Source organism: Heptranchias perlo, chromosome 26, assembly GCF_035084215.1.
Source record: "Heptranchias perlo isolate sHepPer1 chromosome 26, sHepPer1.hap1, whole genome shotgun sequence".
Lineage (NCBI taxonomy): Eukaryota > Metazoa > Chordata > Chondrichthyes > Hexanchiformes > Hexanchidae > Heptranchias > Heptranchias perlo.
In genome coordinates, this window is record NC_090350.1 from 22,512,873 (window position 1) to 22,657,051 (window position 144,179).

Sequence of the window (144,179 nt, forward strand, 5' to 3'; positions counted from 1 at the left end):
AAATGCATCACCTCACATTTATCTAAATTAAACTCCATCTGCCATTCATCGGCCCACTGGCCCAATTAATCAAGATCCCGTTGCAATCCTAGATAACCTTCTTCACTGTCCACAATGCCACCAATCTTGGTGTCATCTGCAAACTTACTAACCATGCCTCCTAAATTCTCATCCAAATCATTAATATAAATAACAAATAACAGCGGACCCAGCACCGATCCCTGAGGCACACTGCCGGTCACAGGTCTCCAGTTTGAAAAACAACCCTCTACAACCACCCTCTGTCTTCTGTCGTCAATCCAATTTTGTATCCAATTGGCTACCTCACCTTGGATCCCGTGAGATTTAACCTTATGTAACAACCTACCATGCGGTACCTTGTCAAAGGCTTTGCTGAAGTCCATGTAGACCACGTCTACTGCACAGCCCTCATCTATCTTCTTGGTTACCCCTTCAAAAAACTCAATCAAATTCGTGAGACATGATTTTCCTCTCACAAAACCATGCTGACTGTTCCTAATCAGTCCCTGCCTCTCCAAATACCTGTAGATCCTGTCTCTCAGAATACCCTCTAACAACTTACCCACTACAGATGTCAGGCTCACCGGTCTGTAGTTCCCAGGCTTTTCCCTGCCGCCCTTCTTAAACGAAGGCACAACATTTGCTACCCTCCAATCTTCAGGTACCTCACCTGTAGCTGTTGATGATTCAAATATCTCTGCTAGGGGACCCGCAATTTCCTCCCTAACCTCCCATAACGTCCTGGGATACATTTCATCAGGTCCCGGAGATTTATCTACCTTGATGCGCGTTAAGACTTCCAGCACCTCCCTCTCTGTAATATGTACACTCCTCAAGACATCACTATTTATTTCCCCAAGTTCCCCAACATCCATGCCTTTCTCAACCGTAAATACCGATGTGAAATTACCCCATGAAATTATTAACAGCTTCCAACTCCTAGCCTTTTGAAGTTCTGTTCATGTTCTTTAAACACTATTTGACTGCACTACAGTTAGACCCTAGTACCATCTGTGACATAGCCTTCAATTCAACAGAAAACACTGGATCTTGACTTTCAAGGGAATTTTCAATAACTTATGTATTTATGTTAAACATCACCAATTTTTCCATTTCATTGTGATCAGTAATAGTTATTTGTTCTGCAATTAAGTGACATACACACAACAAACTTACAATTCCACTAATAGTTTGCTTTAAGAATATTTGCATGTGCAAATCCTAAATGTGGTAGAGCATTATTGTCAGTTGTAGATTCTAGCTTTCATCACACCCTAACTGCTGTTCATTTTTTAAAAATTTTTTACAGTGGTTTGGTTATTTTTTGTTCTTTAAAAGTATTGGTGTGTTTGGCTTAATTCAATCATCTGATAAAACTGAACTAAAAATAAGGCTGAATGGGTACATTGCTATCGATGTAGAGACTCAATCCTATCTTTCATATAACGTTTGAAAGATCTCTTTCTGATATTCCTGTTCACTCTCTTGAAGAAAGCTTGACTCCTCTCAGAAGTGAGATGGAACCATACTAGATCTGTTAATCCATTTGAAAAGACTGCAGAATGATAACTCAGGGACTAACTTCTTCCTCGAGTCCTTTAATAAAATTACACTAATATTCAGGTTCCCAACTTGTCTCACTGGAGAATTATTTTTAATAGTATATACATTCCTCATTTATCTCTCTCATATTCTCGCCTCCAGTTGAGAAGGTCGTTCAATATAAGCTGTAAACATCTCTGCAATTACCATGATATTGCTTTGTGATCAGCTGAGGAAAGTGCATGTAGCATGGCAAGAATGATTGTTAGGTTGGCCTTCCACCTATCCATTTCCTCCCAAATTAGGACACCGTTGTTACAAAACACCCATCTCGAATCTCATCCAATAACTGAAGAAATTGGTATATCTGTATCAGTTGAGTTTGAATGAAAGGGAATCCATGCTATTTGAACCCATGACTGCCTTGGCAGGAACCCAGGGAAGTAGCAACAAAACTACCTAAATGCATTTGATTGTGTCTTAAATTTAAGAATATGAATGACATTATATGTCTTCGATCATAAAATTATGTTGCTAAAATCCATTGCTTTGTAAAGTAAACTTAATGAAGGCTCTGCATGGATCAGCAGTTTCATTACAGTTTATATGCACTGATTTTGTAACTACTATTCTAGCACTTTTTGGTATGGTGCGTCATGTAAGTTGCAGATTTCATAGTTATCTGTTTTGAATGGATTTGTTTGGTTCCCTTTCCTTCATGTACTGTGTTCAATTCAGTATCATTGTTCCATCCTGGTTGTTTCCTTCAGCAAGGGGACGAACCAACTTGGAACTGCGGGAGAAGTTTATCTTACCAGAGGGAGCCTCTCAGGGCATGGCTGCCTTCAGGCAGAGGGGTCGCAAATCAAAGCCTTCTTCCAGGGCTGCATCTCCAACTCGATCCAGCTCCAGTGCCAGCCACAGTAACCACAGTTGCACATCCATGCCCTCATCACCTGCAACTCCAGCTAGTGGGAACAGGGTAAGCATTTTTAACTTGTTTCTGTTGTGTTTTACATCAACTCTTCAATTTTAGTTAAAGAGGTCGTAAAGCTGACTGCTGTCCAAAACCTCAATTGGATGAAGTTTGAATACCTAATATCATCTATTATATACATACTGACTGCATTTTAAGTAAGAATGTGATATCAGTAATATACTGTCACTACTGCTACTGACAGAGTGTTGTGGGAGCATTAATGACAGTTAGATATTGTGCCGCGACGATACCACACGATGGTACCGTCACAGCACAATTAATAACTTTTAATGACATGCACAAAGCAGAGTAAAAAGTCTTATTTACGGGAACATAAAAATGAAAGCTCTTTTGCAGTATTTTGTGGAGTACTTTTATAGGTTTAATTGGTATAGTATGATGCTGTTACAAATCGTATAGTAACCAGGGCATCCCCTAATGCTTTATAACAGAGTCAAAAATAGCAGGATGTCAGGTTTGTCAGTCTGTCTTTAAGTTAAAACTTCATGGAGAATATGAAGAAGAGCAAATGTGTGAAAGACATTCAAGTCAACAATGAACATGTCACTTAACATTTGTGTTAATATAATTACTTCTCTTTTTCCACTGTCAGTGCAAGATAAATTGATTTGTGATTTTTTTTTTAAACTATGAACAGTTGGTTGATCATGGAAACAGCAGAGAAGCTACATTACTGGAATATGTAAAGACCATCTCCCATTAGCCTAAAATTGCTTCAAAACAAGGCAGTAGAACTCAAAGCAAATCTTGATGGTGTCATAACTGAGCCATCTACTTTTGCATGCACCTAAGATATCATAATTGATAGACCACTTTGAGAAATTAGGAAAATGAGAATACTATCTGCTCAGGCCAATAAAATCCTTCTTTTGTCTTTCTGTAAAACAATTGATAGTGTTGTTCAGTACTAATAATCTTCGTACAGAAGAGCAGCTCATGTGTCTATCATGTCAGCATTCAATCCCATGGCATTTTATTCTGTTGCATTCATTTTTAAATGGTGATGTCACCCTTACATTGGACAGGAATGAATGGCAAGGGCTCAGCATAGCCAGGGCAAATCCAAGACTGAACTACAGCTGTCTGAATCCACATTCTGGATTCCTCCCCCTCTCCATTTTTTTTTTCTGGTATAACTTACTATTTCTTTTTGAGCCACAACACCTGTGAAGGGTTTTTTTTGGTAAATTAAATTAGAAGCTACATTTCTCTTATCTAACAAACAGCTAAATTTACCCAATTAGGACTCGTACAAAACCTTGTAACTAATACAAAGACACAAAAATGTGTCAGTTGCTTTGATTTAATTTTTTTTTGAAGGGGAAGAGGAGGGACAGGAGCTTTTGGTAAATGAGTATCTTTTTAACACTTAGGAACAACCTTGTGTTTGATCTCATTTTAATATTTAGAAAAAGGAAAGCTTCTTGTTCAGTGTTCTCCAAGGGTGCACATTGTCCTTGCAGTTTGTGAATTTGTTCACACAGTTTCTTGTGTTTCAGTTGTTTAGTTTTCATTTTACCTTTGTTTATTATTTACAGTTTTTACCATTTCATTGTTTGAAGTTAATTTTCTGTTAACATTTACCCTATCCCTTCCTGTTCTCTCTTACCCATCCTTTTAATCCCTTTTCTTTCACTTCATCCATTATCCATCTTGTTTCTAATCCTCTCCTCCTCATTCCTTACCCTCCTCTCCGCCTCACAGACGCCCCAGACCTTCACACGTTGTTATGACAAACCTTGGTTGACAAACAGTAAAGCCTCCACTCCCACTAAGTGCCTAGACTCCCATGTGTTCCAGATCCCAAGCATTGAGGTACAGTATAAAACACAAAGGCTAATAGCAAGAGACAATTGACATTTTACAGAGCAGTGGTCAGTGAGTGGCACATGCTCCCCAGATAAACCTATATACAGTTTGGTGGTTTACTTTTATAAGGTGGGTGGTCCACTTTTTAAGTTATAATTTACCATTTGAAAATGATTGAAAATTAATATTTGGTAATATAACATTTTCTTCAAACTGGTTTTCTGTAAATTCTAGTGCTGAGTATTGTAAATTAGAATTAGAGAAAATACCATGTAATGTTTTTAATTAATAGCACTATGAATAATAGCAGTGTGTGCATAAGCTATCTATTAAGCTCTAAAACTTTGGTGTAAAAATACAATTGCACACTTTTGAGTAGTTTTTAACTCAAACTAAATATCAAATTTGTTTAAGAAAATGTTACAAATAAGTAACTATTCTTTGTTTTAATGTTTAACTAATTCATATTTTATAGTATTCAGCATTGTTAATCCAATCTCATTTCCAGATATAGTCTAAGAGAAAAAGATGCACATGAAAGGATATTGAACTGTCTACTCCATCCAGAACAGTCACTCCTCTCCCTCTCTGTGCCATAGATATTTTTCTTTAAAGAATTTAATAGCTAGAATTTGTAATAAATAGTGGATGTTAGATACTTGTCAACATCACAGTTGCACTGTTAATATTTGAATATCTCAGTACATGATTCTTAATTCCTTTTATCATTTGTGGGCAATAATTATTCTCGAGTACCCGAGTAGATTTTCTATTCCAGAATTACTCCAGCTACATTACCATTTAAATTATGAATCTTTAATTATAAGTAGGACTGTTTGCATTGGAAAATAGATACTCAACACTTTCTTGATAATAGGCAGCTGGTACCGTAATATTTACTTGGTTGACTTCCTGACTAGACAGCGGTGAGTTTGAGGCTTGCTATCAGTAATATCCCTAGTACAGTAATAACAATAGAAATTGGGTTTAGTCTAATTTTGATTGAGCTCTGTGGTGAAGAAGGAAGTGTCCCATCTCGCCCTTCTAAAACACACTTCCTGTTGGCTGATCATTTCTTGATCAGGAAGTGTGTTTTAGTAGGGCGAGATGGGACACTTCCTTCTTCACCACAGAGCTCAATCAAAATTAAACTAAACCCAATTTCCATTATTATTGGCATTGGCAATGCTCATGAAGAGCTCCCTGCCTGGACAGCTCTATCCTCACAGTTGAAGGAAATTGCAAGGGAGAGGATAGAAATCATGGGTGAGAGAGGGCTCATCTGGAGAAAATTGGAGAGGAATAAGAATAGAACTACAGAAGCAGAGTCGGAGATGACTGCCTGCCCTGGTGGAGTTACTGGAAGATAAGTGATAGTGTGTTCTTTGAAGTCTGATCATTTTTTAAACCTACCACCAATTTCTAATGGGGAGCAGGTGCACTGACATTACACCATTGTTCTGTCACAGACTCTGCTTTTAACATGCTTATTTGTCATGCTCCACAAACTGTGTGCTTCACATCCATTATCAAATGATATTATCATGTGTCAATTGAAATACTTTATCTCCAGATTAGTTCAGTACATCAGGGTCTTTTCCTGACTTGATATTTTCCAAAATATTTTCACTAATACACCCTGCAGAGCAATCAGACTGAAGAATATTTCTCAGACTGAGGTACAGGAGTAATTGTGGTATTTTTCCACTCCTACTTAGGATATGCAAAAGATTCCATTGGGATTCATCATCAATATCACATTGATTTGTATGGTCTCATAATTTATATCAACATGTCTATCTTTTGATCAAATTAGAAATCTAACAGTCTAATTAATGGAATGTATCTGTCTGCAATCTTGTTTCCATGTAACTCTATCTTCATTAATCTGTGAGATTGGCCTTCAGTCTGATTGCTTTTCAGCATAAATTTGTGTGCCAGAACTTGCATCACACTAGAACTTCCTGTTGTGTATGTTTCTGCTTGATACGCATGTAGTACTTCAGATATCTTTAATTACCAAATTTCTACACTGCCTTGCACTCATTGGCCAGCGTGATCTGTGTAACTATATATTTATATAGCGGCTTTATCACATCCTCAGGACATCCCAAAGTGCTTCACAGCCAGTAAATTATTTTGAAATGTAGTCACTGTCATTATGTGCACAGCAAGGTCCAACAATAGACAAATGGCCAGTTAATCTCTTTTGGTGATGACAGTAGAGGGATAAATGCTGGAAGGACACCGGAGAACTCTGCTCCTCTTCAAATGGTGCCGTGGGATCTTTTGGGTGGACGGGGCCTCGGGTTAACGCCTCATCTGAAAGGCAACATTTCTGACAATGCAGCATTCCCTCTGTACTGTACTGAAGTGTAAGCCTAGATTATGTGCTCAAGACCTGGAGTAGAGCTTGAACCCATAACCTCCTGGCTCAGAAGCCAGGCTGACACTTAATGGACTGTAATGTTAAAAAAAAAACTCAGTGCACCACCCAATATGATGGGACAGTCTGTGTAAAATATGGCCAACTAATGCATGTGTTTTGTAGAAAAAGAGCAGAACAAAAATTGCTATTAGGAACTGACTTCACATTATGTTAGCTGCTGAAAATGCATTTCTGGGTACAAATTGGACATCTTTCGCGTGTGTTCACGTATGTGTTTAATGTTTTCTGTGGTTGATGATTTTGCTTGGTGAGTGGGCAAGATCTTAAACTCAAACATTGTATAAATTTTCATAATTTATTTTGTTATTTTGGACATGGCCTCTTAAACAAACAAACCAGTGAGGTCCCAGTTGCTCAGTGGTAAAAGTGCATGTGATATGGTACCAGGCTGGGTATACCAGCAACATCCCAAGTTCTGTCTATGATCTCAACCAAGGCAACAGTGAAATCAGCATGTCATAGAGTTCAGACAATGAGAATCTTCAATTTCTGTAAGAGATGTGTATGTTTTATATGTACAATTTTTAAAGAAATTTGAAAACAATAAAGATGGTTACACTTGGAGCCCAAGATAAAAAGGAGGAAAAATTTCCTCAGCCCCTGAATGGTTTCCCCCTCTCCAACCGCCCCCCCCCCCACCGAATTAACCTGTTATAATAGATCAGACGCCATTTGTAACTGACTGGAAAATGAATATAGTGTTCAGTTACTTATGATGTGGTAAGCGATTTGCATTTATATTTACTGTTCTTCAGTCAGCTTTTAGTTGGCATTTCTTAATTTTTGTACTTTGAACCAGGTGACGCCTGTGCAGGGTAGTAAACTCAGACGACCAAGCTACCACTCCAGTAAGGGTTCACTCACTGGAGACAATGGCAACACACCTGCTGCCACCAAATCCAGCAAAACTGGTGAGTTCTAAAGTCGGTAATGAAATGGATGAAAACTAATGGGGTTGGTTACAGATGAAGGGGTGTTCCTCTCTGGTCTTTGAATGGGAATGTGCTATAAATCTTAAGGCATTTGCAGTAATGGGTTTGGAAAATTCAGAAGGGCTTAAGGCACAAGATTTATTTTCCTTGGGACTTTGGAGGTTTCCTCCTCCTTCCAGAAAATGTTGACATTTTATTTTCTTTCAAAGCATTTTAGAGTGGACCTTTTATATACATGTGAATATTTTATGATGTGTATATACTATTTCATATAACTTAGCTCAGTGCCAGTTAAGAGAATATACCCCACAGAACTGGGCAGCAGATAATAAGACCATAAGAGATAGGAGCAGGAGTAGGCCATTTGGCCCTTTGAGCCTGCTCCTCCATTTAATGAGATCATGGCTGATCTGATTTTTACCTCAACTCCACTGTCCAGCCTTTTCCCCATATCCTTTGACTCCTTTGCTGATCAAAAATTTGTCTAACTCAGCCTTGAATGTATTCAATGACTCAGCCTCCACAGCTATTTGGGGTAAAGAATTCCAAAGATTCACAACCCTCTGGGAAAAGAAATTCCTCCTAATTTCCATCTTAAACGGGCGACCCCTTATTCTGAGACTATGCCCCCGAGTTTTAGATTTCCCCATGAGGGGTAACATCCTCTCAGCATCTACCCTATCGAGTCCCCTCAGAATCTTTTATGTTTCAATAAGATCTCCTCTCATTCTTCTAAACTCCAATGAGTATAGACCCAACTTGTTCAATCTTTCCTCATAAGACAATCCTTCCAAACCCAGAATCAACCTAGTGAACCTTCTCTGAACTTCCTCCAATGCAAATATATCCTTCCTTACCACCTCTACCACCTAGAAGGACAAGGGCAGCAGGCACATGGGAACATCACCACCTGCACGTTTCCCTCCAAGTCACACACCATCCCGACTTGGAAATTTATCGCTGTTCCTTCATCGTCGTTGGGTCAAAATCCTGGAACTCCCTACCTAACAGCACTGTGGGAGAACCTTCACCACACGGACTGCAGAGGTTCAAGAAGGCGGCTCATCACCACCTTCTTAAGGGCAATTAAGGATGGGCAATAAATGCTGCCCTTGCCAGCAACGCCCACATCCCATGAACGAATTTTTTAAAAAGGGCAACATAACTGTACGCAGTACTCCAGGTGTGATCTCACCAGCACCCTATACCATTGTAGCATGACTTCCCTGCTTTTATACTCCATCCCCCTAGAAATAAAGGCCAATATTCCATTTGCCTTCCAGATTACCTGCTGCACCTATATGTTGACTTTTTGTGTTTCATGTACGAGGACACCCAGATCCCTCTGTACCGCAGCATTTTGTAGTATTTCTCCATTCAAATAATATTTTGCTTTTTCAATTTTCCTCCCAAAGTGGATGAGTTCACATTTTCCCACATTATATTCCATCTGCCAAATTTTTGCCCATTCGCTTAACCTGTCAATATCCCTTTGCAGACACTTTGTGTCCTCCTCACGACTTGCTTTTCCACCTATCTTTGTATCAGCAGCAAATTTGGCCACAAGACACTCTGTTCCTTCATCCAAGTCATTGATATGTATTGTAAATAGTTGAGGCCCCAGCACTGATCCCTGCAGCACCCCACTAGTTACAGATTGCCATTTTGAAAATGACCCTTTTATCCCGACTCTGTTGTCTGTTAGTTAGCCAATCCTCTATCCATGCCAGTATATTACCCCCAACACCATGAGCTCTTATCTTGTGCAGTAACCTTTTATGTGGCACCTTATCGAATGCCTTTTGGAAATCCAAATATTCTGCATCCATTGGTTCCCCTTTATCCACCCTGCCCGTTACTTCCTCAAAGAATTCTAATAAATTTGTCAGACACGATTTCCCCTTCATAAAACCATGTTGACTCTCCTTGATTGTATTGAGTCTCCAAATGTCCTGCTCCTACTTCCTTAATAATGGATTCTTGCATTTTCCCAATGCCAGATGTTAGGCTAACTGGTCTATAGTGACCTGCTTTCTGTCTCACTCCCTTCTTGAATAAGGGTGTTACGTTTGCAGTTTTCCAATCCGCTGGGACCTTTCCAGAATCTAGTGAATTCTGGAAGATTACAACCAATGAATCCAGTATCTCTGTAGCCACCTCCTTTAAGACCCTCGGATGCAAGCCATCAGGTCCGGGGGACTTGTCAGCCTTTAGACCCATTAGTTTACCTAGTACTTTTTCTCTAGTGATTGTGATTGTTTTTAGTTCTTCCCTCCCCATTGCCCCTTGATTTTCCACTATTATTGCTATGTTATTAGTGTCTTCTACTGTGACGACAGATGCAAAATATCTGTTTAATTCCTCTGCCATTTCCTTGTTTTCCATTATTATTTCCCCAATCTCATCCTCTAAGGAACCAGTGTAATCTGAATAATGACTCATGTAAGGTGTGATCTATTACATGAATAACGGCCACTTGACAACTACAACTTATGGAACTTCCCAAGGAAGGAGTCCACCCCTTCAGGAAGGGATTGGAGGGGGAAAATTTGCAGAGAAAACTCCCTTTAAAAAGAAAACTGCAATTAGCTGACATGCAGCTAAATCTTTTTGACCTGATTTTCATTTTCTGCAATCAATCAAGCTGTTCTTTTCCTGTTTAGTTGCTTATCCCTAATAGCAGTGAGAAGATAATTACCTAAAATGTGTGTACCTGTTCTTGAAGGATTTCATAAAGAGCCACCAGATATATACTGCAGGGATCCAATCAGTCTGCAGATCTAAACCCAAGAGTGGTTATCTCACTATGAAAGTGGCATAGGAATGCCATAAAATCTCCAATATTTGTGACAAATGATGTGATTTAAAAAGTTGTTAGTAGATGGGAATTATTAAAATAACAAAGTGACATTGACACAAAACATAAATTGATTGAATGTATTGAAAATAATTAGCCCTTCCCCCTTCGAGGATGCAGTCATTAGCCCACACACAGAAATTGGATGGACGCAGAATTTTTAAAAACCTGTTGCAAACGTAAATGGCTGACGCAATTGTTTTATTGTGTTGCTGCATGTACACAATTTGGCCTTAACACTCCAGGGTTAGAGAGAAAATAAGCCAAGAGCCATGGTCTGAATCACAATCTAGTTATCCCTGCTGGAAATGTGCTTGTTTGGATTGGGTTCAGCTGTGATGCCCCCTCCCCAAGCCGTGAGCTTACATTTGAAGTATGGCCCACTTGGGCAGTGTACCAGAGAATGGACCCTGTGGAGTTGTACCCCAGCACCTTCAGGAGAGGAAATTTGGGAGGGGGGAAACACAAACAACTTTTAATCTCTCACTTCCTGGGACGACAAAAAAGTCCTGCAAAAAACAGGGCGCAGGGAAAGGGTGACCGGCATTTGGCTGAGAAAGATGTTGGTAGCTAACTAAATGCAAACAGATACCTATAATAACTTATGTTTGTTTTTTGACTGTCTTTCTTTTCTACAGATCCTAAAAGGACACCAAGCAGGCCCACGAGTCGTGCTGGGAGTCGTGCTGGCAGCAGGGCAAACAGTCGCCGAGGCAGTGACGCTTCTGATTTTGACCTTTTGGAGACGCAGTCGATGTGTTCGGATATTTCTGAATCCAGCACAGCAGGATCCCAAGCAAGTTCAAGAAGGGGTTCCACAAAACCTTCAAAAATCCCAACACCCTCAAAGAAAACCACAGTGACGACCCCAAAAAACACAAGCACCAGAAGATAATATAAAAGATACCGTGGAATAGATAATCACTTCACACACACGCACTCACACACTCTGTTTTAGAAGCCACCAGATGTATGATATTCTACAAAAAAAGTACTGTTGTCAACCATTGTAAAAGATTAATTGTGGTCTAATGCTGCCTTATCATTGTACCTTATCTGTATTTGTTTTTGTAAGTTAAAAATGTTTTCATGTGAATATTTATGTAGATAAAACATCCATGTTTTGTTCCCATGACCTCTGTGTCTGAGGGAAGTGAGAATGCTTTTAAAGAGAAAGGAAATTTAAATGTGTTCGTGTTCTATTGAAGATTTGAACTACTACTGCTTTTTAAAAAAAAAACTTGCATTTAGGATACGACCCTTTAAAAGAAAACTTGACTTGCTGCGTAAGCAAGACAAATGCTGCAGTGTTTGTTAGAAATCACGGATACCTCACGGAGAATTTAAGGTGGGAAAAAAAAATGGAGCGATGTACAGTTTTACTTATTTTTAAGATTATTCATTTTTTGCCTGCTGAAAGTTACGCAAATAATTATGACAAAAAGTGCACATGCAAGTTGTAAAAGACTATTGCTATCTTGTAAGCAGTATAAAGGACACTTTAATAGCAGCTGATGATCATTATGTAGGCCGCACCAGCAGTTGCTAGTGAGGCCTTTCACTTTTTTATGCTGCTTTTTGTTCATTTGAACTGACCACTGGGGCTACATGAGCAGCCATATTTATATTCTATTGATATCTAGTCTGACCATGTCGCTGTGTGATTCTTCAACTGAAATTGTACCAATGAGTCAAACATTCATTTTTTTTGTATTCAGAAACAAATGTGCTTGCAGTAACTTAAAAAAAATATTAAGTACTGCTTTTCTTGTCTCGATGTTCATTATTCAAGGGAGTGAAGATTTTCCCTGTTCCATAGACACATTTTCTATTCAGTTTGGTGCTTACATTACACCTTTGACAGATTTGACTCCCAGCAAGCACAGACAATTTGACCTGCTTACTGCTTTTGAATTTAGATGACCATATAACTGATCCTAGCATGGAATCAGATTTTCTGCATATTGGGAAATCTAACATATTTCTCATATGTTTATCAGGATTCTACTGCGGTTAGTGTGTAAAATGCTATTAACATAAATACCAAAAGAGTAAAACTGTTCTACCATTGTTGGCATCTCTGAATTGCCAATTTAGCCACATGCGGAGGTGGGTGGGAAGGGAGAAGCATTGTCCGCAATCCAATGTTGCTGTTACATTTCTGGGTTTTTACCTCAGATAGTTTATAGGGTCTCTGATGACTCCTGTAGGTGAGCCCTTGTTCCTTATGATCCTGACTGTACTTTTACTTGCAAAGTATCTATGTAATCTGTAGCAAGCCCCGGGGTCAAACACAAAATTTGGCTTGCTCAATATATCACGTGCCTTCAGCAGGTGGCAAAATAAATGCTGTATTATATTGTGCCTTAAACTGCTGACCAGATTAATTAAACAGTAAGTGGGCAAGTTAACTGTAGCAATAACACATTGAAGGAACTGTTAAGCCTGTAAATATACAAAGAAAATAATAAGCAGTCACGCTGCAACACTAAACTTCAATGCAAACTAGACCATGACTATTAACCTTACGTGATGATTTGCTGCTGATTGTTCTCACAGTTTCTTTAGCCTATTGATCTTGTTCATGGCTTCAGATTACTCAATTGGAACAAGGCAGGTTGGGATGTACTTTAGAGTGCAGGCTTTAAAAATACAATTCAGCCTGCACACTTCAGCATTAGATTGGGGAACAACAAGGTAAGGAAGGAACAGTGCTTGGTTCACTCACTTGACTCTTGGATAACTTTGATGTATGTCCCATCAATCTTTTCATCATACTTTTCTAGAATTATGTCTACAGCAGGAGCACCTGCACTAAGCAGCCCAGTAGGGCAGGGCCCCAAGCAGGAGGAGAACACAAGAACAACAACTTACATGCAGAAAGCACCTTTAACAAAAAAAAATCTCAAGGTGCTCCACAAAAGCATAATCAGAAAAAAATGAATGCTGAGATAAGGAGATATTAGGAGGGGTGACCAGAGCTTTAAGGGAGGTGGAGGCGTCTAGGGAGGGAATGCCAGATAGTGGGGCTGAGAAGGTTGAAGGTATCAGAACAACAGAGCAAATGCATTGGAGGTGGATGGTGAGGCTGACCATGTCAAAGGTGGCAGAAAAGGAGGAGGGATAATGCACCACAGTTATAGAGGCTGCCATTTGTAACTTTGATTAGGGCAGGGACAGAAATCTGATTGGAAAGATTCAAGATAGTAATTGCAGGAAAGATGATCGTGGATGTGGGAGGCAACACACATTCAAGAACTTTGGAGAGGAAAAGGGGTTTTCAATGGGGTGATAATTTGCAAGGACAGGGGGACCAAGGGTGGGTTTTTTAAGGAGGGGTTGACTATGGTGGTTTTCAAAGCCAGAGGAAGAGACGAGGGAACAGTTTACAACATCAGCTAGCATGGGGGCCTGGAAGGGAAGTTAGGTGGTCAGCAGTTTATTGGGAATGTGGTCAAGAGAGCAGGAGGTGGATCTCATGGTCAAAGCTGTTTCCCCTGGCTGGAAAGTCTAGAACTAGGGGTTCTAGTCTCGATAAGGGGGAGGCCATTTCGGACCTAGATGAGGAAAGATTTCTTCACTCAGAGGGTGGTGAATCTTTAGAATTCTCTACCCCAGAGGGCTGTGGATGCTCAATCGTTGTGTATATACAAGGCTGAGAGCGATGGATATTTGGACACTAAGGGAATCAAGGAATAGGACAGAAAAATGGAGTTGAGGTAGATGATCAGCCATGATCTTATTAAATGGCAGAGCAGGCTCGAGGGGCCGTATGGCCTACTCCTGCTCCTAGTTCTTATGTTCTTAGAGAAGGCAATTGGGGAGATAGAAGAGAAACTAGGGAAAAACATAGGTTCAAGGCTAGGGCAAGGAGAAGTGGCAGAGGTAGTTGAACGAATAGCCTCAATTTCAGTGACAAAGTAGTCTGTGAGCTCCTTGCACGTTGGTGAGGGTGGAGTGGGCAGCTAAGAGTGGTTTAAGGAGGTGGTTGATAGTGAAGGAAAGAAGTCGGAGTTATATTTGCTCTGTAGGATGATCCGAGAGTAGTGAGCAGTTTTGGCAAAGGAGAACGTGGTCCAATAGTGCTTGATGTGGTCCAGCCAGACTTGGTGATGAATGATTAAACCAGTTGTGCATCAGGTATGTTTAAGTCTGAACCCCTTGGACTTGAGGGTGCAAAGAATTGAGCCATATCAGGAGATTGAAAGGGGCGGTAGAGACCAAAAGTTTTACTGGGAACAAAGACATGTACAATGAATATTAGGGAATGCTAAAACAGATCAATGGCTGCAGAAGTATTTGGGATTCAGAAAATGCAAATGTAATTGGAGGAGAGGTTTTGTTTTCCAGGAACTGACAGAGAAGAAAGTGAGATTGGAAGATCATCATGTGCTGCTTCTCCTCCATGATAATGGCATACAAGGGTATGCCCATAGGAGATGCCATACCTGCTCCTCAGAAGCCCTCACTGCTAGTAGAGGGCTGAAATTCTAATAGTGGTCTCATCCTGTCAGAAACTGAAAAGCAAGTCCAGGTGTGGGTAGGCAGAATGGCAAAAAAAAAATCGCTGCAGAAATTGCTATTCAAACTCTCCAGAGTCTTCTGTATCAAAAACTCTTCACTGATCTGGCAGCTGCTGCACCTCGTAAATCACAGTATAAGTTACCCAGAATGCTTTAGAAGTGTAAGAGCAGGAAACTCAGCGACAGCACCACTGGCCCTTGTTACATATGTTAATGAGGCCAATCTGGACCCAAAGGGTCGAAAAATGGAAGGAAATTCAGGGTAAGTGTTTTAGTGGCAGAAATGGCTGCCACCCGATTTTTCTGCCAGTATTCGTTTCCTGCCCTGTTTATACATCATTAACGTGCCAAAAACGATGAAGCAATTCATCCCTATCAAATGGTGCTTTCAGCCAGACGATCACAAGATGACTGGTGTGGGAAATGGAAACTATCATGCTGGTGCAGTATGAGTAAGGAACTTTGATCTGCATCCAACTGTGTTGTACCTGAGTTGGGAGTGCTTTATGCTGATAATGAATCATGTCCACATTGTATATATGAGTATGGGCAAATTGTTTTATTTAGGAATAAGGTTCAGGGAGGAAACGCAATACTAGAGTCGATTCTAGGGAAAGTATTCCAGTCCCCAGTACTAACAGGAGTAGGCAATTCAGCTCCTCGAGCCTGTTCCACCATTCATGGCTGATCTGTATCCTAACTCCATCCACCTGCATTGGCTCCATATCCCTTAATACCCTGGGCTAGCAAAAATCTATTGATCTCAGATTTAAAATTAATAATTGAACTAGCATCTACTGCTTTTTCTGAGAGAGTTCCACACTTCTATCACCCTTTGCTTGAAGAAGTGTTTCCTAACTTCTCTCCTGAATTACCTGGCTCTGATTTTAAGGTTATGACCCCTTGTCTTGGACTCCCCCACCAGCAGAAAAAAGTTTCTCTCTACCCTTTCAAAATCCTAAAAACCTCAATCAAATCACCCTTAATCTTTAATATTCCAGGGAATACAAGCCTAATTTATGTCATCTCTCCTCATAATCGAAACCTTGGAGCCCTGGTGACATTCTGGTGAATCTGTGCTCCTTCCAAGGCCAGTATACTCTCTCTAAGGTGTGGTGCCCAAAACTGTACACAGTACTCCAGATGTGGTCTAACCACGGTTTTGTATAGCTGTAGCAAAACTTCCTCACCTTTATATTCTAGCCCTCTATTTATAAAGGCTAACATTCCATTAGCCTTTTTGATAATTTTTTGTACCTGACTACTACATTTTGGTGATCTGTGTGCATGAAACCCCTAAATCTCTTTGAACCGCCACTGTTCCTAGCTTTTCATCATTTTAAAAAATACTCTGATCTACCCTTTTTTGGTCCAAAATGGATGACCTCACACTTAACTGCTTTGAAATCCATCTGCCAGAGTTTTGCCCACTCACTTAGTCGATCATCCATCACCTGAGCACAAGAAAACATGCAAAAAAAAATCATTGAAAGAATTAATACTGGACCAGTTTTAGAACGTTGCAATGGTGTAAGCACACATGGGTGACATAGGGTGCATAGAGCCTTCACCAAGAATTTCTACATTCGTTTACCATTTTCCAATAAAATTTATCCAAAAACTGGAACAATCTGGACTAGTATTTTTGTTCTTTATTCATGGAATGTAGGCATCGCTGGCAAGTCTGGCATTTATTTCCCATCCCTAGTTGCCCTGAGACAATGGTGGTGGGCTGCCTTGAACCTCTGGTTGCAGTTTGATACAACTGAGTGGCTTGCTAGGCCACTTCAGAGGGCAGTTAAGAGTCAACCACCTTGGTGTGGAACTGGAGTCATATATAGGCCAGAGTGGGCAAGGACAGCTGGTTTCCTTCCCTAAAGGACATTAGTGAACGAGTTGAGTTTTTACAATAATCCAACAGCTTCATGGTCACTTTGACTGTAAGAGTGTAATGAGAGACAAGAGTCTTAGCTGTTGTAGCTCTTAATTTGCTGTGCCTGTTACACTTGTGATTTCATGACCAATATATCGGTGCAAATGTATTGCAAACTATCTTTTAAATTATTTAACCTTTTCAAACATTCAAATTCTCTGATATTCAGACAACTTTTGACTCAGTATTTCCCAGTATTTCATCCATTTAAGAGTTTTGTGCGAATTACAGGCACATGAAAGTACCGTAGCACTGAGGTATGGAAAATGTTACCAATTTGTGCAATGAATTTTTGGTCAGTCCTTGATGATAAGAAGCTCTTTATTTCAAAGAAAAAATCAGGACCTTAGCTCACTCAATTCTGTCCACACCATGAGTCTAGGTAAGACAGTAGAGGTACTTACCCATCTGCAATATGTCAGCATTGCAAATCTGAGTTTGGGCAAATTGTGTTTGTTAGGGACAATGTTCAGTGATGAGGTTTGGTTTAAGTTCACCAAATGCAATACCAGAATTGAGATCTTATTTTTTTCTCTCCTATCATGGTGCTTACTCCTATATCCAAATTCATAACTCTTGTACATCTCATCAATGTTTCTAGTGCCCCAAAACAAATAATCCATGTAATTTTTTAATCCATTGCTTAAGTTTCAATGCCTTGCCATAATGGAAAACTTTGACCATCAACAACAACTTGTATTTATATAGCGCCTTTAACGTAGTAAAACATCCCAAGGAAATTCACAGGAGCCATTATCAAACAAAATTTGACACCACGCCACATAGAGATATTAGGACAGGTGACCAAAAGTTTGGCCAAAAAAGATGGGTTTTAAGGAGAGTCTTAGAGGAGGAGAGAGAGGCAGAGGGGTTTAGGGAGGGAATTTCAGAGTTTAGGGCCCAATCAGTGTCCTGACTGTTACTGGAGGTTCTGACACACAATAATCTAATGGACATTTGAGGCCTGATGCAGGTTTGACTTCCGAACAGTGATGCAATGAACACTCAAAGATCTGAAATATTTAATTCCCTAACAAACTCTCCACACCCTTCACTCAGTGCCCACACAGCTATTTCCGACTCCAATTCCTTCCAAAATAAAATGAGTGAATATCCCCATTGTTGACTCTATTTTGATAAATGGTAGAAGCTCTGACCATAAATGCTTTTATGGATACTCAAACTTATTCTATTTCCAGAAGCATCAAATCTGACTCACAGTCCCCCTCCCTCCCAATTAGTCATTCCAGCCCTGAAAATCATGAATAGGCAAGGTTATAGTTCATTGCCTGTTCAATGCTGACATTTAAAATAGAAATTTGTGTCTCACACTCATATCAGGATTTCTGACAAAACCAGTGAAGCCATCTTCAAAGGACCAAGTGGTTTGTAGTGTGCAATGCTGCCAGTAGTATTTCCAGATATGTTTTCTTTTAAAATGTCACTCTGACCATTTTGAAAAAAATGGTTTCCTGTTCATTCTTGCAAACTAAATTACCTTTGTGGTCTAATTCCGGATAGTTTTTCTTTAGAAAAATCTGGAACTTAATTGCAAGGAATATGTTGTTCTAGGATTTTTGTACTGTGAGGGACCCATTTTATTTTTTCAGTAACTCGAACTTAGTTTGTAATTGGTGATTATTTCTGATCATCTGCTTAATTCTGGTAATTATTTTAGCAGCATTTTGGATTCATCTAATTTCTGAGCAGTCACATCTGTTTGGCTCACATGATATACAGTAAGTTCCTAAGATTCAAACTACAGTAAGAAATTGCATAAGCTTTGTTCTCGTTCATTGTGTCGTCTAAATCCTGACACATTGCTGCTTTGTAATTATTTCTGCAAATGCACTTTCTTTTCATTTTTGTTGTGTGCTTATCCAGATGAGCAATATCTGCTGGTACTTTGAATACTTCTCTACTTGGTCAGTCAGTGTTGTCACAAAGCACTCTTCTGTAAAGCATGATATGAGTAAAGCTCTCTCTACACTGCCTGAATAATGTGTCTTAAGCCCAACTTCAGAACTGCTTTTTACTTATGATCAAGATGAACGTAGCAGCTGTGTCTTTGTTCTGAGTGATAAACTGAGTAAAGTAAACATACTCCCATAATAGAGCATCTTAATATTTGACAGCAAGACACTATTGGTGATGGAGCAGCCAGGGTTCATTTGTCCAGCATCTTGCATGGTTCAGTGGCTGTACAAATCCGGTTTCACCTGTATGAGTGCTGTGTTTCAAATTGCTTTGATTAACATCCCAGTCTTACATTCATCATGTACCTTACATTCATATGTTATGTTCACTTGAGTTTTTTTGCAGTTAATTTTAGACTTTTTATCTGCATTTTATTCTTGTGGTAATTGATACACTGAAGTTAGGTTGACACAGGAATTGTGAGAAATTAAAATTCAATTCAATTTCCATTTTAATCTAAATAGTGAATTTAAGTAGTTTTTGAATTTTTTGCTAGTTACCGTTTAAATCTAAAAATGCTTTTCCAATATATCCCCCCCACTCCCCCAAATTGCTCATGTTAAACTTGAGTGCCTTGGTTTCAGTAGCAAAAAAAAATACACATTTATATTTAGATTTGATTTTCCTTTTTTATGTCCTTCATATGTGTATATAAGTCCTTTTTGGAGAATTTTGCTTGCATTAAGAACTCCCAGATCAAGTTTAACACAAGCCACGTGCGCAGTAAAGTTTCCTTTACTCTGCCTTAGCATGTCAACAGTAACCTCGAGAACTACCAACTGCACCATGTGAATTTTTCGATTTCCCATATCTGCTCTCCTTGAGTGAGAGAGCCAATTTTGTATAATTTCATGACAATTTTGTGCTGTAGGCTCATAAGCACTGGGAGTTGAGAATTTCCAAGCTAAGGACCCTTCTAGCCAGTCTGGGCTAGTTTCAAACCCTGCACCAGAAATGAAAGAAGTGTGCTAACCCACTTAGTCACTCAGTCTCCTCTATTATTACTTCAATGTTATTTTATCCATCTAGCCGATTAAACTATCCACCCATCAACTCCTTTGTTTTCTTCAGTTAAACTTTGCTTTTTAATCAAGTGTGTCATAGTTATGCAAATTCAGATAATTTTTAAAGATATGTTGAATTTTAAGACCTGAATTCAAACTCTTTCTCATTACCTGCAATCAATTCAGTAGAATAAAAATGGCAATGGGTGTGTTAGTGTCCATGATTTTTACATCAAAGATGATTGGGAAGTATTTTGAAGATGACAGATTTACTATGAAGATCACACCTTTAGTGCTGCGCAATATGTTTTGTTTTAAAATTTTGGACTAACCACTTATGTCTACTCCCATCTTCCATTGTCCAAAGAGGCCGCAATGCACACTGAACTTGCAAGCAAACATGAACCTAATGCTTTTTTTTCGTTTAAGTTGAGATCACATATTATCTCGTACAATTTTCCAGATAAAAAGACTAGGAGGTGCCAACTCTGCAGTCTCTATTCTGTGCTGCACTTAACACTGAGTTAATATGGAGAACCACTCCTGCTACAGTGCTGTCAAATGATAAGTGTTTGTTATACAAGAAGTCTGGAGGTTTTCACAGATGGCCTGGCTATAATTAGCCTATGTTACTGTTATCTTTCCCCTCACATGATATTGTGGTGTTGGTAGATTTGCGTGCGGAATCTAGTGTTTCTGCTCACCTTCTTAAAACATGGGCTAACCAGTGGGATATGGTAGTGGGCAGTTCCCTACTTGTAGGGACGGCAATTTTCTTGGTCAGCTGGGTGTCTGACACACAGAAACTCATCACTTTAAGTCTTCAAACCAAGCTACTCAGAAATGCATACAGGTAGAATTTCTATTTACCCATTATGGAATGCACACAATAGGGGGGAATGCTAACTCCCGGGAGGGAAGCTGGCAGGACACCTATCCGGGAATCTCTATGGGAGACCCAGCCAATAGCAGCTAACGGGCTTCGTTTACATCCCACCAGCAAGCTGCCCGCCCAAAATGGGTGTAAAGAGGCAAACGGCCAGCTGCCGGTAGGTGAAGATTGGGCAGTCTTCCGCCCACCCGCTCAGTACGCCGATAAAATGCCATCGGGTTCCTATGGACGTCGATGGAGCCCGATTAGCATAAATTAATGAGGCTCCTGCCTGAGTCAGGCAGCGGTGTTAAACCTGCTCTGGGGTGGGAATGGAGCAACAAATAGACCCACTCAATTTTAACTCGCGTTACGCCTGGTTTCCGTCAGGTGGAGGGAGTTAAAATTTTCCCTAATCTTGTATTGACATACCCCACTTACTTAGTCCAGAGGGCAAAGACCAAGGGAAGTCTAGATTAAACTGCATTTATTTCAATGCAAGAAGTCTGATGGGCAAGGCAGATGAACTCAGGGCATGGATGGGTACATGGGACTGGGATAGAATCATAGAATCATAGAAGTTACAACATGGAAACAGGCCCTTCGGCCCAACATGTCCATGTCGCCCAGTTTATACCACTAAGCTAGTCCCAATTGCCTGCACTTGGTCCATATCCCTCTATACCCATCTTACCCATGTAACTGTCCAAATGCTTTTTAAAAGACAAAATTGTACCCGCCTCTACTACTGCCTCTGGCAGCTCGTTCCAGACACTCACCACCCTTTGAGTGAAAAAATTGCCCCTCTGGACCCTTTTGTATCTCTCCCCTCTCACCTTAAATCTGTGCCCCCCTCGTTATAGACTCCCCTACCTTTGGGAAAAGATTTTGACTATCGACCTTATCTATGCCCCTCATTATTTTATAGACTTCTATAAGATCACCCCTTAACCTCCTACTCTCCAGGGAAAAAAGTCCCAGTCTGTCTAACCTCTCCCTGTAAGTCAAACCATCAAGTCCCGGTAGCATCCTAGTAAATCTTTTCTGCACTCTTTCTAGTTTAATAATATCCTTTCTATAATAGGGTGACCAGAACTGTACACAGTACTCCAAGTGTGGCCTCACCAATGCCCTGTACAACTTCAACAAGACATCCCAACTCCTGCATTCAATGTTCTGACCAATGAAACCAAGCATGCTGAATGCCTTCTTCACCACCCTATCCACCTGTGACTCCACTTTCAAGGAGCTATGAATCTGTACTCCCAGATCTCTTTGTTCTATAACTCTCCCCAACGCCCTACCATTAACGGAGTAGGTCCTGGCAAGATTCGATCTACCAAAATGCATCACCTCACATTTATCTAAATTAAACTCCATCTGCCATTCATCGGCCCACTGGCCCAATTTATCAAGATCCCGTTGCAATCCCAGATAACCTTCTTCACTGTCCACAATGCCACCAATCTTGGTGTCATCTGCAAACTTACTAACCATGCCTCCTAAATTCTCATCCAAATCATTAATATAAATAACAAATAACAGCGGACCCAGCACCGATCCCTGAGGCACACCGCTGGACACAGGCATCCAGTTTGAAAAACAACCCTCTACAACCACCCTCTGTCTTCTGTCGTCAAGCCAATTTTGTATCCAATTGGCTACCTCACCTTGGATCCCATGAGATTTAACCTTATGTAACAACCTACCATGCGGTACCTTGTCAAATGCTTTGCTGAAGTCCATGTAGACCACGTCTACTGCACAGCCCTCATCTATCTTCTTGGTTACTCATCTATCTTCTTGGTTATAGCTATTACTGAAACATGGCTAAGGGAGGGGCAGGACTGGCAGCTCAATGTTCCAGGGTACAGATGCTATAGGAAAGATAGAGCAGGAGGTAAGAGAGGAGGGGGAGTTGCGTTCTTGATTAGGGAGAACATCACGGCAGTAGTGAGAGGGGATATATCCGAGGGTTCGCCCACTGAGTCTATATGGGTAGAACTGAAAAATAAGAAGGGAGAGATCACTTTGATAGGATTGTACTACAGACCCCCAAATAGTCAACGGGAAATTGAGAAGCAAATATGTAAGGAGATTACAGACAGCTGCAAGAAAAATAGGGTGGTAATAGTAGGGGACTTTAACTTTCCCAACATTGACTGGGACAGCCATAGCATTAGGGGCTTGGATGGAGAGAAATTTGTTGAGTGTATTCAGGAGGAATTTCTCATTCAGTATGTGGATGGCCCGACTAAAGAGGGGTCAAAACTTGACCTCCTCTTGGGAAATAAGGAAGGGCAGGTGACAGAAGTGTTAGTGAGGGATCACTTTGGGACCAGTGATCATAATTCCATTAGTTTTAAGATAGCTATGGAGAAGGATAGGTCTGGCCCAAAAGTTAAAATTCTAAATTGGGGAAAGGCCAATTTTGATGGTATTAGACAGGAACTTTCAGAAGTTGATTGGGAGAGTCTGTTGGCAGGCAAAGGGACGTCTGGTAAGTGGGAGGCTTTCAAAAGTGTGTTAACCAGGGTTCAGGGTAAGCACATTCCTTATAAAGTGAAGGGCAAGGCTGGTAGAAGTAGGGAACCTTGGATGACTCGGGAGATTGAGGCCCTAGTCAAAAAGAAGAAGGAGTCATATGACATGCATAGGCAGCTGGGATCAAGTGGATCCCTTGAAGAGTATAGAGATTGCCGGAGTAGAGTTAAGAGAGAAATCAGGAGGGCAAAAAGGGGACATGAGATTGCTTTGGCAGATAAGGCAAAGGAGAATCCAAAGAGCTTCTACAAATACATAAAGGGCAAAAGAGTAACTAGGGAGAGAGTAGGGCCTCTTAAGGATCAACAAGGTCATCTATGTGTGGAACCACAAGAGATGGGTGAGATCCTGAATGAATATTTCACATCGGTATTTACGGTTGAGAAAGGCATGGATGTTAGGGAACTTGGGGAAATAAATAGTGATGTCTTGAGGAGTGTACATATTACAGAGAGGGAGGTGCTGGAAGTCTTAACGCGCATCAAGGTAGATAAATCTCCGGGACCTGATGAAATGTATCCCAGGACGTTATGGGAGGTTAGGGAGGAAATTGCGGGTCCCCTAGCAGAGATATTTGAATCATCAACAGCTACAGGTGAGGTGCCTGAAGATTGGAGGGTAGCAAATGTTGTGCCTTTGTTTAAGAAGGGCGGCAGGGAAAAGCCTGGGAACTACAGACCGGTGAGCCTGACATCTGTAGTGGGTAAGTTGTTAGAGGGTATTCTGAGGGACAGGATCTACAGGCATTTGGAGAGGCAGGGACTGATTAGGAACAGTCAGCATGGTTTTGTGAGAGGAAAATCATGTCTCACGAATTTGATTGAGTTTTTTGAAGGGGTAACCAAGAAGATAGATGAGGGCTGTGCAGTAGACGTGGTCTACATGGACTTCAGCAAAGCCTTTGACAAGGTACCGCATGGCAGGTTGTTACATAAGGTTAAATCTCATGGGATCCAAGGTGAGGTAGCCAATTGGATACAAAATTGGATTGACGACAGAAGACAGAGGGTGGTTGTAGAGGGTTGTTTTTCAAACTGGATGCCTGTGACCAGCGGTGTGCCTCAGGGATCGGTGCTGGGTCTGCTGTTATTTGTTATTTATATTAATGATTTGGATGAGAATTTAAGAGGCATGGTTACTAAGTTTGCAGATGACACCAAGATTGGTGGCATTGTGGACAGTGAAGAAGGTTATCTAGGATTGCAACGGGATCTTGATAAATTGGGCCAGTGGGCCGATGAATGGCAGATGGCGTTTAATTTAGATAAATGTGAGGTGATGCATTTTGGTAGATCGAATCGGGCCAGGACCTACTCCGTTAATGGTAGGGCATTGGGGAGAGTTATAGAACAAAGAGATCTAGGAGTACAGGTTCATAGCTCCTTGAAAGTGGAGTCACAGGTGGATAGGGTGGTGAAGAAGGCATTCGCCATGCTTGGTTTCATTGGTCAGAACATTGAATGCAGGAGTTGGGATGTCTTGTTTAAGTTGTGCAGGGCATTGGTGAGGCCACACTTGGAGTACTGTGTACAGTTCTGGTCACCCTATTATAGAAAGGATATTATTAAACTAGAAAGAGTGCAGAAAAGATTTACTAGGATGCTACCAGGACTTGATGGTTTGACTTATCGGGAGAGGTTAGACAGACTGGGACTTTTTTCCCTGGAGAGTAGGAGGTTAAGGGGTGATCTTATAGAAGTCTATAAAATAATGAGGGGCATAGATAAGGTCGATAGTCAAAATCTTTTCCCAAAGGTAGGGGAGTCTATAACGAGGTGGCATAGATTTAAGGTGAGAGGGGAGAGATACAAAAGGGTCCAGAGGGGCAATTTTTTCACTCAAAGGGTGGTGAGTGTCTGGAACGAGCTGCCAGAGGCAGTAGTAGAGGCGGGTACAATTTTGTCTTTTAAAAAGCATTTGGACAGTTACATGGGTAAGATGGGTATAGAGGGATATGGGCCAAGTGCAGGAAATTGGGACTAGCTTAGTGGTATAAACAGGGCGACATGGACATGTTGGGCCGAAGGGCCTGTTTCCATGTTGTAACTTCTATGATTCTAACCTCCCACGGTTTGACCAGGTAGGACTGCTTTATCCATTAAGGTATTGTATTGCAGGGTTATCTGGAGCCTACTGGGACAGTTCTCAGCTCCCTCCGTCGGGTCTATCACTCCATATTTCATCAGCAAGCCTAGCAGGCTGGTCAAACACCAACAGTGTCATGAAGTACTGCAGATCTGTCTGGATCAGGTATCTGATTACCAAACCTGCAACAGAGCATTAACATGGCTCCAAACTTCCAATGGAGTTTAGGTTTATGGCACATACCATATATGTCCAAACAGTCCTCCTTCACAGTTCAGAACTCCTATGAAAGCAATGGAAAGCAGCTCATATCAAGACTGAGGTTTGAGGGTGTGGATTTGTGGTATACAATTCTAGATACAAAGAGCAGTGGCCTACACCAACCTATTACTCAGCACTTGGAGGAGCAGTTAGCCTCATGGTAGACAAGACTCTTCGCTAAAGCCAAAAATGAGGACGTGGATTGAGCAGTTGGTGAAGAGTAAGCTTGGTGCATGCCATTAGGCTTGGAATTCTAGAACATCAAGATGCCAGACACATCACAAGCTGTCCAGCATGGGTCCTTCCCCACACTGAAAGCAGATGCATCATATGGATAATGAGGAAACATTGAGGCTTGGGATGACAGCTGCTGGAAGGTGTTACCTGGTGGCCATGTATGAGAAGACATACTTGTATACCTAGTATTCAGTGACTACCGAGATTGCACTGCCAAAAGGCAAGTAGTTGCTGCTGACGCTCCGCATCGAAAACTGGTGGAACCGCCATTCATGGGTATGGTGTGTGTCCGTGCTGTGGTCTGGAGGATGTATTCACATATTTTATGGTGAGTTTTGCAGCACACGTGTCACGTGAGGGTGTCTGTCTGCCTGGTGAGAGTTTCTTTGCGACACATATGATGGATTTCTGCCATGTCAGATGCCAAGCTGGCCAAAACAAAAAATGGTTTGCTGCAATGTTGTTATTTATATAAAAGACAATGTGCAAACTCAAAAGCCTGGAAAGGAAGTTAGACTTGTTGTTTTCCAGCCCTGTAACAGGATTGCTGAATATGAGGTTTGCACAGTGAGATTTATTAGGATGGCAATGATGTCAGTACAACAGGTACATGCAGCAAGTTAATAATGCATTGAGGTCTTGATAAACTGATGTCTGATATGAGCATGGAGCTGCAAACATCTGATTTCCATTTTAACCTGCAAGTGTGGTGAGGGACTGAGTTGAATAACAAAGTGGGATAACATGCTGGCCTGGCACTATTTCTAACCACAAATATGAACTCCTGAGCCAGTGCTCCTTCTGTTTCCAGCCACACAATGTTTCCCTAACAAAAGAGTTAGACGCTTGTTAAAAGTAATTGTAACCTTTACAAAGAACATGCACAACGCCTTCTCCATGGTTAAATCCCATTTTTACAAAAATTCATAAAATGAACACCAGAACCAGCCCTGGTTCAGAGATCCAAACTAAATGGCATTGTGCTTCACTAAGCCAGTGTTTTATTGAACCACTGCCAGTACCAATTCTGACTGCACACCTTCACATCATCAAGGAGTCTTCTGTCCCCTCAAGAGTAGGCTTCCGATCCTCACAATAAAAAGTTGCTAGAAGGAGCTACCCAAAATTTGAAACGATAAATGTTAAATATTTAATGGTTGCAACTCTTAATGGAGGACCCTTGTTTATGCAGAGCTGGATTTTTTAAAAATTGTACTGCCAGTACCATTCCTTTTTTTTATTTGCTCTCAGGATGTGGGCACTGTTGGCCAGGCTGCATTTATTGCCCATCCATGGTTTCCCTGACAACCGCGTGGCTCACTAGGCTACTTCAGAGAGCATTGAGAATCAACCACATAGTGTGGGAGCGGAGGCACGCAGGCCAGACTCGATAGGGGTGGCACGTTTCTTTCTCTGAAGGACATTGGTGAACCAGTTGGATTTTTAGAACAATCTGTGAGCTCTAATGGTCATTTTTCTGATGCTAGGTACAAATTACCAAGTCTATCGAATTCAATTTCACACGTTGCTGTGGTGTTAATTGAACATAACGGAATTATTTTACTGAATCTATTTTCTCCACTCTTTTTCCTGGTTTCACCAAGTAAAGCACCAACTGTAGTTGAGAAGGTAATCAGACATCCTCATCCCAGACCCCTGCCAATGCTACTATGAGCCACCAGGAGATTTTCAAGAATTACTTGATGACAATACTTTCTCCAATGCCTCCTTCTTGCTTTCTCCCCTCCTCCTGTGAAGAAAGGCCGGAGCTACATTCAGGAATTCAGAGTTGTGGGAGATCAGTGGTTGGAAGATATCCCATCACTCCATGGTGCATCACCTCACCAAGAATCTAGATTCTTTTGTAAAGTTGCTGATTAACCTTCAGCCTACAAGTCATGGATTTAGTACTTTGTACTGAAACCATTTTTCAGGGCTTTGGTAGGCTAAAAATCAAGCATGGAGTTTTTAAATACTTTTTTATTCTTAACCTTGAAAGAAAGAATGAAAGAACTTTAACATATATAATGCCTTTCATGACCTCAGAACATTCTGAAGCACTTCACACCCAATGAATTACTTTAGTCACTGTGTAGGCAAATGCAACTGTCAATTTGCGCACAGCAAGGTCCCACAAAACAGTAAAGAGGCAGTGCTCAGATATTTGTTTTGATCCTGGTTGAGAGGTGTATTGGCCCAGACACCGGGGTACCCCCCCCCAACCCCCCGTTCTTCTTCAAATAATGCCACGGGATCTTTTACGTGCACCTGAACAAGATGACAGGGCCTCAGTTTCACGTCTCATCCAAGAGACGGCACCTCTGACCGTGCAGCACTCCCTCAGGACTGCACTAAAGTGGCTGCCTAGATTATGTGCTCAAGCCGTGCAGTGGGCATCCTTCTTTGTGAGTCTTCTAGACACTGGTCATTCCATTCAGAACTGTTACCTACAAGGTGATAGAACTTAAAATTTGAAAGGACAAAAAGAACTTTACAGAACATCCTAATTTTCAGCGGGAGTTTTTGCTTGTATTTTAATTTCTCCCTATTTCCCTTCTTAAAGTCTCCCTATGCTATACAGTGTACACCTTCCCTAGCTAAGAAGATGGGCTAGATACCTTGCTCCCAGAATTCTGGCAGTATATTTGTACAGCTGACCACCAGGAGGAAAATGAAAGTAAAATAGAGAAAGAACTTGTATTTATACAGTGGCTTTATCGCATTCTCAGGACATCCCAAAGAACTTCACATGCAATAAATTATTTTTGAAGTGTAGTTACTGTTGTTATGGAGCCAATTTGTGACAGCAAGATGCTGCAAACTGCAAATGAAATGAATGACCAGTTAATATATTTTGTTTTTTTGTGATCTTGGCTAAGGATGGAATGTTGGCAGAACTCCCTATTCTTTTTTGAATACTGCCATGGGATCTTTTACATCCACCTGAAACATTAGAGCAGACAGTTAGGGCCTCAGTTTAATGTCCCATCCAAAAGACAGCACCTCTGATAATGAAGTGTCAGCCTTGATGATGTGTTCAAGTCCTGGACTGAGTCTTGAACTCGAATCTCCTGTCTCAGGTGAGAGGGCTACCAAATGAGCCAAGTTGAGTAGCTCCCTTAATTTTCTTCCACTTTATGGGGAAGTGCCTGGCTCCACTCTACACCTCCCCACAGTGATGTGCTGAAATAAGGAACTCATTTTGAGGAATCGTAGGCGTGAACCTGCACCACTCTCCATCTCACAACATGTTGGAGAGCCAAGAAATCTGTATCAGAGTGTCATCCTTCCAGCAACAGGTTTAGCAACTACTATACAGCTCGGTACATATTGGTCAAATACCGGTGTCTTTCTTCAAGTTCCGCCCCTTCTTTGAACAAAATGCTGAATTCAGGGATCTGTTTAGAGATGCAGTCAGCACGTTTGCAAAGGTTGGTTTCATTCTCATTAGAGTCTATTAAAGCTGTTCCAATTCATCATCTAATAGGAAAAATTGCCCACTGGAACCTGGTCAAACAAAATAGTTGTAAATGTGGCAAATTGATTGGAGTTTTGCCGTATGCAAACACTTAAACCTGGCACCATAGAAATAGGAGACAGTGATTTTATTATGTATTGAACTTAATAGATAATAACAGATAGATAAGATGCATTATTCATGTGTATACAGCCCTACAACACAATACAAGCCCAAAGCTAAAAAGGACTGTACCTACTTTCTTAGTCCATTCACTAACTATCCATTGTATCACACCTGGAAACGAATCACTTCGAAACCAACACACCTTTTATGTATAAAATACTTTCAAATAATTTGTGTAACATTGTTTGGTTAGAAATATTACATCAGGGTAGTTTTCTAATAAAAAGTGATGTTCCACTATTTTTTGGTGTCTCTTGGATATTTCTAATGATTAAATATTGATTAAAATTTATTATGTAAAATAGGCTAGAGCAATAATGAACAGTAGTAGATGTTACTTTACCCATCATGCTATTGGTTATATTGGTGAGGCGAATCAAAGCTTTTATATCACATAGAATGGGCCAAGAGATTGTGATAATGATAAATCAGAAAGAAAATGGCAACAGGCAGAACATCAGATAGAGAGAAACCATGACAGTGTATTAGAAGCAAAAATGCTGGCAGGCAAAAATAAGGACAGAAAAGCAAGACCTTAGAATAAAAAAACTGCAGCAATATGAAGCAAAAACTATTTCAAAAGTAGCAGATAAATAAAAATAAAAACAAAAATAATACACCAAAAGGCAGAGAGCAAATGAACAAAAAGATAAAAATCCATTCTCTTCAAAAAGAGAGAAGCAATAACCAAGTTTGTTTCTGATATGGACGGTGTAATAATAGTGACATAAAAATGATGTTTGCTACAATCCTGTGGAAATTAATAATTTTTTGTCAACCAAAATTACCACTTAGGCTGGGCCTGATTATTTGATCTGTGCCAAATGATTTGCAACTACCTATGAAGACACCTCTCCACCTTTCTCCTGCTTTAAGACCCTCCTTAAAACCTACCTCTTTGACCAAGCTTTTAGTCGCCTCCTGATATCTCCTTCTTTGGCTCAGTGTCAATTTTTGTCTGACTACGCTCCTGTGACGTGCCTTGGGCCACTTTCCTGCATTAAAGCACTATATAAATGTAAGTTGTTGTTGTAGTCATCCTCCGTTCTCTGTTAGCTAAACAATTAATAATCTAATTTGCAAATTCAAATTCAACTTGAATACTATTAGCTTCTTTTCTAGCCTCTGTCTCCTGTGAGTGACCTTACCCTCATCTACTAACGTTATTTTGTCAGGCATGGCTTGCCTCTATAAACCCATCTTGGTTTGAATTTAGTATCTTTATTGTGAGGTAGAAGATTGGTTGCATGTTGAGTTTCATAAATGTGTTTGTGGTTTTGTGTCAGTAATTGGGAAATTATGCAAGAAAGAAGGATTCCAGAATTTCAAACTCTTGGCCCTTTGAGTGAGGCCAACCTTCATGGAGGGTTTAAACTCAAAGCCTCTGAGACATCATGAATCTGTAATTAACTTCAATGTTCAATCAACAATTTTCAACATGTGTTGGGTTATATCAATGAAGGCCACATGCAACAAATGTAATTGAATTAAATCTGTTCAGGAACCTTGATGTCATTAGGAGTCAGTGTCTCAGCTTCTTTTGGTAGTCATGTGGTGCCCAATAATAAGCAGCTGAGATGACAATTTTTATGAATTTAATATCTAAAAGCACTTCAGCTGATGGGGAAGCATCTACCACTCCCCACCCATATGATGGAGTAATCATTTAAAAATGGGCAAACATTAAAAAATACATAACGTTTTACAAAATTTTATCCACAAGATGGGAAAAACATGAGTTTGATTATATCAAATTATAAATCATAAGAAGGAATAAGGAATCTTTAGGAACAGAACTTGTTAGACTATTGGGCCCAAGCAAGCCCCTCTCTTATTCATAAACCAAGCTTATCACCAACTCTGCTTGTTTCCACCTTTGCAACAGTATCTGCCTGAACCTTTACCTCACCCCAACCACCACCGCAACCTTTATTTTGTTACTGTGAGATGCCACTTCTACGTCATTCTCTTTGCCAGCCTCCCAAGGTCCACCCCACACAAAATTCAACTCATCCAAGATTCTGCTATTCACATCCTCTCCCTCACTAAATCTTGCTCGACTATCCTATCATCCTGGCTCCCAATGCATTGAATTCAAAATCCCATCCTCGTTTATTGATCTCTGCATTGCCTCACCTCATCTACCTCCCCACATCTCAGCCCATGCCTTTCAGTCCTCCAACTTAATGCACGTTAGTTAAATAGTTGCAAAAAACAGGGGGGAAAACTAAGCTCTGATGCTGAGACACTGTAAGAGTGAACAAAGCTGTTCTTACTCCTTCTGTTTCAATCTATTTCCCACTTTTTTTCTCGCAGATCATGATCTATTTCAGTCTGTATTTTTTTCTTGTTTGGTTATTTCTTTCTCAGCTGCATCAATTGCCTGTGGCGTAATAGCAAATCCTGTAATCCATGTGGATCAAAAATCACTACCATTTTGACTATAGCTGTCTTCCTCTTGCTTCCCCTCCCTCTCTCCTAAGATGGTTCAAAGTAGGTTCAGGCCTTGAGAACAGAGCCATGGGAACCAGGACTACAGCTATGGTTTCACGGAGAACCCCTGGCGCAAGTTAGAACTATTACTCAGAAGAGACCTGCGGAAGGGTGGGAGTGGGAGAGCGCGAGTAATTGGAATGGCACTGGAGAGTGGAGAGGGATAGATTTATCAGCATGTATATGCCTTTGATATAATGTCCATGCGATATAATGTTCATGGCATAGCAGAATATTGGGTCTGAGTTGAGGTAGGCCATGTAGTACCAGGGTGTGGGTTAGTGTGAAATATCTGGAACAGACAGTGTATTCAAGGTTGAGGCTGTTCATTTTGCGTTCAGCGGGGAGGGAGATATCGGAGGAAATGGAAGGATAATTGTGGGTTTTTTTGTGAATAGTTGAATTTATTATGTGTTAAATAATGTATATTTTTAAGAGGTTGTAGTGGGGTGGGTGGGAAACTGTCCTGGTGGCAGAATTTTTTTTGTTCCAATACGATTGGTTAAAATTGTTTGATGCAATGTGGTTGTGCAGAAAATTTTGGGGGGGAGAAAGTTTTATGAAATATGAAAGAAAAAGAAAGATTTTCATTTGTAAATTACCTTATCATGTCTCTCAGCGACATCTTAAAGGAGTTCACTTACTGGACTTCAAAGTAATTCATTCTAACAGTTCTGTAGTAAAAATTATTATTAGCGAATAATAAAAGTAGAAAGTAACTAATTAGAAAGAAGAAAAGCACTAAGGGGCAGAAATTTGTTTAGGTCCGTTTGGGCCTAAAATAGGCAGTGAGCTGGGAGCGCACACCAGAAGTTGGAAGCCTGAGGCTCACCCAAAAAAGGCCTTGGGCTTCATCAGCATATTGCCAGTGAATTGCTGATGACAATCGGGTGTCCAGAGGTAGGTTGGTGGTTAGACGAGGATGAAGTTGGGCTGAGGAGGAGGAAGGTGATCGTTGGCCTGCAGTGACCTTCAGCAGTGCTGTGGAGCCGGGAGGTGCACTCTTGTTCTCCTGGTTCCACATAAAGATAAGTTTTAAAAAATGCACTTTCCTTTAGGCCCCATTAGGAACCAAAAAACTAAGCTGAGCGGAAGGGTCGACCAATTTCACGGAAAGATCCTTAAACTTGGCGATAGGCCCCTCATTAACATAAGAACATAAGAATTAGGAGCAGGAGTAGGCCACGCAGCCCCTCAAGCCTGCTTTACCATTCAGTAAAATCATGGCTGATCTTTGACCTCAACTCCACTTTCCCGCCTGATCCCAACTTATTCAAGGGGCCTAACACTTGTCGAAGGTGACCCCCACGATGCCTGAATATTGTACGAGGCCAACATGATGTTGGGCGTATTTCAGGCGCCCTTGGGACACAGGACGTAGTTCCGCAAAATTGCACCTTTGTATCCCTGTTTTCCGTCCATAAAATGGGCACAATGGGGACCAATTTCTCCCCCAAAGACTTGACCAGTGGGGTAGAAGAAAATTGATGGATGCTGACAGACACAAAACCTTTCAAAATATAGATATTTATAAAATTGGTTCCTATATCCTTCTCTACACCCATTTTCTAGAACAGTATTCAGAGTAATGTAGTAAAAGCCAACCTCTCACTTCTGTCTATACAGTCTAAGTGGGCTGGGAGGGATGGAAGTTAGGAATTAAAAATGCACGTAACAGGAGCCAAAGAAAAATTCAGTTAGTTCATGAACAAAAGTGAACTTTAATTGTACTGTAAAGTATGGTGTGCAATTCACACCTTAGTGGAGGTTTTAGGCTTTCTATACTTAAGTGAGTTAAACACTGGTATAGCCCACAAAGTCTTAAAAATACACTTTATGGTAACTTCATCAAAGTCAAAATTATCTACCATTCTTAGCTTTTAAGTGGGTACAATGCACCAGGGAAAAGATTAAGTAGAACAACAGAAATCCCTGATGTAAACAATCCGCCCACTTGGCAGCATCTGTGATGGTAACAAGCTGTGAGTCTGTGGCAATATATTCAGTGATTCTGTTTTCATAGACTTTGAATAGTGAGCTCCACATATTGAAGCTTCCATTCAAAAATCATGTACTTTAAACTCTTAAGAAATAGCATTATTGAAAGGCTCAAAGTGTACTTTGGTCTGTGCTAAGGTAGAAATTCAAGCTGTGGAATTCCACTCTCCTTGTTAATGATAGAATCCAGGTGGCAAGAGGTAGGTGGAGGGGGGGATGTTGTACAAAAGAGAAAACCTCCATTTAAATAAATAACAAAGGGCTTTGCAGAGGACTTTCACCTCGTAGAAATCAATAGCAGCATGATCATAGGTGCAAATAATCTGTAAAGGTACTAAAAACAACCACTATTTCTCCAACACATTATTTACAAATTTCTGTACAGATTGCCTCCTCTGAGAGATTAGTTATTAGTGTCTTGTCTTTTTCTGAGCAACTTCTGTATCAACTCATTATTTCACAAAGTTCATTCATTGTTTTCTTTATTTTGATCCAGAAATAGATGGAGCTGACACGAGACGGATGATTGAAGATCTGTATCCAAACTGGCAGCTCAGACAGGCAACAACTACCCAGTGAATTTCTGATGCCTGCCTCACCCATCCTGTCTGATCAGCAATCTCAGCCCCAATCTCTACAGTGTCTGGGAGTTTATATTGCCAGTGTCCTGTAGGGTTTTCTTTTTGCTGTTGTTAATCACAACTTGGAAAAGATTCAGACAATCATTTCAAACCTGCCTTGGACTTACTTGGTCTTCCCCTAGTCTTACACCTGTGCCATTTGAGTTACGCTTCTTACCTTTTAATATTCTCCATTTCCCAAACACTCATACACTGTTAACCATTTGTCTCCTAGAAGGACAGCTACACACAAATATGGAAAAATATCCAGTTAGATAGAGACAGACAAATATAAAAGTTCCAACTTATTTACTGGTACAAATAGATATTTAGGTCTAAAGAATCTGTTTCTGCAGCAACAGTAACTGATGTTTACAGTTCTCCCAGTACCTTGTAATTTTGCGAAGTTGATTAATGTTTTCATATGCAGGTTCTCTGAGCTGGAGCTGCTGTGAAACAGATGAAGTTCAGTTTGAATTTTATAGAACTCATAAAACAAAATAAACAGTCAAATTACAAACAAGCCCAAAATTCAAACACAGCTTAAAAACACTCAGAAATTAACTACCTTAAAATGAAAAATGAGCACAAACAAAATAAAATAAATGAAAGGGTTAAGCTTATTTTAAATGACAGGCTGCATGGGAGCATGAATATGGGCACTGTATAACCTCAAGATTCTGTGAATATGCTGTGATTAGTCTATATATAGATAGTATGGCTCAAGTCTGGAGTATGCGGATACTGTGGTGTTTGAATGGCCTGGGGTTGTACCTATCATCCAACAACAGCCAAACCAGTCAGATAGTAACAAACCCTGGGGAATCAGCCTGAGTCATTTCAACAGCTTGAGACTCGATAAATACAGACTCTGGAGGCTCAGGGGCTGAAAGTGTAAGTCTGCAACTGAATTCAACTGTCATATTTTCTGAAGAGAATTGAACCTCATGGATCCGTTTAAGTTTTGACTGGTAGCCATGGTTATCAAAGAGCTGCATTAAACTTGCAGCACTTTTAAAAAAAAAAGTCTCTTGCAATTCTTTTTCTCTTATAAAGGTTTGTATTTTAATTGCAGCAGATTTTTTTCATCTTCAGGATCTTAATACCTAATTACATGCTTGTGAAGAATTTTGGAGAAATTTTTGATACTTTTCAAAGTACTGAGTTCTTCTATCAATACCAAGATAAAAACAATCGAAAGAACGGAAAGTACTGGTTATGGCTGGAGTGCGGAGATGTGACAAGACAGTTTTTCTTCTGATCTGCTTATTGGGACTGTTTGTGGATTTAGTTAACGGGAGCTTGGTGAAGCAGCAGCCTCATTCAAGCTTTATCCATCGGAGGCTGAACAGCAGGGAGAGGCGAGAGATGCAGAAAGAGATCTTGTCTATTCTGGGCTTACCTCGGCGTCCGAAACCTCTGCTCTCCGTCAAACGCTCATCCTCTGCCCCAGTCTTTATGCTGGATCTTTATCGCACTGTGGCCAATGAAGAGTCGGACAGGTGGCAGGGGGCTTCGTTGCCTTTACATGTGTTCCAGAGCACTCAGAGACCCCCGGAAGAGACCTTTCTCAGTCAAGCAGATACCATTATGAGCTTTGTTAATGTAGGTAAGTTTGAAAAGAAAAAATAATTGTGCACTATACTTGTAGAGTCTACATGCTTCTAGTGGATTGAATGCAGACATGGTCCGTATGCCAATGCTCCATATAGGCTAGTTACACTACAGAGTTTGGCTTCTCATTGATGCACAATCTGTAGTATAACTTGGGTCTGAAGTCAATTTGTCGCTGGTGCTTTGCATTTTAACAAACAATGTGAGACCAGCTGGTGGAGGTAATTTCACAGAACATTGGTTTCGCAGCAGCTGTAGTATAACTGCAAACTTAACAGAAGTGAAATATTGCACAGAAGTATTGTTCTTGTGAGGTTTTGCTGAATCCAGTCAATGTAGAGTAAAATAAAATGTCTGATGTGCAGAGTGGGTAGGCACTAATGTGCAGGGTGGGTACATAGGAACAGGAGTAGGCCATTTAGCCCCTCGAGCCTGTTCTGCCATTCAATGAGATCATGGCTGATCTGTGACCCAGCCCCATATCCCTTAATACCTTTGGTTAACAAAATCTATCAATCTCAGATTTAAAATCAACATTATATTATTTATTAGAATACTTTGAAGGAACATAGGAACAGGAGTAGGCACTGATGTGCAGCTGACACTATGTATTCAGTACTTCCATCTGTACAATTAGATCTGAAAGCCTACCTGTAACAGTTAACTTAATAGTGACCTGAAGTGGATTATCATATATGGGTTTGTTATATGTTAAAAGATATTAAAATAAAGATCAACATTAATCCTGCATGCAATTATATTAATTTAATTTAACAATGTGTTTCTCTAAGTGCAAATACTAACTCTGTAACTAACTCTGAACATTCAGGACAGCAGGCTTTTTATTTTTTTTTTAATGGGTCTATTAGAGTTTGTGGTTCCAATAGTACTAGATTAACAAAAGGTTATTGCCATAATTTCTACCTCAGGCATTCGACATATCCCTCATAGAATAAACCTCCAGATGACATAAATGTATGTATCCTATGGGAATCACGTAGTTTACCAATAGGTCAACAATAGGTTCTTCCCAATGGTTACTAATATACTAAAAATGGAGATGTAAAATCAGTTTTTAAATGTTGGATTGATATACAATTGATATTTGTGATTTACTCCAGTACCTAATGCAGCTCACCACCAATTTAAGAAACCTTTGCAGGGGTTACAGGACAGTTAACTTCAACTGGGGTCCTGACTGTTAAGCTGGTCTTACCAACACAAGACAAAATCCAAGCGCTACCGTAACACTTTCCTAACCACAGAGGATGAGTGCATGAGGAATGGCCTGTTTCTGTGCTGTAGTTTCTATGTAATTCTTTGTGTAAGAACATATAGAGAATTAAAGTATCACAAATCCACCAAAATCACTGGAAAAATGTACGCACAGTAGCCTGCGTATAAATTTAAGCATTACAATATAACTTTTAAAAGTCTCAGAAAATACTGAAGTTCCATCACATGAAGTGCCTTGGTCCCAAATGATGTCCCATCTCAAAAAAAGTTTTATTTATTGCACTTTTTCATCTATATAATATTGAAGTCAAGTATAACATGCAAGCACACCACAGCAACAACCTGTATTTGTATAGTGCCTTTAATTTAGAAAAACGTCCCATGGTCCTTCACAAAAGCGTAATCAGACAAAAGTCACTACCAAGTCACAGAACGAGATATTAGGAAGAGTGACTAAAAGCTTGGTCAAAGATGTGGGTTTTAAGGAGGGTCTTAAAGGAGGGGAGGGTGATTGAGTAGCATAGGAGGATAATTTCAGAGCTTAGGGCCTGGATGGCTGAAAGCACAGCTGCTAATGGTGGGGCAAAGAGATTTAAAGATGCACAAGAGGCCAGAGTTGGAGGAACGCAGAGTTCTTGGAGGGTTGTAGTTCTGGTAAAGGTTATAGAGTTAGGGAGAGGCAAGGCCATGAAGGGTTTTGAACGTGGAATTTATAACTTTGAAGCACTGGGGGACTGGGAGCCAATGTAGGTCAGAAAGCACAGGTGTAATGGGTGAGTGGGACTTGGTGCAAGGTAGGATGCGGGCAGCGGAGTTTTGGAGCTGAAATTTGTGGAGGACGGAGGCAGACTGGCCAGGAGAGCATTGGAATAGTTAAGTGTGGAGGTGCCAAAGGAACATAGGTGTAGGAGTAAGCCATTCAGCCCCTCAAGCCTGTTCTGCCATTCAGTTAGATCATGGCTGATCTGTACCTCAACTCTATTTACCCACCTTTGGTCCATATCCCTTGATATCCTTACCTAACAAAAATCTATCAATCTCAATCTTGGACATTTCAATTGACTCAGCATCCACAGCTTTTTCAGGGAGCAAGTTCCAGATTTCCACTACCCTTTGTGTAAAAAAGTGCTTCCTGATTTCACTCCTAGTGCGGAACCTCATCAAATGCTTTCTAGAAGTCCATATAGACAATATCCATAGATACTCCCCTATCCACACTGCTAGTGACCGCCTCAAAAAATTCAATTAGATCAGTCAGACATGATGTACCCTTCACAAATCCATGCGCTCTTTGATCAACTGATACTTGTCCAAGTGCTCAGTCACTCTGTCTCTGATGATAGATTCTAGTATTGATGTTAAACTGACAGGTTTCTAATTCCCTGGTTTCTCTCTCCCTCCCTTAAATAATGAAGTAACATTTGCAATTTTTTGAAAAGCACAATTCCTGAATCTAGAGAGCTTTGGAAAATGATGACTAATGCATCTACAATTTTCTCACCTATTTTAATATCTGAGGTGGAAATCATCAGGTCCTGGAGATTTTTCTTTCTTAAGTCCTATTATTTTCTCCACTACCATTTTTTTAACTTATATTAAATCCACTAAGTTCCTCCCCTTGGACTTATTTTTAAGTTCCCTTGTACCGACAGAAGTATGGATGAGGGTTTTGGCAGCAGATGGGCTAAGGCAGAGGCAGAGACAGGCAATGTTAAGGAGGTGAAATTAGGCAGTCTTTGTGATGGAGAGGATATGAAGTTACAAACTCAGCTCAGGATCAAATTGGATGCTGAGGTTGTAAATGTGATGCTCAGAATTAGACAGTGGCCGAGGAGGGAATGGAATTAGTGGCAAGGGGACAATGTTTATGACAGGGACCAAAGACGATAGCTTCGGACTTCTCAATGTTTAACTGGAGGCTGATCCAGGGATGGATGTCAGACAATCAGTCTGACAATACAGAGGCAGTGGAAGCGTCAAGAGAGGTAGAGCTGAGTGCTATCAGCAGACATGTGGAACCTGACCCTATGTTGCCAAGGGGCAGCACCTAGATGATTAAGAGGAGGGGGCCAGTGATGGATCCTTTGAGGGACTCCAGAAGTCACGGTGCGGGGGCGGGAAGAGAAGCCATTGCTGGAGATGCAATGGGTATGATTGGATAGGTGAGAGTGGAACCAAGTGAGGGCAGTCCCACTGAGCTGGACGATGGACGAGAGGTGTTGGAGGAGGATTGTGTGGTTGACCATGTCAAAGGCGACAGAGAGGTTGAGAAGGACGAGGAGCGATAATGCACCATGGCCACAGTCATAGAGGATGTTATTTGTGACTTTGATTGGGACTGTTTCAGTGCTGTGGCAGGCAAGGAAACCTGACTGAAGAGATTCAAACTGGGAGTTGCAGGAAACAATTCAGTGCCCACAGTACATGAGAATCTTTCATATTTCTTTCTGTGACCATCTCACATTCTTTTCCCTATCATACTTACCTGTCTGCTCCAATTGCAGCACATTAAACAATGCCACCTCATGAATACTTAGTTTACTGCCCACACTATATGCTTTGGTCTTCTTTGAAAGCCCTGTAATAAGATATAGGGCTGTGGTCTGGACTTGGACAGGCTGTAGGTGCATATTTAAAGAACTTTTTAGTGAATGTTGTGCTTGTAATTATTTGTAATCTACAAACTGCTCCTTTCAATACTTTCAGAGGAGGAACTTGTACACAGTGTAAATTTGTACTTCTGTACCCAAGTAGCACCATCCAAAGCAATTCAGGACATCAGGCATGCACCTCTAAATATATCACTGACCAGTATCTTCCCAGAATCTTTGAAGAACACATTATTGATGTTGAAACCTTCCAGTATTCTGCACTTGCAAAGCCATGAGAATCAGATAATCTTCTTTTCCTCAAATTCACTGTACACTGCAAAATCCTGATTAATATTTTAATAGATTTAAAATGAGTCAGAAAGCGTGAAATTGTAATTATAGGACAATCGCTTTCTCTGCTGTACTTTGAGTGTTGAGTTGCTTGACTTTCAGAGTATTCACTTCTTCGGTGAGGGATCTGAAGCCCTACCTGCATCAATAACAGACTGTGCAGACAGGGATATGCTTTTGAGGGTAATAGCACCATTTCTAATGATTGCACATAATTACAAACATTTCTGCCAAGAAAATTTTTGGCATAACTCTAAATACAGGACTCAGATTTCACTGTGCTTTTATTTTTACCCACTGTTCCCGCTTATGGTAATGTTGCAATACAGTTCAGGAATACAATATTCTTAAAATCTGGATCCATCAGCGATACAAAGTGTGTAGTAGGCTAAAGAGAAGGGAGTGTAACTGTACAAAATGGCAGCTGCTCTGAATTGCTGAATATTTGTATGGCTGTGTATATATGCTATATTTATATATGCTTTTAGACCTTCTGTGGTATGATCCTGTTGTACATGTGTTTTGATATATAATGCAACAGTGTTCTCAGGGTAGTCTTGATAATTAGAATAATTATGATCATCTTTTTAAAATCTTAGTTACATAGAGTTACATATATTTACAGCACAGAAATAGGCCATTTGGCCTGACTGGCTTATGCCAGTGTTTATGCTCCACATGAGCCTCCTCCCACCCCACTTCATCTAACCCCATCAACATATCCTTCTATTTCTTTCTCGCTCATGTGTTTACCTTGCTTTCCTTTAAATGCATCTATACCATTCGCCTCAACTACTCCATGTAGTAGCAAGTTTCTGGGTGTGAAGTCCACTACTCTAGGGAGCAAGTAAATTGGCTTATATAGAAAACTACATGCAAAAACCCATCTACTTAAGCTAAACTACGCCCCTGATCTCCTCCATTCATACGGGTACAGTGAAGGTTTAGGCTATAGTTGCACCATAGCTGCTGATCTCAGATCAATCTGCAGTATTGATTTGCAGCCAGCAGTAAATTTATGCTGTCTGACTACAAATCCAACTGCCAGGAAGGAGTGTTACAATTTGGGCTTCCTCCCAACACTGTTTATCCATCCTCACCTCAAAGGAAAGCAACATAGATAGGCCCATATCACCTCTGAAACAAAACTTAACCGTATGCATGAAGTAACTGGGGTAGTGTGCCTCTGGGTTAACAATCTACCATTGTATACTACTGATCTCACTGAGAGGTGACATAAACAGCATATCAACAGGCCATATATTTCAGGCTAAACTAAAACTATATTTATTGTAAGATGTAAATCTACAAAGAAGAAAGACAAACGAACAAATATACAGCAACACTGTGTTTAACATATACTAAGACTTTAAACCATTTTCTGAAAACAAAATAACAAACATTTCAAAATTAGTAGAGTCCTTTTAACTGATTCTTAGATAAATGTCACATGGAGTTGAAGATAGCAGACAAGTGAATAAAGATATGGTGAAAGGTTGCAGTAAATTTAACTGGTCAAAACACTTCTTGCATATCAGATCAAACACAAACTATTCTCTATAGCCAAGTGTCCAACTGCCAGGAAAGAGTGTTACAATTTGGGCTTCCTCCCAACACTGTTTATCCATCCTCACCTCAAAGGAAAGCAACATAGATAGGCCCATACCACCTCTGAAACAAAACTTAACCGTATGCATGAAGTAACTGGGGTAGTGCGCCTCTGGGTTAACAACCTAAACTCTTTCTCAACAGCTAGCAAATCAGTATTAATTGCTTCTATCACCTGTGTGAATATCAAGTGAAAAAAAACAACTTTGCTTATTTGGAGAATTGCTTATTATATCAGGCTTGGACCAAAGCTTATTGGAGTTTTAAATCTGAAACATTATTGCCTCAATAATATGGTTGACAGCATCTGATACGCTGAAGCACATTCAGTGCCCACTCCCTGGAAAATTGGGCACAGAGGCCAACAGCCTACAACGTACTCTGAAGGAACCAGCAATGAGCACAAAGAGAACTCAGGTCTGTGCATAAGTTGCACTAGGCTCACTAGACCTGCAAGTTCTATTTAAGTTAGATAGCTGCCCCATAATACAGCTGGAACGCCTGAGCAATGCTTCTGACACACAGAGCTCCTTTAATGTTGGCAATGAAAGGGAGGCCACATCCTAAAAAAATAAAATTCCTGCCCACTGCTGCCTGGTGTTGCAATCTGGCACCCCTACCCCCTTATCCAGTGCCCCCCTATGCCCAGCACCACTTCCACGTGCCAAAAAATTGCCTATCACACTATAGGCAGCCAGCAGCAGTTGACAGGCTGCCAGTATTCAACATTGCAGCCCTGGCATTCCTGATGCACACAGAGCACTGGAAATTATGCAAAGCAGCTGACGTGTTATCCAGCAAGATCAGTACATTTGTGCCCAAGTGTACCCAACGCACCAGCATCGCAGAGCGCATTATCAGTCACTACATTGCCAGCAAGCCATTGAATACCATCTAATGTCACATGGACCAGAGAATATTGATGCTTCATTAACATATAATACCTCCAGAGAGAAATGTATATCTGCTGTACCCATAAACTCTCAACAAATGAGAAAGGAAATGTTCTCAATTTGAGGCATTAATGGACTGGGAGCCAATGTATGTCAGTGAGCACAGGGGTGATGTGTAAGTGGGACATCGTGCAGGTTAGGATATAGGCAGCACTATTTTGGATGAGCTCAAATTTATGGAAGATGAGAGGCTGGCTAGGAGAGCATTGGAATAGTTGAATCTGGAGGTAACAAAAGCCTGGATGAGGGTTTCAGCAGCAGATAAGTTGAGGCAGGGGTGGAGATGGGCGATATTACGGAGGTGGAAGTAGGTGGTCTTAGTGATGGAAATGATATGGGACGGAAGCTCAGCTCAGGGTCAAATGGGACGTCGAGGTTCAGCTGGAGATATTGGCCAGGGAGGAGGATGGAATCAGTGGCTAGAGAACGGAGTTTGTGGCGGGGACGAAAGACAATGGCTTTGGTCTTCCTAATCTTTAATTGGAGCACATTTCTGCTCATCCAGTGGATGATGGACAAACAGCTTGATAATACAGGGGCAATGGAGGGGTCAAGAAAGGTGGTGGTGAAGTAGAGCTGGGTGTCATCAACGTACATGTAGAACCTGACATATTTTCGGATAATGTCATCGAGGGGCAGCATGTAGATGAGAAATAGGAGGGGCCAAGGATCGATCCTTGGGGGACTCGAGAGGTAATGGTGCAGGAACAGGAAGAGGAGCCATTGTAGGAGATTCTCTGGCTATGACTGGATAGATAAGAATGGAACCAGGCGAGGGCAGTCCCATCCAGCTGGACAAGAGGAGAGGTGTTGGAAGAAGATGGTGTGGTCAACCGTATCAAAGGTTGCAGAAAGGTCGAGAAGGATGAAGAGGTTTCAAAACGTCTTTAATATAAAATAGCAGGGTGAATAATGACTACTTTGATGATTATTTATCTTCTAATGATCATAACAAGGTTGTGATCTGTCAATAATCACAATAATATTTGCTAGTTATATTGTTATATTCTCTATCGGGATAGCCCTAGTTTAGAGAAGACCAGGTAAGCCAAGAAGACATTAAGCAAAGAAGTATAGAGCCAAACTAGTGAAAAGACAATTTAGGACAGATGCCAAGGAAAATGTCTTCAAATGAAGAGTGATCAACACTTAGAATTTGCTCCCTGGTAGACGGGTGGAAATGAAAGCCTTAGATTCATTCATGATACAATTAGATGACATGGGAGGGAGGACTGTGGGCTTTTTTCCAGGATGGATGAGATGTAATGGTCAAATGGTCTCCCCATTTGTATCTTTTTGCACTCTAGTGCAGATACGATGGGCTGGACTTTCCTCATCAGCAGATTTACCGCCGAAAGTACACTAGAATTGTTCTTTGTAGGTTCCAGTCCCACTCCAGAGACATGAGCACAAAATTTAGGCTAACACTCCAGTGCAGTACTTAGGGAGTGCTGCACTGTCAGAGGTACAGGCTTTCTATGAGTTTTTAAACTGAGGGACATCTGCCCTCTCAGGTGGACGTAAAAGATCCCACGGCACTATTTCGAAGAGGAGCAGGGGAGGTCTCATCTGTGTCCTAGACAATATTTATCCCTCAACCAACACCACTAAAACAGATTATCTGGTCATTATCACATTGCTGTTTGGGGACCTTGCTGTGCGCAAAATTGCCTGCCACATTTCCTATTACAACAGTGACGGTATTTCATTGGCTGTAAATCGCTTTGGGGCGTCCTGAGGTTATGAAAGGCGCTTATAAATGCAAGTCTTTCTTTCTTTCTTTCTTTCTTTTAAATCCTTCGGTATTATACTGCCAAGAACCTGCCTCACTTTCCTCAGTGCACCTTCTTTACCTAGTCATGCTGGGCTCCAAGTGCTATTAGTGCCCTCTAAAGGCAGACTACCTCTGGGCAGAGGAAAATTCAATGATGCTGCAGCAGTTGAAAGGAGCAAGGCAGGCATGTTGTGTCCATAACAATGTGGCTCAATGCAATGTCTGAGGCTGGTGCTTCTTCAGGGACCTAGCCCACAAATTTAAAGAGTACAGTTAGGTTGGAAGGAAGCCTACACAGGGGCCTGTGGAGGGAAGTGGCCCTGGCAGAGTGCTTTCTGAAACTGGGTTGCATTCCATATAATGACACACAGTGTGGCTTCATACTCTCAACTTTCTCCTTATAGGGGAAATGGCCCACAACCCAAGACAGAGGAAGAGCACCTCAATCTTCCAAAACTCCTGCTGCAAATCATCAACCAGCCACCTCCCAACCAACCTCCTGCCAATGTAAGAAAGTAGGAGGTTAAGATTGAAAGGGCAGACAAGAGTAGGTACCAAGGGGAGCCACTGTGGCCTAAACAGTGGGTAGGGTGTCAGATTTGTTGTCACTAAGATATTTTTATCACTGACAGGATACGTGCAGAATGATATGGGACAAGGTGGAGAATGCCTGTATGAGGGAGTAGCAGATTTTTCTCCAAATGGCAGCCTTCGAAGTTGTGGAGGAAAGCTTCATATGAGCCAAAGACTGAGTTGAATTTGTTACCAACAAGGGACCATTATAGGAAAGCTCATTTGGAAGTGGCCTTGGATCTTTGTCAGCCCAAGTTCTCTCTTATGAGCTGTGCCTGCAGCTGTCTGGCGGTTGGCATAACTCAGCTGTTGTTTCATGGAGGAAGCAAGTCTGTTCAGCCTGGATTCCCTACTGATCCTCCTCTTCCTTGTCAAAGCAGAGGAATACAGGAAGCCCAAAGGAGACCCCATTAGTTCCCATGGTGGAGTCTGCAACCTCAAAACTTAAAAATATGATAATACTTAAAATAATTTAAAATTCTTACAGAAACTTTAAAAATATTTAAAGAAACATAAAGTTTAAAAAACTTAAAGATTTTTTTTAAAACTACAAAAAAAAATTATGAAAACTTAAAAATAATTAAAACCAACTTTAAATAATAATTTTTTAAAACCCTTCCAGGACCCAGTGGCCTTCAGGTTAGGAGAACCTCTGCCCCGCCATAAGTAGCCCCAATATCTTGTCCCATAACACCATTATTTGCATGCAGCAGGGTGAGAATACAGTGGCTCAAGCTGTCTGCCCCCTGTAAGGCCTTTCTGCCCAATTTTCCAGCCCCATAACTCATTACACATTTGGAGAGAATTTTGCAACATTTTTAAAAAATTTGTTTTTGCATGTTCCCCCTTGCAATTTTAAATGTATGTTCTTCTCTGTTTTGATTTCCCTGGGCCATGAAAATTTGTGACATGAGGTGGCTGGCCTGTTCCCAAATCTTTGTATTGAGCCTTTTTTTGGGAAGTGCAAGAGACTTCCTTCCTGACTTTCCTTCTCTTCCTCTGGGGATGTGTCTTCCGTTTACACAATATGTTCCCTGAAGGCTGAGACTGGGAGCTTGCTGTGAGGTGAACATTGGTGCAACCCTGCTTTCTGCTTGTCTGGAGCTACACAAATGTTTGATTTGATAGAGTTGGATTGTCCTGTGTGCCTGCAGTAAAGCACTGTAGGAGGTATTCATATGCCAAACAGATCCAGTGACTACATAGTCATGGATAGTATTTACTGCCTTCTCACATGGTGATTGGCACCACTGGTAAGTTACATAAAATCACAGAGAGCTTAGCAACTAGAAATGAGACGCTGAACTTTGTTAATGAGCATGGCTTATAACAGACAGGCAATAAATCATGGGAAGCAGCATGCAAACCCTAACCTATTCAAATGTCATGTTTGAGAGGGAAAGAGCTACAAAAGTCAAGCACTTCATAAAAACTGAGGACAATTTAAGCCCCCAGCTTATTACCTGCAAATACTGGTCATCAAAATGCCCTGAAGTAAAGTAAAAATTTAGAAAGTGTCAAAAATTAGCAAGGAGGCTGAGGAATAGTTTTTTTTTTAAAAAGGCCCTGTGGCTTAAAGGAGTTACATGCTTAAAAGTGGTCCAGAAAAACTGACTGTTCCTCAACAGAAATTGTTCACACTTTTTTTAAAACCTTGTGACAGAGGAGAATTGACCCAATGAGCCCATAGTTACTTTTAATATTATATAGTACAACCTGCCCTTCACTGTATAAGAACATCAATTACATTCAACACAGCACAAAAGGGAAGCCAATATCACTTTCTGTAGCTTGTTGTAGTCTAATCATTTTTCAACTGAAATACTCAGGACAGGCTTCTATTTCATTAATTGCAGCTGGAGCACTGGGCAGAAATGGATAAAACAAAAGCAGTTCATCAAGACACAGAAAAGCAGACTCTCAATGAGTGCAGTCATGTCACCTGCCATGCTGGGATCAAATCGGCAGTTCTTGTATCAAGGACCAATTCAGCAGATTCTAATCTACAAACAGCTGAGGAGCTTGAATCAAACAAATGCTACTGTTTCATATGCAAAAATATCTCAAGCTATTGAGGGACAAACTCTTTGTTACAGAAGCTACACAGCACTAAACAACAACAATTTGCATTTATGTAGCACCTTTATTGTAGTAAAACATCCCAAGGCACTTCACAAGATCATTATCAAACAAAATTCAACACCGAGCCACATAAGAAGATATTAGGACTATTTACCAAAAGCTTGATCGGAGGTAGGTTTTAAGGAGTGTCTTAAAGGAGGAAAGAGGTGTAGATAGGCGGAAAGATTTAAGGAGGGATTTCCAGAGCTTAGAGCCTAGGCAGCTGAAGGCTCGGCTGCCAATGGTGGAGCGATTAAAATCAGGGATGCGCCAAAGACCAAAATTAGAAGAGTGCAGAGATCTCGGACGGTTGTAGAGCTGGAGGAGGTTAAAGAGATAGGGTGGGGTGAGGCCATGGAGGGATTTGAAAACAAGGATGAGAACCAATGTAGAGCACAGGGGTGATGGGTGAATGGGACTTGGTGTGAGTTAGGTTATGGGCAGTAGAGTTTTAGATGAGCTCAAGTTTATGGAGGGCTTTACAAACAGAGTAACACAGTTTATTGTGCTGCAGATAGAGGAGAAAATTGCAGCATAGAACGATCTTTGTGTAAAGATCAGGGCAGTGATAGTGCAGATCGGGCAAGGCATCAGTTCTACCCACCCAATGACAGCAGGAGGCCTAATCAATTTTCAATTTGGGCCTCATTAGCATTAATTTGGCGAGCTGCTAATTGCGCTGCTTATAGGCAGCTCATTGTTTGGGAGGACAGGAAGTCCGGTGCGGCAGACACTGCTCATGGGCTTGCAACAGTGCCTTAAAGGGGAGGGCTGGAAGGATCAGGGGAAATCAACGGAGCAGCTTGTTTCAACACCAGAGAAATTCAGAGCATATCCAGCACCAAGGAGTTGAAGTTAAGGGAGCCTTAAGGGTCAAAACTCTAAAAGGAATCAAGGGAAAATGAGTGTCAGACCTGCTTCCAGCTTTCCCTTACTGCAACCAGTGATCCCCTTAAATAGTGGTGGAAATGGTTGCCTTCCGACCTGTACTGCCCATGATTTGTAGGCAGGTTAAGGAAGTAAAGGTAGCAGCGCTGATTGATACGAAAATCGCATTGGGTCTTAACTGCATCATTTGGCCCCTATTTCAATATTATAATTAGGCCCCTTCCTGTTTCCGGCGGGAATGCTGGCAACCTAAATCAAAGTCCGCTGGACAATCAGCATGGTGGACCTTCAACGGTATGTCGTTTTTTTGTCCTGCAAGTTTCATTCCAATACTGCCCCATTTAGAGGCTTAAATAGGAAGATAGGAATTGCTAGACGAAAAAAGACCAAGGTCTACATAGTTTGTCTTCTACCACCCTGTAGTTGCATGATACAATAATAATGGAATTGTTAATTAATCATAACAATCAAACTCCATTAATTAGTTTACAACAGACCCAGACATGACGCAAGGAAAACCCCAGTTGTGGAGAGTTTTGGGGGCTTAGGTCCAAAGTCATCTGTGCCTCCCAATAAATGGAGCGGTATCAAGACAACCCTGTGTTCCAAATACTGAACCTCTCCCTTCTCACTCAATGGCAGCTCCACAGCTGATTGATAGGCAAGAATCGAATGGTAAAACACTTTTACTTTTAAATAAAAGTCTTTTTGCATTATCTGTCAAGTCTGATGCTCTGTACAAAACACCTCAGAATCAACTTCTGGGGTGAAATTCCACAATAATATTTTAGCAGAGAAGTTAGTGTGTGTGTTCTTGGTTTTTTTTGCTAAGATTATCAACAGAAGAGCTTTGGCATCAAAGCATTTGTTAGGGAGCCTAAAAGTGGTATTGGTGATTCGCGGTGATTGAAATGCAAACCATGTCCTACCAACACCAAGTGCCACTGTATGCAGTGCAGCAACATGCCACCCTCACCTTTTGATACAAACTCCTCTGTGCACAGTGTATTACGTGTGTATTAATGTGGAGTTGGGAGGGGATCTTAACTGAGCTGCATATGATTTTTAAAAAACCAAAATAAACCTGAAATAAGAAAAGACCATTTGTACTATATCTCAGGGTTCTCCTTTAGCTTCAGCGGAAACACCACATCGATGCGTAAATGGAGTTTCTGCCAAAGTTCAAGAACAAACCATTAAGATTCCTCCTCCTCTGCAGTTCACTCGTGATGCCCATTGTCATGCATCACTTTGTATCTTTTGGTGAAAAATGGATCGGGGTTTGTGCCAATGAGCTGGAATCAGATGTGATCTCTGTTAATGATGAATTTTTTTATATTTGTTCTTGGAATGGTGGGCAACACTGGCAAGACATTATTTATTGCCCATCCCAAGTTGCCCTGGGGATATTAAGAATTAACCATGTAGTGTGGGACTGGAATCACATGAAGGTCAGGCTGGGTAGGGGTGGCAAGTGGCCTTTCCTGAAGGACTTTATTGAACCAGTAGTCCTCATGGTCATTTTCTGATGCTTGCCCTTCCAATTTTGTGACTTCGATTTCACAATTTTCGATGGTGGGATTCAAACTCATGCTGTCTGGGTTGGTAGTCCAGTGCCATAGCCGCTAGGCTACCGACCCGCTAACTAGTTTGATGTCACTGATGTAACCGCATCTGACAATAGAGGTGTAGTTATATAAAAAAAAATCTGTAATAGTAACATAATTTTCAGAAGGCATAGGTTGAATCAAATATTTTTGCACGTATTATAAATTAACAATAAATGACCTTTCTACAGTCTGCCATTTTAAATGGGATTGGGATGCTGTTCAAGAAAGATGAACGAGAAAATCACTTTCCTTCCAAGACTTGTTGCCAAACCTTTTATGTTTTGTGTTTCTTAGTTGCACAGTAGACAGCCAGTAGATATAATATGGTGTGCTGGTTCACTCACGTGCTGCATCTCACAGCGTTAGTGCCATTGATTTACTACATGGACCTAACTATTTTCAATAAGAAATTAGGAGAAGGTGATATGCAGACGTGAGCCACTTCCCCACATAGCAGTACAAGCAGAAGCCTTGCAGCCAGTCACTTTCCTACCCTCTCAGTCAAGGAGTGATGCAGAGGGGCCTAAACAGGGGAGATTTGACTATAGAATTTTTAAAATTAGCTAATATGCCTTCTGCGTTAAAAGTTTTTTTCTCCCCTAATTGGTTCTTGCAAAACAATGCAAGTGAGTGGCCTGTCTTTTCTCGTTATGAAACCAGTTACTAAAAAGCAGGACCCTGGGCTGATTCTCTCTCTCTGGTTTTCATTCTTTGGGAAATCATTTGGTCTCCATTTAGAGCCTCCTCCAGTGCCAAAGCTGAGATTGATGACTTAGTGAGTAGAGGGTTGCAGGTACCAAATCATATCCCGCCACTCCATGGTGCTGTGCTTTGCCAATTCACAACTGCACCGTGTGCCAACCAGCTAGTACCATTTTTCAAACTGTTGTTCTAAATCTGTTAGTTGTGTTCTGTCAGATGTTGTTTCTGTAATAAACACTCTTTTGTGTTGATTAAATCTCCTCATCAAATGATCTCTGGCGGGAGCCTTGTTAATAAATGCAAACCGGGGTCCCATGACACCCGAGACACCAATAGAATGTTAACCCGCTCCTGAGCGATGCACCTACTGTGGCCGCCCTGTCAGGTGAAGCTGTCGGGAAGGCAGGGAGTCCCTCTAAAGTAGGTCTTTAGAAAACTTTCCTTAGTGGGACCAGGAGGAGCAGTACTGCTCCTCTGCGACCCACAAGGAAAGTCTAGGCCTCTGCTGCCCCAGGCTTCACCCCCCTCCCCACTTTCCTCTCCAGCTGCGAGCCCTTGCAACAACCCCCTCCCCCGTTGCCAGCAGCCTTCTCTTGATGTCGGCAAGCAGCCTCCGGTCCGCCCGATTTTTGTCCTTTATGAAATAAGCAGACCAAGCTCCTTAATGAACTGAAATTTGCATCTTATTCACTGTGGCGTATAGGATAACATGGCCATGTTTAACAATTAATTCCTTGATGCAGTATATCACTCACTAAAGGATACCCACCACATTCTCCTGTCATTTCCGAAGGCAGAAAATAGCACAATGCAAGAACAATGCATATGGAATAAAACCATCTAATCAAGTTTACTTTCAGCTTCACTAATATAATGAGCCAAAATGAATCAGCAGATTATTTATTAAACTAGAATCAGTCCATGGGGAGGGAGTTAATATATCCTTTTCAGAACTGTGTTCCTTACAGACGCCAATAAGTGGCAGGACTTTTGGATGTAACAGTCTTGTTGCAGACTCTCAAGATGAGATGTTATACGTGGGATGACACATAATCCAGTTTGCCCACAAAGTTCAGATACTTTAGCCAAAACTGAAAACTGGCAATCCAATCTGTGATATATGCCACGGGACTACTTTCATATAACAGCCATTTCTTTTCAAGGAGAAATAAACACAAACTGAGAACTTAACCAATTTTACACTTTGTGAGGTGAGGTGTTAATGTCTGGAAATTGCCTTTGCTCTGTTCTTTTCCTCTAGATTGTGGTTTTCCCTCTATAGTGGATTCTCCTAAAAGCTCAGGCCCCATAATTCCACGGGTTGGCTTCCTGTCCCTGTTGAAGTTACAGTAGGAGACCAGAAGAACCCCCTTGGAACTCCCTGCGGGGCCTCAATATACAGAGAGAATAGAATTGCTTATGTAGGTTTGTCACTCCACAAGTACTTAAACTAAGCGATTCCAGTCACCAAAGCAAATTTGACATCATTAGTTACTGAACACAGGCATTTTCCCTTTTCCCACAGACATACTGCCTGTGGTCCTCCATTTTGAATCTTGGTGAGGGAGGATAGCTTCCATTTTAACTCTAGCTGTATAAATTAAAGACACATGCCTTGACATCCTACAGGGGTTCTCCTGGCTTCTTGCTGTAACTTCAGTGGGGAACCAGCAGAATCCTCCAGAGAAATGATGTAAACAGCTGTTTTCAACTGTTTATATTGTTTCCCTGGGGTTCCGCTGGTCTCCTGCCAAAGTTAGGGCAGAAAACTGGGAGAAACACTGTGGAATTTCAGGGCCAGAGTTTTTTCTGTTTGTCACAGAAGGTTCATGTCTGAAATATTAACTTCACTCTTTCAGATGCTAAATGATCTGCATGCAATTCCATTTTCTGTTTTATTTGGCAGGAGTTTAGTTTTATTACAGCATGTTTTTATATAATTGCATTTGATCATCCATATGTGTATGACGACTGAGGTGAAAGTCTCCTCTTTCTCTGGAAAACAATGCATTCCATCAGAAATCCATCAAAAATAACCTTTAATCCCATCCTGTCCAAGAAACTGAGCAAAAAGTGATAGCAATAAAAGTATTTTGCAAATGAGAATTAAATTTAGTTCATAAACTCCTCTCCTTTGAAATGAATTAAACTTTGTCCATTCGGCACTGCTATATTTTAGTTCCAGGGTGGGGTTCAATTGCATTTTCCACCATCATGGTCACTTTCCCCCCATTATGACCAAGTTCTGATGATATGCCAGGTAGAGTTTGATACAAACTAAAGCACCTTGTCACTGAATCTGGAACGCTGAATAGTGGTGCTGCCAACTATTCAGAGGCACTATAACAGACAACATCTTAGTAATAGACATTTGTGTGGCTTGTCAATCACGGGTCTATGTAAAGTGTGGCCAGGACAGTGTACGAAAGGAAACTGTACCAGCCAGGTGGTGTAAAAGGGGTAATTAACAGCAGGGGATAGATTTTGTAAATTATATCTTGACCCAGGCATAGCGAGTCCTTGTTCAAATTTCTATATATCTCATTGATGTCTGTTCTAGATCAAAATGTTTGAGGGAATCTTTTCCTTTATGGTTGATTTTGTTTTTTGACTGGGAAACATTGCTGTACATTTACATCGTTTGCCTCCATCTGATGTCATACTACACACCCTAATCTCAGACAGATTAAAAAGTTTATTGACAGTGTAGAAATAAAGTAATGAAACCTGGGTTGATAGTGCTGTCCATTTTAGGAGTTTCCTGCAAATTTAAACAAAGTTTTGTGCCACTGGTTAATATTAAATATTTTACAGCTAGGATAATCAGATAACAATTGAACAACCTGGCTTCAAATCTGAAGATCAGGAGTTCAAGTTCAAGGAGAGGATTTGGGTGGGTTGGGAGACTCATCTTTGATACTTGGGTTCAAACCCTGCATTACTGAGATTAAAGTCTCTCTCTCTCTGGGCTGGTTATAAGTCCTATGTGAAACCTTTGGGCAGTTTCAATTTGGCTCCATGCGAATATAAATCTATAGCATAAACGTGCTGTTAAATCAGCACAAATTAACACCAAAATGGAATTCTCACTCAAAGAGGCCTTAAAGATGTTGGATGTGGGATAATAGTTAAAACATAATATTAAGACAGTGTAAAGGAAGATTTGCTCTCAATGTAACCTGTGCAAAGCTGAGCTAGGAGTCCTTGATGTTTTTTTTATTCGTTCATGGGATGTGGGCGTCGCTGGCGAGGCTGGCATTTATTGCCCATCCCTAATTGCCCTCGAGAAGGTGGTGGTGAGCCGCCTTCTTGAACCGCTGAAGTCCGTGTGGTGACGGTTCTCCCACAGTGCTGTTGGGAAGGGAGTTCCAGGATTTTGACCCAGCAACAATGAAGGAACGGCGATATATTTCCAAGTCGGGTTGGTGTGTGACTTGGAGGGGAACGTGCAGGTGGTGTTGTTCCCATGTGCCTGCTGCTCTTGTCCTTCTAGGTGGTAGAGGTCGTGGGTTTGGGAGGTGCTGTTGAAGAAGCCTTGGCGAGTTGTTGCAGTGCATCCTGTGGATGGTGCACACTGTTATTGGGCGCATAAATGAATATTCCATTCTCCAGCACTGGCACCTCTCACTGTGAGGAGTACATAAATACATCCCTAATAAATAAAGCACAAGTGTCACCTCCAGGGCTATCTTAGGTGTGTGAACTTCCTCAGTCTTCAGCCAAGCATCATGCACACGGAGGACTGTCCAACCTCCGTGGCCACAGGAAGACATGTAGTCATGAGTAGTCTGCGAGGGAAAAAGAAAATGAGCACTAAAAAGATGTTGGGGTAAAAATCCGCCTTGGGCGGTAACGCAAAATAATCGGTGTCACTTTGGCTGCCCGTTGTACGCCCCGCCCTATATTCCGTGCTACTGAGGTCAATGGATCGGAACGGGCGGTAAGTACATGGAGCGCTCGATGCGATACCGCCCGTTTTACCTTACTGTCTTAAAATACATTTCTACCCCGTTGTATCTTGCAAAAGTGAAAGTGCAGCGAGTTATACTTTGGATGCAGACGAGCATTCGGATGGGCTTGGTCTTGTGTAAACCTGATTCAAGTTTACTCTGTGGTTTACCAGGCTGCACGGTGCATCTGGTGTGGTTCCTACACTGACATGATGAGGCTGCCAAGTGAGCCTCACATGTGGCTTCCTCCCATTCACAAAGACAGGAATCGACTCATTTATATTTAATGTTCTATAGGATTAGGGCTCGAGCACTAACCATACTTTTACACCAGAAACTAAACCTGCTGCTGCTGTGACTCATTCACCAATTTATCGAACCGCTTTTACACTGGAGAGATCGTTAGCCCAATATTTGGACAAAAGAAATCACAGGAAATATCAGTTCAGTGTCAAAGAGGGAGCAGTTAAAATAAATCCACAGAATTAGACCAGCACATTTTATATTCAGCTTCCCATAGAGCAGTTTTTGAACCATCACGATATGGTGACATCATCGATCAGTCATCATGGCAACCAGTTTAAAATAGGACAAGTGAATCATCACTTTTCTGAGGGAATGAGGAACAGACCGTGAAGCTCAGGATCGCACCTCACCCACTGGGGGAGGCATGAAATTAGCTCTTGTTATTTTGCACATTAAAGAATGCACGTTGTGCATTCGGAATATTCACAGTCTCAGATACTTGGTGGATGCTGCAGCTAACAAAGTGCTTCCTCATGTAATTGCCACATGACATTAGCAGACAATGCAGATCTAATGAAACCAATCTGACCTGAGCTCAGTAAATGTTGGAACCTGCAAAACAAAACTAAATTAGTGATGGATTTTTGTACATACAATGAGGTATTATTAGGAATATACTACTGAAGGAGAAATGCTTTCTTAGTTTTAATGTTCCCTCTGTAGCCTGATCGAGACATGCCGTTCCAGTTCCAAGCTTTTCGCTTCGTTGACATCAGTAATGAGCTCTGTCAGTGACCAGCTGCAGAGCCCACTGACGATCAGCATCTTTTTTTAATCCTGTTTCTAAAGAAGAAGTCAATGCAGATGTGAAGGTGTCAAAGACTTGGAGATTCAGTAGAGGTCAGTTAATGCTCATGACTGATATGAACTGAGCAGCTCCTCAGTGAGTTTGAGGCCCTGATCAGTGGGTCTCCGTGGACTGATAGGAAGATTTATTTTACGAGGAGGCAGATTTCTGAAATTATTTGTTGTCCTTTAGTACGTGAGTAAATTAATTTAGGCTAAAACTACTTCCCTGTGCACTTACCTGAAACATAAAAGATAGGTTAAAACCCTTGAAATTCAATTCTTCCATCCCACCCATTTTCTGAGTTATTTATCTTTCCCTTTAGACGCTATGCTATGCACCACTCTCTAACCAATAGAAATCACCAACTGCAAGCTCATTAGCCAAGTCCTTACAGGTTGCCACCAGACAGTTTTTTCGTCGCTGATTTTTTTTTAAACGAAAGCCAGACACCACACGTCTGAATTTCAAAATAGAGGTCCATTTTTGGATATAATTCCATGTCTTATGTTGTGTAGGCATCACTTATTAACATTATTAAGGTTTTCATCATCAGCAGAACTCAAACTATGATCCCACTTGCTGCCCTGTACCTATTCCATTCCTGAACATCTTTTGACTTGGTAAATCTACCAATCTTAGGCGCTTACGAAGTGTGTAGATTGATTCATCCCTGAATTTCCCTCACTTCCCCCTGGGGAGGCATCTTTCCTCCTCTTGACATCTCTTCAGATGGCCTGGCTGGGAACCAGGGGCTCACTAGGTGGGGAATTGCAGAAGAAAATTTGTGCCATGTATTACAGTAATACAATCTGCCCTGAGCTGTTGAATTCCTCTTTAGTACGTGTTGTTTTGCACATCTGTACATCTCTAGGATGAATTATAGAGGCAGAAGCAGGAATGAGCTGTTGCATGTTTCTCTGGATAAGGTGCTAGCACGGAAATGGACTCAGGGGCTGCACCGTCACACTTCCCAAGGCAAACCTTAAATAAAATTACTTGAAACACACGAAGTCAACGGAAATAAAAATCGGGAGAGATGTAAAACAGTCTGCCAACTCCCTATCACCCGTTTTACACTATCGCATAAAATCAAGACCTACCGCACTGAGTCAAAGACACAAGGAGGAAAGGGGAATCAGAGAGCACAACTAACCAGACTGCTCTCACGTACCTCCTATCAGCTGGCTATAGAGTAGTATGAGCAGAAGTCAGCCAGTGGAAGGCATGTGGAGAAAGAAAATTAGAAAGTAACATACAAAAAAATGTATTTTTTGTTAGTGCTTTTTTAATGTAATTTATCCTTACATATCTCCAGCAATAGAATCGCTTAGTTAGTAATTTTCCCAAGTCCAAAACCAGACATGGGGCAGGACAGGGGTGGAATCACGGCCGAGGCAAGTGAATTATCGTGGTGCAACATCGGTCAACTAATCCTGAAGTTCTCTACATATGAATTGTTGGCCATAAAACAATTCTGCTTTAAAAAGTCCTGATAAATGGTGGTCACTGAGTTAGAGCAAGTGCAGTGTCAGCGCAGTGAGTAGGCAACTCCAGGGGCTGAATAGGTGAGAAAGGTCATCATGGAGAGCACGGGAGGAAAATACGGGGTCTGAGCCTAAGAGACGACACAACTCCCCGCACCGTGTTCAGCATTTTGTTTGCTGCATTAGATCACTTGCCTGGCTCGTGGTTTGAGGCCAGAAGTTTTTTTTGTTGTTGATGAAAATTCATTGAAGACTTTAACAACAAGCAGCTCACTGTGGTAAGACACAGAAGCAAATGAGGAAAATGATAAAATCCTGTTTTAAAAATCAGACATTTGGGGGTAGATTGTTACTTGGGCTGCCAGGCGTAAATGGGCATAAGCTGGTTTACTGTCCCCTGTCTGTAGCCACCGCCATCCTCGAGGTTGGGGGGGGGGGGTGCTTTCCGTAGGATGGCCGGATCACCCGCCCTGTTCAGGCGGTAGGTCCCTTTAATATCAAATTAAGGTCCTTTGACATACGTTGTAACTTTGACGGACAATTGGGTGAAGCACGTGTCATGGACGCCTTGCTTGGTTTTACCAGGTGGAACATCAGAATAGGCATCAAAAAAAGGTAAGTTTAAAATAGATTATTTTTGTGGGGCCAGGAAGAGTAGGACTCATCTGGGATCCACAAGAATAATGCAGGCCCCTTCCACCCAAGGCTCGCCTCCCCCCCACCCCCACCCCCATCCCAGTCTGTCCGTCCGTCCTCCAACCAGCCATACCTTCCTGCCGGCATGGTCGGCCTCCGGGTGGCCCGATATTGGGCCGGCTCACTGCATTGGGGTGCCCATTTGGTGCCTGGAGCTCGCCAGCGGTATAGGAATGAGGCCCTCGGTGTGGACCAGGCCTCCCACAGGCAGGATTGGGCGGCCAGTTGGCACACTGCACTAGTCGGCCACCTGAAATCTGCCCCATGGTGTCTGATTTTTAATTTTAGTCACTTCCAACCACATCATCTGCTGCAAAACTGGCTGGGTGGCAACAGCACTATCCAATGGAAAATAGCCCCTTTAAATCAACTGCTAGATTCACAGATAACTATTCTTGCATATTTATATTTGGTCTGTTGTTTTTTCCTGCTTTCGATTATAATTAAAGTTTCAAGTATGAAGAAACCTAGTGCGAGCAAAAGGAGCACATCACTCAAGCTGTTCTCGCCAGGGTTTTCAGGAGGGCTGCTCCACTGGGGCAGGAACCCATCCCTATGCGTGATGGTCATACACTTCAGATTAGATGATCTCAGAAGATACTTTAAGTAAATAAGGATGAAAAGCAAAGTAATTGTAAGTTCATTTCTTTTCATGTGGTGAGCACTTCACCATGGTTCCCTGGGGATGAGAGGCTGTCACGCAGATGGCAAATATTTTTGTTCCATCCGCTTGTGAGCAGCTTCTTTCCACAGTTGTGGATGGACTGTGCCTGGGATTCTCCACTTCCCGGGAACGTTCTCAGTGTATGCTTGCAGGAATCCTGCCCTTATCGTGCTTTTATGCTTTCTTAACTGATATTTATGTACCTTCACTAGATATTGTATGATACTTAGAGCTGTTATAAATTTCTATATTACCGCTTTCTCTTTCTCTCCTTAGTAAAATGTTTTCTGTTCTCAGTTTTCTTTTCTATTTTCCCTGCTCCGCTTCTGAAGGCACTGACCTCTTCAAGGTCCCATGTTCACCGTTTGCCAGGCACTCTGGCAAACCCAATGGCCCATCCTTTGTGTGAGCCTAGACAATAAGGTGTCGATAATGTGATGGCAGATGCCACACCTTAACAGGCCCACACGCTTCAAGCTAACATATATCTGAAGTGTTCTGTGCCCCCAATGTGGGTTTGAAGTGCTGCCAGCTGTCAGATCCTATACATAAACTAGGCAAAACTTTCAGCCTCGGTGGGGCCCAAAGCGGACAGCAGCGGAACGGCTGCCTGTTATATGCCCTGCCTGTTTCTCATCTCCGTTGACTTCAATGTGATCGGATGATCAGTGTGTAAGGGAAGTCATGAGAGACAATGCTCATCTTAAGTTGGTACTTCTAAATGACCCAGTCAACAATAGAAGTCAGAGCACCCCTGGGGTAACCACAGAATGATCAAGTTTAACGTGATGTGGGACCCAAATATGCCAAAGACCAAGAGCCGGGTTTATAACTTTAAAAGGGCTAAATTCAAAGAAGAATTAGAACAAACGGATTAGAGAAGTATGTTTCTCAAAATTTCAGTAGAAAACAAAAGGAGAACCTTTAAAAGAGTAATGCTGAACATGCAGAACAAGTACATATCTAAAATTAGCAAACTAGGACTAAACAAATGCAATCCTAAATGGATCAACAAACAGTTAAAAGTGAAATAAGGAGGAAAAATGACCTCTACAAATCCTGCAGGGAGAAAAGAGAAGAGGGTCACTGGGGTAAATATAGGATTGCGGGGAAACTAGTTATAAGGGTGATCAGAAGGGAGAAGAAAGACTTAGAAAAAAGCACAGCTCTAGAGGCAAAAAGTAAGTTTTTAAAAAATCATTATGACAATAGCAAGAAGACTGTCAGGGAAGAGGTGTGAATATTTCAAGATGCAAATGGAGAAGAGCACAGGATAGTAAGTATTCTTAATGATTACTTCCTCCAGCCAATAGAGGGATATTGGGCAGGGTGGAGAGAGATAATTAGAGCGGGAGGAAGCTCATATGGAGTATAAACACCAGTTGGGTCGAATGGCCTGTTTTTGTGCAGTAGATTCTATATAATTCTGGATACATGAATTAAGGTGGGCAAATGGCCTTCCTCATCCCTAGGTATCTTGTGATTTTACCCACTAGGCAGCCTAAATTTATTTTTTCTAAGAATATTTCGATAATCAGGAAATACTTTGGTGCTAGGAATGTTTATTTTCTTTTTCCTCTCACTGAGCTGCGAAGCTGTGAATTCTGTCCAAACTGCACTAAACCTGCATTCCTGGCTCCAACCATTTGAACTTGCTATTTATTCTCACCTTCTGATCAGTTTGTCAAAATAAAATACTGTTTGGATAAAATCAATCAGTGGGGAGCAATGTATAGACTCTTACAGTATCTGCCAAGCCACCGTTTTCTGATTCAGCCTTTCACTATGTGTGTGCGACTGAGAAACATTCACTTCCATTTCCGTCTCTAGTCCAGCTGCTGCACTCACAAATTCTAAAAGGCTTAATGAAAAAAAATAGTGGCTTCCCCCCTTTATATCAAACTTGCTGATGTGTAAAAATAAAAACATGAGTAACATACTGATCTCCTCAAACTAATGTTAATACCCTCATTGTACTGTGATTTAAATAATTGTGCAGAGGTATAAGTGTTAGAATTTTACTGGACGTATTAACGGTGTTCTGCATATGATGGTCAGTAACCATCTTATTGTTTCATCACATTAATTCCATTCTTTGAATTATTTTATCCTTCAGTGTTGTGTATTATAAGCAGTACAAACTCCTGATTGTAGCTCACGCTTAGTGTATAAATCAATTCTAAATCAATCCTTTATCTATTTATACAATTAAACATTTTGAATATAGTGCACCGTACTTGAAATCTAAATGTCACATTTTAATGATTGACCTATATAATCAGGGCCTGTTTAGTTAACCGTGCTGATTTACTGAAATATCTAGAGACCTAGGAAAAGGTATCATGGCAAGCAAGAACAGGAAACTTCCACCCAAATATCGCAATCATTTTTTTTATAAATGCAGTCATTCAGTTGCTGCAATCTTTTTTTCTAAGAGTCATTTCTGACCAAGCTGAGTATAAATAATATTTAAAGCATTACAAATACATAGAAATCTAAATAATTCTGGAAACAAATGAAAGGCTTCCCCACAGAGTTATCCACTGTACGTTAGATATGCCTCCAAGAATTTTTTCCCACACAAGACTTCCTTTCTCCCTGGGGCTGAGGTCTTGATTTTCCGAGCTTGTATTGTGTATCTGGGTTTTGCCTCAATAAAGAGGCTTCCAGAATACATTCTGCTAGAATACAACTCCCAGAAATCAGTTTAGGGCTGCCACCTTCTACAGAGTCAGGGAAGGTGGGTTTTGCAAACAGGAAGTTATGCAATGCTCTGAATGGCTGGTCTAGCTGTCAATCACTTAAAAAAAGGTGCTTCAAAGAAAAGTTGCAATTTGCTAAGTGGACAATCAGAAAACAAATTCTCCAACATACAGCCTTCTGATTGAAAATCAGATTGAGGACAAATAATTCTCACAGAGCAGGCTTCCATTACAGTTCACGACATTCCTGGTGCTATTAAACAGGTGAAGCCCCTTTTCATTTTAAAATTCGGAATCTTGCTTCACATTCCCCCGCTATGCTCCACTTTCTCACCTTCTGCTGCATTCTGCTCACCAACACTTCGCTCCCCTGCTGAGCTCCATTCTTTCCTCCTTCCACCACTGTGCTCCACATCCAAGCCCCTTCCCACCGTGCTCCACATCCAAGCCCCTTCCCATCATGCTCCACATCCAAGCCCCTTCCCATCATGCTCCACATCCAAGCCCCTTCCCATCATGCTCCACATCCAGGCCCCTTCCCATCATGCTCCACATCCAAGCCCCTTCCCACCGTGCTCCACATCCAGGCCCCTTCCCACCGTGCTCCACATCCAAGCCCCTTCCCACCGTGCTCCACATCCAAGCCCCTTCCCATCATGCTCCACATCCAAGCCCCTTCCCATCATGCTCCACATCCAAGCCCCTTCCCATCATGCTCCACATCCAAGCCCCTTCCCACCGTGCTCCACATCCAGGCCCCTTCCCACCGTGCTCCACATCCAAGCCCCTTCCCACCGTGCTCCACATCCAGGCCCCTTCCCATCATGCTCCACATCCAAGCCCCTTCCCACCGTGCTCCACATCCAGGCCCCTTCCCATCATGCTCCACATCCAGGCCCCTTCCCACCGTGCTCCACATCCAGGCCCCTTCCCACTGTGCTCCACATCCAGGCCCCTTCCCACCGTGCTCCACATCCAGGCCCCTTCCCACCGTGCTCCACATCCAGGCCCCTTCCCACCGTGTTCCATTTCCAGGCCCATTCCCACCGTGCTCCACATCCAGGCCCCTTCCCACCGTGCTCCATTTCCAGGCCCATTCCCACCGTGCTCCACATCCAGGCCCCTTCCCACCGTGCTCCACTTCCAGGCCCCGTCCCACTGTGCTGCACATCTAGGCCCCTTCCCACCGTGCTCCATTTCCAGGCCCCTTCCCACCGTGCTCCACATCCAGGCCCCGTCCCACCGTGCTCCACATCCAGGCCCCTTCCCACCGTGCTCCATTTCCAGGCCCCTTCCCACCGTGCTCCACACCCAGGCCCCTTCCCACCGTGCTCCACTTCCAGGCCCCGTCCCACCGTGCTCCACATCCAGGCCCCTTCCCACCGTGCTCCATTTCCAGGCCCCTTCCCACCGTGCTCCACACCCAGGCCCCTTCCCACTGTGCTCCACATCTAGGCCCCTTCCCACCGTGCTCCACACCCAGGCCCCTTCCCACCGTGCTCCACATCCAGGCCCCTTCCCACCGTGCTCCACTTCCAGGCCCCGTCCCACCGTGCTCCACATCCAGGCCCCTTCCCACCGTGCTCCACTTCCAGGCCCCTTCTCACCGTGCTCCACATCCAAGCCCCTTCCCACCGTGCTCCACATCCAGGCCCCTTCCCACCGTGCTCCACTTCCAGGCCCCTTCCCACTGTGCTCCACATCCAGGCCCCTTCCCACCGTGCTCCACATCCAGGCCCCTTCCCACCGTGCTCCACATCCAAACCCATTCCCACTGTGCTCCACTTCCAGGCCCCTTCTCACCGTGCTCCACATCCAAGCCCCTTCCCACCGTGTTCCATTTCCAGGCCCATTCCCACCGTGCTCCACATCCAGGCCCCTTCCCACCGTGCTCCACTTCCAGGCCCCGTCCCACTGTGCTCCACATCCAGGCCCCTTCCCACCGTGCTCCACATCCAAACCCATTCCCACTGTGCTCCACTTCCAGGCCCCTTCTCACCGTGCTCCACATCCAAGCCCCTTCCCACCGTGTTCCATTTCCAGGCCCATTCCCACTGTGCTCCACATCTAGGCCCCTTCCCACCGTGCTCCACACCCAGGCCCCTTCCCACTGTGCTCCACATCTAGGCCCCTTCCCACCGTGCTCCACACCCAGGCCCCTTCCCACTGTGCTCCACATCTAGGCCCCTTCCCACCGTGCTCCACACCCAGGCCCCTTCCCACCGTGCTCCACTTCCAGGCCCCGTCCCACTGTGCTCCACATCTAGGCCCCTTCCCACCGTGCTCCACACCCAGGCCCCTTCCCACTGTGCTCCACATCTAGGCCCCTTCCCACCGTGCTCCACACCCAGGCCCCTTCCTACTGTGCTCCACATCTAGGCCCGTTCCCACTGTGCTCCACTTCCAGGCCCCATCCCACAATGCTCCACAACCAGCCCCTTCCCATCGTGCTCCATGCCCAGGCCTCTACCCACCATGCTCCACTTCCAGGCCCCTTCCCACTATGCTCCACATCCAGGCCCATTCCCACCGTGCTCCACACCCAGGCCCCTTCCCACTGTGCTCCACTTCCAGGCCCCTTCCCACTGTGCTCCACGCCCAGGCCCCTACCCACTACGTTCCACTTCCAGGCCCCTTCCCACCGTGCTCCACATCCAAGCCCCTTCCCACCGTGCTCCACTTCCAGGCCACTTCCCACCGTGCTCCACTTCCAAGCTCTTTCTCACTATTCTCCACTTCGAGGCCCTACCCCATGTTTTCTTTGTTTATTCTAGGGATATGGGTGACGTTGACAAGGCCGCCTTTACTGCCAATTCTTGGTTTGCCTGAGTAGAGGGTGGTGAACTTTCTCCTTGACCCACTGAAGTCCTTGTGGTGATGGTGCCCCCACAATGGTGTTAAATAGGGAATTGCAGGATATTGACGCAGCAACAATGAAGGAACAGTGATGTATATCCAACTCAGGGTGGTGTGTGACTTGGAGGGCAACTTGGAGGTGATGGTGTTAGAATCATAGACTCATAGAATGGTTACAGCACAGGGAGAGGCCATTCTGCCCATCAGGCCTGTGCCGGTTCTTTGTAAGAGCAGTCCAGTTAGTCCCATTCCCCTGCTCTTTCACTGTAGCCCTGCAACTTTTTTCCTTTCAAGTATTTACCCAATTCCTTTTTGAAAGCCATGATTGAATCTGCTTCCACCACTCTTTCAGCAGCACATTCCAGATCATAACTACTTACTGCGTAAAAAAGTTTTTCCTCATGTCGCCTTTGGTTCTTTTGCCAATCACCTTAAATCTGTGCCTTCTGGTTCTCGACTCTTCCGCCAATGGGAACAGGTTCTCTTTATTTACTTTATCTAAACACTTCATGATTTTGAACACTTCTTTCAAATCTCCTCTCAACCTTTTCTGCTCTAAGGAGAACAACCCCAGCTTCTCCAGCCTATCCATGTTGCTGAAGTCCCTCATCCCTGGAACCATTTTAGTAAATCTCTTTTGCACCTCCTCTAAGGCCTTCACATCCTTCCTAAAGTGCAGTACCGAGAATTGGACACAATACTACAGTTGTGGCCGAACCAGTGTTTTATAAAGGTTCAACATAACTTCCTTGCTTTTGTACTCTTTGCCTCTAATTATAAAGCCCAGGATTCCGTATACTTTTTTAACCGCTTTCTCAACCTGTCCTGCACCTTCAAAGATTTGTGCACATATACCCCCAGGTCTCTGTTCCTGCACTCCCTTTAGAATTGTGCCATTTAGTTTATATTGCCTCTGCTCATTCTTCCTGCCAAATGTATCACTTCACACTTCGCTGCATTAAATTTCATCTGCCATGTGTCCACCCATTCCACCATCCTGTTTATGTCCTCTTGAAGTCTATTACTATCCTCCTCACTGTTTACTACACTTTCAAGTTTTATGTCATCTGCAAATTTAGAAATTGTGCCCTATACACCCAAGTCTAAGTCATTAATATATATCAAAAAAAGCAGTCGTCCCGGCACCGACCCCTGGGGAACATCATTGTAAACCACCCTCCAGTCCCAAAAACAACCGTTCACCACTACTGTGTTTCCTGTCACTTGGCCAATTTTGTATCCATGCTGCCACTGCCCCTTTTATCCCATGCAGTTCAGTTTTGCTGAGAAGCCTTTTATGTGGCACTTTATCAAGTGCCTTTTGAAAGTCCATATACACAACATCAACTGCATTGCCTTCATCAACCCTCTCTCTTACCTCATCAAAAAACTCAATCAAGTTAGTTAAACATGATTTACATTTAACAAATCTGTGCTGGCTTTCCTCTATTAATCCACACTTGTCTAAATGACTATTAATTTTGTCCCGGATTATCGTTTCTAAAAGCTTCCCCACCACTGAGGTTAAACTACTTGGCCTGTAGTTGCTGGGTTTATCTTTACACACTTTTTTGAACAAGGGTATAACATTTGCAATTCTCCAGCCCTCTGGCACCACCCCCACATCTAAGGAGGATTAGAAGATTATGGCCAGCACCTCTGCAATTTCCACCTTTACTTCCCTCAGCAACCTAGGATGCATCCCATCCGGACTGGGTGACTTATCTACTTTAAGTACAGCTAGCCTTTCTAGTACCTCCTCTTTATCATTTTTGGTCCATCCAGTATCTCAACTATCTCCTCTTTTACTGTGACTTTGGCAGCATCTTCTTCCTTGGTAAAGACAGATGCAAAGTACTCATTTAGTCCCTCAGCCATGCCCTCTGCCTCCATGATTAGATCTTCTTTTTGGTCCCTAATCGGCCCCATCCCTCCTCTTACCACCCATTTACTATTTATATGCCTATAGAAGACTTTTGGATTCCCTTTTATGTTAGCTGCCAGTCTATTCTCATATTCTCTCTTTGCCCCCCTTACTTCCTTTTTCACTTCTCCTCTGTACTTTCTATATTGAGCCTGGTTCTCACTTGTATTATCAACCTGACATCTGTCATATGCCCCCTTTTTCTGCTTCACCTTACTCCATCTTTTTCGTCATCCAAGGAGCTCTGGCTTTAGTTGCCCTACCTTTCCCCCTCATGGGAATGTACCTGGACTGTACCCGAACCATCTCCTCTTTAAAGGCCCTCCATTGTTCGATTATAGTTTTGCCTGCCAATCTGATTCCAATCTACCCGGGCCAGATCTGTTCTCAACCCACTGAAATTGGCCCTCCTCCAATTAAGTATTTTTTACTCTAGATTGCTCCTTGCCCTTTTCCATAACTAATCTAAACCTTATGATACTATGATCACTGTTCCCTAAATGTTCCCCCACTGACACTTGCTCCATTTGACCCACCTCATTCCCCAGAACCAAATCCAGCAATGCTGCCTTCCTCTTTGGGCCAGAAACATTGATCATGAAAGTTCTCCTGAACACACTTCAGAAGTTCCTCCCCCTTTTTGCCCTTTACACTATTACTATCCCACTCTATATTAGGGTAGTTGAAGTCCCCCATTATCACTACACGATAGTTCTTGCACCTGTCTGTAATTTCCCTGCAAATTTGTTCCTCTGTATCCTTCCCACTAATTGGCAGCCTATAGAATACACCCAGTAGTGTAATGGCACCTCTATTGTTTCTTAACTCTTATCAAATAGATTCTGTCTTTGACCTCTCCAGGACATCCTCTCTCTCCAGCATTGCAATATTCTCCTTAATCAATACTGTCACCACCCCCCCGCACCCCCCCCCCCACCCCCGCCACTCCTCCTTTTTTCCTTCCCTATCTTTCCTGAACACCTTCAATCCAGGAATATTTAGTACCCAATCCTGCTCTTTTTTGAGCCAGGTCTCCGTCATCGCCACTACATCATAGTCCCACATGGCTATTTGCACCTGCAGCTCACCAACCTTGTTTACCACCCTTCATACGTTTACACACTTGCACTCTAAACCTATCTTAGACCTTCTCATATTCTCTCTCAGTCTGATCCCACCTAATATTGTATTAATTCTTACCCTAGTGCTATCTTTCTCTCCCAATCCTTTGTGCACCTTGTTCCTCCTTTCTAATACTACATCCTGGTGCCCATCCTTCTGCCAAATTAGTTTAAATCCTCCCCCACACCACTAGTGAAGCTCCCCGTGAGGACATTGATCCCAGCTCTTCTGAGGTGCAACCCGTCTGTCTTGAACAGGTCCCTCCTGCCCCAAAACTGGTCCTAATGCCCCAAAAATCTGAAGCCCTCCGTCTTGCACCATGTCTCTAGCCACACATTAACCTGCCTTATCATCCTATTTCTGTACTCACTAGCACGTGGCACTGGGAGTAATTCAGAGATTACTTCCTTTGAGGTCCAGCTTTTTAACTTCCTCCCATGCTGCTGAAACTCTAGCAGCAGGACCTCATCCTTTATCTTTCCTATGTCGTTGGTCCCCACATGAACCACAACTTCTGGCTATTTCCCTTCCCCCTGAAAGGTATCCTATCATCCCCGGGTGGACTTAAACCACCAACAGTTGGGTTAATAGCCAAACGCGCTAACCGATTGCGTCACAAGTGGTTGTTCCCACAACATTGCTGCTTTTGACCTTCTCGGTGGTAGAGATCACAAGAAAAGGAAGTGCTATCAAAATAACCTTGGTGAGTTGATGCAGTGCATCCTGTAGATTGTACATACTGCAGCCATAGTGCGCAGAGGGTAGTTATAGAATCCAGCAGAGATCAAGCAAACTGCTTTGTCATGGATGGTGTTGAGCTTCTTGAGTGTTGCACTCATCCAGGTGAGTGGTGAGTATTCCATCACACTCCTGATTTGAGCCTTGTAGATGGTAGAGAGGCTTTAAGGGGTCAGGAAGTGAACCACATGCCATGGAGTACCCAGCCTCTACCCTGCTCTTATAGCCATGGTGTTGATATGAAACTTCTGGCCCATGGTGACTCGGTGATAGTAATGCCATTGAAGATCAAGGGAAGATGGCTGGGCTTATTCTTGCTCAAGATGGTCATTACCTGGCATTTGTGATACGCAAGTGTTAACTGCTACTTGTCAGCTGCACACCCAGCTCTTTCCCAATGTGCTCCACTTTCCTGCTGTGATGCACTTCCCAGCCCCTTGCCTTGTTCTGTTACCCAGAATTGGACATTGTTGGACATCACAACCATGCTCCAGACCTCAGACTACCTGTGTAAATAACACAGCAGGTCAACCAGTACTTAGAGAAAGAAAAGGGCTGAGTGCGCAGAGTTTACTGTAAGTAATACAGGATGCCATGGGGGCTAAATTGGGCCGTATAGCACTTGTTGTTTCGGCGCTACGTGGCCTCTCGAGGTGCTAAGATGGTGTCTTGGCTGCACACGCAAGTTTCCAGGGTTCAAGTGTGACAAAGCCCAGTGAATATCATCAAAATTTTAAATATGCAACATTAAGACCAATGGTTGAAACATTCTCACAGAAAATATTAGGCTGCATTTTATGTAGGTATCTGCATGTTTGCACATATGTACATTAAAGCATGAAGACATATCTCTGTCTAGGAGCTGGAACCAAGAATCAAAGAACCAAGGATCAAAGAAAGTTCAAAATATCTTTCTGGATGGAAGATTCCTGCTTCTGCCTGTCACATCATAGAAAAGAAACAAAGAATATTACAGCATAGAGGGAGGCCATTCGGCCCATCTTGCCTGTGCTGGCTCTTTGAAAGAGCTGTCCAATTTAGTCCCACATCCCAGCTTTTTCCCCATAACCCTGCAAATTAGTCCTCTTCAAGTACGTGTCCAATTGCCTTTTGAATGTTCCTATGGAATCTGCTTCCACCACCATTTCAAATAGTGCATTCCAGATCTTAACTACGCTCCGTGTGAAAAAAATTCTCCTCTAGTTCTTTTGCCAATTATTTTAAATCTATGACCTCTGGTTACCAACCCACTTGCTGGAGGAAACAGTTTCTTCCTACTTGCTCTCTCAAAGCCCCTCATAATTTTGAATATCTCTATTAGGTCTCCCCTTAACCTTCTCGGCTCTAAAAGGAGAACAATCCCAGCTTCTCCAATCTCTCCACATAACCAAACTCCCTCATCCCTGGTATCATCCTGGTGAACCTCCTATGTACCCTCTCCGAGGCCTTAACATCCTTCCTAAAGTGTGGTGCCCAGAATTATACACACTACTCCAGCTGAGGCCTAACCAGTGATTTGTAAAGGTTCAGCATGACTTCCTTGTTTTTGTATTCAATGCCCCTATTTACAAAGCCAAGTATCCCAAATGCTTTCTTAACATCATCTTGGCTTTGGAGTGAAACCAAAGTTTAAATGTCCAACAGTTTCAAAATTGGGGCACGTGGTTTCGGAAAACATAAAATCTTCAGTAACCTTTTTATTTCTGAAACACGCCCTGCTTTTTGCCCTTTAATTAATTCCTTCTCTTTAAGAGTTTATTTTTAAAAGCTGAACATTTCTATAATTATGTCTCTGGGTTTCATTCTGGTTTGTGAAATCACTACCCTCCCTTTGCTTTAAATGAACAAAATAAAATCAGTGCAAGGTGAGGTTATTGTTAGTCAGCATTATGTAACGTGACTGTGAAAGTACAGCAAGGAATATATTAAAGAGTTTTTATGTTCTATTACCAAACTACTCACTTCTCCAGCCGTGCTACAATGTCCAGTCACAGTGGACTCCTGGTACATTCAGTGGGTCAGGAGAGACAAACAAGATACTGAAAACTCGACTTATATAATCAGGAGTGGCACTGCAATAAGTCGCTGATGAACTGACATTCTACAAAGCTATATTTCTATATTAAAAGCCCCATAATGGGAAAATTTATTTAAAGGGGAAAATTTTGCCAAGGAAGTGGTACATTCCCTTTGAATCCCACTGTTTGTGTAATGCTTGAAGCACTGGTTATTCCCTTTGTTGTATTACTTGTATGGAGTTCAGATTTATTCAGCGAGGTAAGAGTTAACACTGTGTGGACTGCAGAAGCATTTCTGCACCAAAATCAAAACTCTGACAAGATTAGAATTCTTTCCATTTCATGAAATGAAGGTCCAGTGGCTTCCTGTACTAGTGTAGGACACAGACTCACATCCACAATTCTCCATGTGCAGAGTTTCAGATTTCAGTCAGGAGTAGACTCCAATTAGAGACTCTCCCATTACATCTAGTGCCCAATTATAGAGCACCATCGGTAGAGAATCAGGAACTGTGCATGTTTAATCTATGACTCTTTTTATTATTGTTTTGACAGTGGAGCACAACGAAGATGTTTTTCACCATAAGACACAGTGGAAAGAATTTAAGTTTGATTTAACTCAGATTCCTCAAGGTGAAATGGTAACTGCAGCAGAGTTTAGGATCTACAAAGCCGCAAATGACAGTTTCCATGGAAACATGACCCTTCACATCACTATTTACCAAGTGCTGCAGGAGCTCCAGGACAGGTCAGTGCACATTATTTAATGCTCATGCAGACATATAACTAGGGTCACCAACCCTCTCGGATTGCCCTGGAGTCTCCAGGAATTGAAGATTACTCTCCTGGACACTGCTGCGAGCAAATACCCAGGAGAAAACTCATAGGGGCATTAAAAAAAAGCTGAGGTACATTCTACAAGTGCTCCCACTTTTCATGTGCAAGTCTAGACAGTAAGTGTGGGTAATTTTGATTTTGTGCAATAGTGTAAATCGGGTGATAGGGAATTGCCAGCCCGTTTTACATCTTTCCCGATTTGTATTTCCACAGTGGAAATAAAAATTAGGAGAGGTGTAAAACGGACTGGCGATTTGCTATCACCCGATTTACACTATCTCACAAAGTCAAAATTACCCCCAGTTTGAGCAGGCTGTTCAACCACGAGGAGCATCACAGTTGAGCCTGATCTTGTTCTCACCTGACATCCACACACATACTCCAGCAGGGTTCATTGGATGGCAATCATGAACGGGAACTATAGCCAATTTTTCCCACCCCAACACAGGGTTAGTGAGGCTGTCTGTAACCCCTGATTTCCGGCCTGGCTGAGATCAGCTAGTTCAGCACACACTGGGGATTGAACCTTTCTGGTGCAGAAGGCTCAACAACCTATTGCTTATACCAGCTGAGCCATTAGGGTTTCCCATTTCAGAACATTCTTCAGTGAGTAAGTTTTACAAAATAACATTCTGCTCCTGCCACTAGATCTAACGCTCTCAAGACAATATTTTTCAATAACTGTTGGCTGCGAAGGTGCACCAGAACACTGAGCAGGACACGGGTCATTGGGAGGAGATGGTAAGCAGGGAAAGAGGTCCTTACTCATAGGCAGGGAGATAAAATGAAGGATGTCAACCCTTGCGTGTCTCAGTAGTTGGTTCCAGAGGTCACCGAGAAAGAAGCCGACGATAAAAATCAAAACTGAATATATTTTCATTAGCAAAACAACTGGGAGTAAAAGTCGCTCAGAAGCATGTTGACATTTAAGTGATGTGGACACAGCTCATTTTTCAAAAATAAAAGCATAAAATGCTAGAAATACACGGTCAACATCTGAAAGAAAAAGATTGATTAACACTTTGGGTGGGACAGTTCTTCAGAGCTGTTATTTGCATTTTTGTTTCTTTTTATAACTATTTGCAGTAAGTTGGTACCTCCCCTCATGAGACCCAACAAAACGTTTATTGAAAATAGCACTTCCTGGGTAGAGTAAGCAGCAGAGATAAAATCATGGGATCAAAGGACTTTAAGTGAGACAGTCTAGTCATTCGAGCTGAGAGCTTGTCTGGCGGACAGACAGTCAGGAGTTCACGTCCCAGGGATATCTAACCCCTGAACCCATTTGCCTCAGCTGGATGAGTTTTCAGGCAGTTTTTTGGCTAGGCTGCTGCCCAATTCACCGTGCAGTGTGGAGGTCCCCGCCTCAAAGGGAGGGATAAACTTACTCTGATGCCATTGATAAGGGTCATGCCAGCTGCACAGAGGAGGATTTGTGGTGGTGGAAAGCCTATGGATGAGGTGAACATAAATTTAAACGTTAGTAAAGTATAGAAAATCAACATTGCGTAATTATTTTCCTTATTTGATTTTCATCTTCAAGCTGGATTCCCACAATCAATTTGACTTCCCACGGGCCATGACAATGGATGACATCAGCTGTTCTATGGTCAATTCTCTCCCATGCTACTACTGCCAGAATGTGAGTGGTGCGGTGTGGTGAGGGGTTCTGTGTCAGTAAACGTTTGCCCCTTCCCCCCCAACAACCCGGTCAAACTTGCCATCTGGGGAACCCTGAGTCTAAATACTAATCAAAACTGGGATTTGAACTCAGGTGTTCGAGTCATGAAGCAACACTCTGCAGCCATGGTACTTGGAGTTATAGGGTAAAGTTTCCACTTTCGCATTCCAGGTGCAAAGCCTTGCCCACTGGGAGTGCACATTGGGAAATCACAGACAGGCTCTGGTTTGCCAACAGAAAATCAAGACTGCCTGTGTCTAATTTCCTGATACACGCTCCCAGAGGAATGAGGCTCCGCACTAAGAACGCAAAACGGAAAATTATCCTTATGTGCTGGAATGATCACTCTTTTGAGTAGTTTCCAGCAGCAGAACTCTTTTTTCAGCATTTAATAAACTATGACACTTTTTAAAATAAAATTGTTTGTTCCTCCGGTATTGAATATATGATGGGATACCCTAGACTTTTGGAGTCCTGATTTTAAAATGATAATGTTCAGATGAGAGCAACAGTTTAAAAACTAATTGCTCCAATAGGGTCTGAGTATTAAATCAGTAAAATTTGGGGGATTTTAATTATGGTGTACTGCTCCTTTAATTGACCAAATACAATAAAAGGAAAATGCAATCTTTTTATATTTTTATTTCACATGGCAATGCTGCTACAGTCCTCAAAGGGTTAATCAAGAAAGGACAACTCAAAACTATAAGCTTGCAGTTTACTACAATGGAATGTGTTGTATGTAAAAATGTGGTGAGTTTAAAAATAGTTCGGAGGAAATAGCTGGCAGAAATGCCAGGAATTGTCAATTACTATGCAGGGCTTTGATGGAGGTTTGAGAATGGAGCTCAGGCAGAATGGAAATGGAGGAGAGACTCGGGAAGGCTAGGGTTTGAGATGCTAGGGGGGGAGAGACTGGGCAAGATTGAGTCTGGGCAGCTGTTATGGGGGCTGTGGAGCGTTGCAGTGTCAGTGAGTTGGGGAGACAGTTCTTGCCAGAGAAAGGCCTTTTTTCAACAAAGTAACATTTTTAGCTCACAACTCTGAAGGATAATATCAAAAGTCAAGGCAAGAAGGAGAAACCTAGTTTCCCTTCCCCCAAAGCTCTGGTGGCTGGTAAGTGGTTTATGCAACTCATCCTTCAATAATAACGGATCATTCTGAACCTGCATAACTGCACGTACTGCTGGAAAACTGTTGGATTCATCTTGGTCCTCTGTTGACAGCTCGTGTTAACTGTATGAAAGATTCCATTTGTTTGCCAATCTATGCAGTGTTCCCCCACAGAAGGTTAGAGCATGCTTTAATCAGAGGTGCCACACTCAGCACATTCTGCTGCCTCATCATTATCAGTACTTGAACTTGGAACTCTGCAGATAACACCAATCAGAATCGCTCAGTTTGTTTACCCACACGCACAGTCGCTTAGAGCAGGGCTCCTTCTCAATAGGGTTTGATTAAGTAATGTCTCAGGACTGAATATTGATATAAAAGCCTAAAGGAATATTCAAGAAAACTCTCACAAAAGCACATTTGTGACTCTAATCCCTATACGCTGTTTTAAAATTTAAATGCCCACTAGCCTGCTTTTTAAATTATACTTTTTTTCCCCAATGCCTACCACGTGCATCCTGATTGATGCTAACATATGTTTCCTGTTGCCAAGTTTCCACTCGTCCAAAAGGTTCCTCACTCCCATCCTCTCCAAGGTGTCCTGGCTGACTTTGTCCCAGCGAGTTCTTGCCCTTTCAAATTCATCCATTACCTTTCCCCATCCTACCTCGTTCAGTCACTATGCTCCTGCCCTCTGGTTCTCCCTCTGATACTCCCTCTCTAGCTCCCTCTTTGCTTCCCATCTTTGCTTAAAACCTTACTGTTTGATCATGCCCTTGGTCTCCCACCCTAACCCTTTCCATTCTTCCTTTTCCACCTATATTTTGGCATCCATTATTTATTGTTATCTTAATTATAAAATGCTTTGAGATGTCATCCTACATGTGGGAAGTGCTGTAAAAAATACAAGTTGTTGTTTCCCTGATTTTCAGACCAACCAGTGCTCAAATGCAATACAGAATGATGGTATAGTGCTTAAACATTGAATTCCCAAAACCAACAAGCACATTACAATTTCTTTGTATATTCAAATTTACAGAAGATAAAACCCCACTTGGGAGCAGTGAAAATAACAGAATTTGTGTTTTTTTGGTATGAAACATCAAATTTTTCTGAGGTAGCTTTCCTGAAAACAACAATGTAGGTCGTTATATTCAATGTACTGTTTATTTAGCAAATAAAGCATGTTACATGTGTGACAATGACAATTTTCACTTTGAAATTTCACATTGTTTAATCTTATATTTTAAATGCTTACACCAGCTGTACTTTTACTTACATTTATCTCAGAATTTAAAACCAATAATTAATATAAATGGTGGAAATTCTAGAAAGCCTGTACCATTATTCAAGTTTAGAAGGGCTTCCTAAATAAAAGACACAAAATTAAGAATTACGTAAGCAGAACCTCATAGTAACATTACGTACTATTGCAGAGATATTTAGTAAAGAAAGAAAAATGCAAGTTAATTTACCCTGCTGGGATATAGGTTGCATAATATTTTTTGGCCTTCACATATAAAAACCATACTCTAAAGAGATGGGCAGTAAAGGTGAAGAGATGCATTACCCCTTGAGACATGCAGAGTCTATGAGGAAGAATAACATTACAGGGTAAATTTTGCAAGGCCCCACACTAATGGTGGGGCTTTGAATGTAGTCAGTGTGTTCAATTGTGCTTGGCTGCTGTGAGGCCCCACCAGCAGCAGAGATAATTTTCTTTCTTTCTTTCTTTCTTCTTTCTTTCTATCAATCTATTTATATATCTATCTATCGATTGATCTATCTATCCATCTATCTATCGATTGATCTATCTATCCATCTATCTATCGATTGATCTATCTATCCATCTATCTATTGATTGATCTATCTATCTATCCTATTCTGTCTATCTATCCTTCTATTCTATCTATCTATCTATCCTTCTATCCAACTATTTATCTATCTATCTATGTTTTAGTAGTGATGTGCATTCCTCCATAACTACCACACCCTCGTAACCCTCTTCCAACAGCATAACCTCCGGCTCACCCTGAGCAATGCCACGGGAGGCCCTCTAGTTTTGTAAATCTTGTAAATTGAGCCAGCAATGATTACTGCATTCACAAATTAAAACAATGTTCCATTTTACAAGGTCACAGATCAGGATATTACTGAAGTCCCTACATGACTGCTCAAATTGATTTTATTCTTTTTTTTCATTTACAGAGAACCAGAGCTCCTCCTATTGGACAATCAAGAAGTGTGGCCCACAGAAGAAGGATGGCTGGAGTTTGACATCACAGCAACAAGTAATGATTGGCTGATGAATCCACATTATAATCAGGGCCTGCGTCTTTGTGTGGAGACTGAGGAAGGTACTGTATTTAACTGTCACATACAGTATGTTCCAGGAATGAAGTGACCTATTAAGAGCGCGGTCCAGGATATGGCCCTACAATTACATTGTTATTCTTGTGTATTTGTAGCAAAAATTTCCCCTGACACCCACCACCCTCCCACCCCGATTCTCAAGGTTAAAGTCTTATCCGAGAATATTCCGAAAATGGAAATGTTAATTTAAAGTGAATATTTTGATCTAGCATTGATTCAATCCTCATTCATTCCAACATGAAAACTTCCTGGTTTATAAGGAGATTTTAGAATGGTCATAGCCCTTAACCAACTATACAACTTGTTCATTACTGGATTGTAATTACACCAGATTATCTCTCTCGTCTCATTCAGAACATAGCTCTGAGCGTCTGGTAGCACTAACTCCTAAAACCATCCTGTTTACACTGCAGTTTCAATGACTGAAGGAAGGAAACATGGCTTCAACAGTGACCGCCAGTTCTGCTAATGGCATCTCCTCTTCCTTATTAATTTTAGCTGTTATTGCCTGCAATTGGGCTTCTTAAAAGGACATTTTAAAAGCACACCAAATAAAATCTGAAAATGTGTCAATCTGTCGCCACTAATGTCCTCAGAATTTAAAAAAAGTTTTAGCTTTTTTTCACTCCATTTTTAAAATCATTAAAACAGATGGCCAATTTCTAGAAATGAGTAGCTAAACCACTAAACAGGATTTTGATTTGTAGTTTAACCACTCATCACTAGAAACAAACTTATTGCTGGAGGGTGGAACAAAGGCTTTGCTTGTACACTGCTACATACTTAGTGCTAGGGGTCTTCTAATGTCATAATGGTAAAGACTTTTAGTTAATTTGAAGTAAAGTTAGGCCCCCTAACAGTAGTTATAGTGTTGAACAGAGTATAAATCAGGAAATTAGAGGAGCATATAACAAGGGTAATGCAATAATCGTGGGGGGACTTTAATCGTCATACAGACTGGGCAAACCAAATTGGCAAAAGTAGTTTGGAGGACAAGTTCATGGAATGCATTCGACTCAGTTTTCTAGAACAGTATGTCAAGGAACCAACTAGGGAACAGGCTATTTTAGTTCTAGTATTGTGTAATGAGACCAGGTTAATTAGTAATCTTATAGTTAAGGAGCCTTTGGGGATAATGATCATAATATGATAGAATTTCATATTGAGTTTGAGAGTGACGTAGTTAAGTCTGAATCCAGGGTCTTAAATTTAAACAAAGGCAATTACGTAGGTATGAGGAGGTGAGTTGACTAAAGTAGATTGGGAAATCAGATTAAAAGATATGATAAGCAATGGCAAACATTTAAAGAAATAATTCATAATTCTCAACGAATATACATTTCCTCGAGGAATATAAACTCCACAGGAAAAGTGTTCCAAATGTGGCTAACTAGAGAAGTTAAGGATAGTATTAGATTCAGAGAAAAGGCTTACAATGTTGCCAAAAAGAGTAGTAAGCCTGAGGATTGGGAGGGTTTTAGAAACCAGCAAAGGATGACCAAGAAATTGATAAAGAGGGAGAAAATAGAATATGAGGGTAAACTAGCAAGAACTATAAAAACAGATTGTAAGAGTTTCTACTAGTATGTAAAATGGAAGAGATTGGAGAAAGTAAACATGGGTCCCTTAGAGGCAGAGATAGGAGAAATTATAATGTGGAATAAGGAAATAGCAGAGACGTTAAACAAATATTTTGTATCTGTCTTCACTGTAGAAGGCACAAAAGACATAAAGGAAATAATGGGGAACCAAGGGTTTAATGAGATTGAGGAACTTAAAGTAATTAAGATGAGTAAAGAAAAAGTACTGGAGAAATTAATGGGACTAAAAGCCAACAAATCCCCTGGACCTGATGGCCTACATCCTTGGGTTTCAAAAGGCATTCGATAAGGTGTCACACAAGAGGTTGTTATACAATATAAGGGCTCATGGGGTTGGGGTAATATATTAGCATGGCGTAAGGATTGGTTGACGGACACAGAGAGTAGGAATAAACGGGTCATTTTCGGGTTGGCAGGCTTAACTATTGGGGTGCCGCAAGAATCAGTGCTTGGGCCTCAGCGATTTACAATCTATATCAATGACTTAGATGAGGGGACCGAGTGTAATGTATCCAAGTTTGCTGACGATACAAAGCTAGGTGGGACAGTAAGCTGTGAGGAGGACGCAAAGAGGCTACAAAGGGATGTAGACAGGTTAAGGGATTGGGCAAGAAAGTGGCAGATGAAGTATAATGTGGGGAAATGTGAAATTATCCACTTGGGTAGGAAGAATAGAAAAGCAGAATATTTTTTAAAAGGTGAGAGACTAGTGAATGTTGGTATTCAGAGGGATTTGGGTGTCTTTGTACACAAATCACAGAAAGTTAACATGCAGGTACAGCAAGCAATTAGGAAAGCAAATGGTATGTTAGCCTTTATTGCAAGGAAGTTGGAGTATAAGAGTAAGGAGGTCTTGCTGCAATTATATAGGGCTTTGCTGGGACCACACCTGGAGTACTGTGCACAGGTTTGTTCTCCTTACCTAAAGAAGGATATACTTGCCTTAGAGGTGGTGCAACGAAGGTTCACTAGATTGATTCCTGGGATGAGAGGATTGTCCTATAAGGAGAGATTGAATAGAATGGGCCTATATTCTCTGGAGTTTAGACAAATGCGAAGTGATCTCATTGAAATGTATAAAATTCTTAGAGGGCTGACAGGGTAGGTGCTGAGAGGTTGTTTCCCCTGGCTGGAGAGTCTAGAACAAGAGGTCATAGTCTCAGGATAAGGGGTCAGCCATTTAGGACTGAGATGAGGAGAAATTTCTTCACTCAAAGGGTTGCGAATCCTTGGAATTCTCTACCCCAGAGGGCTGTGGATGTTCAGTCATTGAGTATATTCAAAACTGCGGTCGATAGATTTTTGGACTTTTGGATTTTTGGAATCAAGGGATATGGGGATGGAGCGGGAAAGTGGAGCTGAGGTAGAAGATCAGCCATGATCTTATTGAATGCGAAGCAGGCTCGAGGGGCCGTATGGTCTGCTCCTGCTGCTATTTCTTATTTTCTAAACAAAGCCCACCAAAAATTTATGCTGAATTTATTTAAGTGCTCCAAAATCACCAAGTTACTGTGGTATGTTAAAAAGGTATTTCTTTATTTTCTTAAGTTTTTTCTTTCTCTCTTTTTCATCAGTCTAAGCCACGCCCCATACCTGGCTCATAGAATGGGCAGGCAGACTGCTGCTAGATGTCTGCCAGTGCCACTCTGAAACCATCCATAAGGAGACGCACTGCACTAATCCTGCAAAATGGTTCCTCTGAGTTTCCCTCCCAGTTTTTGGGGAAGTGACTTTGCTTCCCATGACAGTGCAGCCGAGATCAGGAACTTGCCATGTGATAAATTGGAAGTGAGATCTTGTGGCCTATTACTCCATGGCACAGTTTGCTGATGGCCCCATGTGTTGTGTTGCTGTGAATCTGAATGTTATATATTTTAGTGGCCGTATGTTAGCAGGAGTTTCTGACAAATGAGAAACTAACTCTGCAGAAACTAATTATATGCTGGTGCTGCCACAAGCATCCATAATAGTGGTATCAAAGGTTGTGGAGGACAAATCTAGTTCAATGAGGGAGGGAAACTCAGAGGAACCATTTTGCAGGACCAGTGCAGTTCACCGCCCTGTGGATGGTTTCAGAGTGGCATTGGCAGACATCTCGCAGCAGTCTGCCTGCCCATTCTAAGAGCCAAGTACAGGGCGTGGCTTGGAGTGGCAAAGAGAGAAAGAAAAAAAATGAAGAAAATAAAGAAATACCATTTTTTTTAAAAATGATACCAAATGATATTTAATATAGCAATCAAGTTAAAGCAGTTAATTCACTGTTTATTACTTTTTGTTAAGCTCCAGGACACAGTCTGGACCCTGACTCCATTGGGCTGGTAGGACGACGAGGGCCCCGTTCAAAGCAGCCATTCATGGTGACTTTTTTCAGAGCAAGTCAGGCACCTATTCGTACAATACGAGCTACAAAACCACGGAGAGGTCGTAAGAAACACAATCAGTTACAGGAATCCTGTGACAGACTGCCTGGCATGTCAGGTAATGCAATGAACATGCGTATATATTAAACATTATGTCCAGACTAAATTTGAGCTAAACCATAACCTTAGTTCCCTCTTTTGCCATGAAAGACACGTACTACTTGTCCACTACCTTGAATCAAAGCTGACTTAGAAAAAATTTTAAAAGTTGTAATGTGGTTTACTTTTGATTTTGGTGCAGAGATGTATCACAGTCCTCAAAGAGCTACTGTTTGTTTGGATTGCTGATAAGTGGATAGGCACTGTGGAGTGGTTAAAGATTTTATAGCAGGCTGGGGGAGAGCAGGGATGGAGCAAGCAGCCGGGAGAAGGGGTAAATTATGAACAAAAAATTAAAAACCTTAAACTGCTAGCTTTAAATAGACACGTATTGCGAGAGATCTTATGGGAGAACGGGGGGGGGGGGTGTTAACCCCGCCCCCCACAACAGGTGGGAGAGGGTCCGAGGGGGGGGTTAAATTGGTGAAAATGTGAAACCCGATCCCAACCTTCAGCGAACGCACCTACTTCCAGTTTAACCCTGGGAGGTTTGAGGACGTCCAAGTTACTCGCTCTGGAGGTGGGGGGGGCGGGGGGATCAGAGGGTCAGTCACTATAATATTTAAATGAGGCTCTGTGCCTCAGATTTTGGGAGCCATTTGAATTTAATGGCTGCAGGCCAGGTCTCCCAGGGCTCAGGAAACCCGGCATCTGAAGGGAGGCAGGAACTGCGGGCTGCAGCAGGTAAGTACTTTTCCAGTACTGCTTGTGGGCCAAGAGGAGCAGGAGTGCTTCCCCTCGCCACCTCAAGCAAATCTCCTGCCCCGATCTCTCCCTCCCCGCGACCTACAGACCACCCCCCACCGCAATCTTCAGACCCCTATTTCCCCCCACGAGCTCTCCCTCCCTGCAAACTCTCTCTCCCCGCAACCTCCCACCGTGACCTCTCCCCGTCACCTCCCACCGCGACCTCTCCCCGCGACCTCTCCCCGACCTCTCCACCCCGCGACCTCTACACCCTGCGATCTCTTCCCTCCTGCGATCTCTCCACCCCCGCGCTCTGTTCCCCGCGATCTTCAAACCCCCCTGACCTCTCCTTCTGCGATCTCTCGTGATCTCTCCCCCCGCGATCTCTTCCCCACGCACTCCTCCCCCCGTGATCTTCAGACCCCTCCAATCTCTCCCGCTCCATAGCTCTCCCCTCGCGATCTCTCCCTCCCTCCTTGCTGCCGCACTCCAAACACCCCACACCCAATCCACCAACCCCCGTTAAATTCGGCAGGACCTCCACCTTCCCGTTATTTCTGGATTTCCCAGCCACAGACACGCACCCCACTCCCTCTCCACCTCCCCATAAATATTGGGACCACAGTGTGTGCTCCATCTCCACCCAAGTAAAAGAAGCTCCTGCCAATCTTCACCAACATCTGGCACTAATTTCCATTTACTAATTTAAACTAAATGACAGGCTGGTTACCACAATATGATTTATCTTTTGTTTTTTTTATTATGTGTGTAAGCAGCCCATAATCCTGGAGATCATAGGCGAATATGCAAGAGACACGATCTATACGTTAGCTTCCGGGACCTTGGCTGGCAGGTAAGGTGACTCTTTCTGAGAGACTCAGAATATGTATGTAGGTGTTTTTAGAGTGTACACTTGTGAGACAGTTGCTTACTGTAGACAGTTCACGTCTAAAAGGTGCTATTTTTATTTACTTTGATGATTTGCTATTTTATTAAATATTGTCGATCTTACATTCCTAATAGTTTTTAACTAATTGGCCACTACTTCCACTAATACCAATCAGGCATATTTCCTGTTTCAGAAATATGTATTAAAGTTCATTCATTTCTGTTTGTGAGTAGCACCTGTATAATCTAATGTTTCGGGGTGTTCATCTGTCAGATTTATGCTTGGTAGCAACTGGCCAATGTGCGTGTACCTGCACTGATATTCGTTTTCACACTTCGCAAGTAGTTAACGAGCTTCTTACTCACTATTACTTCTGATAAGGCCATAAATACAACTGTGCGCTGAGGAGATCGGAATGCACAGGCAATGGCTTCTCGCAACATCCGCAAATCCCAGTTTTCTGGTCAAGGATCTCGGAGTCCTTCTCAACAGCATGCCCAAGACCATGCCAAGTAGATTTTAGCAGCACCTGTGAAAGTGGGAACACCCAAGGGACTCAAAGACAGGAGCCTCCAAGCACTGATGAAGGGACATCAGGGCGAGTCACTGCTCCAGTCAATGGGAATCCACAGTCACAGGAACCACAGCAATTCACAACTTCTGGCCTCTCACCTAATAAGCGCATAAATCATGCCGAGGCACCATAATCATCTGGTACATTGAAATAGATAACTCATACTATATGAGATCGTGGTGGTAATCATACTATAAAATCGCAGTAAGAAGGTAAGTATGTGTTGAAGACCCACTTAAAGGTGCAGGTGCACATTTTAAATGGGACATGCACAGTCCACTAGGAGGAGGGAAAGATGGCCACAAGGATGGCAGGACCAGTGTGAGAGAGGGCTCCACGCTTCTCCAATGATGCACTAGAGTCCCTGATGTAAGGAGGGCCAACATGTACCTCCAGGGTGGCAGGAGACGCTCCAGACTGCAGCTCCACAGGCATTGGCAGGCTGTGGCCCAGGAAATGAACGCCAGGAACATGGCACCATTCACGTGGGTGCAGTTCCGAAAGAAGTTCAATGATTTGACACGAGTGGCCAAGGTGAGTGAATGCAAGTGCCAAGTGGCACATCCTACCAACTGCACCACTGCTTAATGCATCATAACCCCCATCACCCACCCACCAACAAACACTGCCCATCCATACGCAATTCTGCACTTGGCATGCTGCAGCTCACCAGCACATAGTACCACACTTGCAGGCCACACAACCACCACTCACAGGTCACACACACTGGCAGCTATTCGAACATGGTAAGCGCATCACCCACACACCTTGCAGGAGACTCACTGACACACTGTCCTCTGTCTTGCAGGAGAAGGTGGCCCATAACAGCCGGCAGCAGGACAGACTTGAGGGTGGACGGGGACGCTTACACATCCTCACCCCCTAGAGGAGACAGTGCTTCAGATCATCGGGTGGGCCGTCGCGGCAGCTGTGACAACATGCCGTGCTGGATGTCCCGATGAAGGGGGGGGAGGTCTCTGCATATCTAATGTTCCTTCTCGATTCCCACATCTCCCTCCTCCCATAATCTTTTCTGAATCACGTGCTGCAGATGCTGTCAGCAAGCACGTCTTACTTGCTCCTCTCCCCGCTCCACAACTCAACCTGTTTCCCTTTGTCATTTCAGACACCCAAGAACATGTGGCAGCACCGTCCGAGGAGGAGGAGGAGAAGGAGGAGAAGGAGGGGGACACTGAAGCCACACCAACACTCGATCTGACACTCGCTTCCACTAACTCAGAGACTGACTCTGTGCATCGTTTAGAGGCTAGTTTAGAGGAGGGATCTGCAAGTGGTGAGACACCGGGCACAAGTGCGTAGGAGCCGGGGCGGGGGGAATGGATGCCGCAGGTGCCAGCTCGTCAGAGGGCAAGGTCGCTCATTAGTTCTGCTGCAGAGGTGTCAGGTGAGGACTTCAATGGGCCAGGCTACAGAAGACAGCTGAAGACCACCAAATGCTTGGGGCACTGGAAAGCCTGCCAGAAAGCCTGTGTACTATGACAAGGGGCATGGATGAGCCCAACACCAACTTGGCACAAGGCTTTGCGCAGAGCTTGGAGCCTTTCCAACATGAAACCTCCATCAGCACATCTGTGGAACCCACCATGATGCAGCATCTGATGGCCGATGTCGTGGCTTCCATTGCAGCACAAACCGATGTCATCAAAGGTCTGCAAGCTATGGTTGCTGCTCGGACTGCTGCAATGGAAGCTCAGACTGCTGCTATTGTGGCTCTGGGACCACTGTGGAACAGGGCTTCCAGCTGATCACCAAGATTGCTGAGGCGCCACCCCGGGGGAGCGGCAGTGGCACCATGGCAGTCGAACCTGTTGTCCTCCCTCAGGACGACTGCATTCCTGCTCCCACCCCTGCCACTCTGCCAGTGCCCTTGTTGTTGCATATCGGCCAGCCAGGCTATGCTGCTGCAGCCCACGCTGAGATGGTGCAGTCTGAAGTCAGGCTCTCCCGGCCCGGAGCTGCTCGAGGTCGTCCTCCAAGGCCATCTGCACGATCCTGCATTGAAGGCCAGCAACCTCCCACACCCATGCTCTGGCCACTGGGGAAGTGCCTCGTAGGAGCAGTAGGATAGGTAAAGGCACACGAACAATGGGCAATGCACAAGGATGAATAGTTCTGATCTGTTTCCATAATTTCACTTATTCATTGATAAATGTGACTTTGAATTTGCATTTGGTGGTGGTCTTTATTTGTACGATGAGCTGAAGGGGAAACCAATGTGCAATCAGATGGAGGGCGATTTGATTGTCTTGTGGGAGCGGAAAGGTGAGTTGGGGGATGTAGTTGATATTATTGATAGTGGGCACGGATCAGGCGAGCACGCAGGGCCCTTGCAGACAAGGCGTGTGGTCCCTGTTGCACCCTTGCGTCTTCCTCCACTTCCTCTTCCGGCTCCTCCCCCTCCTCCTCCTCCTCCTCAGCCACTTCCTCCTCCTCAGCCTCCTCCTCCTTCACCTCTGGCTCAGGGTCTTCTCCAATCATTGGTGGCAAAGGCTGGTCCCTCATGATGGCGAGGTTGTGCAGCATGCAGCATACCACCACGAATCTGCCCACCTGCTCAGGGGAGTACTGCAGGGCTCCTCCAGACTGGTCCAGGCAGCGGAAGTGCTGTTTGAGGAGGCCGATGGTGTGCTCCACAATGTTGCGTGTAGCAGCATGGGTCTCATTATAGGGTTGCTGTGCATGCGTGCATGGGTTCCTGACCGGAGTCATGAGCCATGGCGTGAGGGAAAAGCCCTTGTCGCCCAGTAGCCAGCCTTTGACTCGCCAAGCCGGGTGAACGATAGCTGGCACGTTGGACTGCCGCATGACGAAGGCGTCGTGACTGCTCCCAGGGTAACGGGCATCAACCTCCATGATTCGATGCATGTGGTCGCACACCTGCGGCACGTTCAGGGAGTGGAAGCCCTTTCGGTTGACGAAGACGGCTGAGTTGATATGTGGGGCACGCAGGGCAATGTGCGTGTAGTCAATGGCACCCTGCACCATGGGGAAGCCAGCAATGGGAGCGAACCCCCGTGCTCGCTCATTCTGCTTGTCTGTGTCAAGAGGGAAGGTGATGAACCTGTTCCTCATCTGGTACAGTGCACCTGTGTCTTCTCTCATGCAGCAGTGCACTGCATACTGCGAGATGTTGCACATATTGCCAGCAGAGGCCTGAAATGATCCTGAGCCGTAGACCTTCACAGCTACAGGCAATGCTGTCCTTGCCCTGCTCTGAGGCTGTTGTTGTGGCCGCACCAGTTGACAGATCTCAGTCACGGCTTATTTCGTGAACCTCCTCGGTCATGTTGAGGAAAGAGAATTGGTCCCAGAAGGCCCTCATTGGATAAGGCCTCCTTCTCAGTGCCCTGCGTCTCCTCGTCCTCCCTCTCCTCGCAGCTTGACCTGCTGTGCGTGGCCTCTCTGCACACTCCCAGTCGTGCTCAATGCCCAACAGGAGCACTAGCAGACCACCCATGGTTGCCAGGAATGTTGTTCAACCACGGTTGTAACTTTTCGAGCTGTAAGGCAGTACCTGCCAAAGCGCACTCAAATGTAGTCTAGGAACTCTCAGTAAGTATAGGGAGCTTCAAAAAACACTTCCTTCCCCACCAGCAGCCAGAAGCAATAATCCAGCAACTAACCTACTAACCTGTAAATTCTACATGGTCCCTTTAAATAGCGCTGGTTGGGGGTTCTCCAGGCACTCTAAGACACATTCAGGTGTGCGTGGTTAAAGCAGTGCATTGAGTTGAGCGTTAAGATCCAAAATGGTGTCCATCACTTTAAATCAGCATTGCACACTGCATGCATTTTCTCCTTACTTTACGTGCTTCCGGCATTCGGGATTTGTGTATGCGCTAACTACTATACCAAGATGGCGTCCTGGCTGACCATGCACGTCACGCTGGAAACGTGCATGGTCAGCCAGGACGCCATCTTGGATGTTCGAGAGGCCGCGTAACGCTGAAACAACGGGCACTACATGGCCCAATTTAGCGCCCTATGTTTCATTAAAAGCTGCAATCTATGGTTTTATTAGTTGCATTCTACGATTTTATTGCAAAGAAAATGTAGTTGAACCTGACTATTTCAATCCAAGCATCCCAAATATTGTTTGAGCACCGCCAAAAATTTGTTTTGTCATAGGCATCATTCAATACAGAGGTTAACCAGAGGAGTCATCAGGTATCTAACAGCTGGAGCCTTCAGATTATCCCAGATTCCACTAAGTGTCATGACACTGCAGTCTCTGACATGAATTGAAACCATCCTGTATCTACCAATTACCACGAGTCTGACCTCTCAAACTACCAGATGTGATAACATTAGCAAATGTGGGAAAACGTACACAATTTTGGTTGCAGAAAGATGCAAGTATTAGTTCATTATTGAAGAGACCAATACTGCCCTATTGGGAAGTTGCCGAGCAGTCTAACTAAATGACTCACTCAGATGTCTGCTGAAAACTCACCATGTTGAGTCCGGGGGTAATTAATGCAACAACACGGCTTTAGTTTTTAATTCAAGTTCAAAAGATTGTTTGACCAGATGTCATCAAGAATACGATTACATCTTGTGCCACTTCTGTTTACAAACAAGGTAAAGCATCTGGAAGGAAACTTTCGATAATATGTAAGGTGTGAAAAAAGTTCCAGCCAGCTTATTCTGTATTTCGGGATCTAATCTGACTACTTTTCTTATCCGAGACCCATATCTTCACCAATGACTCTATCCCTTTTTGATTCAGTGTAAACACCTTGTTGAAACAAATGAGACCCGTGTATAGGAAGCATTCAGTACAATCACCCTTCACGCCTTTCTTCTGGCTAAATCCGCATTATCATAGAATCATAGAAAATTTATGGCACAGAAGGAGGCCATTCGGCCCATTGTGTCCGCGCCGGCCGTAAATGAGCCACCCAGCCTAATCCCATTTTCCAGCACTTGGTCTGTAGTCACGTAGGTTACGGCACTTCAGGTGCACATCCAGGTACTTTTGAAATGAGTTGAGGGTTTCTGCCTCTATTACCCTTTCAGGCAGTGAGTTCCAGTCCTCCACCACCCACTGGGTGAAAACATTTTTCCTCAGCTCCCCTCTAATCCTTCTACCAATCACTTTAAATCTATGCCCCCTGGTTATTGACCTCACTGCTGAGTGAAATAGGTCCTTCCTATCCACTCTATCTAGGCCCTTCATAATTTTGTACACCTCAATTAAATCACCCCTCGGCCTCCTCTGTTCCAAGGAAAACAACCTCAGTTTATCCAATCTTTCCTCATAGCTAAAATTCTCCAGTCCTGGCAATATCCTTGTAAATCTCTTCTGTACCCTCTCTAATGCAATCACATCTTTCCTGTAATGTGGTGACCAGAACTGTATGCAAAACTCAAGCTATGGCCTAACCAATGTTTTATATAGTTCCAACATAACCTCCCTGCTGTTAAATTCTATGCCTCAGCTAATAAAGGAAAGTATTCCATATGCCTTCTTAACTACCTTATCTACTTGTCCTGCTACCTTCAGGGATCTGTGGACATGCACTCCAAGGTCCCTCACTTCCTCTACACCTCTCAGTATCCTCCCATTTATTGTGTACTCCCTTGCCTTGTTTGCCCTTCCCAAATGCATTAACTCACATTTCTCTGGATTGAATTCCATTTGCCACTTTTCTGCCCACCTGACCAGTCCATTGATATCCTCCTGCAGTCTACAGCTTTCCTCCTCACTAATCAACCACACAGCCAATTTTTGTATCATCTGCAAATTTCTTAATCATGCCCCCTACATTTAAGTCTAAATCATTGATATATACCACAAAAAGCAAGGGACCTAGTACTGAGCCCTGCGGAACCCCACTGGAAACAGCCTTCCAGTCACAAAAACACCTGTCAAACATTATGCTTTGCTTCCTGCCACTGAGCCAATTTTGGATCCAACTTGCCACTTTCCCTTGGATTCCATGGGCTTGTACTTTTTTGACCAGTCTGCCATGTGGGACCTTGTCAAAAGCCTTGCTAAAATCCATGTTGACTACATCAAATGCACTACCCTCATCTACCCTCCTTGTTACCTCCTCAAAAAATTCAATCAAGTTAGTCAAACACGACCTTCCCTTAACAAATCCATGCTGACTGTCCTTGATTACTCCGTGCCTTTCTAAGTAACGGTTTATCCTGTCCTTCAGAATTGATTCCAATAATTTGCCCACCACCGATGTTAGACTGACTGGCCTGTAATTACTCGGTCTATCCCTCGCTCCATTTTTAAACAAGGGACAACATTAGCAGTCCTCCAGTCCTCCAGCACCATGCCTGTATCCAGTGAGGATTGGAAAATGATGCTCAGAGCCTCTGCTATTTCCTCCCTTGCTTCTTTTAACAGCCTGGGATACATTTCATCCAGCCCTAGTGATTTATCTACTTTCAAAGAAGTTAATCCCCTTAATATGTCATCTCTCACTATGTTTATCCCATCCAATATTTCACACTCCTCCTCCTTAACTATAATGTCTGCATCGTCCCTCTCTTTTGTGAAGACAGATGCAAAGTATTCATTAAGGACCATACCAACATCTTCCGCCTCCACACATAGGTTACCTTTTTGGTCTCTAATAGGCCCTACTCTTTCCTTAGTTATCCTCCTGCTCTTAATGTATTTATAAAACATTTTTGGGTTTTCCTTGATTTTACTTGCCAGTACTTTTTCATGCCCTCTCTTTGCTTTCCTAATTTCCTTTTTAATTTCATCCCTGCACTTTCAATACTCCTCTAGGCTTTCTGCAGTATTGAGTTCTCGGTGTCTGACATAAGCTTTCCTTTTCTGCCTTATCTTACGCTGTATACTCCTTGGCATCCAGGGGGCTCTAGAATTGGCAGTCCCACCCTTTTTCTTTGTGGTAACATGTTTACTCTGAACCCCTTGAATCTCCCCCTTGAACGCCTCCCACTGCTCTGACATTGATTTACCTTCAGGTAGCTGTTTCCAGTCCATTTTTGCTAAATCACTTTGCAACTTAGTAAAATTGGCCTTTCCCCAGTTGAGAACTTTAACTCCTGTTCTATCTCTGTCCTTTTCCATAACTATGCTAAAACTAACAGAATTATGGTCACTGCCACCAAAATGCTCTCCCACTGCTACTCCTTTCACCTGCCCAACTTCATTTCCTAAAACTAAATCTAGAACTGCCCCCTCTCTTGTTGGCCTTGCTACGTACTGGCTAAAAAAGTTCTCCTGAATGCAATTTAAGAATTTTATGCCCTCTGTTCCTTTCACACTGTTTGTATCCCAGTTAATATTAGGGTAGTTGAAATCCCCAACTATTACTGCCCTATTGTTTTTGCACTTCTCAGAAATTTGCCGACATATTTGCTCTTCTATCTCCCTCTGACTGTTTGGGGGTCTATAGTACACTCCCAGCAGTGTGACTGCCCCTTTTTTGTTCCTTAGCTCATCCCATGTCGCCTCATTTGACGATCCTTCTAACATATCATCCCTCCTCATAGCTGTAATTGTTTCTTTAACCGAAATTGCCACCCCCCCCTCCTTTTTTATCCCCCTCTCAATCCCGTCTGAAAACCCTGTAACCAGGAATGTTGAGCTGCCATTCCTGCCCCTCTTTAAGCCATGTTTCTGTAATAGCTAAGATATCATACTTCCATGTGTCTATCTGTGCCCTCAGCTCATCTGCCTTATTCACTATACTCCTTGTTTTGAGGTATATACCTTTAAGCACTGCCAAACTCCTTTGTTGTTTATTTTCAAACCTTTGTTTCCTCTGCCTTCCAAACTCACTTACTAATTTTCGGCCTTCCATCTCCAGTTGTGATTCTGTCCCATCTGGATCAACATTCAGGTTCCCATCCCCCTGCCAAGCTAGTTTAAACCCTCCCCTGCAGCACTAGCAAACCTCCCCGCAAGGATATTGGTCCCGGCCCTGTTGAGGTGCAACCCGTCAGGCTTGTACAGGTCCCACCTCCCCCAGCACCGGTCCCAATGCCCAGGAATTTATAGCCCATGGATATCATGGATTAGCACCTTAAATTAACACTTTGCATCATGTCTATAAGACAGCTATATAAACATGTTTTATCATTCCATTAAAACCTTCAAAGTGAAATCAAAGGAATCATAATCAAAATAACACTATATTATTTGTATGCTTGCCTATCCATAGTTATAAATCTTGTGGGTAATGTACACCAGCCTTTTACACCAGAACAGACATAACAATCCTTTGGGGACTGCCAAAACTTTTTCAGCTTTCAAAACTGCATATATATTTCCTTTCATGAACCATCTGAAAAAATGATTCACTGTGACAAATTACTATATATAATAAAACGGAATTGGATAAATGTGCAGAGCTGCAGAAAATGCCTTCATTCAGAGTACTTTGGGAATAAGATTTAAAATGCCATGGACTAGCATTATTGTTCAATTGCACTCTTCTGTGCACAGCCAATGACTACACTCATCCTCTAGCAGGAAAAAGAAACAAAGGGTAAGTACTGATCTGTTCTCTGTATGGGAGTGTCGATATGCAAGTGTCCCTTAAGTGCATATGTACCTTCTTAATGTGACTTTTAAAGAAATAAGATGGGAATGATGATTAAACTAAGTTTTAAAAACGTAAAATGAAATTAGAAAGGCAAACAAAGGACAGAAAGGAAATGAGAAAGATAAGGGCAATGGAGGAGAGCAGATGAGCGGTGAGCATAATTAAAGTGTTGAAAACATATTTTTTAATCTTAATAGTTTATTAAATGTGTACTTTTTGTAGATTAGAGTTAGTATTACAATAATATAGCTATTCCTGACTTATGACTAGTGTTTGTTTCAGTGTCACAGTGTGTGAGTTGTAAACTTGCAAAACTAGCCAGCCCAAGGCAAACAGTCATTTTCTTGGACCTGCCAGCAGTTTAAAGCAAATGGTCTCAAAGAGTTGAGAGGATATCAAGGTTAACTCCCAAACCCAACATCAGTTGTACTTATGCTGTAAGGGTTTAAGTAGTTGTACAAAAATGTCACTGTCATTTCCAAGGGACTAATGTTTGAGTGTGAATTCCGTTTAATTGGATAGGCATTGTGGAAAGAATAAAGATTTTGTAAGAAATGTTACTCACTGAAGACAATCTGGTTGCATTTGAGGAACGGGGAAATTGTAGTGGCCTGAACAAATTAATTATTTCTGTCTACCAATGTAGGACTGGATAATCGCACCAGAGGGCTATTCAGCATTTTACTGTGCTGGAGAATGTTCATTTCCACTCGACTCCCACATGAATGCAACCAACCACGCGATTGTTCAGACATTGGTAAGTGTGAGGGTCTCCTTGACCAGGATCAGACTGTTCCTGCATACTACACTGCTTTTCCATGCATTTTGACCTCTATGTCAGTTTGTGGTATTCACTCATAAGTGAAAAATGCACCAAGTATGAAACAATGTGCTTACTGTAGTTTGCTGGCATAGTAAAGAAATACACCCTGCTTGGAATACCTACAGTTTTGTGGCAGAAAGGGGCTTTAAATCAGAGAGAAGATGGTAGCATGATCCTCATGAGTAGAATATTAGAGGGAAAAGACATGTTTAAATGGCATTTATTGTGTCTCATCAGAAATTCCTCAAAGTTCTTCACATACAGTGAATTACTTTGAACGGCAGTGACCGTTATGTAGGTACAGACTGCTGCCATTTTGCACACTAAAAGATCCCACAAATAGCAATAAGGTGAATACCCGGATAATCTTTTTTTTGTTGAGGGTACAATGATGTTGGTGAGAACACCTCCCTGCTCTTCTTCAAATAGTGCCACGGAATTTTTTTAATCCATCAAAACAGTCAGGGCATTTAATCCAAAGGACAGCACCTCATGATCATGCAAACTCTCTCAGTACTACACTGAGGGTTCAGCCTAGATTACATGCTCAAGTCCTGGAATGGGGCTTGAACCCACTAACAACTGAACCAAGCTGACATCTGAAATTCCTGACAGGCCACTGTGCCACCAGAAGTGCAGCAGGACATGACTTCTGCCTGCCAGACTGCCCTAGCGCTGACCCTGTCCCAAATCCCAAGCTGGGGTGGACTCCTTACTGCTCCATGGGGGATGGAGGGGGGTGACAGACTGTTCTGGCCAGAGATTCAGCTTATTTTAAGGTAATTGACACGACAATTGCCTTGCAAGCAATTGCAAATCAAAAATTGTCAGTGTGGGCCTCAATTCTGCCAGGGTCCTATCCTGGCAAGCAGTGTATTCCGGCATCATTCAGGCATACTTTCCATTGAAGGCAAAGAAGGTGGAACTGGGAAGATTTCTGGCAAGTGACATCATCCTGCCAGTCCTGCCTCCTCTTCTGAGGTGAGCACTGGGTGGGCCTGGCAGACACAAGAAGCATCCGCACCCTGTCTGATTTCAGAGACTACCATAAAAAGGGGCAGAGACTCTGTGGAACCAGGTCTCGTCTTCAAATACCTCTGATTCCCACCCAGATAGGGAAGGCTTTATGTCATTAGGGGCCAGAAATTCTAGTATTTGAATTTTTTCTAGGCATCGAATTATGCCACTTTCAGGTAGGATATGGTACGAGTAACGGGAAATTTTCTGGGGCACCGACTAAGCAAGTTTCCCAATATACTGACCAAAGAGCAGCATTGATGAACATCCTGCTCTTCTGATCCTGGAGGATAGTTTTGATGTAGAAAACTAACTGGAGGAGAGGAGAAAATTGGGTAATAAGCATTGGAAGAAAAAAACTGGAAGAAACAGACTTTAAATATCTTTATTCTCTTGACAGGCTCATCTGTTGAAGCCAGAGGCAGTTCCAAAACCATGCTGTGCGCCAACCAAACTCAGTGCCACTTCAGTGCTTTACTTTGATGAGAAATACAACGTGATATTAAAAAAGTACCGGAATATGGTGGCAAAGTCATGTGGCTGTCAATGAAATGTCGCCATGTGTGGTGTAATGGCGTCTGCTCAAATATCCAATACATTAGGCAGCTGGAAGAATAACATCAGAAAAAATACCCAATGAACAAGATACTGCAGGTCCCCATATGTTGCCTAATTATACAGTATTTAATATATCTCAATTTGATTTAGTTCTATACTACAGAGTGTCGCCTTTGAAGCCATGAGATATATTTCTCATGGTACAAAATTTTGGACCCAACCATACCTAAGTACTCACACTTCAACAACACTGAAGACAAGAAAAACTTTTAAATAATATTTGTGATAATACAATACTAGATTTTGTTGATTTTTTTTGTCCATGTATAAACAGAATAGACAATACGGAGAAATGAGACATTGATTTATCCTGCTGGACTAAGACTCTGGTGGAGGAAACTGCACACCCTACTGCTCCCCATTGTGTACATTCTCTTGTTACAACAAAAATTTCTGTGTATTACTTTGATTGACAAAACACTACTGATTGAAATAACATAACTTAAAGTAACTTTTTAATAAATGTAATCCTCGTTTATGCGTTTTCATTTTTGCTTATATCATATAAACAGGAGGGTCCTTGAAGTACCACTGAGATACTGGCTTTATTCCCCTGGGAGCTTTGTCACTAGAGTCAGGAGTCCTTTATTGCTGATGGACTCCCTGTTTCTTATTGTGTTTTATTTAAATATTTTCCATTCCACATTTATAGAATCATAAGTACTTTGGGATCTCAGACTCCTGTCCCTAAATAGATTAGAATTAGTGGAATAAAATTAGCCTTTTGGTGACTTGCAGCAAGAAGTGTAAATACGATAGCTTTTCCTAAAATGATATTCAGAATATTCTTACAGTGAACATCACAGCACACATTGAGAAACAGACAACTAAATGAATTGGAATAATTTACCCTCCAAATTTCCCTCTATTTCTCCACAACTGGCTGAGATCAGAATCGGCTATATCCGGAATCAAAAAAAACAAACTACAGGTTGATCATTTTTAGTTTTGATTTTAAAAAGAAGGGCAGAAGGAGAGGAGGAGTATAACAGACTCCCACAGTTTATCTAGTATTAGAAAACCTTGTAAAATCTCTTATCTGGTAAGAGATATCTGTCATTTCAAAAGGCAAATGGTATGTTGGCCTTCATTGTGAGGGGGTTGGAATACAAGAGTAAAGAAGTCTTACTACAAGTGTACAGGGCTTTGGTGAGACCTCACCTGGAGTACTGTGTACACTTTTGGTCTCCTTATCTAAGGAAGGATATACTTGCTTTACAGGCAGTGCAATGAAGGTTCACTAGATTGATTCCTGGGATGAGAGGGTTGTCCTATGAAGAGAGATTAAGTAGAATGGGTCTATACTCTCTGGAGTTTAGAAGAATGAGAGGTGATCTCATTGAAACATACGAGATTCTGAGGGGGCTTGGCAGGATAGATGCTGAGAGGCTGTTTCCCTTGGCTGGAGAGTCTAGAACTAGAGGGCATAGTCTCAGGATAAGGGGTCAGCCATTTAAGACTGAGATGAGGAGGAATTTCTTCACTCAGAGGGTTGTGAATATTTGAAATTCTCTACCTCAGAGGGCTGCAGATGCTGAGTCATTGAATATGTTCAAGGCTGAGATAGATAGATTTTTGGACTCTAGGGGAATTGGGGGATATGGGGATCGGGCAGAAAAGTGGAGTTGAGGTCGAAGATCAGCCATTATCTTATTGAATGCTGGAGCAGGCTCGAGGGGCCGTATGGCCTACTCCTGCTCCTATTTCTTATGTTCTTATTTTAGGGAACTTTTGGAGACCTTTAGTTTGTGTCTTTACTCACATTCGAAGCTATTCCACTAGTGTTGGTGACAGATTGACACTCAGCTAATACACACTGCTCCCAGCATGTCCGCATCCCTTTTGGTAGCCTCCTGGGCCTGAATTATGATACATGTAATTTATTATGGAGCAGCTAGTAACTGACAGAGTAAGAGGATGGCTGATGATCCAACAGTGTAAGATCATCAGCCATTAAAATAATGGAAATTAATGAAAATGGCTTAAAAGTGCTAAACAAGTGGCCCAGTAGCATCAAAGGTAAAGAGCTGAACTTCCTGTGCTGTAAGCTCAAGTTTGAATATCAGGCTTTGCTAGCATCCACGTACTGATTTCCCCCATTAAGAGAATTCAACTGTTATAGGCTGAGCTTTTTAAATGAGGTGCCTCATGATAACGGAACATTTCATCTTATGACGAGGAAAAATTATCAAGAAGAGTTCCAGTACCTTGCCTCGTAATGCTGGTCTCTACTTAGTTTTATGAAGGAAGACATGGAATAGTCTAAGTCCCAGCCTGCTCTGAGCTTCCATGAAATCAAGAGGCAACAAAGAAGTGAATGTGAAAGGGGTAATAATATAATAAATAAATAGGGGTAATGTGCATCTTGCGAGATAGTATTAACTGATCTGTCCAGTGTGACAGCACCAGCCACTGAAATAATGGAAAAGTAAAGTTCTTAACTACTGAAATTACTGGTACCTCATTTCCTATGACTGTTTTATTTCCAATTTTACTATTTTCACATGTTAAAAATCAGATTTGTTCTTATTTTGTTAATGAACCTTGTTGCCTCATCAAGTTCTCTTTATTTGGGCCAAAGCATGTCTAATACAGGTACAGAGTATGTTTTGTGTGGAAAAATGGTTAAAGTCAGGAAAAAAATCCACCTGATATTTCCCTTTTGTGGCTACATGGCAGGTGGAGCAACAACTGTAATTCCCCATCCCATGAGTTCCCAATCTCAGCCATGTTGCCAAGGGGAGACACAAAGCGGAAACCAAGCACTTCCCAACACAGGAAATCAAAGCAAGCGTCACCCTAAGTCAATATGGTGCACCTGCTAAAATGTACATTTGGCAGGGTCTACAAGGTTGCCACAATCTATGGAAACCAGATTTAAGAACATAAACTCCAACAGCCAGTTCATGATGCTGGACTCCTGGGAGCCAACTTAAAATAAAACACAAACAAAAGTGGCTTTTGAGGAAAGGAGTTCGAGCTAATATCTGAGATGAGATAGTAGCGTCCGACATGTGAGACCTCAGTCTCCTCCCATCCTGTCTCACACGATGGACTGTGCAGTTAATTCCTGGCATTTCTCTCACTCTCCAATAGGAAAAAGCAAAAGAGCACAATGGAGGCATGTCCATCACACCAACTATAGTCTAGTGAAAGATTATATTAAAATTACAGGCATGGTACATTTAAACATGTGGTCACTGCCTTCCCATTGTCAGTGTCAGCTTTAACGATTGAAAAGAGCTGACAAGATAATCAGTTCATTTCAGTCATTAAGATGTGAACCTGAGTGCGGCAGGCCAACAGTTTACTTTAACTTTAAACGCTTGCCTTTTTTTGGCAAGGCTTCATCTTTATACTATGGCCAATGCTCACCCTTTCAGGTTTTCACGGTCATTTCTGATAACTGATTGGCCAACTCAGATTAAAAACCTTTGTGATGGATGCAGCTTGCCACTTTTAACAATGTTCACATTTTTGCCACAAGGTGACATTTCAGGTATACGACTGAAAATCTTGCACCCACGATTTGTCTAGTATTGACAGTTCTGAGGTTAGATTTGCTGCAACAGTTCAGAGAATGATATTTCTGTTCACTAGACAGTAGCAGATCAAGGAAAAATTAACAGATTAACATTGAAAACAGTGTAGACTGTATCACTATATACTTAACAGAAATGATCCTATAATTATATTCTTGACAGGAGCAGACCTCCATAGTAATGAATAGGAGAAGAAGGGGATTTTGGAAATACTATACATTTAACAGGAGTATATGCTTAGGTGGAGTAGACTGCACTACAACAGCTCCAGGTTCTTAACTGTTATTGATGTGTTGCTGCTATGTTGTCTGACATGAAGTTGCCTTTTTTCCTAAGGCTGACTATTTTTCAGAAATAGTTTCCTCAATGTCTTTATTCAGTTCCATAGCTTTACATGTGTCTTTCATTGGGAATATAACCAATTTACTCAGTATCTCATCAGTCCCTTCATCCCAGGTACCACTCTGGTGAATCGTCTTTGGATTTTCTCCAAGGCCAATATATTCTGCCTAGGGTAGGTGCTAAAAATTATCCCAATGAAGTCAACAACAACTTTCATTTAAATAGCGCCTTTAACATAGTAAAACGTCCCAAGGCACTTCACACGAGCGTTATCAGACAAAATTTGACACCAAACCATATAAGGAGATATTAGGACAGCTGACCAAAAGCTTAGTCAAAGAGGTAGGTTTTAAGGAGTGTCTTAAAGGAGGAGGGAGAGGTAGAGAGGCGGAGAGGTTTAGGGGGGGGATTTCCAAAGCTTAGGGCCGAAACAGCTGAAGGCACGACCACCAATTGTGGGACAACGGAAATCGGGAAAGCTCAAGAGACCAGAATTGGAGGAACACAGCGTTCTCGGAAGGTTGTAGACTGGACGAGGTTACAGAGATAGGGAGAGGTGAGGGCATGGAGGGATTTGAACACAAGGATGGGTCTTTTAAATTCGAGACGTTGCTGGACTGAGAGCCAATGTAAGTCAGCAAGCACAGGGGTGATGGGTGAACGGGACTTAGTCCGAGTTAGGATACGGGCGGCAGAATTTTAGATGAACTCAAGTCTACAGAAGGTGGAAGTCTGGTCAAGAGAGCTTAAGTCCGATCAGAGCTCTGTATAATTGTTATAGTACTTCCTAGCTTTTGTATTCTGTATCTCTTGTGATGAAGCCCTGCATCCTGTTAATCTTTTTCATTGCTTTTTGCACCTGTGAGCTAGCTTTTAACAATTTATGAGTCTGTCACATGTCTGGATTTTTTTGACCACTTTCCACAGAAAGGATTTGGGAAAATAGCATAGCATATTCAGACAAGGTAAAGAAAAAGTCTGGGATAATGTTTAGTTAAGATGCTAATCAACTAGCTTTGATGTTGTTTCTCCATAAACTGTAAATAACCAATTCTTTAACCTGTCTTAGCAATTATAAGAACACCTCACACCCATTGTATTGGAAAGTCTTTTATCCCTTTTTTGGCTTTGAACAGAGACATATATGAATGTAGGAAAAGTACCCCATAAATTGCCAGGAGGGTGCCTTCAAGATTTGTGGGGCAATGCCCTAAAAACTGCCCGAAATGGAGTTTTAGTTTGAAAGCTGCTCACTCAATATGGAGTTCAGCTGTTGAACTGAATGCTTGGAAATGGCTGAAAAGTAAGGTTCTCACCTAATCAACACTAGCTAATTAAACCACTTTAAGCCATAAAGCTTCTCAGTTAATTACACCATGAAGTTCCTTACTAGTGTTAGGAAGCCATTTAGAAGAAGCTCAGACCCTTGGAATGGCTCTTAATGAAATATAAACATGTCATGTCCCCTTATATTTGAGCGAGACCCCTTGATGGATAGGCAAGGTGGGTTATAAAGCGGAGTCACGCAGTCATACAAATATACAAAAATGCTGGACAGGATAAGACCAATTAGCTCATCTAGCCTGTCCCATATAGTTGCGATGCCTTATGCATCATGATGCAAACACTCTCTACCCACCTGGAGCCATGTAATCTCCTGGGAGAGTCAAAAAAAACCCAGGCCAATTAGGGGGGAAAAAAAATCTAGAAAATTCCTCTCCAACCCCTTTAGGTAATTGAAACTAGTCCAGGAGACCACATTTACCCTGATTTATATTACAGGACACCATCCCAGCCAGAAACAGATCCAGTTCGCTATTGTTACACCCACAAGTTATGATATCATATAAGTAGATATAGGGCAGTGTGAGTCAACTCCCACAAAGGTAAGATGATCAGACTGCTACAGCAGCAAGTGACTCCACTGAACCCGAGAAGGGATCTACAGCAGATCTGAATATGTAATAGAGTCCCTAAATCCCTGTGTTCATCTATCCCTGCCTGCCATACTTCCCCCTTTAGACTGCATTCCCATCGATACTTTTACATCCAAAGTGTACTGCCTGACACTTATTACTTTATGCTGCATCTGTCATTGTTAACATGTTCAATTTAATCAACATATATAACTTTTTGCAATTTCACTATACCTCCTAGCTTACCATCAAGTATAAATTTGGATATATGTCCCTTTTTTACCAAATCCAGGTCTTTATATATAGAAGGAAAAGTTAGAGCCTCCGCATCCATCCCTGGGGGACACTCCTTATCACTGCTTGCCAAATGCAAGAATATCTCTTTTATCCCAATTCTTTGCTTCCTACTTATTGGGCAATTTGCATCCATGCCACGATGTTGCCTCCAATTCCATGTACCTCAACTTTAGCCAGTAAAGTCTTGTGCGGAACCTTATCAAATGCCTTCCGAAATTCCATGTATGTGACATCCATTGATCCTCCTCTATTCACCACCTCAGTGACTGTCAAAAAACTATTAGATTAGTTAAACATGATCAACCTTTCACAAAACCATGCTGGCTCTCCACAATCAGTCTATGCTTCCCTCACTGAATGAGATTTCATCCTCATTTGTCTATTATGTTTCTGTTTGTTAAAGTAAGCATTAAAAGCAATGAACATTTGTGATCCGAGGGTCAGTCATGGATGCCATCAATTTAGTTTTACTGCCCAGATACTGTCTTGTTTCAGAATACTGCAGTGGCCTACTTTTGTCACTAGAAGCCGCTATGTTATTTACATAGGTGAAGAGCAGCATCAAGTGGCTGAAATAGGATACTGCGGTAGTACCACAGTGCCCCAACTAACGGTTACATTTTTCTCTCAGGACCGAAAAATGTTGAGACTCTCAGGCTCTGACCGACACAGCCACGAAAAACAGAACGTTTTTCTGCCACTTTAAATGAGGGTGTGAGTTGTCACGTATGATGATGTGTTGACTTCAACCTACACGTATCCATAAACACATAATCATGCTCATGTGACTTCACATCTTCCAGGGCCTTTTCCTGTGCTAAGTTGATTGAATCTTTCCAAATAGCTGCTATTTTCAGCTCGGAGTTACTTATCTGACTATGATTTCCTTGTTTCAGAAGTACAGACAGGAAGTACTTACCGACACTGACATGTTGATAATAGCTAATGTTCTGCTTCAATGCAGAAGCAGAGCAAGTGAACCAGACTTAACCATTTCACCATCCAACCTCACACTGATACTCACTGTATAGAACTAAATTACGTTTTCTGTGATGTTATCTCATTAATATTGCATATAAATTTTATCTGTTAATCACTGACGTAGAATTTTTTAAAATCCTATATTTTGTTCACAGGATCACAAGGTTCGGATTAAGAGGGCCCTTCAGCCCATTAGATGTCACCCTTCCAGAATTCCAACCCTACTTTCATTCTATAATATAGATCTATCTGCTCTTAAGTGAGTGCAGATGGCCTTAGCCATCCTTCCTGGAAAATGCAAGTCACTGAATCAAGCTCCTGATTTGTAGCGGCAGAAAAAATATCCTAGCATTTTGGGGGTTGCATTGAAGTTACACAACTTCATTAAGGCTCCAAATTTTATTTAAATAGGAACTTTGCTGGACAATGTGGCTTTCTCCCCTCTGGCTGCATTGGTCACCTACTTGAAATAAGCACATCACTGTGTGGATGGCCTCGCCTGCTTCTGATGAGTGTCACTGTTTAATTATTTGGTTGGCAAGTTAGGTTTTTTGCTTAGTATATTGCTTTATCTGCATTTTTATTGCTGCATTGATTTTTTTCTACTGTGTTTACATCTGATTTCTGCATTGTAAGACTGTTATTTCCAATTCCATTTCTTACAACTATCTTGCTTCAGCTGCTAGTTTACTTGCAGTAACCAAACTGGCCGGATGGAAATTCCTTTAGGTTTTCTAATGGCACTCCTAGATTCAGAGAAGGAAGGCCAGTTTTGAGAAAACAAGAAAAGCAAGTCCTCTGTACTTCACACATTATGGACACACATGTCCTTACCCCAGGACCAACATTTATTGGCCCAGACAGTCCTTCCATGGCTTATTAGAGGATGCCCATCTTAAGGGCCTCCATTTCCCAAAGGTGGCTGCCACAGAGTTATGTCATGTCTTGGACGTCCTTCCTCGGAGGTCGACATGCAGACAACTTTTACCACAGGGATGGCTCTTCCCATGGGCATGCATTGAGCTTTCATGCCATCAGATTCTCCCAAGCCACATACGTCAAATTAGCCAGCTGACCATAGATGCATCAAATAAGTAAAAGGATCCTTGTTTTCAAGAGGCAACATGTTACCACTTTCTCTATGGATAAAAGCATAAGATAAACTGTCACTGAACATTTCCTGTGATTACTAAAGGGCTTAATATATGCCATTCATGTACTATACTGTAGATGAGCCTGGCTGCCACCTCCAGATAGGCAAGGAGTCACAGTCTCCTTCTCTCCTCTGACCCTCATTCCCCAGTCTTCCTCTCTCCCCCATCCATTCCCAAGCCCCCCACGATTCCCAATTACCTCCCCCCAATTCTCGAGTCCCCCCAATTCCCTCCTCCCAATTGTTCCCAGCTCTCTGCACGGTAGGTGGGTGGCATCATGGAGCGGGGGAGGGGAGCCACTGCTGCGACGGGAAATTCAAAGCGTGAAGATCTCCCAGGTGGCTAGGTGCTGCACCTGGGTGATCGATTCCCCATTCCGAGGGGCTCCCTGGAAATCTAGGAGAATTGGCAACCCTACCTCACCAGGATCTCCAGTGCTGCATCTGAGAAGAGGGGGACCCTTAAAGCTTCTCCTTGGCCTGCCATCTCCTGAATTGCCTTCTGGTTGCCTGCAGCCAAAGTACACCTCCCTTTTAAGAGGTGCAGGCTGCCTTTAAATATCAGCAGGAACGCCTGATATTCAAGCTCCCGATTAGGTGAGCTGCCAGTGAGACTAGTGCCAGCAGCTGCCTATTTGATGATAATGAGGGCCCCTGACCAATTTCATCTGCTAATTGCGCCCATGTGATTTGGCGCACACTGCCGGCGCAGCGTGAATTTCGACCCCATTTACATTTAAATGTTCACAGGTCTTTAAATTTGAGCTGTTGACCATATTTTGCACATGCTCCATTGGGCATGGTCATCTCAGCATGCTGTGAAATGAGTTAGTTTGGCCAAAGCAGCCAGACATTCCGAGCACAGATTTTGCTGGGAGTGCAAGATTCTGGCTTTGTAAGTGTTGCTTGGGAACAAAATTACTAAAAAAAAACACTTTTAATGAAAATACAAAACTTTGCTCTCATTTTGTAGTTATTTTTCTCCCACGCTTTAACCACTAGTAACTCATGTAACACTTCCCAGCTACTCCCAGAGCTCTGGCAGAATTGCTCCGTAACTGTCTTCTAATAAGTATATGAGCATGACCTAAGGTAACTTTCACTTACTCTCCCTCCCAGTGACAAGCACTTTACCTGCTTTAAGAGCCCTGCAAACCACCCCCCCCACACACTTCCCAGCCCCATTGACCTAGCCATGATCAGGAACTTTCAATCGCAGGTGTGAATCTAAATTGTATCAGTCTGAAGTGCAATCATTGTACAGTCATCCAAAAATTGTTTAAAATACTAATAGTGATAAGTATCCCAAGATTGTGCAATACTGTGAAAATCATTTCCAAGTGGGAAGTAAAGCAAGATAACTACCCTGCTGTTTCACATACCACATATGTGATATAAAGGGAACTTTCCAAATGTGAGATGTCTCATCCGAAGGAAATAAGAGTGAGAGATACTGTGAGTGGTTACGTTTCCAGCTTGGAGATATCTGAGTATTCAGCACTGATTAATGCTAGTAGATGATCCCAGAAGAGCAGAACAGAACTGAGAGTTTCCTGACAGTGACAAATGCACCATTCCAACAGCATATCAACTGCTTATTGTCCTCAAATAGATTCATAGCCAAACCAGTGCCAGCTTCAACCCTTTGAGTACTAACCTCCCTCATAACATTAGATACCAGCATAATTCTCCTTATTTCTCTTAAGCAATGATATTCTCCCAAATTGTTGTGGTAAATACTATAAAATAGAAATGGAATCTCTGCTGAAATATAAGCAACAAGGTACTATAATTAACTTCATGCATTCTACTGCATTTGCAAGGTCACAGACATCTCTCACTCCTATTCCACCTGTTCCGCTCACCTATTTTATTTCCCGCTTCAGCTCACCCCATATTTCACACCAAACCCCAACAAACACAGAGGGTAAACAATCTGTATCATTCAGTATCACTATCAACTATCTGCAGGCAGGTGTGTGAGAGCAGACCAGTCAAGGTGACCCTCCAAATTTCCTTCACTACCTGTGTGGAAGCCCTGTCCTTTACTCTGTGCTTTTTTATTTGTTCTCGGGATAAGGACAATACTGGCTAGGCTGCATTTATTGTCCTCCCTAGTTGTCCTGAGAAGGTGCTTGTTACAAGTTTAGGGTTTTGTCTCAGAAATTCGCTTGAGTACAACAATGCTAGTCACTCCTGTAAGCGGTCTGAGTGTCTTACATTTAGGGGTGTGCCAATATTGCCCAGTATCTAATTATACAATAGGATAACCCAGGGGTGTAACAATAGGACCCCCTTATGATCTGAACCAGATACTCAGGTCTTTTACACATGTGCTTCTTCAATCTCTTTGAAGGTGGATCGAGGAAACACTTGGTAAGACAAGACCAGATGTGAATCGTTCAGCTGCTTTACTTCACAGTGAGTGAACATATAGATCAACGGTTATGATTGGATTCTCTTAGTTCGATCAGTACAACTTGTCTTCATGGAATGATATAAAGCAATGAACGTTCTTTACTTCCCTACATCAGTGGGTCACCTTACATGATGCTTGGTGTTTCATCCAGCGCTCTCTCCTGACTCCCTCTTTCTAATTCCCCCAAAGTGGATGTTTCTAGATTGATGCTTGCAGAATCTGGAATGCTGGGTGGTTGATCATGAGATGGGACTCTCCCACCCTGGTGCCAGTATCCTCATCTTGGGTGACCCCTACACAATGAAAAATGAACATATTTTACGCAGTAGCAAAGAAAGGATAGTGTCTTGCAGCAGAGGGGAACATGTGGCTGCATGTTAGTCACTGATTGAGTGTTAGGTAGTTGCAAAAAGATTAAATTGAAGCAAGCCCTTACCCTGTTGGGTGGCAAAAAGCCAACAGCTCTCCTTGCCCACTTGCTTGGTGGCATCTATGCCAATTATTTTGTGGTATCGTTAGTTTATGAATGATATAAAACATTTCAGCAGTTACTCATTACTGACTAGTAGTTTTTGGTACCTGGCTAGCAAATGGGACTGCATTTTATTGGTTCAAATATCTGATTGACTAAATGTGAACCCATCAGCACAGGTTACATAAGTTATTTAATCAATTCATATTTTTTTGCTGTAGTGTTGAACACTTTTGAAGTGTAATGCTTTTGAGTTGTGACGTTTGCAGAAGGTGTCACATTACAGACATGCACTTAGAGGCATTTTTTATTATAATTTAAAAAGAATTGCACAAAACGTTAAAAGGAAGCGATACTAATGAAAAAAATCACTAGGCATGTTATGCTGATATATATATATATATATTAAAATACTGTTTTGTACGACGCCAGGTGGTTTCTACATCGCTGTTCACATCCTGTTAAATAAGCACGTTTCATGTACGTTGCTTTTCATTCTATTTCCTTGTAATTGAACGTTATCGTATTTTACCGATTCGGTGGTGAACAGAGAAAATTTAATAGCGTTATGTCTCGCCACAACAAAACAGAGAAATAAAAATATTTTTGAATAAATGTATGGAAAATACAGGAACGTAGGTTTTTTTTTAAAAAGGCAGGCTACTTATCAAAGAAAAATAGGAAGGAAGTGCTTGGTTCAGTCCCATGACGTCAGATAGATTGGAGTTCTGTTTTATTTGTTTTTAGGTTTTTGGTTGCAAGGTGTTTAATTTTTGGTCAGAATAATGTGGCGAGAAGGATGGGAGCGAGCTGTACACAGGTGAGAGAACCCCGAGGAGGAAAATCATTAGGAGATAAAAGTTTTATCGAATTGGCTCATCACTGCATTCCAGGGCACTTCGAGGTCATGACGCACACTCCACTGGGCAGCGAGCACTAGTTGGATACAGTCGTGTGCGTTGCGCTAGTTTAATTGCACAATTGTTACAACATTACGTTAGATAGTTTCATTTGGCAGTTTATTTTTATCGCTACTGAAAAACAGTTTATCATTCTTAATTCCTCACACACTTATGAATTATTTTAACTGCTACTTCAGTTTCATTTGAGTTATTTCGAATGTGTTTTCGTCCCAATTTATTAAAATAAACAGCAAGATTTAGTCAATTTCCAAGAGCGGGTTATGTATAATATTTTATTTCTCCGGTGCATGTGGCTGTCTTGCTTTAAAATTCCTTCATTATTTCTATAGTACATGGTAATAAAGCGGCAGGACTGGTTCATTTACTTTATTTTTGGTGAAGGAATGATCTGTGCATTGGAAGTCTGCTCAACTTTGCTATTGGTAATACTACAATACTACATGTAGGGCAAGGGCTGACGGAAGTTATTTCCGTATTCGAAAGATATGAGAGGCAAGATTGTCCTTTCTGCTCGCATTGGTTTACTAACGGAAATGGCAGAAAATGTATCAAGGTTCGCATCCATTTTTGCGTGTGTTAGATTGTCTGGCGTTGTTATTTTGCGTATCTTCACACTTCCCTTGATGAACATTTGAAGTAGTGGAAGGATTCACAGGTTTATTAACAGACTGACAGACCGTGACGTGAATGCTCCTTCCATGGCTGTAACCGTCTTTACACCAGCTGATAGGGTGGTTAATCCTATATGGCAGCAGGGTTTTATGGGCTCCCACAACCCACATGATGAAAGGGGGTGGAAGGTCACCCCCACCCACCGGACAAACGTATTTCGCTGGATGTCAAGCCAGAGTTGAGAGCTGGAGCTCCAGTCTCCACTCACTGGGACTGTCTGGAGTGGAGTTCAAACCTTTCACCTTCTGACTCAGAAGCAGGAATGCTACCACTAATGCCAACACTCGCTACATTTTCTGGCATAACATCTGCTGAACATTGAAGTGCCTGGCCTCAGTTAAATGAGACGATGATGACAGGGACATCATACATCACATTTTCCGTCATCATTCCTTCTAAGTGTTTCCCCAGTGGGAGGAAGTAGTGAGAGGAATGGTTGATGTGTGTCAGTGCATGCCCTAGTACCTCCTTGTACTGGGTCAGTAGTTGGCCCTGCACAGTTATTGATGCAACTAACATATCATTTAAGTGGCTGGGTGTTATAGATGTGGAATTGCCCTGAGCGACAGCTCCATCATCCATACCAATACCTGCCATTTCCCTGCTACTGGACACTCCCTCACCTTGCCAGAGATCTGTATGGGAACAGACCTTTGGGCAATATGAGATTAAAGCCCTGCATGAGGCTGTCTTAATCTGATTGCCCAACAACATGAATACAGATGAGTCAGATTGCTGTATGTTGAAGATCAAGGTCTCCCAAGCACCATTCAAAATATTTGTGAGAGAAGCAAAGCCCGAGAGGACCTTGGGTAAGGGATGTTCTGCAGCAGAGGGTCCTGGAGTGTCACGCTTTCCACGGTGGTCTGCAGCTTGGTCAATTATGCAGCACTGCATAGATGTGGGTTGCTGACTCCTCCATTGGTGCTCCCAAACTGCACAGGCTGCAAGCCACACTCTCAAATCATTCAAGTGAAATGTTCATGGTGAGCTACCAAATCATGTTTGTTGACAGGGTCTGAGAGATCTGAATCCTTGCGTTCAGCAGCTGATTGAGCTCTCCAGTTGGCTACTTACCCTAATTTCACCATTGTAACTTAGTTTTGAGATGAGTCTGTTGCTTTATCAATAGAGCTGAAAGTTGTCTCAAGGTTTTTGTATTTACAAGGATCTTAGCTTTTTGAGTGCTGTTATGATTTTTTTTTAAATGTGAGGCTCTTAAGTGACTCACTGTTTTGTGCTTTAAAGACCAAATCTGGTATTGAAGTGATCTAATTATTGAGCTCAAATTTCATCCTCATTTTGCTCAGGAGATGCAACAACAACTTGCATTTATAAAGCACTTTTAACTTAGTAAAACGTCCCAAGGATCTTCACAGGAGCATTAACAAACAAAATTTGACAAGGAGATAATGCAAAGCCCACACCTAGTATACCCTAACCCCATCCTCACTTGAGATACATTCCAACATACTGGAAATTTCTAGGCAGCAGAAGAACCAACCTCGGCCTCAGTGGGGACTAGGGGCGGGGCTAATAGCGCCACTGGTCACGTGAGCTGTAGTGCGCGTCTGAGCTGGATCCTTGGAGCGTGCCTTGAATCTCGCGAGAGTCCTCAGGGGCCGATGCGGGTTTGGGAAGGGGGGGGGGGGGGGGTGGTCATGGTACATTCCAGAGTAGCTAAAAATGGCGTCGTTGGCAGCTGTGAGGGTGTTGCCAAGGCTTCCTGTTGCCGCTGCGGTTGCCTTTCACCGTGCACTGGCCACAACAGTGAGTGACAACGTAATAGACTTGCCAGCTAAGCACATTGAAGGACGAGAAAGTTGTACTTTGATCTGTTTATAAAGAGTACTATGTTAGTGACCTTCTTTCTTTAAGATGTGGAGATGCCGGTGATGGACTGGGGTTGACAATTGTAAACAATTTTACAACACCAAGTTATAGTCCAGCAATTTTATTTTAAATTCACAATTTAAAATAAAATTGCTGGACTATAACTTGGTGTTGTAAAATTGTTTACAATTCTTTCTTTAAAACGCTGATCCGAGGGCGTAAAAAGTGAGGGTATTTTGTTTACGTGTATCTCGTACAAAAAGTAATTTTTTTAACAGGCTCATGAGTTCTTAAAGGTGCAATGCGATATAATGTGTAAATTTATTTTAGATTGTTTTCTGGTACAGTAGGGTTACCACTGGCCCTGTTTTGGCCAATCCTAGATGTTTATGAAGACAATGTAGCAACAGTTTTGACTTTATGCTGTATTAACAGAGGTGGATCTGTTCTGAAGATGCAATACTAATAAAGATTTTGGTTCATTGGCCCAAAATACGTGTAGTTGTGCAGACCCTAGGGCTGGATTATTTTAAAATATAGTTTATTTTTGTTTAACTATATTTGATTTATAATTTTTAGATTTTTCATAATTAAAGTCAAAATTGCTAATCTACTCCTGAATTATGCCAAAATTATAGGCATTTCAACAATTATCAGAACTTTCACTAGATTTGATTCTTGTGCATTCTCTACCACACATTTGCAAGCCCTTGTGTTTACATTATCGAACATGTTTTTTTGTGCGCGCTTGTTCCTTGTTTTCCTTGCTGCATATTGCAAAAACCACTATGTAGACAGCACTGGCATCGAACCAAGGACATGTTGGTGTTCTAAGGTTAAAAAAATTGTTCACATCAGTAAATGTTTGTAGAGTGCATGGCTGTTTGGATAACATAGTTGGTTTTTATAGTGATGATTGCAGGGAGATCTTTGATACCATGGCTCTAGAAGTAATGCTAAAATCTTATAAGCAGCGAATAATATTGGAAGATATTGACAATTTTTCCTCCAACGCTATGCAGGCTAGTGTGGCTGTGGCACAATCTCTGCCTGAGCAAGTGAAAATCGTGGAAGTTGGACCCAGAGATGGACTACAGAATGAGAAGGTAATTCACAACGTGCCAAAACTTTACATTGAGAACAGAAACCGTTATCCAGTTTACCTCCTTCAAGAGTGGCTTTACTGACTACAAAGCTGTTAAATGAATTTAATTGTATCGCCACAATCTCCACAAAGGATGTGGTTGCCTAGTCAACAATTTTACTTAATGGTTTTTAAATTTTATTACACTTCTTTGGTTGCTTTCATGTGATTTTTCTTTTTTTCTGCACACAAACCTTATTTCTCAATTAACAAAGAGGATTTTAATTACAAAGTGTGCTATTCATGAGAAACCACACTTGGTGTGAAGAATTTGCTTTACAAAAATTGCCTGTCAATTTTTCAGTTGCAAATAAATTGCTTTTTTTTTTAACTTTAACAACAGAAATTGAATCCTGAAAAGGATAAAATTCACCTTTTGCTATAGACAAGGAGTTAATCAGGGTAATGGGGAAGAACTGCCACAGGGCAGAATTAATCCAATGCAGCAACAAAATAGAGGAAAGAAACAAGGAAAAATTGTAGAAGTACTTTCTAGTAACCATATACATTTTTTCAGCTACATTATAAATATAATTCTGACTAGAAATGGAATTCTGAAGTGGCAATCTCAACATCTTTGGTGCTCAGCGAGTTTATCCAGTGAGTAGCTGAGCCATTCAGACTAGAACAGAGTGGTGGCAGGGCCACTATAATTGGCCTTGGTTCCCCTTGGTAAGTGAAGGGAAAATTGCCCATAATTCTTGCTCCTGATCATTAGCTATTGACCCTCTCTTTGTACCTTTCTGCTCCATTTTGCTGGAAGTGTACACATGTGGAGGTTAGATGAGGACAAAATTAGATTCAGTTGCAATGCTCAATGCAGTCAAATGTCTAATAAAACTGATTGTCAAGGCTCACACATGAATAATAGACCCCAGCAAGGAGTCAATGCCTTTAGGAGGGCAGTGCAGAAAATCGGCAAGGAAAAGAAAAAATCTTTTTATCCCAAATTCTGGCAATGTTAGAGGAGATCAGGGAAATAAAACAGAACTACTATAATTTGAAACTTATAGTAAAACTTCAGTTATTTGTGATGCCCTGCTACATTTGTATGTTGCAAAGTATCTGCCTGCCGTAATGGATGAGGTCGTTGATTGAACTCCAAACGACTGTCACTTGAGGCTTGAGTCCACTCAACTCACAGTTGCGTTCTGCATCTAACTCCAATGAAAGCAGGCCTTTGGATAAAAGATGTTTAATTTCATTGGAATGAGGATGTGATATTCCATAAATTGGATGGCAAGACTCCTTTTTAGTATTATTGAGCTTTCTTTATTGTCTTGATACAGAAAGTGTAGTTTTTTTTGGCCTGATATTTTTATATAAAACATTAAATTATTATTGGACTCACAATTACAACAGCCTTACTAAGTGGGGAAAATACAGTGCAGATAATACCTGGTCATATTTCTGCCTAGTAAATATGCGCTTTGTCGGCTCTGCAGACCATATGTTGAAATTAAATTGACTTGATAACACAGCAGAATTCAGCATTTAAGTACAACAAGCAATGGAAAAGTCCTATGAAAAGTCTAATTGATATTGGGTCAGTTGTTAAAACGATACTTAATATTTGTTTTTGGATAGTTTGTGCCTGTCATTTTAGTACAGAATTTTCATTCTGCAAACTGCCTGCCTTGAAAATGTTTCTACTTGCAGGTCATTGTTCCGGCTGAAGTGAAAATTCAGTTAATTAACCTTCTCTCGCAGGCCGGATTGTCCGTCGTGGAAGCAACGAGCTTTGTCTCCCCAAAATGGGTCCCTCAGGTAAGCAGGTTAGAAATTGGAACTAGCCTTGAGAACAGCTATTGCAGTTTATATTTGTCAGACTTGAGTGTTAAGCAGTTTTTTGGACCCAAACTTCAAGCAATACAACCATGATGCAGGGTTCTATCACTGCACTGTTTTAAAGGTTATGTGAATTGATGGTATATTTACTGGGCAAATGAAAAGAGTACAGTGAAGAGGGTCAAAGTAAGTACTTTTTTGTTTGAGGGTGAGAATGCGTTTACTAATGCAGAAGTACGTACTGTGATTTGTTTTCCTCCCCCCATGCAGCGTCAAACTGATAAGAAAATTGGTAAATAAAAGTATTCAAAGGAGGTTGATAGCCTCAGTTTCCAAATCTAACTAAATATTAGTTTCTGAAAACATAAACTTTTAACATAAAACTGTTTCACACTGTGTAGTGATCTGCATTATGTAATTTGTTTCCCACATGTGGGCTCACGACTTTAACTATACATGGCAGATTGCTGTGTTGTATTCTCTAGGTATTGAGCCAGTGCAGTCCAGTGTCACAACACGTTGCTGCAGAACACAGTTTTTGGGTATATTTTCCTCCAGTTGCTAATGTAAATGAAACAGTTGGTGTGAAATATAAAATGGATTTCCTCATTTTATTTTTGCTCACATTAGTGCCTGGAGGAAAATATATCTGAATTCCCATTCTTAACCAGGGGAGCGGGAAGCATCAGGAAGGCTGAGGACATGGGTTGTTAGCACGCACCTCTTAGTGCCTGCTTACAGAATCATATTGATTTAAGTTCTATACTTGCCCTTTCAAGTGAAGAATAGTGTGTGGCACCTTTGGATCTAAAAGAAGGTGGGATAAAAGGAAAAGGAAGTGTTGTGTAGTTCATGAGTTCAAAAATGGGATGGAAAGGCACAATTTCACAGCAGTGAGTTCTTGTTTTTCCCCATGCCATCAGACAGAGACCCTTAAAGTCCTGGCACTGGTGATTTTTTTTTAAAAAGGAGGGGGGGTAGCATTATTGGTTAAAGAATTGTTTACAGTTGAGAAGGGATGATATGCTAAATGGATCATCAATCAAGGCCATATGGGTTGGGCCAAGAAATAAAAAAAAGGGGCAGTCACACTACCAGGAGTGTACTATAGACTCCTGAATAGCGAAAGGGAGATAGAAGAACAAATATGTAGGCAAATTTCTGAGGGCAGTAATAGTAGGGGACTTCAACTATCCTAACATCAACTGGAATTCAAACAGTGTGAGGGGCATAGAGGGTGCAAAATTCTTGATCTGTGTCCAGGAGAACTTTTTTAGCCAGTATGTGATAAGCCCAACAAAAGGGGATGTGATTCTAGATTTAGTCCTGGGAAATGAAGATGGGCAAGTGGGTGAAGTGACAGTGGGTGACCACGTTGGGAATAGTGACCACAATTCAGTTAGTTTTAGCATTATTATGGAAACGGACAGAGTTAAATCAGGAGTAAACGTTTTAAATTGGGGGAAGGCAAATTTTACAGAACTAAGAGGTGATTTGGCAGAAGTGGACTGGACACAACTACTTGAGGAGAAATCAGTGGCAAGCCAGTGGGAGGCACTAAAAAGTGAAATTCTGCGGGTATGATGCAGACATGTCCTCTCAGAGAAAAAGGGTGGCATGGCCAAATTTAGAGCCCCCTGGTTGTCTAGAAGTATATGGGGCAAGATACAGCAGAAATAGAAAGCTTATGACTGTCACAGAAAACTAAATACTGCAGAAAGCCTAGAGGAGCATAGAAAGTACAGGGATGACGTAAAAAAGGAAATAAGGAAAGCAAAGAGAGGGCATGAAAAAATATTAGCTAGTAAGATTAAAGAAAACCCAAAGATGTTTTATCAGTACATTAAGAACAAGAGGATAGCTAAGGAAAGGTGAGACCTATCAGTGATGATCAGGGTAACTTGTGTGTAGAAGCAGAGGATGTGGGTAGGGTTTTAAATGAATATTTTGTCTCCGTATTCACAAGGGAAAGGGATGATTCGGATATAGTAATTAAAGAGGAGAGGTGTGAAATATTGGATAAGGTAAACATAACGAGAGAGGAAGTACTAGAAAGACTGGAATCCTTGAAAGTTGATAAGTCACCAGGGCTGGATGGATTGTTTCCTAGGCTATTGAAGGAAGCCAGGGAGGAAATAGCGGATGCTCTGAGGATCATTTTCCAATCCTCACTAGATACAGGGGAGGTACCAGAGAACTGGAAGACTGCAAATGTAGTACCATTGTTTTAAAAAGGGTATGAGGGAAAGGCCGAACAATTATAGGCCAGTCAGTCTTACCTCAGTGGTGGGCAAACTATTAGTTTATCCTATCTCTCAGTATTGATTCTGTCACTTGGAAAGACATGGTTTAATCAGGGATAGTCAGCATGGATTTGTTCAGGGAAGGTCATGCCTTACAAATCTGATTGAATTCTTTGAGGAAGTGACAAGGAGGATTGATGAGGGTAGTGCAGTGGATGTTGTCTACATGGATTTTAGTAAGGCATTTGACAAGGTCCCACTTGGCAGACTGGTCAGAAAGGTAAAAGCCCATAGGATACAGGGAAATGTGGCGAATTGGATCCAAAATTGACTCAGTAACAGGAAACAAAGGGTAAAAGTGGATGGATGTCTTTGCAATAGAAATCCGTTTCCAGTGGTGTGCCACAGGGCTCAGTGTTGGGTCCCTTGCTGTTTGTGGTATATATTAATGATATGGACTTGAATGTAGGGGGCATGATTGGCAAATTGCAGACAACACAAAAATTGGCCATGTACTTGATAGTGAAGAGGATAGCTGTAGACTCCAAGAAGATATCAATGGGTTGGTGGAGTGGGCGGAAAAGTGGCAAATGGAGTTCAACCCGGAGAAGTGTGAGGTAATGCACTTGGGGAGGGCAAACAGTAAAAGGAAATACACAGTAAACAGGAATATATTTAGAGGGGTAGAGGAAGTGAGAGACCTTGGAGTGCATGTGCACAGGTCCCTGAAGGTGGCAGTAGAGGTAGATAAGACTGTGAAGAAGGCATACGGAATGCTCTCCATTATTAGCCGAGGTATAGAATACAAAAGCAGGGTTGTAATGATGGAACTGTATAAAACGCTGGTAAGGCCATAGCTGGAGTATTGTGCGCAGTTCTGGTCACTACATTACAGGAAGGACGTAATTGCTCTGGAGAGAATGCAGAGAAAATTTACAAGAATGTTGCTAGGGCTCGAAAATTGCAGCTACGAGGAGAGATTGGATAGGATGGGGTTGTTTTCCTTGGAGCAGACGAGGCTGAGGGGAGACTTGATTGAGGTGTACAAAATTGAGGGGCTCAGATAGAGTAGACAAGAAGTACCTGTTTTCCCCAGCAGAGAGATCAAGAACTAGAGGACATAGATTTAAGCTGATTGGTGGAAGGATTAGAGGGGTCATGAGGAAAACCTTTTTTACCCAGAGGGTGGTGGTTGTATGGATTTCGCTGCCGGAATTGGTGGTAGAAGCAGGGACCCTCAACTCTTTTAAAAAGTACCTGAACCTGCACCTAAAGTGCTGTAAGCTGCAGGGCTACGGACCGGGTGCTAGAAGGTGGGATTAGAATGGGCACCTGGTTGTTCTTCGAGCCGGCGCAGACACGATGGGCCGAATGTCCTCCTTCTGTGCTGTGTCTTTTCTATGGCTCTTCACCGGGAGGGAAATTCAGAGGATTTGGGTTGATCCCACGGCAACTCCCATGTACCTGCTAGGGCTGGCTTAAATGCAACATTGCCAGAAGCCAGGAAAGCTGTTGCCGGCCAATCCTTTGAATTGAGAATGGTAAAGTGGGGGGGAGCAAAAAGAGGGGAAAATAACTTGTTTTGCCCAATCTTTTAAAAATGTGCCAGTTTAATGATCTTTAGTGAGCCAAGTCACTGTCTAGTTCTTTTAAAAACAGAAGCTCCATGCTGTAGAAATAACCCTCCGAGATCTCTGCACTCCTCCAATTCGGGCCTCTTGCGCATCTCCAATTTTCAACACTCCACCACTGGTGGCCGGGGCCTCGGCTGGCTCGGCCCTAAGTCTGGAATTCCCTTCCTAAACCTCCCTGCTTCTCTCCTCCTTTTGCAACGCTCCTTAAAACCTACCTCTTTGACCGAGCTTTTGGTCACCTGTCCTAATATCACCTTATGTGGTTGTGTCAAATTTTGTTTGATAACGCTCCTGTAAAGTGCTTTGGGATGTTTTAGTAAGTTAAAGGTGCTGTATAAATGCAAGTTGTTATACTGATTACCTTGTGATTTTTGCTACATCATTTTACTATGGAAATGGCACTTCATGGTGTCCTTAATGCTGTATTGGGAATTCTGAAAGATCATGATCTATGTAAGTGACTACTCTTGTATTTAACTATTCCATGTGTTAGGAATGAAACCATTGCCTTTTTCCTGTATAGATGGCTGATCAGAAGGAAGTGATGCAAGGAATCCAAAAATATCTAAATGTGAGCTACCCAGTGCTGACTCCAAACCTGAAAGGGTTTGAGACTGCGGTAAGTGTCTATTTCAAGACCTGCACTTTCCCTTTGTTCACTTAATGGAACAAAATCTTTTTCATTGACTCCATTGTTAAGGGAATTTTACGTCACAAGTATGGTCTAAGGCCTTTGTTTTACTGAAACAATTACAAGATTAGTTTTTTTAAAGTAACTTCATAAACCCTTTTTTAAGTCAAATTAAAATGTTAGTGTCGTACTATATTAAATACACAATGGGATTGATTGATATTTTGAATCCTGATTCTGGAATGGCAATCCTGTCAAGCACAAACTATTTTTAAAAGAAAAGTTATTTAAAAAGTTGTGAAAAAAAACTGCAAATGCTAGAAATATGAAGTTTTTTTAAAAAAAATGCACAACAGGTCCATCAATACACATAGAGAAAGACAAGTTTACATTTCAGCTATAACCCTTCACAGCTCATTGTAAGAGTTCTGATATGGCTAGTGGGTAAATGCATCACCATATAGTACTGACTTCAGACAAGAAAGGCTTTGGATTTGATCCCTGGTCTGTATTGAGTTAACTAATCTCTCCAGGGGCAGCGGTGAACTTTTTTTTTAAGTCTAGGAATGTTTAAAAAATCGCTTTCAACTCTGATTATCCAATAATCTGCAAACTTTGTCATTTTAGCTTTAAAAGAATACTTCAGGGTGTTTAAGGTCTTGTGCTCAAGTATTCATCTAAGCATTACATTCTATATCTAATGCTCAAAACATTTGAGTGGAGTGAAGCATTGCATTGCTTTAAGTGGCAGCAGGAGGTTCTGGGTGTCAAATACAAACAAAAAATGGGAGGTTGTGTGCCTCAGTTGGGGTAGTGCCACTGTGTTTATATAAAGTTCACCTGTATTTTTAAAAATCAGGTTTTTTTTAAGAGGAATATTTGAGGATAAAGTTGCTTGTGACAGTCTGCTTTTCACTAACGTTCAAATTTTTCTTTAACCTTGATTCAGATTGGCCCATTGATTTTAATTAGCAGATAATTCCTCTGATCTATTGGACCAATTGTTAAGATGTTTATGTTTTACATAGTCATACAAAGTATTCATATCTCTTATCAGTGTCCTGTAAATGAAGATATGTATTTTGTGAAGTCACTCCTTTTAATTGGATTTATGCATTAAGTATTATCTACTTTGTTGGGAAAAATTAAGATCTGAAAGTTTTCTGATCTTGATACTTAATTGGATAAAAACACAATATGGGCTGAATTTGCAATACAGTATCAAGAACTTTTCCAGTTTGACAGATATTTGAACTGTTCAGAAGCTGTGCTTGCTAAGAGTAGTTAACCTATTACATTCTAATTGCATTTGTTATATTTGTACTTTTTTAGTATTTTCTGTTTGTCGTGCTTCATTTGGTTGTGATTAAAGCTGTTTGTAATTTTGACCTGTATTTTGGTCTGTCTGGTAATTTCCAGAAATTACAAGAAAATTTGGTAGAGTAGCACAGGACTGCACTAAATTCAGTAATTGGTTTACTGTAAATGACATTATACTTAGCCCCTCGAGTATACCATGGACAGAGTACGGGGAAGGTGCAGTTTTCAGATCAGTAAGAACTGCTGTTGGACCACTGAAGGCAAACGTGGTGTTAAACTGTGATGTCATTGTAAAACCTTTTTCTAGAGAATTCCTGGAATATAAATATCTATTAATTTTTAATTCACTCAGGATACCTATAATATTTCTCTGTTTATGTAAAAGCTTTTTAAAATGTTGGCGTGTCCAGGATCTGTTCTAAAAATGGAAAATGCTGGAAATACATAGTCTGAAAAAAACAAAGGATAGGTTAATATTTTAGGTTGGAAACTGGAAGATAAGCTCCCTTGCAGGATTGAATAAAAAGGGGACAAGAAGAAAAAAACAGGTAAAAATAGAGTTAGGTACATTGACCCCTGTCACAGTCAGTTAACAGAATTTGGTATTATTGTAATCCCCTAGTTTTCCTCATTTTAGATTAGCATATATGCCTAATTTTCTTTATAATAGAACTCCCTGTTGACTTCTGGCTCATTTATAATGACCCCTGGTGGCCTAATCTGGGATCGGGAGTTTGGTCTGCAGTGTCCCATTTTATTCTATCTTTTTTGTCATGAGGAACATAACACACTGTTTTTCACAGCTCAAAGCAGGTGCAAGAGAGGTAGCCATCTTTGGAGCTGCCTCAGAAATGTTCAGCAAAAGAAATATTAACTGTTCCATTGACGAGAGCCTACAGCGATTTGAAGAGGTGATGAAAGCAGCAAAGGGTGCAAGCATTCCAGTCCGCGGGTATGATTGCAAATCTTTCACAATTTTATGTTCCAAAACATCTTTCTCCACTATTTTCTATTGAAGACAACTTTAACTTCCTCTCATGCAAAACATAAATAATCTTAATCAAAAATATAATGAAATTAAAAGTCAAAGCAGTTCTTTAGCTTTCACGTGATTAACCCAAAACAGGAAATGAAATTACCTGTGTATTGCAACTTTAAAGAACAAAATAAAATGGCAATTAAAATGCTATCAATAAAAAAAACTGTTTGTGGCACTGACGATAAATGACTAGTAGTTGCTCTGTAATTGATTTTATCCTTCTGCTAGTTTTCTCCCCTTTCACCCTTCCTCTCCTTAAGACATTGATTAATGTTGCAGTTTAGTTCTACAGATGGTGGTGTTCATTGGAGTGACATTTTTTTCCACGTGTGCGCATAAACAGAGTGTTGGCAGGCTATTTGACCCTGTAAGACACTGCAGCTGAGCCAAATCTTGTATGTACTTAATGCCCACACATCCATATTTGCCAGCATAGGTCATAGATAGCAATAAGAACGAGACTAGCTGACTTCCCTACACCTTCCCAAATCAGGGTTAACAAGCCAATTGTGTCCATATTGTTGCCCTGGCTGAGATTAGCAACTCTACCAAAGCCAAAGGCCGAACCTAGGACCTTCCTGATGCACAATCCATAAACTCCAACTTGTACAAAACACAGCCGCACTTATTCTGTCCTGCACTATGTCTGTCTCTCACCAATTACTCCTGGGTTGCTGACATACATTGGTTCCCTGTCCCCAATATAATAAATGTGAAATCCTATTCCTCGTGGTTAAATCTCTTCATAGTCTCACCACCCCACCCCCCCAACCCAGCAATCTCTTCCAGCCCTGTATCCCCTGCTGAATACCACGTTATTTTGATTCCTGCCTTCTGTGCATTACTTCCCCTTTTCCCCACCATTGAAGGCAGATCCTTCAGCCACCTTGGTCCTATAATTCTGGAACTCCCTCCATAAACCCCTCCACCCCTCCAACTTTAAAAATCTGCTTGTTCAACCAAGCTTGGTTTGTCTCCCTTTCTGGCTTGGTGTCTGTTTACTTATGCCTATTTGTGTAGCATCTTGGGACATTTCTTTATATTAAAGCGTGCATGCGTGTGCTCACTCCGGAGACATGAGGTAATGCATTTGAGGAGGATACTGAGTGGTGTGCAGGGCCTTGGAGCGCATGTCCACAGATCCCTGTAGATAAGGTGGTTACGAAGGCATACAGGATACGTTCTTATATTAGCCGAGGCACAGAATATAAAAGCAGGGAGGTTATGCTGGAACTGTACACAACATTGGTTAGGCCACAGCTTGAGTACTGTGTACAGTTCTAGTCACCACATTACAGGAAAGATGTGATTGCACTAGAGAGGGTACAGAGGAGATTTACGAGGATGTTGCCAGGACTGGAGAATTTTAGCTGAGGAAACATTGGATAGGCTCGGGTTGTTTTCTTTGGAACAAAGGAGGCTGAGGGGAGATTTAATTGAGGTACATAAAATTATGATGGGACTAGATAGAGTGGATCGGGAGGAACTATTTCCTTTAGCAGAGGGGTCAGTGACCGGGAGCATAGATTTAAAGTGATTGGTAGAAGGATTAGAGGGGAGCTGAGGAGAATTTTTTCACCCAGAGGGTGGTGGGGGTCTAGAACTCACACTACCTGAAAGGGTGGTAGTGACAGAAACCCTCAACTCATTTAAAAAGTACTTGGATGTGCACTTGAAGTGCCATAACCTATAGAGCTATGGACCAAGTGCTGGAAAGTGGGATTAAGCTCGATAGCTCTTTTTCATCTGGCACGGACGCCATGGGCCGAATGGCCGCCTTCTGTGCCGTAACTTTATGATTCTAAGTTGTTGTAGGCCTCTACTATGTCACGTGGTGCATTTGCCTACCGCATCATGGGAGCTGCAAATTACTAATTTGTTTTCTGGAATGTTTTAGCTGCTGTTAAATGTATCAGAAGTACTTAACTGCAATAGATGAAAATTTGAATCCATTACTTGAGAATGTACCAGCAAAATTGTTGAGCTCTTTTTTGTTAAAAGTTTTTATTTTCCTGAAGTGAAGTCATAATTTTCTTACTCAAATGTATATTAATGAGTTGCATTCACAGTACCAGGGCTCTAAGATTCTGATCAGGGTCTTCCCAAAATATTACTGTATAGCTTGAAACATCCAATGGATTAAAATAGAGAACAATCTTTTGAAATTGATAACCTGGTTTCTTTGCAACAGCTTCTCCAGAAACTCAAAATATGTTGAAACTGCAAGCCTCAATTTTTTTTTAAGAACTTGGGCTACACATTCTTCCAAAAGATTTTATACATACAATTTTTTTTTAAACAATTGCCAATTTGGGGATTTTAATCCCAGCAGTCTCAGGGTACCTAGCTATTTTTCCAGAGGTTGGTGATAAAGTTGTCGTACTGTTGAACTCAATTGAACAGAAATCACTTTCTCATCCTGCACGGTCTGTCACTGCAGAGCTTTCATTTAGAAAACTTTCACCGAGAGAGGACTGAAGCAGCCTGCAATCCCTGCCCTGACAGAAATATACAACTGCAATGTGCAGTATTAAGGCGGAGAAGCTGGGAAGAAAGGGAGTACAAAGAGTCAGGAACATTGAGGGACTGGATGAGATTTTTAAAACGTGTACGAATCAGTGCATGTAACTAGTTTGTATATTGCGATCAACTGTATTTGGTACTGTACTTACTGTTTGCCACGAGGGAACTGGTAGCCTTGTAAATATTACACAATCATGCTTGCATTACTAGAAGTAAAACGAGTTTCAACACAATTTGACATTTACAGCAAGAAAACTGTTAACGTAGCTAGTGATTGGGCACATCTAGGTAACGTGAAACAAACACTCTGCGCTCACAACAAAGAAGTAAAGTTTGTTAGCAGATTAAAACATGCAGCTGTGTTCTGATCAATTACAGATCGGACTTTAGTTTAGGGTTTCATGGATAGTTGTAGTTAGTAACTATCCTGCCTAGTTCTGGATAGAGGAGGCAAATAGAGAGGCTGTTCACTTTAAACAGCTTTATTTCTAGATTGAGAATCCATTACATTAACTTCATGTTTTGTACTGTTTCAGATATGTGTCCTGTGTGCTTGGCTGTCCTTATGAAGGGAAAGTTTCCCCTGTTAAAGTTGCAGAGGCAAGTATGGTGGGGGAGAGGAACATAAACTAGAATTTACTGAAACACTTTTCTTGCACTATAAGACTGTTGGACATTTTTATTAATAAAACACTATATAAAATGGATGCTAAGTTATGAAAGTCAACTATATTTTAAACATAAAAGCAGATATGATATTCTATCTTCTCTAATTTAGTGATATTCTGCACTAAAGTTGTATGACACTGAATATTAAAATGCATTGCAGAATTAGCAGAACTGATGAAAAGTTACCACTAAAGATTGGTGTCGACCTGGCAACTTACTATGCTTTTTGCAGGTGGCCAAGAAGCTTTATTCCATGGGTTGTTATGAAATATCCCTGGGGGATACCATTGGTGTAGGAACACCAGGCAGCATGCGAGAAATGCTGACCGCTGTAATCAAGGAGGTTCCAGTCAGTGCACTAGCTGTACACTGTCATGATACATATGGCCAGGCTCTTGTCAACATCTTTGCAGCATTACAGGCAAGTGATTTTTAAATTAAAGCTTTGAGTGGACTTTTTTTTACTTCGCAGCTGAGTTTTAGTAAAATTGCTTTGATAAACTGAGTTTCAACAGATTACAAGTGACTAATTTCAAAGTTGCAATACTAACTTGAATGTAGCTTCTCCTTGTACAGTTTGAGCTACAGGACATACAGCATGTCAGCTGTAGCTTCTGCTGCACCCAGTTACATGACCACAGGCATACACTGATTCAATAAAATATCTGGCTTACAGCACCATGATTATTTAGGATTTTTCTGACATATTAAATATACTTCCAGTTAAAGCCCTGTAAAGTTGTTTCAACACTTATACAGCAAAATTCTTAATTTGCACTGGGTGCTGTTTTTAAGCAGTACAGAACTGAGCAGTTAAAGGAAAGGCAGCTTTAATTATCAATTTCTCTTTCCCATCTCTCCATTTGATCAGCATAATTTTCTTAAGATAAACACTGGCCACTTCACATCCATTAATGGTAAGTCTTTGAGATCCACGAGGTGCTTTTTACCATTTAGGTGTTGATGCTAGCTAAGACATTAGTGATTTTGATGAACAAAAAGTCTGAATCAGTTGTATTGACAGCCCCTCACCCTGGAAAAACAGGAGAGATGGGCAGAACTTATTACTTTATACCTAGGAATAAATACTTTTTTTTAAAAAAAAGTCAAAGAATTTAAATCTTTGACACAGCTACAATGTTTTTTTAGAAAAACCACCGAACTTTTTTTGGAATTGTACTACTGGAAAATGCTGGGGGAGAAGTATCGAAATACAGAAAAGGTTGTGAAATGCCTCTTTTTATCATTGCTTTAAAACAAAACTGCAGAATTTGTGCAAAAATTGAATAACACTAAATTAGCTGATACAAAAAATAAATTGAAACTTAAGGACATCCTAGTGGTATAAGGTGCCCTGAGCTCTGATGCCAAGGGGTGATAAGGCATGGGTTCTCCTCCCCATAATCAGGTGTCTATTTTCAGGCAGCCTGGCAGGTCAAGCAGATTGAGGGTGTGGTTTTCCTGTGACTTCTAGTGACTGCCACAAAAACGGCATGGGAAGAAGCAGCTGAGTAACCGGTTTGACTGACTTCCGATTTGAAATTTAGTAGCCCAGCTAATCTTTTTATTAGCATGGAAGCACAGGGCTACACAGTAATTCAAACCCCACGAGTAATGCAGCTTTTAATATTCAGAAAGTGTGCTGCTGAGCTGGAGTTTTCCACCTGTTTTTCAGATGGGAATCTGTACAGTGGACTCATCAGTGTCTGGCTTGGGCGGCTGTCCTTACGCACAAGGTGCATCTGGCAATGTGGCGACTGAGGATGTAGTGTACATGTTGAATGGGCTGGGAATTCACACAGTAAGTATGCCTTTTAGGGAAACATTTTGTGTTCATTTTTAGCTTTTGAGGTGGTTCTCAGTTTGACAGCATGTACATAAATGTCAATCAAAGAATATTTGACCTGGTAAACTTTTTGTATTGAAAGTCCAATTCTTCTCAAGTGATGGCAAACTGTCATGGAAGGATTCTTTTAATTTACATATCTTCCTCTGCAAGCCTCTTGCCACAAATTAGGCTTTTTAGCTGATTAGTGTCTGCAATGTCATTCCTTGCACTGCTGTGAGGAAGTGCATTTCTTGAAGTTATATATTATAGGATGAGATTTGTTATCACATTCCCCTAACTTCTCCCACTATCCTGTAGCTAATTGTGCCTGTAGTTGTAGCATTCAGGTGCTGAAATTTTAAAAATGAAGTCTCTTACCATTTGAGTCAGGAAGGTGAAATGAATGCTATTGAGTGCTGATCAGAGGAGCTGGGTTGAAGCTTGACAGGGCAATAGCTAATAAACACAATTGAAATAAGAGCCTAGAAATTGCTGTCTGTGTGCTATTTAGGGGTTAACTGAGTTTTGGAAAGAATTTACTCCTGCTGATTTATACATGATACAAAGTGGGTCAGCCAATGAAAAGGGAGCAGCAATAATTCTTCAAATTAATTGTGAACTGCAGTTAGGTGGCATTTAACCAGCTGGAGTAGTGCTCGGAAGGCAAAGCCAATTGTTGACTCAACCAAATTATTGTAGAATTGGGCATTACTGAGTGAGGAAAATTAGTTTGACAGGCCAGTAACTGTAAACATTCTGCAAGAACTCGAGTGCATTGGTTGGAGCAAGACTGAAGATTACATTGCAGTTTTCCATGTGTCCTCAATTTTGTATGACTATACACACGAGTCTAAGTATAAATATTGTCAATTCTTTTCTATATTTCAGTTCTAAACTATTGTATTTTAGTCCAAATGCTATTTACACAGCAGAATGTTCATTTCCTGTGTTTGAGCACAGTGTGATGCCATAAAACTTTTCTATCAAAGTAACCTTAGTTGACCTTCAATGACCAGAAAAACTCTTCAATTGGTTCTAATTAGCAGCTTTTTAAATTTTGGAATACAGCATATGAGTAATTTGTGACATGACGTGGTAAGTGTAGCATGCTTAGGAGGGGAAAAGGAGATTTGGACCTATGGTTCCCAAAGCTCTCCATTGCTGGGGGTTTCCTTACCTCATGAATGGGTCTGTTGTAGACTGATTGATTGCTATGATTAGTCAGCAACTCCATTATCATTGTATCATGCGACTCCTAGGTTGGTAGAAGGCAAACTAGATGGACCTTGGTCTTTTTTTGTTTAACATTATGACTGAATACAACTTTTTCACTTTTTAGGGAGTGGATCTGCACAAGTTATTGGAGGCTGGTGCATATATCTGCAAGGCCCTAAACAGGAAATCCAGCTCCAAAGTCGCTCAGGCATCTTGCAAATTGTAATAATCAGCAAACTTAATATACACAGAGACTGGATGGACAAACAAATAAGTACTGTGAAAATTCTCCAGCCTACAACTTCCACCTTCTCCAGCACTATTTAAAGCCAGTTATTGTCTGTTATCTTATTTTGATCTTGTGTTTCTAAGTCTGAATCACATTCAAAAGAGCTAATGCATTGACTTTTTCCAGAAGTGTCACCATTAATCAAGAGGAGCAAGTAGGATTTTCAACAACTGTCTTATTGCCCTTTGAGTGCTAATGGACCCTTTTCAAAATATACAAATATTTTCTTATGTAATCCCTGAAAAATGAGGTTCTGTAAAAATTATGAAGAATGGTATAAATTAAAGAAATAGAAAAACAAAGAACTTTTCTTCACTTTTTTTTAGGTTCTCTTCCCATTCCACCTGAACAAAAATAATTAATGTTTTGTTTTAGGGTGGAAATGGAACTGCATTCCCAAAAGATTGTTTGGGAGTAAAGATTTTGCTTTTTGTTGGAGACAACACTTGGCCTGTTTCCTTGTTATTTCTATGTGACCCTGGGCTAGATTCTGAAAAGTGTATTTTTTTTTTTGGTACTTGTTCCCTTTTTAAAGAGAAGGTAACCCTTGTTGCAGGCATTATCTATCAATTGCAGGTGCTTGTTCTCAAATACGTCCCTCGTAGGTTCCTAGTGTTACAGGCCTCACTGAGCCCATTCACTTCCTGCAATTAAGGTGGTGAGCAACCTCTCTGGCTTCTGCAAAGGCTGTCCTGAGCTAGCTGTTTCATGTCAGGTGTAAAGTTATAAGAAAATCTGCACACCATGTTGGGGGATCTAAAGATTCTGAGGGTATAGACACAGGTATGATCAAGTGTGTGGTTCCCATTCATTTTCTTATGCTGATCCAAAATTAACATTTGTGCATAAAGCAGTTCTGTATTTTAAGAGTTGGCTCTAGTTTTTTATTATTATGAATGAGAACTAAAGCAAATCTCTGCAAATATACTATATTAATAGTTATATTTGACTAATAGCATATTAATTTAACTGATTAGCCATACAAAAAAGCATTTTGCAAATTGCAGAAATGATTAATAGGAATTTATTTTAAAAGTCTGTATTAATAGCTTTGCACGATCAGTTATTCTGATATGATTTATACAGAACCTGTTCTTCTGTAGCCTGAAGTGGAAAGTAAACCCAATGGCACTAATTCATGTGATTCAGTCACAGGAGCCTGCTGTGGCAAACCAGAAAAACATTGGCATGTGAATTGACCATTTTCCAGGACAGATGAAATTGTCCAGTTTAAAGTGCCTCATTATTGTTGCTGTAACATTTTTGCTATTGATTTGATTTGTTACAAGACATGATAGTGCAGATTCACTGCCTTAAAAAGCTAAACCATGAACATCCCAATGGCTTCTAACTGTGATGCTATAATTCAGTTTCACAATCGTCTATTGTAAAGAAAGTTTTAAAGCTGGGACGAGTAATCCAGAAAATGTAAATTCATATCCCACCTTGGCAGTTTTCAAATTTGAATTCAGTTAAAATCATTTTATTTCTGGAAATAAAAACCTGGTATCTTTTTTAAAAAAAATGATCATCAAGCGATCCGATTGTCATAAAAACAAATGTCATTTAGGGAAGAAAACCTCCCATCTTTATCTGGTCTGGCCAATATGTGACTGCAGTCCCACACCAATGTGGTTGACTCTTACCTGCCCTCTGAAGTGGCTTAGCAAGCCACTCAGTTGTATCAAGCCCCTATAAAAGAATACTATGTTTACTGCAGCGGTTCAAGAAGGCAGCACACCACTGCTTTCTCTGGGCAACTAGGGATGAGCAATAAATGGCGGTCCTGCCAGCACATCCGTAGCCTGAGAATGAACTAAAAAAAATTGTATTTTTTAAAAACTGCTCAGTAACTGTTATGATTTCCAAAGGGAATAATCTTGACCCTATAATCTTAAGTCCTTTTCCCAACACCTTTATTTAATAATGCTATATTTTGTACCTCTTATGAAATAATCAGTTTTAAAAGACCCAAGAAAATAAGGTACAACAACTAAAGACTGAGCCCTTAACTAGGGAAGCAACATTTATTTGGAATAAATGAGAAAACATTTACATTTCCTTTATATATTGTGTATAAAAACTTCGTTTCATGTTTTTTAAAAACATGAATAGATTGCCTAAGCTACAAGTAATTTTTTTAAATTGCGTTGTGCAAGATTCCCTTTTAAGTAACTGAATTGTTTTGCTGTCAGGAACATTTGTTTTAAATGTCAGGTTTCTAACTGCAGCTGTCTGTAACTGTAAACTGGTTAGATTGTTGTGTATATATCTTGATGTCTGTGAACTACAGCTCAAATTAGCTAATTAAAGATTTGTATTTAAATTTGTATTTTTTTTTGTATTAACTATATGTATGTAAGACCTATCGCATTGCACCTTTGAAAGTGTCGCACGTCTGTTGGACAAAAATTGATTAAGTCTTCATTTCAGTCAATCTGTTTAAGTCACAAATTAAATTTCCAGTTGACTAAATGTGAACAAATCAAAAAAAAAGTTTGATTTTCGGTAACTTAATAAGGAACGAGTGAGCAGAAAACTGAACAGTGAAATTGTTCACTTTTTTGAAGTTGTATTTGCTCTACAAACACCTTTAACTCCTCCTGATTGGCAGCATTCATGTTGATCATTTACCTGAGAACATAAGAACATAAGAAATTGGAGCAGGAGTAGGCCAATCGGCCCCTCGAGCCTGCTCCGCCATTCAATAAGATCATGGCTGATCTGATCCCAACCACAAATCTAAAGAACACAAGAAGTCGGAGCAGGACCCGGCCACATAGCCCCTGGGCCCTCTCCGCCACCCACAGGGCATTGACCGATCCGAACTCAGCTTCATGTCCAATTTCCTGCCCGCTCCCCATAACCCCTAAGGAAGGAGGAAGTCTCCGAAAGCTTGTGAATTTAAAATAAAATTGCTGGACTATAACTTGGTGTTGTAAAATTGTTTACAATTGTCAACCCCAGTCCATCACCGGCATCTCCACATTTAAATTGTGGGGGTAGGACAAGGAGATACTGGTCCAGACTAGTAAAAAGCAACTTTAAGACTGATATCAGGAAATATTTCTTCACGCAGAGACTGATAAACACTTGTAATGGACTTCCACAGAGCGTCATGGAAGTTAAAACTCTAGTCATTTAAAAAAGACAGTGAAGTGGGCTTAAAAATGCAAAAACAAACATTCTTTTTTGATCCAGAGCTTTGGGATTTTACTTAAATGAAATTAGGTTTGGCCACCTGGTCCCCTGCAGCTGCTCCGACCCATTCCCCCATCTAAAAGAAATCTTCATAAACACTTCCGTTCTGGTGCCTCTTATTCCCTGCCTCTTGTCGGAACCGACTGCCATATCTGGTGCGGCACCTTAACCGTGCTTCCCGGTCAGTGTACGGTCAGGAAGGCGAATGGTATATTGGCCTTCATTGCAAGAGGATGTGAGTACAGGAGCAGGGACATCTTACTGCAGTTATACAGAGCCTTGAGACCACATCTGGAGTATTGTGTGCAGTTTTGATCTCCTTATCTGAGGAAGGATGTCCTTGCCACAGAGGGAGTGCAACAAAGGTTTACCAGACTGATTCCTGGGATGGCAGGACTGATGTATGAGGAGAGATTGGGTCGACCAGGCCTATATTCACGAGAGTTTAGAAGAATGAAAGGTGATCTCATCGAAACATATAAAATTCTAACAGGACTAGATGCAGGGAGGATGTTCCCAATGGCTGGGGAGTCCAGAACCAGGGGTCAGAGTCTCAGGATATAGGGTATGCCATTTAGAACAGATGAGGAGAAATGTTTTCACTGAGGGTGGTGAACCTGTGGAATTCTCTACCACGGAAGGCAGTGGAGGCCAAATCATTAAATATATTCAAGAAGGAGATAGATATATTTCTTAATGCTAAAGGGATCAATGGATAGGGGGGAAAAGCGCGAACAGGGTACTGAGTTAGACGATCAGCCATTAAGGCATATGGGCCAAAGGCAGGTATATGGAGCTAGATCACAGATCAGCCATGATCTTATCAAATGGCAGAGTAGGTATGAGGGGCTGAATGACCTACTCCTGTTCTTATGTTCCTATCATTTTGAATGGCGGAGCAGGCCCGAAGAGCCGAATGGCCTACTCTTGCTCCTATTTTCTATGTTTCTATGTACCGATGCTAAACCTATAGTGTAAGTGCACTCTTAAACAAGTTGTTAGCAAGGGAGCAGCGGCGCCTGTTATTTAAATGAAAAGATCCGCTCTTTCTGCTTAATTCTGGTGCTTTTGGATTACTGTCATTCCGCAATGCCATTTCTGTGATACACTTCCTGTGTAAAGATGGCGGATATGCAAGTGCTCTATCGAACGCTGATCACTGTCATGTGATCACTGTCATGTGATCACGGCCACGCGGAAAAGCTCGCGTCGCCGCTTCCGTTGATTCGCCGCACGACCGTTGCGTGAACACAATTTGCGGCATAGCAACAGGCTGGAGTGAAGATGTCTGGGCACGGCCATGGGCACGGCCAGTGCCAGTGTGAGGGGCACCAGGACCCCGCCGAGAGAGGCATGGAGTACGGCCTCTTTAGGAAGATCGACCAGGAGAGGTTGGAGTGCCTGAACGAGGCGAGTGAGGGTTCTGGCAAACTGGTCTTCAAGCCGTGGGAGGAGAGACAGGACCGGTCAAAGGTACGGCCGCAGTGTCAGCAGATTCTTGCCGTTATTCAGACACACATTGGATTCACACTGGCGGGGGAAAGAGGCCTAAAGTACTTAAACCATCATAGTTACATATTACTTAATGTAAATTGCTGATTGCAATATAGTGCTAGAGAGGCAGGTCAGGAGTCAAGTTTAGGGATTTACGGTAAACCTGTTATTCAGGATGAAAAAATGAAACTTGTACTATACCGAATAATCATTGCCAAGAAGCAATCATGAGGATACCATCTGATTGAGATAATATCATGAACCATCAGAGCAGAACTTAACCTCGATAATTTAAGATAATTGGCAAAAAGTCCAAGGGGGAAATGAGAATTTTATTTATGCAGCAAGTTGTTATGATCTGGAATTCACTGCCTGAAAAGGTAGTGGGAGATGATTTAATAGCAACTTTCAAAAGGGAATTAGATATGTACATGGAGGAGCACTGATTCATCAGCTGAGGGAGGGCAGGAGGTAGTAATCAGCAGGAGGTTTCCTTGCCCATGAGACTTCATGAGGTCAGGAGTCAATGTTGAGGACTTACAGGGTCACTCCCTGAAGGTATACTACCGTGCCCCCATCTCTGGTGCGTCTGTCCTGCTGGTGGCATAGGATGTACTGAGGGGTGGTGATGGTACGTCCTGTCCCACCAGCAGGAAAGAATTGGCTGATAGGTATGATTCTTGAGAATATGACTATGTCGGGCCTTTGCTTGAATTGTCTGTGAGACAGCTCTCCCAGTTTTGGCACCAATTCCCACATGTTAGTGAATAGGACTTTACAGGGTCAACTGGGTTGGGTATGTCTTTGTCATGTCCCAATTCGATACCTTGGCTGCAGCTAAGCGGTCCATCGGTTTTATTCTTTTTATTCTTTACTGTGGTTTGACACAACTGAGATACAGCAATAGAGATGTAAAGATGTAAATCCTGTAAAGTAGTTACTAAAATGTATAGCTATAGACCCACAATGATTAGTTCACTGCATACTGTACAGTATTCATACTGTGCATTAACACTTTTGCTGCAGTGGCAGACTAGACAAGAATATTATCATAGTGCTAGCAGTGCTGATGAATGCTAATCAGTTGTGTCTTCAGACTCAAATTTTTTTAGAAACACAGCAGATTTCCACGTGGGAAACGAAATACACAGGAATGCCATAGATCCCATTGGGTTGTGTACTTCCATCTTGAAGTCTGAACAGCTACAGCAAGACACTAGAATATGAATTTAGTTTTCAGATGTTGCAAAATATTCTTACTAAACAATGCTGAGTACAGTTATAAAAAATCAATGGCAAACTGTGCATCTGTACATCTGTATGAAAAAGATATTAATTGTGAGCTGTTTCTTCAGGACTGCTGTGCAAAAAAAAATTAATTACAAATAAAAACTTCTCATTCTATTTCATTTACAGATGAGGACTGTATTTGATGTTGTAACTAGGATAGAAGTTAAATTGATGATTGGAATTCAAAACTTAATAAAGTACCAAATTTAGTACCCTGTATATGTCATGATAGAAGTGATAATGTAACTGGTCAAACAGGTGTGCAGGATATTTGAACTAGAAAAAATTTGAACAAATGGCAATGCCATCCAGTGTAACTGAACAAGAGAAAACCTTTCCATTATTTGATGTATTTTGTAACTTTTCTGTTGCAGTTTGTAGAAAGTGATGATGATGAGGAGCTACTGTTTAATATTCCGTAAGTACTATTTTAAAAAAAACACTCCCCTCTAAACATAGATGCACCGATAAGCATGCACCCCATTGAAATGTACATGTACACAGTATTTTGATAAGCATTTAAATGTTATCAAATATGTGCTGATCCACATGATTATGATGAATAGGTGCTAAGTCTTCTCTAAGTCTAACAGAAAAAAGTGTACTCTTGTTTGGGTTCATGTCGGAAATTTGAAGGTACATTGAATCTCTGGTTTCCTGGCCTGTACAACAGCTGCAGGCAACAGACAACCTGCTTGCAAGTTTTGCCAAAGCTGCTATGAACTAGTTTTTGGGACATATTTAAAAGTGCCACAGGGACAATTTTCCTCTCTGGTCTTTTCCTGCTCCCCTGTAAATACATAGAAGTTACAACACAAAAACAGCAGGCCATTTGGCCGAACCAGTCCGTGTTAGCCTTTACCCTCTGCTAGAGCAAATAGTTCTAAACACGTTTACCCACCCTGTTCCAATATCCCTTCAACCCCTTTTCCTTCATCTGCCTATCTAGTCTAGTCTTGAATGTTGACATGGTTTATGCCTCAGCCACTAACCCTGGAAGTGAATTCCACAGTCTCACAACTCTCTGTGTAAAGATATGTCTCCAGCCCTCTGTTCTCTGTTCTAAATCACTTACGTTTAATGTTGTATCTATGACCCCTCGTTCTTGATCCCTCAACCACTGAAAACAGTCTGTTTCTATCTACCCTGCCCTATTTTTTTCATAATTTTAAACACTTCTATCATACCACCCCATAATCTGCATTATTCTAATGAAAAAAGACCCAATTTTTCAAGCTTTTCTTTGTAATTGTATTTCCTCATACCAGGCAGCATCCTACTGAATCTTAATTCTTCCTGCTCTAAAGTCTCAATATTCTTCCTATAATGTGGATCCTACACCATCTGTCCAGCCACACATTCATCTTCTCTATCCTCCTATTTCTATACTTGCTATACTTCTTGGCTTTTATATTTAATCCTCTTGTGATAAAACCTAGAATTTCATTAGCTTTTTTTTTTACAGCCTTATAAACCTGAAGTGCTGCCTTTAATGTCCTGTTAACCTGTACCCCCAAATCCCTCTGCTCTTCCACAACACAGAGCATTTAGGGAAACGCTTCCCAGCAGGTGAGCTTTGCGCCTCCCCTTCCTCCCTAAGCGACATAACTGAGTTAGCATTGCACCATCGCTGCCGCGCATTTTTATTTCAATTACTATTGTTCATTGAAATACAGGTTATCTGCCACTTGGTGTCACTATTAAACTTCATAGGACAATACAACTGAAAATGAATCCTGAAGCTGTAGTTAAACAAAGTGTGTCTTGTGACACCATAGACCACAAGAGAACAGTCTGACCAGGTTATGAATCTCCACAGAATCCAGAAGCTGAATTACAGCCTGAGTCTAACTGCCAGCTTTTATTGTACACTATAAATAACTTGCATTATATAGCGTTCCTCATATCAAAAAAAATCTTGAAACACTTTGCAATGCAGAGCAACACTGAAAGGACAGGTAGATAAAATTAAAGTGTGGGACCAAAAAGGTGGGGGGAAAGTTTGGAGAAGACTTTTGAAAAGAGAAAGGGAGCAATTTGTGGAGGAAGTTCCAGAGGGCAGGGTGGAACATCGAGGATGGGGAACAAGTGTCAGGGATGAAATGGTACGTGTAGGCACGTGTCGTTGAACACACATGCCTGTGTAAAAGTGTCAGATCTGAGACTTGTCTCAGATTCTAATTTTTTTAAAACATACTTGTTTGCTTACGGTGGCTTATGTAGGAGGCCTGCTGCACATCTATACATACCAGAATGTGGCCCTATACCTGTTGAGATGTCCAAGTTGGTAATTATTTTCTATCTTGTTTCAGTTTCACAGGCAGTGTGAAGCTCAAAGGAATAATAATAATGGGGGATGATGATAACACCCATCCATCAGAAATGAGACTGTAAGTGCAAAAATGTTTATTTTAAGCTGCTCAACATCACAATAAAAAATAACAGCTTCTCAAAAGTGGAAATGTATTTCAAATCTGTGTTGGAAAAGATGCACCCTCTGCTTTTTCTATTAAACTGTCAATCATTGGATGGCTCTAGTAGAGAACTGTGAACATGCCTTTGGACAGCTAATCACTGGATTTAAAAATAAATAAAATTATATTTTTAGCTGCATTACTGAATTGTTGAATGTTCTAAAAATGATGGTTAACCTAAGCTAACCTAACCAGAATGACTCCAAACTTTTAAATGTTAAATCCCAGCGAACCAGATTTTGGACAAGTATTTTGACAAATTGTTAACGTGTGTTTATATTTTCAGAGTATTAACTTAAGCTATTCTGGGGATTGAGAATAGTAGAACTGAATAAATTACACAGCCTGGACACTATTGAATCACAAAAATATATTCCACGGTCTATGCCCCTACATAAGCATACTTCATCTTAATGCTCTCAGTCAATGACTGAAGTTACAGGTACATGGTTCTTCCGCAGATCATGTACAATTTACTTTATAGTGGACGCTGTGCACCTTATTTAATATAGATATTCTCTGATTCCCAAAGTTAATCAAGCAAAACTTTTTTAAAAACTTGTTCTTGGGTAGTGGGTGGTGCTGGCAAGGCCACAGTTATTGAACACCCCTTGTTACCCTGAGAAGGTTGTGGTGGGCCTTCTCCTGGAACTGCTACCATCCTGTGCTAATGGGAGTGATGTGTTGGGAAGGGATGTTTGGGTGTCACAGCAGCGGACGGGTGGTTTTGAGCTGTGGGAATACTGGAGGGAGGATCCTAGGAGGAGAGCACAGTGCAAGGGGGTTGTGGGGTCCAACTGGGAAAAGTGCTACAGCTGTGTTGACGGCCATGACTTGGGAACTGGCCGTGAGTTCTTCAAAGCATTTGCAGTGTTTTACTATTTTAAAAGCTTTAAAGAAAGTAAGGTTGGTTCACAGATCACAGCTGGGAACATGGTGATGGAGGTTTTTGTCAGAATGGGGAATGGGGGAGAGACGATAGCACTGGTGGGAGGGAGAGGTGGCAAGCGGGGAAGGGGAAAAGGCATTGACACGGGGTGGGGATATGAGCACAAGTGAGCAAGAGATGAGGAGAATGAAGATTTTATCAATTCTGTTTAGCCCCAGAAGATTTAATTAAGGGCTTTCCCAATACGGAACTGGAGAAGCCTCTATAGTGCATACTGATCTTATACTGTACGTTGGCAATTGTAGCGGTATATAATTTAAAGTAATACAACTTCCTCCAGCTCAGCACTTGAACTTAAAACCAGTTCCTGGGAATGCCGCTTTCACATTTCTTCAGTGCAGGGGCAGGATTCCCTGTTTCGTTCTTCAAGTGCTTACTGTGTTTCAACTATGATAGTAATTCTAATACAACCTAAAGGCAGTTCTTGATTATGGCCAGAAATATGGCTTTCTACACTGCGGGATAGGCTGTCAGATTGGAGCGTGGAGCAGGACAAGCTGTCAGGTTGGAGTGTTGTGGGGTTGGCAGTAGGAAGAGGGGGAGGCCAGCTCAGGGCAGCAGTGGAGTGACGTAAATTGTACACACTCTGTGGGCAAGGACCAGCTTGGTGGTCCAAGTGGTCTTGCCTTTCTTCTTCCAAGTTTTCTTATGATTTTCTTAGATGTTAGTATGGATGGGAAGTATAATCAAAGTCCAAATACCTAACACTTGAATCCGTCAGCCACAGTTAAGAACATTTATAGTCTATCGTGTGCTCCCAGAGGACAAGCACTATAATAGAGCTACAGATAACTGACTGTGTCTTCTTGCATTGTGGCAAACACTTCTGCTGCTGATCACAGTACAGCATTGATAGTGATTTAGTGAACTCTGCGGCAAGTTACAACTACAAGTTAAAGGAGGCTGTCTTGTGGCACCTTGTGGATAAATAAGAGAAGAGAAATGAATCTGGAGATTTTGTTCTTTTAAAATGCTTATACAATTACAGGATATTCACTTAAATAATGTAGAATATGCTAATCAATTCCTTTTTGTTTTCCAATCAGGTATAAGAACATCCCACATATGTCATTTGATGATACAGACAGAGAACCTGATCAGATGTTTCAGCTGAATCGAGATGTCACAGGAGACCTGGAATATACCACAAAGTATGTCCATTTTTGGTGTGGTAAATCATAAAGGGGGTGAAATTGGTCTTCACCAATAGTGCAAAATACGTTCAGCGAATCGGCAGCTGGTTTTACACTGCGTCCGATTTTCTAATGAAAAAGAAAATCAAGCACGATATAAAAACACTGCCAATTTGCTATGAGCGCATTTCACACAACTGGTAAAGACCAACTTCACCCCCAAAATCTCTTAAGCTGGCACTAATATGGAACTTAACTTTGAATTGCATAAAATTAGTTTAATAAATGATGGTCCACAGGAGAAGATTATTTATCAAGTTTTGGTTTTGCCTGACAATGGATTGTAGATAGAAATAAAGCACAGTGAGCTCCTTCTACAATTTGCCCAAAGTTTCAAAAATACATTAACAATGTTTAGCACATCCAATTACCTCACAATAAACTATTCAATGATTTTGTCAATATTAGGTGTTTATTGCTTTGGTAGGTATCTGAGCAGTATAGTTGGTTAGCACACTGTCCTTTTACCTTTAGAACTTGGGTTCAAATCCAGACTGCTTAGATGAAAGCCTCTCTAAGACACCTAGGTGAAATTAATTTGGTTAATCTCAACCTAGTTACTGCAAAAAAAAAACTGCTGAAAATTCAGCACATGTTGGAACTCACTCATAACCCATTTATATTTGTAATTTGATACTGATGGCAAATCTAAAGCTGGTGGCAAACGGTGAATGTAAACAGAGCAGTGTTCCTGCCACCAGAGGCCGCACACACCAGCACAGTAGATGGTTATAATCTTTTTTTTATTCATTCACGAGATGTGGGTGTCACTGGAAAAGTCAGCATTTGTTGCCCGTCCCTAATTGCCCCTGAGAAGGTGGTGGTGAGCTGCCTTCTTGAACCGCTGCAGCCCGTGTGGCAAAGGTACTCCCACAGTGCTGTTAGGTAGGGAGTTCCAAGATTTTGACCCGGCGACGATGAAGGAACGGCGATATATTTCCAAGTCAGGATGACATGACTTGGAGGGGAACGTGTAGGTGGTGTTCCCATGCGCTTGCTGCCGCTGCCCTTGTCCTGCATCTCCAAAAGCAGCATTTGCAGCTAGCTGCTTGCCATCAAAGGTGGCCAAAAACACATCACTGCTAGAAGGCTGAGTGCCTAAAGTACTCCTACCTTCTTCCTTACAGGCCAACCATACGATTTTGCTACCACTGACTTGTACAGATCTTGCCAAATGGTATTGAACAACATGGTCACAATAGTCAATTAGCCAGTAAAATCTCTATAGCTGTTCTTTTACATTTGCAAGAGCCATCAACAGATAGCATAACAGTATTAATGTTCTACCCATTGTTATAGAGACCATCTTATAATTACCCAGTGACACCTGCAGAAAGTGGTGTCTTGAACTACTAATATCCCCAATTAGCAACTACACCAGAATCAATATTTTAAAACATTTCTACCTAGTTATTTTTTATAACTCATGAAGATGTTTTACCTCTTTTTCCTTTTAGGATAGCTCGTTTCTCCAGTGTTCACCATCTTTCCATTCACATAGCCAAGAATTTTGGTGCAGAGACTTCAAAAATTTATTATGTAGGATTGCGAGGGGAGTGGTCAGAGGTGAGTCTGAAGGCACATTGAAATTAGCTTTGAAAAGTTAAACACAGTTCACTGGCAAGAGCTTACATTACTATTGGAGTGATATTGTACAGCAAAAATTGACCTCACTGAGATGTGATTGAGAACCTTGGAAAAACACATGATATTTTCAGTGAGATGGTGTGGAATTTCACTGGTGCTTAGTTAAATATATTGAAGTAAATTCACTGCAGTCTTTTGAAGTATGATCAAATAAAATATAGCATGGGTGATATTTTCCATGTATATGTGTGAATACCCTGATTCTTCGCCCTCATCTCGTGGAACTATGACTGGCAACCAAACTTCTTTTGTTTCCTTTTCCTGTTTATCTCTAATTTTGTTCCCTTCATCCTTCCTCTCCTGGATGATATGATTTATACTGGGGTTTTTTATTTTATTCGTTCATGGGATGTGGGCGTCACTGGCGAGGCCAGCATTTATTGCCCATCCCTAGGCATACAGTTCCATAGGCTTCAGTAGTCTTCCAATACCTTAACGATACGGTCATCTTTCAAGCATGAGTTCAGGATAGACAGTGTTGGTAAACTATTCACCTGCTAATCCAAAAGAGCATCAGAGCTGAGCCAAATCCTGTTATCACCTGAAATCCACTCTTGGTATGTGCCACTGAATAATTATCAGGAATGTGAACTTTTAAAAAATGATTTGTTCGATTCCTTAGCCAGAGGTGCTAAGGCTAATTGTAGCACCATCCCAGATAAAATTAACAAGAGCAGGGATCTGACCTGGGATCTTCCTGATCTGTATGGTTTACTAGGACATTAAGTGGTGCATTTAGCAACTGAACTCACTTGCAAATTTATTTTTACTACCTTTTAACTGACCAATAGTTTTTAATTCAGCTTGTTACTATTCAACAACAGCATCTTCCATTTACATAACATCCCAAGGCATAAGGGAAAAAATGGATGCCAAGCCAAAGAAGGAGATTTTAGGAGGGGTTAGCATAAGCTTGGTTGAAAAGATGGGTTTTAAGGAGGGTTTTAAAAGAGGTGGAGAGGTTTATGGAGAGAATTCCAGTGCGTGGGCATATACATCTAAAGGCATGGTCACAAATGGTGGGGCACAAAAGGGCAGTCAGAAGAAGAGTTCTGGGGCGGGAGGGGGTTGTACGCTTGGAAGAAGTTACAGAGATGGGGAGGGATGAAGCCTTGAAGAGATTTAAATATAAGGATGAGAATTTTAAATTTGAGGGGGATCGGAAGCCAATGTAGGTTAGTGATTTCGGGGTGATGGGTGAGCAGGACTTGAAGCAGGATAGGATATGGGCAACAGTTTTGGATGAGCTGAAGTTTACAGATGGTGGAGGATGGGAATTTTATTTTCTTTCCCTCCTTTTTGGTTAAAGCAGCATTGCAGTCAACGCCATACTGCCTCTAATGTTTTAAGAATTAAAATCATGTTTTTTTTGGTGGGGTGGGGTGGGGTTTAGGTAGAATAGTGGCTTAAATTATCTCTGATGCTTGGGCTCAGACATAAGCCAGATAGATGGGGGTGAAAACCTTCTCCTTACATCTGTAAGGGTCCTATGTTTGCATAGTTTCAACTCAGTTCCTAGTGGGTATGGGTTCACAGCACAAAACTTTTCCATAATTTTGCACTAAATTGGCAGCATCACTTATTTAGACAGGGCATGAGGATGAAGATATTACATGATGCATTAACCTTTTCTAAAGCTGAAGTTGAGGCACATAACTGAACCAAATTTTTAGGTGGCTTCTCTGTGTAATCCAGTCTGTGCTTTACCTGACCTGGGGAATACTGGAAGGCGACACTGCTTCTTAAAAGTGTTCCTTCCTCGCCATTGACTCCCTTGATGAACAGCAAAATGTATTTTTAAACAAAAATTTAAGAAAGTAATGCTCTGTTAGAATTAAGGAACAAAAACTGTGAAGCATGTAGAACAATTTTTTTCCTTTTTTGACAGGGCCACAGACATGAAGTGACACTTTGTACATATGAAGCTTCTGCCAACCCCACAGATCACAAAATTGACCTCATCACTCCTCAGACACACTTCATCGCATAAAACATGACTTCTGATACCAAAGCATGCACAAAAAGGAAAAACTGCACTACCAGGAAGAAAGCACTGCTAGAATATCAGGAACTTCTACAGTAAATATCCAGTAGCATGGACTGGTATAATATATAAACTCCATATGATTGCAACCATCTTGTAAGTTGTAAACCATGAAAAGTGTGGTGAACAGAAGATTAATAAGGAGGTAACATTCACTGTTTAAATTGGAGTCTGCAGTTGCTGCTTTGATTTGTAAATGTTAAAATACTGGATGTGTGACAAAATAGAAGTAGCTGGCATAATGATATTCTTATTCCAAAACAGGATATTTTCCATTAAAATGAAATGCCTCATTTTGATTTTCATCAACAATTTATAATATTTATTTGGCAATGAATGCTGAAAATCTGAGTCCTGTGTGCCACTCACAAAATCCACATGTCAGAATAATCCATTCATTGTGTTGTTGCTCTACCCCTGTCACCATTTGGTAATAATTTGGTCTGCAAGAACAACCATTTAAAAGCTATATTTTTTTCATGAATTACAAAGGGGGAAAAAAACTGTAAGAATAATTACACTGCTTAAAAGAAGCACATCATGATGTCTGTAATCAAGATTACTAAAACCTGTGCATCTGGGGTAGACCTCATTGATTTTGTTGTAGAAGGGGAACGGGTTTCTTCAGAGTCCAGTAGATCCTTCACAGTGCTTTTCGAAAGCCACAATGAGCATAAAACTAATGTCCGAGATCTTGAGATTATTATAAGGAGGAACTACTGTAACTCTCAAACATAATCACAGATCATTAGCAGAGGCAGCTCAACTAATCTCTAAGAATTCAGCCCAAAAATATATTGACTTAATGAATGAAATGACCCAATAACATCTACATCTGTCCAATGTAAACTGCTATCAGTGCTTTCCCCTTTTTGCCTGCAAGTTGATGCTTTTCCTGCCTGCCTTTGTCCATTAGATTAGATAGCCATGGACATCTTTGTGTCCTTTGAGTGTTAACCAAATGAATGGAGGTCTACTGTACAGCTTGAAGCTGGAATTAACATGGACATAGTATGAATTGGTTGGATGCTTTTGCTGATCTATCCACTTTGCTTGAAATTTTCCATTATATTTTCTGGATTTGGAATTTGCTACCATGACACCAGAGAATGCAACCGTGATTTTAAGGAGAAAATAAAACATGATTCCTGCTAATGGACTGACAGTGTGTTATCCTCTCACCTCTCTTGAAGGTAATAGTGATATTGCAAAATTACTTTGTTAACATTTGCTGCTGAAGATTTTTTTTAAAATAAAATGTATTTGACTAAAAAATCTGTATTACAATTGACTTTAAACACATAAGAAGCAGAACAGTGAATGGGCTGCCTTGTGTGTACAATGTGATGGAAATAGAATGTAAACCAAAGAAATGAATATCAATCCTTCCACTTGTTTAAGTACATCTTACTTATAGTGTGCCTCACACCTGCAGCCAGCCTGAGATTTTCCAAATGATTTAAATCTTCCATGCAGCTCTGATGGGTTGCTGCACAGCTGACAGAACTCATGGCAAAATCTGCGATTAAAAGCAGCTTCCTGACTAAGAGGAAGTGAAGACAACTGGCTCGCGGGAGGGGAAATAAAATCGAATCCTTAAAGAGAAAGTCCCTATCTAAAGAACTTGTTGCAGTAAGAAACAACAATTTGCATTTATTTGGCATCTATAATGTAAAACCCAGATACTTCACGAAATTTTTTTTAGTTCTTCCAGAATTTTCCTCGCAAGCTCCATCGTTTCTTCTTCACAGCCTCCAGGTTCCTACTTTTCCTCCCCCACAGCCTCTAGGCCCCGATCTTCTTATTCTGGCACAGCCTCCTCCAGGTTTGAAATTCTATCCAAAGTGGGCAATGTTATGATTGCTCAGAATCCTAAGGAGGCATGTTGAAGGGTAGACTGATCTATCAGGGAAGCCTAGGAGGTTTGAAATATATACATTTGGCCGAGGCTCAGTGAACTGATCCTATGCTACAGGCTTATGAGGTGAGGCTGTATGGGTTGACCGCAAGGCACAGCCAAAGCCCAGGATTGTTTAATTATAAAGACAGGCAATTGGTTTGATAATAGAGTGCGAAATGCAAAGAATGGTAAGGAACCAGAAGTGTTCCAGCAAATAGTGGCACTGCAAGTTGCAAAGAATTATTTGCCGGTTAGCTGGGCCAGGGAATATAAAATGTTTCTTTTTCTTAGCTGAGAATTTTTAAGGGTGTGGCAAAATATTACTTTCTCTGTAGGAGCATCTGTAGGATGTTTAGCTAATGTTAGATAATGTGTAAGGCAGGTGATAGTTGTTTAAAGCAGAACAAGTTGAATTTAAGAAATCCCATCCATGTAGGAATCTAATGGGTGTAATTACTACCCTCAAAAACCCATCGGCAATTCCTTCCCTTTTATGTGGTGATCACTCCATAGATGTGGTGGTGTCAGCATCACATTATACCCATGTTATACAAGCATTCTGTTTGCAACTTGTTCACCTTAATCAAGCTTAGGAACTGTACCGGATTTGTTGCATGTGGGGATTATTGCAAAGTCAGCAGTCTCCTATCTCATGGTGGCAATTGGCCTCCTCAAAAGAACCCCAGATCCTGTCTGCTAGCAGCAGCTTGGTTCCTCATTGCATTTAAAACATGTAATTTCTCTTGCAATTCCCCACTGCAATTTGCTTGGTTCACAAGGTGCAGGTTGATGATCTCACTGGTCATCTATCTACCAACTCCTTGGTTTCCCTGGGTTCATGAGGCCACAAAATGATCAGCCGACAGGCCAGCTGGCTCATGGACTCCTAATCAAGTTACCAAACGCTTGAATCATCTTGAAAAAATCTCTTCACATTACCCACATAGACACATACAGAATAGAACTGAGCACTGCTTCTGTGAAAAATGCACAATGGTGCAATTATGGAGTTTGTCATTCCAATCTTGGGTTGTGTTTGGAGAGAGCATTTTGAGCTGTATAGTAGGATGAATACTGGTGGTTTCAAGCCTGTAACTGGTGCTGGTAGTAATGGAGGCAATTTGAAGTAAGTTAAGTACATCACACAAGAAGTATGCCACAGAACATTAAAGTGTGTTGCTTTAAATATGACTAGCCTATTGGTGCCAATGCTAATAAGCCTAGTTACAACACCAGACTACATTCATCATCATCAACAACAATAACAACAACTTGAATTTATATAGCGCCTTTAATATAGTAAGGCACTTCACAGGAGCGATTATAGGATGCTAAGGTTGTGAACAATCTGGTTCAGCCTCAGAACGTCTATGGAGAGGGATGAAGTCGGTGGCTAGGGAACGGAGTTTGTGACAGGGACCGAAGACAATGGCTTCGGTCTTCCCAATATTTAATTTGAGGAAATGTTTGCTTATCCAATATGGGATGTCAGACTAGCAGCGTGACAAATCAAAGGCAACGGAGGGGTCGAGGGTGGTGGTTGTGAGGTAGAGCTGGGTGTCATCAGCATATATGTGGAACCTGACATGTTTTTGGATGATGTCGCTGAGGGGCAGCATGTAGATGAGAAATAGAAGGGGGCCAAGGATAGATACTTGGGAAACTCCAGAGGTAACGGTGTGGGAGTGGGCAAAGAAGCCATTGAAGGTGATTCTTTGGCTAAGTGTATATTCAAAAGATAATATACACTAAAAAAGAAAATCTAGAACTCCCACAAGATACTATACATGTTCATTGTAATGGTTCAAATAGAATGTGTTTTAATTGTGGCAATTTATCTAGCTTGATTTATCATTTGATTGTCCTGGATAGTAAAATAAATAGTAATAGGATGTTTGTTGCTTTTTATTTCGAGATTTATTTATACTAAATTAATATTCTTAAACTGCCACGGTGGGATTTGATTCACTGCATTATTAGTCCAAGGCTGTGGATTACTAGTACAGTAGTTTAACCATTACGCTACTGTACACCCAAGGAGCTAGGATTTGTTTTGTTTTCATGATGGGCGATTGTTCCCCCCCCCTGACTTTTCTCCTAATAATTTATATGTAATTAAGACTTTTTTTTCTTTATTCATTCTTCCCTTCTTTTCACGAGTATTTGAGGATCTATAGGAAAGGATGAACAAATCTGAATGTGCAAATACCACTGTGCAAGAGATGTGTTTGGATACAGGATGCGGGATTGGGTGTGGTAGGCAGGAAAAGCTGAGCAATAATAATGCAACATTGCATTTGATGTTACCAAACAGGCAATTAGGTCTGGATGATGCTCAGATTATGAGTGCTGAATTGCTGTAGTGCATCACGGAAATAATTACACTGAAGCATTTGAAGAGCATATTTTAGCTGTACTGTACGATTCAGCGCACCAGCCAGCGGGATTAAGGTGATGTCACCTCCCGAGAAACGGATGTGCCCGTCACGTGATCCAGGCGGAAGTGCCGGTCGGAGCGAGTGGAAGGCCGCTGGGTGTTGGCGGGTCAGTGATAAAAGGTAAATGTTATAACCGGGGCCGGGCCGGGCGGTTTGCAGCGACGTGGTCGGTGTTGCCGGTTACTATTGCCGGGTCTGCCGCATTGCCGGCTGGTCGCTTTGTGATGAATTTGCGGCGCAGCATCTCTGTTATTCGGAGGTACCGTCCGTCACAAGAAAACGGGGGCAAATTATAGCGAAGCCGGGCCTCCGTCCCCTTCCCGACCCGAGATCGGGGGGGAAAGCCCCATAACATGCCAGCTCTGAGGTTATTGGGGTTAGTGTGGGTCGGGTGGTCAGCCTACCGCCCTGTCTGGACCTTCCCATTGTAAGTCTGGGGGAGGCGGGATTATGGTGTTTTTCTTTTAACACGGCAGAGTCTATGGGTTTAGTGAAAAGGTGACAATCTACGAGTTTAAAATTAACATAACGTGTTGATCCAATGGAGCAGGGAAAGGATGTGAGTTTGTACTCAGCAAAGCAAGGTGATGAGTAGGGAAGTTGCGTGCTGTCTTACAGAGAAGGAAAATTGGAGAGCCAGTTATTCTGAGCTGTTCTCACTTCCTAACAAGCAGCAATGTGATATTGTAGAGGCTGGAAACCTTTCCCTCAGCAGAGACCTGATTTTCCCCTTTCTATCAGAAGGTTGTGGGCTCAAGTCCCACTCCAGAGATTTGAGCACAAAATCTAGGCTGACACTCCAGTAGAGTATTGAGGGAGTGCTGCACTGTCGGAGGTGCTGTCTTTTGGACGAGACATTAATCGGAGGCCCTCTCAGGTTAACGTAAAAGATCCATGGCACTATTTCGAAGAGGTGCAAGGTCGTTCTCCCTGGTGCCCTGGCCCATATTTATCCCATTATCAATCAACATTACTAAAATAAATTATCTGTTCTATGCCATATTGCTTTTTGAGGGACCTTGCTGTGTGCAAATGGCTGCTGCGTTTCCTGTATTGCAGTGACTACACTTCAAAAGTACTTCATTGGCTGTAAAGCACTTTGGGACATCCTGAGGTCATGAAAGGTGCTATATAAACACAACTTGTTGTCTTCTTTCTTTCTATTTGGCAGATCAGCTTGCATAATATGATTTTTAGCAGTTAGTGATGTGCAAGCATTAAGTATGGTGCACCAGCAGACTAAAAGTTTACTTGTGGATCTTATACAGACACAGATGTGTATGGGAAACAGTTTGCCAAAAGCTTGCAAAAGA

At 41.7% G+C, this 144,179-nt stretch overlaps 5 protein-coding genes across 20 annotated transcripts in view; all 5 read left to right on the forward strand.

Moving 5' to 3' along the window:
• Positions 1 to 13,021, forward strand: part of macf1a (microtubule actin crosslinking factor 1a) — a 523,722-nt gene extending 510,701 nt beyond the window's left edge. For 8 of the 15 annotated variants that reach the window (XM_068006497.1, XM_068006495.1, XM_068006496.1 and 5 more), the window contains 4 exons: positions 2,334 to 2,545; positions 4,268 to 4,378; positions 7,621 to 7,732; positions 11,249 to 13,021. In XM_068006497.1, the coding sequence (XP_067862598.1) occupies positions 2,334 to 2,545; positions 4,268 to 4,378; positions 7,621 to 7,732; positions 11,249 to 11,505 (692 nt within the window). In that variant the 3' untranslated portion in view covers positions 11,506 to 13,021. Of the gene's footprint in view, positions 1 to 2,333; positions 2,546 to 4,267; positions 4,379 to 7,620; positions 7,733 to 11,248 lie in introns of those variants that run through there. The other 7 variants (XM_068006501.1, XM_068006503.1, XM_068006512.1 and 4 more) reach the window with 3 other exon arrangements.
• A 22,926-nt stretch (positions 13,022 to 35,947) lies between these two features.
• LOC137342553 (bone morphogenetic protein 7-like) lies at positions 35,948 to 93,839 on the forward strand. The gene is made up of 7 exons (XM_068006513.1): positions 35,948 to 36,408; positions 70,626 to 70,818; positions 75,910 to 76,058; positions 79,956 to 80,153; positions 81,658 to 81,734; positions 91,552 to 91,662; positions 93,146 to 93,839. The coding sequence occupies exons 1-7, from the start codon at positions 36,018 to 36,020 to the stop codon at positions 93,293 to 93,295; spliced, it is 1,269 nt and encodes a 422-aa protein (XP_067862614.1). The 5' UTR covers positions 35,948 to 36,017; the 3' UTR covers positions 93,296 to 93,839.
• An 11,365-nt stretch (positions 93,840 to 105,204) lies between these two features.
• Positions 105,205 to 126,562, forward strand: LOC137342554 (hydroxymethylglutaryl-CoA lyase, mitochondrial-like). 2 transcript variants are annotated; one of them, XM_068006515.1, is made up of 9 exons: positions 105,205 to 105,305; positions 108,936 to 109,019; positions 110,717 to 110,824; positions 115,246 to 115,341; positions 117,477 to 117,625; positions 120,772 to 120,835; positions 121,137 to 121,325; positions 122,580 to 122,705; positions 124,072 to 126,562. In XM_068006515.1, the coding sequence occupies exons 1-9, from the start codon at positions 105,285 to 105,287 to the stop codon at positions 124,171 to 124,173; spliced, it is 939 nt and encodes a 312-aa protein (XP_067862616.1). In that variant the 5' UTR covers positions 105,205 to 105,284; the 3' UTR covers positions 124,174 to 126,562. The 2 variants fall into 2 exon arrangements, with proteins under 2 accessions (XP_067862616.1, XP_067862615.1); XM_068006514.1 differs by lacking the exon at positions 105,205 to 105,305 and adding an exon at positions 107,731 to 107,850.
• A 2,106-nt stretch (positions 126,563 to 128,668) lies between these two features.
• pithd1 (PITH (C-terminal proteasome-interacting domain of thioredoxin-like) domain containing 1) lies at positions 128,669 to 139,803 on the forward strand. Its single transcript, XM_068007003.1, has 6 exons — positions 128,669 to 128,910; positions 130,596 to 130,639; positions 132,534 to 132,611; positions 134,691 to 134,795; positions 136,295 to 136,403; positions 138,373 to 139,803. Exons 1-6 carry the CDS (start codon positions 128,722 to 128,724, stop codon positions 138,472 to 138,474), a joined length of 627 nt encoding a protein of 208 aa, XP_067863104.1. The 5' UTR covers positions 128,669 to 128,721; the 3' UTR covers positions 138,475 to 139,803.
• Positions 139,804 to 142,857: 3,054 nt separating this feature from the next.
• Positions 142,858 to 144,179, forward strand: part of lypla2 (lysophospholipase 2) — a 22,939-nt gene continuing 21,617 nt past the window's right edge. Inside the window, exon 1 of the mRNA XM_068006516.1 lies at positions 142,858 to 142,986. Coding sequence (XP_067862617.1) covers positions 142,883 to 142,986 — 104 coding nt within the window. The 5' untranslated portion in view covers positions 142,858 to 142,882. The remainder of the gene's footprint in view (positions 142,987 to 144,179) is intronic.

Bases quoted from the DNA above. Each gene is read 5' to 3' on its own strand.
- LOC137342553 (XM_068006513.1), top strand. From the start codon at position 36,018: ATGGCTGGAGTGCGGAGATGTGACAAGACAGTTTTTCTTCTGATCTGC. The intron at 36,409-70,625 runs GTAAGTTTGAAA...TTGTTTTGACAG, and splicing joins TATGAGCTTTGTTAATGTAG to TGGAGCACAACGAAGATGTT. The intron at 76,059-79,955 runs GTACTGTATTTA...CTTTTTGTTAAG, and splicing joins TTGTGTGGAGACTGAGGAAG to CTCCAGGACACAGTCTGGAC.
- LOC137342554 (XM_068006514.1), top strand. From the start codon at position 107,767: ATGGCGTCGTTGGCAGCTGTGAGGGTGTTGCCAAGGCTTCCTGTTGCC. The intron at 107,851-108,935 runs GTGAGTGACAAC...AACGCTATGCAG, and splicing joins ACCGTGCACTGGCCACAACA to GCTAGTGTGGCTGTGGCACA. The intron at 109,020-110,716 runs GTAATTCACAAC...TTCTACTTGCAG, and splicing joins ATGGACTACAGAATGAGAAG to GTCATTGTTCCGGCTGAAGT.
- pithd1 (XM_068007003.1), top strand. From the start codon at position 128,722: ATGTCTGGGCACGGCCATGGGCACGGCCAGTGCCAGTGTGAGGGGCAC. The intron at 134,796-136,294 runs GTATGTCCATTT...TTTTCCTTTTAG, and splicing joins GACCTGGAATATACCACAAA to GATAGCTCGTTTCTCCAGTG. The intron at 136,404-138,372 runs GTGAGTCTGAAG...CTTTTTTGACAG, and splicing joins TGCGAGGGGAGTGGTCAGAG to GGCCACAGACATGAAGTGAC.